The sequence below is a fragment of the Lepisma saccharinum genome, chromosome 15 (assembly GCF_977018435.1).
Source record: "Lepisma saccharinum chromosome 15, izLepSacc3.1, whole genome shotgun sequence".
NCBI lineage: Eukaryota > Metazoa > Arthropoda > Insecta > Zygentoma > Lepismatidae > Lepisma > Lepisma saccharinum.
In genome coordinates this window covers 39624907-39755870 of record NC_139243.1, presented here as the reverse complement: position 1 = coordinate 39755870, position 130964 = coordinate 39624907, and the positions used below count along the sequence as shown (strand labels likewise).

At 37.2% G+C, this 130964-nt stretch overlaps 1 protein-coding gene and 1 non-coding gene across 2 annotated transcripts; both read right to left on the bottom strand.

Moving 5' to 3' along the window:
• Window positions 1-19896: 19896 nt before the first annotated feature.
• MFS10 (major facilitator superfamily transporter 10) lies at window positions 19897-118686 on the bottom strand. The gene is made up of 10 exons (XM_083136892.1): window positions 118324-118686; window positions 106201-106394; window positions 88016-88252; window positions 76313-76400; window positions 73238-73464; window positions 51177-51329; window positions 45096-45228; window positions 40462-40703; window positions 29303-29435; window positions 19897-24246 (listed from the first exon to the last, which is right to left on the bottom strand). The coding sequence occupies exons 1-10, from the start codon at window positions 118415-118417 to the stop codon at window positions 24185-24187; spliced, it is 1563 nt and encodes a 520-aa protein (XP_082993018.1). The 5' UTR covers window positions 118418-118686; the 3' UTR covers window positions 19897-24184.
• Window positions 90583-90653, bottom strand: TRNAT-GGU (transfer RNA threonine (anticodon GGU)). The gene has a single exon. It is a non-coding gene; the product is annotated as a tRNA-Thr (tRNA).
• Window positions 118687-130964: the final 12278 nt, after the last annotated feature.

The following is a 130964-nucleotide window of genomic DNA, read 5'->3' as shown; positions in this document are numbered from 1 at the left end:
GCAAAGCATAGTGTAAAAATTTAAATTTTTGTATTTTCGACCCATTGCAGCCATGGACGACCACAGGATTTTTTCCAGGGAGGGGCGAGCAAGGTAATTTTTTTTCAGGTGGGGGCAAAGGACACATATTTTCCTCCAAAACAGTGATGCCCCCTCAAAAAACACTGTTTCAGTCTGAAATTATCATGTTTCTTCAACGAATTTATAATAATTAACATAAATTACTGTGATTGAAATGAAATTATGTGTGAATTATATAATTTTTAGGTACAGATTCATTTTCCAGGCCTGCCCCCCCCCTTCCAGACATCCATGATTGCAACTAGAGATGACCCAAATGACGTCAAGTTTAGTGTTCTTTGTGCATAAACGTACTATATTTAGCTCATTTTCGCAACCAATCCGTTGCGTTTTAATATATTAATTCTTAGGTTCAGGAGAATGTAATTTTCGGAAACTTATGACTGGCTACATAATCTTTAAGCTTTGCTAAACCCATTTTTATTATCGATTTACACGAGAAATTCTTACCTTCATTGAAAATAACGTTTGAATAGCCATCCCATCGTGCTCCAATGTAAAGCTTAGGGCAACCAAATGACGAACGAAATTATTTAGGGACACAACAGGGGTGGCGCCGCCACTGGAAAAGTATGGCAATGAACAGCCCATTCGTACTGCACCGCAGGGCCGGATTAAGGTGGGTGCTATTGATGCTGCAGCATTAGGCCCATTCCTGAAATAGGCCCAAATTAAAACAGACGATAATTTTCCGAAAGGTGAACAGTTTTCTTTTGCTATATTAACCTGAAAATAAATCTTAGAATGAAATTTGGAGCCCAAATTTTGGACGCCTAGACACAGGTAGTAAAATGTTCTCCTTGAAAGTTAGTTGTATACAAAAAAAATCGATGGTATGCAGCATCAGGCCCAATGTCATCTTAATCCGCCCCTGTGCACATGCAAAATAAGATGTTCATTTGTTTCAGTATGAAGCTTTCCTAATTTCACCGAATTTGACGTCATTTTTGGTGCACCAGTCTCATGCAAACTGGTGAAAACTGGTAAGCGTGGAATGTAAGAGGGACGTGGATGTCTGGAAGAGGGGGCAAGGATAGCCGCAGCACCTCCCTCTTAGAAATCGAATGTCAACTTCAAAGTACATATTTCACGTATAATTTCATTTCAGTCATAGTAATTTACATTAATGGAATAATTTCAAATTCAAGTGGTGTTTTGTGAGGGGGTAACTCTATTACATGTCCCATGGAAAAATACCTTGCTTGTCCATCCGTGGAAAAATATCTGTGAACATCCATGATTAGGAGAGCAATTGCCCCCCCCCCCCCCCCCGTGCGCACGCCTATGCACTAGATGTGTTGGGAACAGAATAGTTTTCACTTTGCATTAATTGTTTCGTGATCCAGCTGTATTCGAGAAGACTTCCTTTGTTTCGTGCCTATATATGACAAGACTGTGGAAGGTGTGACAGACAATTTTGAACACTTGCGATTACTTAGGCCTGAATGTGAACAATTTGCTGGGTTTCGGCTTTTATAAGAGCTGCAAACATGGGAGGACAAGGCACATTAGTGATGTTCAGGCTCGAATCAAAGGAGAAATTTGCGAGAGCTGTCTGCGTCCATTAAGCAGCCTACAGCTTGAATCTTGCGTTGTTGAGTTGACTGTCCATTCAGTGCAAGTGTAATAGCTTCATTAAAAAACACTCAAAGACACCATAGACAAACACACATACTGAAATGGTTCCGGCACACAATGTTAACAGAAAATACAATGGAAACAGAGGAGTTGAGTGGTTCAAAATGTTCCGATTTCACGTTCTGATTAAAATGGCAGCCTTAAACAGTGGCGACGATTTAGTTAGGGGCAGTGGCGGCTGGTGGTCTGACTCTATGGGTGTGCACTTCAGCCTTGGCTATTTATTTGTTTGAGTTTATTTTTTAGATCCACGCATAGAAAAGCAGACATGACCTACAGTTTAAAGTGTGATCCCAACCACTATGTGCCTCCATCAGGTGTGTGGCTATTTATTTTTAAAAAGAATTGGATCTATTATTATCAAGAATTAATTGAAGTTACTGTTGGATAACTTAATAAGCATATTGCAAAATCATGTAGGAATTTAAGTTAAGTGATTACTGTTACTTTAATGTCATTATATATGTATTAAATAACACATACAAAAAACATGTTCTTTAACACCAACACTCAAAGTATTTTTTAACTCTTTCGCTGCGGTCATCGCATTTATGCACAGCACGCCAGGTGCCTTGCTCTGCGGAAGTCGCATTATTGCGACTTCATACTTCCACTCGCTGCGGGTGTCGCATTTCTGCAGTACGTCGCTTTTAGTAGCCTTCTGACATCTGTTGATAGTATTTGGAACTATTTGAACTTGTAGTTTTGTTTTTATCCGTATAATGTCACTAATTACGCCTCCGTTTAGAATTCTTTGACATACGAGCGTTGAGTTTCTCTGACATGTCAGTTTCAAATGCATGTTCGAATATAAACAACATGACTTCGTCAAGTCGTCAACACTTGTCTGATAATGATGTTACTCAACTGTTATTTGCCGACTCAGAATCAGAAGGTGAATTATGTTGTGACGATAATAGCGACAGTTTTTATGAGACTTCAAGTGGTGACAGTGATTGTGTAGTGTCTGATGAAGAATTTGTACCTCCATCCGTAACATCATGGAACAGATGTTTTTTTTTTGTTTTTTTTTCAAAATTTCAAAATTTTTCAAAATATCATACCACCAGGGTATACGTACAGAATGGTTTGCCAGTGCAAGGAATGACTTTTGTAAGTTCTCTATAACATATTTTGCAATGTAATTGTGTAAAATTATTGTTTATAAAAAAATGTTTGTAAAATTGTTGTTTGTAAAAAAATGTTGTTTTTTCAAAATTTCAAAATATCATACCACCAGGGACTACAGAATGGTTTTCAAGTGCAAGGAATGACTTTTGTAAGTTCTCACTCATATATAATGCAATGTAATTGTGAAAATTATTTGTTTATAAAACAAATATATTTTCAAATTTAATTACGCAGCCAAGGGATATTGTGTGCCAGAGAATTCCGCAGTGAAAGAGTTAAATAAGGTTATTATTTCTTGTCATCAAAACCGTAAATATATACCATGACCATGATTTATATTGGAGCAAGGTGGAAAGTAGAAGCACCAGGGTTGAAAATAGGGGGCAACACTTCGCCCGGATGAAAATTTTATCTCAAGCCCCTACTGCAAACAAGGTTGCCGATCCAAAGACAACATGCAGAAAATCAAATGTACAAGGGTAACTATTTATATTTTGAGCCTTGGCAACACTGAATGAAGCTAGGTGCGATTTGATGTTTGCTTGGAATCGTCTGGCATTATTGACCATAACGTACTTCAAATGTTTTGTCAATAGCTTCATTTGTGTTGTTTATGTTGCCTTGGAGATTGCGCGACAACAATAAAATGGAATTAACTCGTGAACATTTTCGTGCGATGATTTTTTACGATTTTCGACGTGGATTATCAAGACAAGAGTGCATCGATCAACTTACTTCCACATTTGGCGATGAAGCCCCATCCTTTGCCACTGTGAAACGCTGGTATAACGAATTTAATCGTGGCCGCCATTAGCTCACCGACGAGATTCGCGAAGGTCGTCCAAAATCAGTTGTTGTTCAAGAAAACATTGATGCTGTGCAAAACCTAATACTGCAAGATCGTCATGTGACATACTGTGAGATTGAGACAACCGTAGGCATTAGTTCCACCAGCATATATAAAATATTACATGATCATTTAGCTGTGAGAAAGGTATGTTCTCGTTGGATCCCACACAATTTGACAAAAACTCAAAAAGACGCTCGTGTCAATTGGTGCAAACAAATGCTCAATAAATACAATCGTGGTGCTTCAAAAGACGTATATAAGATTGTAAAAGGTGACGAATCATGGATATATGCATATGAGCCGGAACGTAAACAGCAGTCGACTGTATGGGTGTTTCAAGATGAACCCAATCCAACAAAAGTTGTTCGCGCTCGAAGCACATCGAAACAAATAGTCGCCTGTTTTTTCAGGAAAACTGGTCATGTGGCAACTGTGCCTTTAGAGGAATGTAGAACGGTCAGCTCTGAATGGTACAAAACAATTTGTTTGCAGAGGTCTTCAGTCAAATACGGAAAACAAACAAACGCCGTCGGATCATTCTTCATCAAGACAATGCCAGCTGTCACACATCTCGTCTAACAACCGACTTTATGAACAGTCAAAAAATCGAATTGATGGGTCATCCGCCGTACAGTCCTGATTTGGCACCCAATGACTTCTTCTTGTTCCCAAATGTCAAGAATAAATTGCGTGGAAAACGATTTTCGTCGGCGGAAGACGCCGTTGATGCGTTCAAAAACCATACATATTATGGAGGTGTCTCAAGAAGATTGGAAAAACTGCTTTGACAAATGGTTCGAACGAATGCAAAAGTGTATTGACCATAAAGGAGAATACTTCGAAAAACAATAAAGCAGTTTTCAATGCCAAATTCCTGTTTTTTCATTGTTAGGCTCAAAATATAAATAGTGACCCTTGTAATCAATCTATCTAGCAGTTGTTTATTTCTAATGACAGAGTGACCAAAATAACAAAATCATGCGAAATCAAGAGAATAATAAAGTATGGAAGGAAATAACAGTAGGGTCATTCCATGTCAAATCATCCAGAATTTTGTGAAAATGTCACCCACCATCTCCGATTTTGATGAAATTCAGTATACTTATAGAACTTTTCATGCTGATTACAAAAATGACAACTTTTTTGAGATTGGTCAAGGGGTTCAGAAATTACGCGATTTTAAAAATCTCCGTGTACGCCACAGGCGGCTCCACTTTGAATGACACGCATTAGGCTATAAATTATAGTATCTTCTCTCAGGTTTGCCGTAGAAACTTCAAGTTTGATTTCTTTTGCTCAGGATAGTGTAAGCTTTCATTTAAATAAGGTTTCTGATCAGTGTATCAATAATCATGTATTTTATGTATAGTTTCATGTATTTTTTTAGAAAAATAAATGACTAACTTCAAGAGCAAATTTCGTGCAATGCCCCATCTTCAATTTCACCCAAATTTTATATACAGGTAATTGAGAGTGGGTACTAATGCTTGATGGAAAAATTGTGATGGGCGGTTCAGAGACGGGGTGATAAAAAAATCATTTGCATTAAAAGTTAATCTTATTAAAAATACTTATGTATTTAGCACAAAGTCTGAAGTACAATATGTTTTGAGGTATAATATCAGGCACGGTTGGCTGTATAGCGCAAATGTGCAGTGAACCCCCAGGAATATACAAAATAAACAATAACTGAGATGTTCATAAGCGAAGAGTGCCAAATTCTCTTAGCGAGAAGGAGAAACCGCGGGCCAGAGCCACTCAGCTCCCCTCTAGTTCCGTTTCGTGCAAAGCCTCCGCTGAACCTCCGCAAGGCAACCCCTACCATGCTAAAAGCATAGGACGGCTAGCAGAAGCTCAACGCGTACATATGGCGAAAATACATGCAGTCTGACACTGCAGGAAGATCGTCTCGTCAAAACGGATATGCGCAGTTCGTAGGATCACCAGCGAGCTGGAGTGAACCACGCTCTTCTCTCTTCCTGTGTTGCACTGTGTGTTTCAATTTGAATTTATTTGGCATTCTCTTTGTATTATTTATATTTTACAAGACTTATTAGATTAATGAAGAGGGTGTAATATAAATGTAGAGGTGACCCCAAACGAAAGCTAGATGTAAAGATGATGGGACAAATAAGATAAATATGATAGAAAACAACTTGTCTACACATTCAGAGTTTTCTTCCTTAAGATGGAAACACTTGAGGTGGAAGGAGCCGAAAAGTCAAAAATAGCGGGAGGGCGAGTGGTCGATTATCGGTCAAGACTTAAACAATCTTTTGGTCTTCTTACGTCAGACTAAATGCTTTCGTTGACATGTTAGGCTTTTTAGGTTTAGTTGTCTTAGAATATATACACTGTAATTTTCGGTTTCTTTACCGTGCTTGACCAAAAATGTAGTATTTACTATTTATTCAAGCCTAACCTAACAATGAAGGCATTTCGCACTTACGTCAGAAGACGACCAAAAAGGTGTTTGGGTTTCGTGCGATCAGTTATACTCTAGAAAGAGAGTACAGCTGTAAGGAGAGGGTGTTCGAGGGGATGCGCGCGATTGACTTTGTTACGTGTCATTGCCTCCATACTTGTTAGTTTGTTTTGAAGTGCGTGGCTGGTGATTGAAATATATTTGGCGTGATGATACGTTGAGTGGAGGGAGGTGGATTGTGTACTGGAAGGAGTGTAGTTGTTGCTGTGTGCGAAGTTAACATATTCCATAGAATAGAATCGAATCACTTTGATTTAGCGATATACTTTCGAATAGTTATATAAGAATTATCTTGTAATCAAGGGGTCTTGGGTTCGGTCACTGATACATACTCATTTTAGCAGGCAGAGATTTGTATTTTTAACTGTAGGTTCAAGATCCAGTTCCAACAATATAGTCTATTTGACAGTGGTGGGACCAGAAAAGAGTTGGCAAGAGTGGAAGAGGCAAAATTGAGACGAGAATATTTCCTGAATTCTGAGACACCCCTAAATACAATACCATACAAAAATTTTAAATTAAAATGATCGCCCCCTACACACACACACTCCTTGGTGCTGTCACTGTTATCTGAACATAAAGCAAATTAACTTTGTCAGTAATCTACCGGCCAAAATTTGATAATTTTCCCAGTACTATCTCTATGAACCAAAGCGTGTAGTGTCTCAAAAAGTTTAGATAAGTCCACTTTGCATAATTTTGGTGAACCCCCAGCAAAATTATGCACGAGCCGCGCCTGTATAATATTCAAAATTTCTGTTCACTATGTGTGAAGGTAAGCATAGGCGTAACCTGGTGGGGGCAAAGGGAATCATTTTCCCTATCCAAAATTTATAGATTAATTAAAACCTACAAGTTAAATATATTTTGTGAACCTCCTGGCACTTGAGGAACAAAAAAAAAAAGAGTAATTATTGTAATTTTTCAAATGTATTTAGCAAATAATCTTTGACACTATTTTTATGGGACTGAAAACTTTGATTCTCTCAACCAAAGATAGTTCCCAAGTTTCGCCCATGAAGATAGTACGGAAAAATACTTACTCGATTGTATTCTATGCATTGCCAAAATTTCATGCACTATAAATTGTGCCGTTCACATTTTCTGTTCCCCACTGTAAAAAAAAATATCTGTACCTTCTCTGGATGCTACGTAAAAGGATTTTCTTGGAATTGCTGGCCTGTCAAGGAAGCTATGCTTTGTTGCATGCTAACTTCATCCACGCTTCACTTCAATTCATATCTACTTGTATGTGAAAACTTCAGTGTTTTAGGTGGACTGTCGAGCTAGGAAACAGTCATCGTTGAAGGAGTGGATCTTTGGATTTTGTTGAACTTGGAATGGAGAAGAAAGAAATAGGTGCAAGTGGAATCAATGACACCATATTCAAAATACCGTGGTCAGGATTCAAATGATTTCTTAATTAAAATCGTTCAAGCAAAGTTGTTTCTGTGTTTCATCATTTATTTGCAGTAGTAATGTAGGTTTATGAAGACATTCGGATCATGTACTAGAAACACAATTTGTAATTTTTACACAAATCAATGATCATTAACTGTAAGTTTCTTTCACAGTAACTGTAAAGTAACTCAGTTACTTTCAAAGTACCAGTAACTGTAACAGAGTTAATTTTTAAATGAGTAACTGAAACTCGGTTACTTGTAAAAGGTAACTTACCAAACACTGTAAATAACCTGTAGCCTAAGTTCAAAACAGTGCATACTTAATCTTCCTGGTGCTGTTGTATAGTACTTTGCAATCGCTGACACATTGTACTGCGTGTTGTTATCATTTCACCTTACGTGATTAATAAGAAATTTATGCCTCTAATACTATTTCTATGGAATTGGTACTTCACTGCTGAACTTGTTACTTGATACTGTTGATGTCTATACAAGTCTTCTAAGTGTTCCAACAACCCCATCACAAGGAGATTTTCTCTGGTATGTGGCAAGAAAAGCTCCATTTGGAAAAATTCAAAATACATTCAATCAGCACAAATGTGTATTATTAATTCTTACTTCATATTACGTATCTCCGTGAAGAGTATAAAAAAAATCCATATTGAGATAAAATGCACAAAAAGAAGAATGTTCTTGAAGAAAATTTGCTAAGCTTGGGAATGCTAATGACTATGATTATAATATTTAAAAAAAATTGAAGATAGTTGAAACTAAACTTAGATAGAGTGGAACTTCGATTTTACGTTGTTCAGGGGGCCAAGCTGAAAAAACTTAGAATGTGAGAAAAAGTATGTTGGGACCACCAATATTGAATGTAAAATGCAGGGAAATGTAAAATCGAGGAACTTTAAATCGGGGTTCCACTGCAATTATTATTTGTAGGTTTTAATTAATCTATAAATTTTTGATAGGGAAAATGATTCCCTTTGCCCCCACCAGGTTACGCCTATGCTTACCTTCACACATAGTGAACAGAAATTTTGAATATTATACCTCAAATCATTGTACTTCAGACTTTGTGCTAAATACATAAGTATTTTTAATAAGATTAACTTTTAATGCAAATGATTTTTTTATCACCCTGTCTCTGAACCGCCCATCACAATTTTTCCATCAAGCATTAGTACCCACTCTCAGCTACCTGTATATAAAATTTGGATGAAATTGAAGGGGGGGCATTGCACGAAATTTGCTCTTGAAGTTAGTCATTTATTTTTCTAAAAAAATACATGAAACTATACATAAAATACATGATTATTGATACACTGATCAGAAACCTTATTTAAATGAAAGCTTACACTATCCTGAGCAAAAGAAATCAAACTTGAAGTTTCTACGGCAAACCTGAGAGAAGATACTATAATTTATAGCCTAATGCGTGTCATTCAAAGTGGAGCCGCATGTGGCGTACACGGAGATTTTTAAAATCGCGTAATTTCTGAACCCCTTGACCAATCTAAAAAAAGTTGTCATTTTTGTAATTAGCATCAAAAGTTCTATAAGTATACCGAATTTCATCAAAATCGGAGTTGGTGGGTGACATGGCCTGGATGATTTGACGTGGAATGACCCAGTACTCAATCAGTCCACACTGCCCTGCTTCGTATTTCAGATGTTTTCCCCTTCCAGTGTGTCCGTATTATTACTGCAGCCACTGCGTGTTTTATAGCTAACTTCCCTCCAAATATTCAGCCACGTTAAATATGGATGAATATTACAAACTATTTATGCTAACGGAGCCTCCCTATTCTTTATTTGTATATATATGCATGTTGGCTGAGGAATATATTATGGATCCTATCTATATATTCATACATGATCACTTGGAGTTATAATTATACCTATACTAACAACAATAGCAACATTTGTTGGATATGTGTTGCCATGAGGTCAAATATCATTCTGGGGTGCAAAAGTAATTACTAATTTACTTTCAGCTGTCCCATATTTAGGAACCACATTAGTTCAATGAATTTGAGGGTTTTTTGCAGTAGGTAGTGCCACATTAACCCGATTCTTCGCCTTTCACTTCTTACTACCATTTATTTTAAGAGCAATATCAATAGTTCATCTACATTTTTTTACATCAAACTGGATCTAATAACCCACTCTCTATTAACAGCAATATAGACAAAATCCCATTCCATCCATACTTCTCTATAAAAGGTATATTAGGGTTTGTAATTATAATCTTAATATTAACTCTCATTAATATTTCCTACAATCCTAGGAGACCCAGACAACTTCACTCCAGCAAATCCCCTAGTAACACCAGTACATATCCAACCAGAATGATATTTTCTATTTGCATACACCATTCTACGATCAATCCCAAATAAATTAGGGGGGGGTAATAGCACTGGTATTATCCATTATAATTCTACTAATTATACCAATACATCATAAAAGAAAATTCCGAGGTTTACAATTCTATCCAATAAACCAAATATTATTCTGAGTAATATTTGCAACCTTTATTCTATTAACTTGGATTGGAGCCCGGCCAGTAGAAACCCCATACATCACAACTGGGCAAGTATTAACAATCATATAGTTTATATACTTCATCATATCTCCAGCAACACTACTAATATGAGATAAAATATTTAAAAAAATGGCTTCTTGGCCGAAACTTTAAGCGTATGTCTTGAAAACATAAAATAGAATATAAATATTCTAGAAGTCTATACATTCTAACTATTATGCAATTAAACATAAATTGATATAATTAATCCCCTAAAACCAACGAAAAAAACCAAGTAATTCAAAGAAACTGGAAGAAAACTCCTCCAAGCCAAATATATCAACTTATCATCATGAAATCGTGGTAAAGTCCCCCGAACCAAAACATAAATAAACCACAAAAAAATAACCCTTAAATAAAACAAATAAGAAAAGGTATACCCCAATAATAAAATTCTAAATAAAACACTCATAAATAAGATACTAGCATATTCAGACATAAAAATTAGGGCAAACCCACCAGCACTATATTCAACATTAAATCCAGAAACAAGTTCAGATTCCCCCTCAGCAAAGTCAAAGGGAGTTTGATTACTTTCAACTAAACAAGAACTTAATCAAGTTAAAGCTAACAGGAAAGCAATAAAAATAAATCACAAATAATGTTGGAAAATACCAAATAAAAGTAAGTTATAACCACCAATTAAAAAAATAAAAGATGATAGAACTAAAACCAAGCTAACCTCATAGGAGATAGTTTGAGCAACTGCTATATCCTAAAATCCTACGTTCAAACAAAGTAAAAAAAGGAACTCTAATCAAAACACATAGAACCAAAATAATAAAAGAAATAACTCCAATAAATACATCTAATATCATTTACTATAAAAAGGATAATTTATCTTCATTTTTGAATTCTAAATTCAATGCACTTTTCTGCCATTATAGTGATTACTATTAATCAATATTATATATACACAATATAAATATTTGGTCCTTTCGTACTAAAACACTTTAAATATTAAGAGATAGAAACCAACCTGGCTCACGCTGGTTTGAACTCAGATCATGTAAGAAATGAAAGGTCGATCAGACCATCAAATTTGAAATTCTACGCCAAAATGATATCTTAATCCAACATCGAGGTCGCAACCCCTCCTGTCGATATGATCTCTCAAGAAAGATTACGCTGTTATCCCTAACTTATTCTTTCAATCACCAATAATGGATCCAAATAACAAAAATTATTGAATATTAAATAAAAAGAGTTAATTATTATCTTCCCATCACCCCAACAAAATATTATCTAATAATATATATATAATCATAATACTAACCAAAACATTATTAAAACAAAATAAAGATCTAAAGGGTCTCATTGTCCCCTTAAAAAAAATAAAGCCTTTTCACTTTAAATTAAAATTATATATTAATTAATCAAAGACAGTTTATTCCTCGTCCAACTATTCATTCTAGTCCCCATTAAAAGATTAATGATTATTCTACCTTCGCACGGTCAAAATACCCCGGCCATTAAACAAGCGTCATTGGGCAGGTTATACTTCATATAAAACCATGAAAAGATGTTTTTGATAAACAGGCGAGAATAAAATTTTGCCTAATTCCTCTAATTAGTTAATTAAATATACTAATAGAATCATAATTTCTTAATGAAATTAACTTAAACACACAATTATATAAATAAGTAAAACTAAACTAAATTTTTAATTAAACCCCAAATAAATTATAACAAAATTACAAAAACTAGCAATCTCCAAACCAATAAATATAATACTTTATTATAAAGTTATAACCAATATATTAACCAGAAGCACATCCCCAAGTCATAACTAAACACTAATATTATAATATAAGTCAATATAAAAAAATATTAAAGTGTAAAACTATATTAAATATAATTCCCTAATAACTAGATATAAGATAAGTCGAATGACATTTATTACAAATAATAATTTTAACAGAAAAATATAATACTTTTACCTTAAAATTAACCCTACTAGCTCCTCACCTTTTGAGAAAAAAGAATATATCAATTGAAATTCAATCCTCCCTGATACAAAAGGTACAATTATTAACATCTCCTATAATAAAAATCAATATTTCATATATTTAATAAATCCCAACACTACTAATAATCCATAACAAACTAATTTACATATAATAAATACATAATAAAAAGCATAAACGAAATCAAACAGTAATAGAACCCCTATCAAAATATATCGAATCGCACGACAAATTATTCAATGTAAGTGAATATTCTATCTAATAGAAATATTTTGATATTAACCAAACCACCTTCCGGTATGCCTACTATGTTATCTATGCCTACTGATCTCACCTATATAAATGAGAGCGACGGGCGATGTGTGCATGCCCTAGAGCTAATAGACCAAAATATTTTTCTAAAATAAAATTACAATTAAATCCAATTTCAAATATATTTTCAACATACAATCCAAATCGACACAATGTAACCCATTTCCACCCATTAATAAGCTGCACCTTGACCTGAAATATATTACAAAAAAAGGATATATATTTTTAAATCCTCAAATTACAGCGGTATACAAACTGGTAACTTATAATAATAGGTCAAGTAAAACATGGAATATCAATTACGGAACAGGTGCCTCTAAATAGAATAAAGCACAGCCAAATTCTTTGAGTTTCAAGATCATTACTAGGGCTCGGAAGTTGAAGACCTATAAATTGCCAAAAAAATACCTATAAAAAGACCTAAAAATATCAAAAAAGGACCTAAAAACGGAAAAAAGGACGTATAAATGTGATCCAAATTAGTTAATAACTTCAGTTTTAATTACATATTTAATGTATACGGTTGTATACACGATGCTGAAAGTTTCAAAACAAGAGAAAGTTGCACGTACAGCGCGACCTTTCAGAGAAGTTACGGTTAAAGGACCTTGTACCGTACCTGCTTCAGTCGTCCAAAAATGTTTTTCTCTCGTTTCAGGGATATATATATATTCTTTACTACAGAAAGGATGTTTAAGAGGAATTGATCTGATGATGATTCGAATTGAGAATGGGCAGTAAAAACGTAGTCGAAAGAAGGTGAAGTTGCAAAAAAAAAAGCCGTTAAGACCTAAAAAAAAGGCTAAAAAAGGACCAATAAGCCAAAAAACGCCGAAAAAGGCAAAAAAGGACAAATAAAACCCACCTTTTTCTGGCCTACAATGACCCAAAATAAACTTATATTATGTTGGGCCTCGTCTTCGGACACTACGGAAAATAAGGATATTTCCTCGACTTACGAGCCCTAATCATTACTAATACTACTCACAGTTAGTAACTGGCTCTCAGTAATAAATGCAACCAACCATTCAGCTTGTGTTGTCTGTTGCTTGTGTGTCCCTCGGACTGAGTTTTTTTTCATACCGTGAATCATGTCCCCCTGGACTGTTCGCGCATGCGCAGTGAATATTATGCTTTAGATGGCGTGAAATATCCATGTCGCTTGATTGAACGCAGGCTTGTGTGACATGTTATTCTACAGCTGTGTGAAACGTTGTGACAGGAACTGTTAATTTAAAGGAATGCCATTTCTCTTTGTACCGTACATTGCATGAAATGAAACTGTGTATTTTCAGAATATCTGCATGTAATATTTCAGAATGTTGAAATTGCTAAAGGACAGGGGCTCGTGGTTGAGAGCTTGAGTATAAATACCTCGAAAGTTGGGGTAGTTGAAGTGTTTGTTTAATTGGGTAGGCCTTGATCTCAGGATACCAAGAATATAATGTTGAGGATTGCCCGCACTGCCCTAAGTCCTAGCCTGGCTACCTTAGTGATATTAGACAAACGTTGATTGGATTGTTCTCTAGACGAACCAGTATATTTTTATCTTCGTATATTAAAAACAGTAACTACTATATTCAAGGTCTGGTGTTCAAATTTCCTGCCGATCGGATGTAAGTATTCTGGTGGGAAATAAATATTTACAGTCTAACTTATAAACAGTGATTGGATTTTCTTTACACCTACCATGAGATGGGAGAGAGATAGAGGAGTTTCTAGAAACGCAAATCCTTTCCGAAAGTAAAATTTTCGCTACGCTGTGCCGCTGTTATTGTTGTTAGTTTTATGACAGCTTTACCATTCGCCGGCTTTACTGATCTTCAAATTTAACATGTACTCCCTCTGTCCCATAATTATTGTCCGGTATGCCAAAATGGTAACTTTTTATTTAGGTTCTTTTGGATACTTGATCAGCCAATTTGTACTGATCCTTGAGTAATAACGTTGTACGACACATTCCCGTGTTTAATTTACTTCTTCTGTATACACCAATGTCACACTTTGAATATCGTACAATTATTATGGGACACCAAACAAAAGTGTACCGGACAATAATTATGTGACACAGGGAGTATTATTTATTTATTTTATTCAATTTCTGTTATTTAGCATAATGTTTTAGCCAACTTTGGCTAATCGCGATGATGATGAAGGAACGCCACCATGGTATAGTATTCCTATTATTGTTGTTGTCGTCATTTGTTGTTGTTTTATTCACTGAGTTTTTCTTTGTTTCATGATTTCACAATTTGTAATATGTAAATATCATAAACCATTGCATAAGAAGAAAGTACCAAAAGACACATAAAATGTCGGTGCTTAGTAGTGCGGGGGAAAGGGAGGCACCAAACCACAATCCTGCCAAAGGGCTGATCTATGGGGCTGATAAGTAACATGTTTTATTGTCTGGCATCTTGTTTCAACTTTTAGAACCCCGGAAAACTGAATTTGCCTGAATATGTGAAACGACGGCGCACAGGTTCACATTTGACACTTACAATTTATCTTTATGATTGTAATTGCGATTATGATTATGTTATGTTTAGTTTATGTTTTTAATAAAATAAATTACTGCCTTGGTCAGCATACTTAGTTTTTCAGGTATACAGTAGTTCTCCCACACAAGAAAGTCTGGTGCTGTCACTGCTGTTTATCTACTAATTATTCATGCAGTGCTTCAAAAGGTGCTTACTTTTAGGGAGACTTCATATCGAAGCAACATGAGACAAGCGTCTCTTGGCAACTGGCTCTCAGTAATAAATGCAACCAACCATTCAGTTTGTGTTGTCTGTTGCTTGTGTGTCCCTCGGACTGAGTTCTTTTTCATACCGTGCATCATGTCGCCCTGGCCTGTTGTTTGCACATGCGCAGTGAATATTTTGCTTTAGATGGCATGAAATATCCGTGTTGCTTGAGGATTTCACCAATTGAACGCAGACTTGTGTGACATGTTATCCTACAGATGTGTGAAATGTTGCTGTAGACTGGCTTGTTCCCAAGCGACACGGAACATTCACATCAAACGACAGGAGTCTATTCAGTCTGAAGCAAAACATGCACGAACAACAAACCGAGGCGACACGATACACGATACTGAAAGGCCCAGTGTGAGCAACATGTGACACGAGTAGCTTCTTTCAGTCATGAACAAGCTATGAAGATGTAATTGAATGCATTGTCACTCGCCCTCTTAGGGAGAACTCACACCGGAGTGACATGCAACACATGCAACGAGTAAATCAGCAGCAAAGTTTCACACCGTAGCGGCATGACAGGCTTCACAAGCCTATGCTCGATTGGTGAAATCCTCAAGCGGCACGTGTCACCGGTCACTTGTCGTTGCCATGTGATTTCTCCCTCCATCACAATTAATGTATCCACATAATAGCCAAAGTAAAATATTAATGAAACTAGAATTAGAAAATTTGCAAAATGTGGGTTCCATTATTATAACATAACATTACATACAGTATAATTGAATGTGCAGTGAATTATTTTTTAAAATTTAAATATCTACCTTCAGCATAGTTGTCTTACCTCATTATGAAATAGATCGGTATTCTCTAAATGTGAATGTATTGCCCAAGCGTGTTCTTTATATAGACACAAATTGTATCTAGAAATACACCGAACCAATTGTGTCAGGAATAATAATAATATGATGTTTAAATTAAAATTATATTATTATCATCACATAAATAGGTAAAAAGATGGAATAACAGCACATATTCATTATCTAGCTTACCTGTAGTTAAGATCGCCATAATTTGCATAAAAACAAGTGTCCTGGCAAATAAATTCATTTCAAATTGATGAAGAATTGAATATTTATTGAATAAAAGAGAATGTTAGATCCGGTTGGCGAAAAGTAAAGTTCCTTATTAATATTTTATGCATATTGTTATAAATAGTAGTGTGTAAGCATAAATCTTTGGTAATGTCCTTGGAAGCCCTATGATTCCAATCTGCCTTCCAATAAGTTCAAAGAGTGGTCTTCCTCGATGGCGCAGTGGTATCATCGTTGCCTTGTAATCAAGGGGTTCCGGGTTCGATACCCAGTGGAGGCATGTAGTGGTTCAGAACCCATTTTAAACTGTAGGTCCAGTCCCGATTACCCTATTTGAGCATGTAATTGACTTGAAAAAACTTTAATTATGCTATAATTTATGTAAGATTCAATTGGGACAGTCTCTGTATTAATGTATTTATCCTTTTGGAAAATAGAAATCAGACAAATGAAACACAATGAAAAACAGCCGGGTGAAGGAAATCAACTTTGGATTTTCCAAATTGGTCGGAGCACGGTCAAAAGCCACCCCCAAAGGGAAAAGACAATGTTAAGGGTAGAAGAAGAAAAAATCCAAGCCACGCCCACTATAGTAAAACCTGGTCAGAGTCATCTATCGGCAGATGGCTGAACTTGTAGCACTTAAACATAACCCCAACAGACCCCGCTATGGCTCCAATAAAGCCATTCTCAAAGGACATAACATGTTGTTTGAAAATGCATAAAAATGTTTGCAACGGCGTATTGTCACAATGGGCCTCCCAATTTGAAAAAAATAAAAATCAGTTTACTCAGGAAGGGTGCAAGAAAGCATTGCAAGGTTAAATTTTTACAGTAACTTAGAATCGGGCTTTATACGCCGATCCAAAAACTGAGATATTTGAAAGCTAATATCTTTTAAAATATAGAAGTGATAAAAAAAATTCAATATTCACTGTTAAGATTCATCCTTTCTAATCAATTTACCACAAAGCTCATTCAAATGTCTCAAATGGTTTTCGAGTAAAAGTATACTGAATAAGGGTATTTTTTTCCGCTGCCCATGATATGGCCTCTTAATAAAAATGATGAAAGAAGATGTTAAGATGTGGCCTTCCACCACGATGCATCCAAAAGTTTTGAATTTTGATTGTTTTAAAGTAGTATACAATATATAGATAATAATACCTTTATTCAGTAAACTATTTTTATTTACTTTGAATATTGTATTACGCAATTGATAAAAATGAGGAAAAAAAACATACTGAAATATCAAAGTGAAAAATATGAGTGCACGCAAGGGTGAAATTAGCCAGGCAGTGTTTCCATGGTCCTGCGAGGGGAACTAACAGAGTCTGACATTTGATTCAAGTGCAGTTTACTGGAAAAGTACTGATGAAGGTGATCTCATTTGAAATTATCAAAGAATATATTCCAAAATCGCCAGGGTATTTTTTACCCAAACGTGCACTTGTGGGTAAAGGTTCTCTGCAGATGGGGTCGAAATTAGTGTACAGTATAATTCTATCATTTGAGAAGATTAGAACAGAATTTTTTTTTAAAAAAACTGTTTTTAAAAATCAGTATAAATATAAAATACTGTTTCTGTTAATGCAAGAAGTACAAAATACTCTGAGCACATTACGAAAGGATGGTCGTCAATTCTACATTCTGAATTTTTTGTTATTATTTATGCACAATATTATATGTTGGTGTCTATTATATTTTTGCTAATGTTGTTGCTTTGTTTTTCGTGTCTACTGCCTATTCTGGCAATTTTGAGTAGCTACACCCCACAAATTCTGGCAAAACTGTGAAGAACTGGTGCAGAAAATTCATGAAATGGTCGTACAGACATGGCAATGAGAGATACAGACATCACTCAATTATGTCTGACAAACTCATTCAAAAAGTTGACCAAAGAGTGGGTGCAGAACGTCATTTCACGGTTTCACAACTTTTATGACGAATTTCCGCAAATTCTGAGAACTACTGTTCATGGAATTGTCATAGGCAGATCAAGTTACTATAAGTTACCACAACGGCGAAACTGTCCTTTCACAGACTTCAAAAGCTCATGCCAAGGTACTATAGGTCTTTTCTACTATTACAGGTGGTGCTCTACATGCTGGTAAGGGAAGTGGGGAGAGGGGAAGCGACCAATCCAGGCGATAATAAATGCAGCAGCCTGTAGAACGAGGTGGGGCCAGCACCTCCTCCTCTCGACGCCATAACTCTCGGCACCACCACTGTTGTCTGGTTGGTCTGCTGCATATTCCCTGCTCCCCACTTCCCTTGCCAGTACATAGAGTAGAAAAGACCTTTAGCAATGGATGAATTTAGGTAATGACACTGGAGGTTGGTGTTGGGAACTTGTGTACCTATTTTTTTTCTTTATTTTTCAGTCAATCAATTTTCGAATAGCCCTCGTATATATTTATAATTCAAGCAATTTGTCCTCCTATTGTTGTCACTGCTGAGGAATTGTAATCGTAACCTAATGACCTAACTGCATCATTCCACTATACTTCCACAGTAACATCAGTCTTCTGTATCTATTAAGCAAAACTGTAGAGGTTTTCCAGCAAAATGTCTCATTGTTCCATCCATCTATTTGGTAATCTACTTCTGGATCTTCCTCTTTCCATGTTTATTAACTTTTCTACCTACTTAACACGAAGTATCACATGCCCAAAATATTAAATATGCTACGATGGTAAATTGTCAATAGGCTATCTTGAACGTTCAATTTAGTGGCATATTCTGAAATTTTTCCCTGGTTTACCGCAACAATTCGTATTTATTATATATATATATTATACAACTGAATAGAAATAAAAGCCTAGTGTAAGTAAAACAAAAACAGAAGTCAGACTTCAAATGTTCTGGAAATTTCTATATTTTTCATAAAATTTCCCTTTTCACCTAAAATTAGACCTGAATTCAGGGTTGTTCAAGGTCCAGGAATTTTAAATCAATTCAATTCCGGTCCAGGAGAGAAAATCAGAAACCGTAAATGGGTTCTGGACCGTAAAGAACCTTTTTATCAGTAAAGTATTTCAATTCAGTCCAGAAACCTTTTTTCCAGATCAATTTAAATACTGTCCTGGGATCTTTTTTCAGGCTGAATTTAAATACGGTCCAGGAACCTTTTTTCTGGATCAATTTAAATAGGTTCAGAAACCTTTTTTTGAATTAAACAATAAGCAACTTGGATCGAATTTAAATTGTGCTAGAAAAAGTCTCCCGTCGTGTTACGGAACCCAATCAGTGCAGTTGGAAAGCAAGAAAAAATGGAAGAATATTTCAGTTCCGGCGGAGAACGTGCCCTTTGTGGGGCGGATACTACATTAATTCCCGAACCTAAAAGGCCCCAGACCCCAAGTTTTTAAGCCCTCGTTTGTCTGTAATGGCATCTTCAAAATGGCAGTCATGACGATTCTATACCTGAAACATGTTAATTTATTGCAGTTATTTATCATTCATCACATCTTATTTTCACCTAATTTGCAGTTTATGACTGTTTTATGATAATAAGAAATTAAAAAGACCCACTTTATCAAATAATATTAGACATGGAGGCCAATATGGCTGCGAAAAGTCTAAAAATTCTTGGCAGGTAAAACTGTTACAATAGCTGATAAAACAGCTTTAAGTACAACAAATAGGATTAAACTTTACTTTATTATCAAGCCAGAACAAAGCAAATGCAAAAGATAATGTTCATACAAAGTTTTATTCTTTATCTTAAGTACAATTTTATTTCATTGAATGGAAAATAAATTTCACATAAAGTTGACTGGCTCATTCTTATGCATCTTTCAGAGGTTGACAAACAAGTATTGGTTAAATATACTTCTAATTCTGAAATTCAACAAATATAAATCTTTATGTCTTTTAACAATCATGAGTATTATAGAAAAGGTGACACAGAAACCAAGTGTAATATCTAGAATCAGGATATCAGTAATACAGTGAACTGTTCAGCAGAGAACAGGATGATCCATGTGACAAAATTTCAATCAGTAACATTTTCCTCTTTTTTGTATGTACGAGGGTTATTTTTTAAGTAAGGCCTGTTTTGCAATAAAAATGAAGTAAGTTCTGAATTGACATACACTTCTCTATTTTTCTACATAATTTCCATGCCGGTTTAAACATTTATCGTAACGAACTACAACTTGTTGAATACCCTCCTCATAGTACTCTGTCACCTGTGATGATAGCCACTTACTAACGATTGTTTTCACTTCTTCATCAGTGTCTAAACGCTTGCTGCCCAGGAAGGTCTTCAGATGGCGGAAGAGGTGGTAGTAGCTAGGTGCAAGGTCTGTTTGTGAATACCGTTTGAAATTGCGTGTGAGCGTGGGAATGAGTGTGCTTGCAGGCTCCTGGCATTCTTTCAGCTTCCGTAACGGGCTATCATCACAGGCGGTAGAGTTCTATGAGGAGGGTATCCAAAAAGTCGTAGTTCATTATGATAAATATTTAAACAGGCAAGGAAATTATGTAGAAAAATAGAGAAGTGTATGTAAACTCAGAAAATAAATGGTTTCTTGAAAAACATTTACTTACTTCGTTTTTATTGCAAAATGGACCTTACTTAAAAAAATAACCCTCGTATTTATTTTAAAGTTCCTTTTCACCACTCCAGTGACAAGAGGGAATAATTAAGTCACCAAATAAACAAGGGAACAAAATAGAATGACTTATTGACGATTCATACCTACTCTATTCTTATCTTGCTTCTCCATACAAAAACTATTCCATGTGATAGATCAAAATATATGGATGGGGCAACATGGAAAATAAAACATGAATTCTCACACCAGTTGCTATCAACATGATCAACAAAAGAATAAACAAATCACCACACACACTGTATTTCCTTATCCTCAAAAATTTTCATGACTTAGGGCTATCACCAGGAGGTGCAATAAAACATACACTAATTGTCAGATTCATGATTGTTCAATGTGCACCAAGTAATGATTGCACCCTAGGTGGTGCTGATAATAATAGAAAACATGAAAATAAAATGTGTTGATCATATGCTTTCATAGAAAATCAACTTGTGCTGCAATGTGCTAAAAAGGTGAACTATCCTAATTTCAATTTCTAATTTTTTTTCAAGGTAGACCTGCCTTATAGTTAGTGAATTGAAAATTGTCCACATAATGTATGTATGATGTTTTACAATTTTCTAGCTACAGGTACTCATTCACTTTATTTTTCAGCTATGGTAGGTCAGAATATCCAAATCAAAGGTTTCCCTAAAAGTATAAAAAATATTTAAGAACTATCACTTTCTCAGGGTACACATAATTACAAAAATAGGTTTCAATCAGATTACATTTTTAATTAAAATAAATGCATTTTCAGACAAATGAAATCAACTCACATTTGCACTTGTGCTAAAATATCATTATTTCTGTGCATTCCAACTTGAAAACATTATATAATCAGATATTATACAAACTATAGACATAATCACATTAGTTTCAATCCGTTTAATACACAAACAATCACAAATAACAAGACTAGTTCATTGTAATTTCTATTCATTAGCAAAATAACAATACAGAATAAATATTGTTATGAGATCCACACATTTGAAGTACAATACTTTATATTAAAGCTGCATTCACACCTGTACATCTTGCATTTAGTTGCATATGCTCTTGTCCTTGCCCATATGCATTCCTGCACACACTAACCTCTTGCTTTCTGCATATGCAAGATGAACTTGCACACTTTTGTCTTTCACTGTTGAAAAAAGTAGCACTTTACATTTCCAGCACTAATATTATGTATAGATAAGCATGAAAGAAATAAGGAATTTGTTTCGAATTTAAAAACATAACAATACAAAGTATAAAATTTGTTTACTAAATTCTACATTTTCGCACAATCTTATTTGACAAACTTGACTGAAGTTGCTGGATACCCTCCATCAACAAACACCATGGACAGAAAAGAATTACACACACATCAACATGACTCCCTGCTAAACACAGATGCTATGCTGTTTCCAGCAGGAAATTTTCCCAGGAGTGGGAAATAGGGCAAAACATTGAAAAGTGTGCAAGATACCAGAAAATCTGTTACCAGTGTTTAATCCCAGTGCACTTGCAGGCAACAGATTTCTGCAATATGAATATAAATGTATTCAAAGTGTGAAAAATCATAAGTGTGTCTGTCGGTGGGGAAGGATTGATTTCAGGCACGCTTGACTTTGTTCTCTCCATGCCTCTTCCGGTCTGCATGCAAGTTGCACAGGCGTAAATGCATCATTACACATCCAACGGATCATTGAAAATAAATGAAAATGTCATTTAACTTATAGTACATTAACAGAAAAATACTGATGATTTAATTCAGCTAACAGGATTGAGAGTAGATAAAAACATATCTATTTTGTTTTGATTATTGAGTCAGGAGACTATTGCTACTACTAATTGTCTTCCTGAAGCTGAGCCAGTGTCAAAAAATCTCAATCAATCTGGAACTGTAAAAATAAGAGCACTTGTGAAGTTATCACAATTTTCTCCTTCTTTTCCACAGGCATATTTGATGCTCTACATGTATGTATACTTGACCAAGCCTGTCCATTCTATCTACAGCCACATTTTGTAGAACTGAGTGTACATGCGGACACCAAACTTCTTAGACTATTTTATCTGTCTTTTAAGATGTTTATGCATTAGGTGATTTTTTTATAATTTTGGTAACTGTGCTTCATTTGCTGATACTGATGTGTCATTAGTATGTATCGGCTCAAAAATGAATGACCAATGTGAGCTGTGAGATAGCTCATTCATTAACACCAGTGATATTTTCTAAACTGCTTTTATATTTAAGAATATAAGCTGAAAAAAATGAAGTATTTCATTCACATGTTGTGGCCAATTCCTGGTCATGCAGAACTCATCATGTACATTAATCAAGAAAAGTAAAATTACTGTTATTTTATTTCATTCTTGATAAAACGTTTTCATTTATACCCTATATTTAGTGAGTAGTAAGTCCACTTCACTTTAAATTGGTCCCTTACAGATCAAATGAGATTTTTTATGTATTTCCAGCATTCACAAACTCTTTCACAGTACAACTAGTATCTAACATAAACAAATACACAGCTCATGATATAAACAATGTATCACAGATCATACAGTAACATTAAAAACAGGCTCAGATAATAAAACCCATCCATAACTTTAAAACTTAAAAGTTTGGAAAGTTTGAATAAATATAGCAGAAACTCTCATAATTTTTAAATGGCAAGCCTAATATCAGATCCTTAAATTACATATGCCTACATTTTACATGTTTTTTTTCCGCAAATATATATATAAAATATATACAGAATTTCAAACAAGGTTGAGTATTAGGCACTTAGAAAGTCAAACAAGAAATTATCAAAACATCTACTATCTTTTATTCCTGGTATTGATTTAAAGTAGAGATGGGCTGATATGAACTTTTGGCAAATACCGATAAAGTACCAAATTTAAAATTTACTGATAACTGATATTCTATCAATCCGATATAATATTCCAATGATTCTTGAAGAGGCTGAATGGTTCATTGACCTCTTCAATAAACGTGTGTTTCCAGGTGAATGCAATGCAAAAGAAGTTGCATATTTAGACATTTACTTTTTTTAAAAGTAGGGCATGGAGATTATCCATACAAATTATAACAAAATGGCAAAATTTTGCAATAAATTATAAGATGTTAATAGATATATCGTATCAGCAAAATAATCGGTAATTTTATCGATACACCAATATGCCTATATTGGCCGATACAGACAGAACCAATTAATCTGTCCCATCAATTATTTAAAGCATACATATTATATATGCAAAATAACTCAAATCACATATGTGCGTATGTGCTATACATAAAATATACATAATTTTTATTTCATAAACATTTAAAAAATCAACATTCATCATGCTTTATTCTTCTACTGAGACATCTTCAGTATGATATACTTCTACACTGTCTGCATTTATAGGATCTGGAAATGAAAATAATAGAAAAGTAACTGGAAAAAATTACATTGCAAAAATTACATATCTGGTCCAAGTTTGTTTGTCAACATTTGTTTTACAAAGGGCAACTGAAGGAGGGGTAGTACGGGGTTAAAACTTGGTATGTATCATTGATAATTATTCATACGGATATACCCCAAACTGCATGCCTATAAGTTGAATTTACTTTTGCATGTAATTGAATAGAGGCAAGTGCAACATGTTTATCAAAATGGAGAGAATTGCCACTGGAGCTGTGATCCAATACACAAAAAAGGGATCACGCAAAGTGAAGGTAAAGGTACAGTTCCCAGTGCATTTAGCACCATGCCATGAAGACATATTTAGGGCATGTGGGGGTAGGGCCCAACATATTCTCGATCTCAGCTATCTTGTAGGAGATGTGATCAGCATCAGGCTCCAGTCACCTTACCCCCCAGGGTTGCTCCCAGGTACCCATTGATTTGATGCTCGGTGAGCTCCAGAGCTACTTTATACTGGGAAAAATTCCAACCTCAGGAATCGAACCCAGGCCTCCAGCAAGGCAGTCAGACTCTCTACCGACTAGACCACCAAAGCTCAAATACATAGATGTCCCAGTTAAGTTCTGGTTGCTTAACTCAAGTGCAGCATTAACAAGTTTGAAGATGACTCCCATGCCAGGCAACCTTTGTGAGCAAAGTACACAGTACTGTGAATGTCCCAGGAATGATTGTGGCACATCTTCAGTAAGGTTCTTGGCATTCATGAGTTTTCATCATGCTGGATTGACAGATCATAGTCGATCAAAAGTGATAAACAGGGAGGGCTAGGATTTATAGGGCTAGGATTTATATGTAAATACATACTTTAAGTTAGACAAAATATCACTAAAATTTTGTAATATCTTTACGAATAGGAATGTTTGTAGTGATTTAACATGCATTTTATTGTCAATATTTTTCCATATCGAACGCCAGCGATCCATGTGGTGTGCAAAAGCAGAAGCCCAGCTCAGACATCCACGAGACAGAGATAACCTGAACCAAAATCCCAAACTCAAATGGATAGCTTTTCCATATCACCCCACCACATCAGGCAAATTCACTAAGGCCCTCAAACCCTTCAACATCTGACTGGCACACAAACCTATATCCCAAATAGGAAGAGCACTACCCTATTTCAAGATATACTACCTACCCAAACTTGCATCCCCTGGTGTCTACAAGGCCACATTACAATGCCACAACATGTACACTGGGATACATGAGTATTACCATGCAAATTGTCCATCACCATGTTCATGCACTTTATTTGACCCAATAAGAGTTTCAAGAATTAAAAGAAAATTCAAAACAAGTTGTTGACAACTTCTTAAAAACACATAGGATGTAAGAAAAAAATAATGAAAATAGTCATGGACAATTTGCACGGTAATACTCATGGATCCCACTGTACATTGGCAGAACCATCCGCACTGTCCAATAATGGATTGATGAACACGTAAAGATGCCAAAAAACACACACCAAAATCAGGCCTTTCTCAACACCTCCACTCCACAAACCACACCATCTCCTCCATATCCATACTTCACCCAACCGGCTCTGTCATAGAAAACACTATCAAAGAAACCCATGTTATCATCCAATAGAAACCAGCACTGAATCTGAACAATGGAGAGGCACACCCAACATCCTCAAAAAGATCCCCAACCAGAAAAATTAAAGATGTGGTGCACATACTCAACCCCCCTCCAGCCACATGGGGAACAGGAACTGCACCGCACCGAGTAGCATGGCCCATCACGATCAGTCCACCCATTTTTTATTTATAGAATCTCTAAGAGAGCACTTGTTTGGAATGGAAAACACCAAAAGATTTGCCCTTTTTTGTTCTCATGATGATATAAAATAATAGGCAAACTCAAAAAAAAATTTAAAAAATGCATTACCATACATTGACGCAGAATTGAATAAGCTAAATTCTGATACAACTCAATGATATCTGGTTAATTTTTAATTGGAGTCTAAACTCGAGTACCCATAATTTTTAATCCAATAGTACAGGATGATTCTCATAGAACTGGCCTGATGAATTTGCTAGTGATGCATATAACAGCTCACAAGCTTACAATTACAACATAATAATCCGTGGGCTGTGCTGAGTCGTATGGTGTGCAGATGATCTGACAGGTGGCAGCACTTATGCTGCAAGGTTAAAGGACAAATAGTGGTTCACGTATGAACGTGTTTGCAGTGTCTAGGCATCAGGACCCTACCAGCCCAGATTTTTTCTTGTGGGGTTTACTGAAGGACACTGTGCATGCAAACAAACTGCATACGTTGCAAGCTACAAAGGACATTTTGGCTGAAATCAGGAACATCACTGGAGAAACACTGAGGCGAGTCACAACGAATATGAAAACAGCATACACTCTCAACGCATGCTCTGATCACAATGAACAATCAACAGCACACTATCCAAGGTACGTCATGTATAAATTACGTTAATATCTGTATGGTATTTTTCATGATGTCAAGGTTTTCAACCGGAGGAGGAGGCTATTGCAACAGTTCTTTAATTCAAAGACAATTTTGCAATTATATTGTGTTATTTTCTTTGTACATAATACATAGTAATAGTAATGCATAGTGCCACAGTAGCTCAGTCGTTAGGGCATCTGACTACCATGCGAGAGACCCAGGTTTGATACCCGGTGGGAGAGAACCGTTTTTTTTTCCACCTGTTCAAGTGGCTCCAGCGCCCACACAGCATCGTATAAAGTGGGTACCTGGAAGAAACTGCAGGGTAAAGGCAGCCAGGGGTGTGGTGCTGATCACATCACCCCCACCTTCGGCTGTGATCAAGGAGAGCACTTTATATTTCATATTACAGCTAATTTTGTTGGGTCGGTTCAATAAGAATCACCCTGTAGTATTCATTAACATATGCGAGCATAAAAATGTATTTTAAAAAAACTCTGTCAAACTTTTACATTTAAAAAAAAAGGGCCAATTGATTACATCAAACAAGCAAAGAAGTGTAGCAACACTGTATTAGTGGTTACAAAACATGTACATATCCACTTCATCTCTCACTGAAACATTGAAGACCCGGGTTCGATTCTCAGGGTGGATGATCTAAGGTCACAATTTTTCCAGCCTTGTCCTATCATAAAGCAGCTCTGGGGTCACCCAGCCTCGGCTGGGAGCAACCCTGGGGGACAAAGGCAGCCAGAAGATGGAGCTAATCACATCACCTCCAAAATAGGCAAAATATAAAATGTGTGGGGCCCTACCCCCAAATCCCCTAAATGTGCCTTCATGGCATTGTGCTACATGCACGGGGAACTTTACCTATACCTTTGGTAGCATGGTCCAAGTTTTTTATACCGTCTGCACTGAAATTTGATGTCTGGGAAATCAGTCAATCCAACACTGCTGTTTTCAACACCTCAGTTTCTTTGAGAGGCAACCCACTTTTTGAGATGCAGGAAGACATGATAGTCACTAGGTGCAGGTACAGTCAAGACAGTGTTGTGACTATATGGGAGAATAGAGGGGAGGGGGGTAATCAAAAAGTTCCCATCCAAACCTCTGAATTGTCTGGAGAGTGAGAACAACAGTGTGTGGTCTAGCTTTGCCATGGAAAAGAACAGTTCCTGAGGGCAGCATTAAACATCGTCGGTTTTGTATGGCACATCTTAGTTTTGAGTGTGTTTCACAGTATGCCAGCGATGTGATTGTTTTCCCTGGCTCCTTGAAATTCACTAAAAGCACACCTTGTTGGTCCCAGAAAACACTTGCCATGCTCTTTGTGCAGAAGGAGTTTGCTTGAACTTTTTAACCTTTGGTGGCAGGGATGTATTTAGGGGGGGGGGGTTGTCAAGGGGGTTCGGACTTCCCCCCACAAGACTTATCAAGTACTAAAATTAAATAATGAAAAATATATTTGTTTAGCCTTTGCTGTATAATTTCCTCTGAACTTGTTGGAAAACAAGGAGTATATTTGGATCATACGGCTTTGAAGGACAGGAAGGCCGTATTTAGGAAAAGGGGGGGGGGGGTCCAGGGGTCCGGACTTACCAAGAACTAAAATTAAGCAATGAAAATATTAGCATTTCCTGCATAATCGATGGTTATTAATTTCATCTGAACATTTTAGAATGCAAGGATTATATTGGGATCATACAGCTTTGAATGACATTACAAAGAAGTTTTATGTACACTACTACCCAAAATAATTATTTTATTATAATATTATAATATGCATAAATTATTGATCAGAAACTTACTTTTCTCCAACTACATGTAACATCATTTTTTAATTTGATAAATATTCAATTATTAATTTATTTGACATTAATTTCATTGCCAGGGCACTTGCTTTAATGTAAATTATTCCAATCTTAACTACAGGTAAGCTACATAATAGATATGCGCTGTTATATCTCTATTCTTATACAGTATTTTTACCTATTCATGTAATAATAATATAATATTAATGTATGTATTGTAATTAGTATAAATTTGACTTAATATAATTATTTTAATCAAAACATTATTATTATTATTTTTCGTGAGACACTTGGTTCAGACCCCCCCTCCAAACATATTTCTAGATGCCTGCCTGTTTGGTGGGTGTGAACACATGACAACATTGCCGTACTTTTCCTTCACTCATTATACACAAGACCATACTTCACACAATTTTCAGTGAATTTCGGCAGCATTATGACATTTGGTATTAAGAAATCTAATTACAGAGCATATTTCTCAACTGGTGGGATTGTATAATTGTACAGCCATTTTAACATGCTCTAACTCACAGGATAACCAATAGCTGACTAGCAAAAGTATGATTGCTGGGTTACCAATGGGCCAGTTGATGTTACTGTGTAGGCACGATTTGATCACTGTTGCCAGTCACTTCTTAATAAAAAATCGGACCCTTTTTTTAAAAAATATGCCTCGTTGAATGCTAGAAAGACAACAAGTATTTAGTTATTATGATTATAAAAACTTTAAACCATACTAACAGAATTTGTTGCAAAACTTACTCACCTGGTTTCAGAGACTGACAAGGGTTATTCCATGACTGTTCCTTGGCTGATGCAAATATCAAATAAAATAAAGCACTCGCAGCATTAATTATTGCTGAGGTAAAAAATACTTTCTTCCACTGGCCCAAAGTTTCCTATTAAAAGAAAGAATAGTCTTTACAATTTTAGTCAACATAAATGTAGTTGAAAAAATCAGAATCCTTAATATGGAAGTAAAAAGATAAAGTTGACTGTTTACTTGGTAACTAGAATTGATGATTTGTATCTTTACGGGTGAACTTTGACCAAGCCCGGCTGTACAGTACCAAGGGGAGAAGCTAGAGGCTGCTTTAGCCACTGCTCGTCATTCTCCAAGCAGTAAGGACTGGTGTAGTTCTTTATTTTGTGTGGGTTATCATAAAGAACTGTCAACAGTGTCAGGAAGCATTCAACGGATGCACCTCATATTTGTTCCCTCAAAGTTCAGACGATCGTCAGTATGTCAGAGAGACTGAGTAAGTTGTTTTATGCTCACTTGGTATCTATTCTGTAATCAGTGAAAGAATAATACGTACTTGAACAGCTTCAATAGAAAGGTGTTGCATAATATTATATTTGATATGTATGCAAATGGTAAAGCTTACAGCTAAATTGAAGAATATTATTGGGTTTGCATGGCCAATATTAAAAATTAAGAACATGGGGTTCAAATATAGAAAAGGCAGTGACAGGAGGGGATTTCTAATGAAGAGGAGTGATGTTGTAGCTGGAAGAGTGGTCTCCTTCAGAGCCATGCACAAAATAAGAAAATTCAGTATTTTCAATATTTATTATTTGGGTCAACCAAATAAGGACAAATAAGGAAGACAATGAGGGGAGGAAATTTCTAATGTAGAGGTGTTGATAAGAAGAAGAAGGGTAATCGGCTGCTGAAAAAAAACTACCATGACTATACTTCATAAATTGGTGACTTATTGCTTAACATGAACCATAAGCTGAGTTGATTATGTTGGCTCTTACATAGCAATAGGAGTTCACCACAACATGGTAGCCTCCAGGATCATTGGACAGAGGAAATTCTTGTCAAACAAAACAGAGAATGTGAAGAAAATTCACTGCAGTAGTTCTCAAAAGATGGGATTGTTACATGAGTGGAAGAAAAGCAACCCCGAACAAAAATTCAATCCTCTAAGATAAAATCAATCTCTGATATTAACCACATTGAGTATATTTAGATGCTGAAAGAAAAATTTCATTTCTTTCAGTGTAACCTAAAATTTTCTTTCAGCTACAAGAGGGAACCATGTAACAACAATACCAGTGATCATAAGGATCTTACTATGAGGGGGTGGTGATAAGTTATTGGCTTTGCTCTCTCCCCATTGTTTCCCATTCGCGATTCATATCTCATTTGAAGGTGTTGGCGTCATTGTTTTGGGACAGGGATGGAATTTTGATGGTGGACTACCTCCAGGTTGGTTGTTCTACGATAACTGGTGAATACTACGTGGCCCTTCTGGGTCAATTAATGGAGGTTATCAATAGAAAATCCAAGTGAAATTGACGAAAGGCATCTTGTTTTCGCAGGACGAGACCAACATTGTGATGGACAAATTCCATTCCCTGGGTTTTGAATTGGTCGAACACCCACCCTATTCACTGATTTTCTGAAAATTAATTAATTACTATGTTACAATGTACTGTACAGGCCTTAAATTTTGCATAAGAATAAAAAATACTACAGTTTACAATATAACTTATAAAATTTTCTTCAAGCATCAGTGTTGCCATCCCATAAAAATATTTAATGATCTCTCATTTTATTGTTGTTGTTTCTTTATTCTCTCTTCATTATTATGCACTGTAGCGACCTTACTTTTTGTGTACAGATACAAACAACTACTCCAGAAAACAATGAATATTATCTGGAAGCCAGGAGCAATTTGTAGTCCCTTTGTCAGCCGTTGTGCCAAACAAGAAAATGCAGCGACAAGATTAGAAAGAACAAGCAGCCAAGTTATGAAGTGAAATGTCAAATATTTGCAGCAAAACAATGATGAGGAATGTAGAAACACGACACCACATTTTCTAAAACAGTTTAGAACATATATTTACATTCTCAGTCAAAAGGCTGAAATTAACTGATCACACGGGTGAAGGAATTGTGTCAATAACTAGAATGACAAGACTACAATTGTGATTTACATTCATTTGTGTTTACTACTGACAGTATCAGTGCATGAAAGGCAACGGATTCCATTGCAGTACCACTGACAGAGACAAATCTACAGAGGTAAAACAGCAACAGTGAAAAATCAGGTGAAACGAGGGCTGGCTACGTAGCCCAGTACTAAATTAACAGATTCGCTGATCGATTTGCTGTTTCACTGCCTCCGTTGCCATGCAAACTGTGCTTCCAGTGCAGTGTTCATCACCGACATTTCGTCTTCCATTTTTAAATCTTTCCACCCATTCATACTCTCTCCTTCTGTCTTAAACAATTGCCTCCGTACTGAACCTTCATTATGCTGTAGATTTTACATTTCACTCCCTCTGACCACAAAAAATTAATAACACTTTGTTGCTCTTCTACGGTGCAAGTCAACAGTGTACAGGCCATGTTGTACAAGCTACTGTGCAGGCACATACTACTTGATCGTCACAACACTTAATGGAGTGTTGTAAAGGAACCATTTTAAGTCCCGAAATTCAATTCCTGCTCTCCATTCCAAATCAAATCCTGCTCCATCACCATGTGAACAAGATTGCAGTAATGGTACATTTATTACTGTACTTTTCACACAAAGGCATGCCATGTGATATTCTGCATGCAAATTGTGCATTGGAATTATTTTGGTTAGAGTTCTTTAAAAAAAATCCTACCTGGCTGACGAAGATCAGGACCTGCTATTTAATAGCTTATATCTGAGTCTTGCAATAGATGCTTGAAGTGTGCGCACTATGTTACAGCACTGGAGCAATGCATCTAGATATCTAGTGACAGGAGTTTAAAGAAAAATAAGTAAACATTGTAACAGACCGTGACAGAAAATATTGTGTTTCGTTACTGAAGCTGTTAATTAAGAGGAATATAAGTTGTTGAAGGTGAGATAAAAGTAATGTAATACATAAACATAGTGACTTTTAATTATTGTTCTTATGCGTGAATAAATGAAGTAAATGGTTTGGTCATACTAAAGTTACAGTCCAGCAATGGAAGACAAAACTAGCTGACAAGGTCTATTCCAAACACAAAAGGGGAACAGATAAAAGCACCTGCCAAACTACCCTGTAATATTTTGTTTATATAGAATTGCTTGTATTGTTTATTATAGCTCGCTGTGGTGCATTGGTGATTTATGATGACTCTTACAATTCGTAATAATCAGTTTCGAAGCGGATCGAAGAAAACTGTGACGTTTTGTTGCACATTCTGTAAAATGAGGAAGTCATGTTGCTGCCATCTAGTTGTCTGTAACGTAGAATATTTGTCATGAAATGAATACTATCCTGCTAATGTTGTGTACATTTGAACTCATTACAATATTTGCTACGGAAATCAATTTAAATTGAATGATGTAAAATAAAGTTTCTGGTTTACAAACAAGTTAATGACTAATGTGACATGATGAATACTTTCCAGACATGTTCCGTTTGCTGATATAGGCTAGTATATGGATGGCTTTTTTCATTCTGAGCCCTTCCATAATTTGCCAGTGATGTTACTACATTTGAAACTTCCGTTGTTCTTTACACAGAAAACAATTTTCACGGAACCCCTTCCTTTACAAAATGCGATTGTTGCCACAGACCTCTAGGTCTGCAATTGCTACAGTCACCCTTATTTTGAGAGTGAACAAGTCCAGTTGGGGCATGCACACATCTGTCCATGGTTTCAGCTACGGCAGCCAGACAGTAGATGCAGTCTTTCAATCCATACTACAGTCAGGCCATGAAATGTAAGAAGTTCATTCTGTCTGATGAGAGTCCCCAGTCTGTTTCATTACACTGGTCTACATATTTTCATGAACTTTGTGCTTATGTTTATTTTTCAGTCTTATTTTCATAATTAGGACCCGCTGAACACGAATATGACATTGGTTTTGCTGTAATGTCAGTTTTTCGGATGACATGGGTCGTTTATTATTTTTTATTCAAAGTGCAATATGTAGCCCATATGTCATACGTATTATGTAGAAAAACATAAAATTACAAACACAGTACAGTCAGTACACAGTAAATTACATATGAGAACAATGAGAAATAGCTAAAACAATACAATGAAATGAACAGAATACATTAATATTACACGTCAGTCCCTTAATTTAGTTCATCTTATGTGACAACATGCTCTAAGGTGAATATTTGTTGTTCGTTGTCTTTTGTGGGAAACACTCCCTTCCCTTTCGTCACAAACTAATTTCCAAATGTAATCACCCATCATGGCACAGTCCCATCTTCCCTGGTATCTCTTTCCATGAATTGAATGTCCTTATGAAAGCGTTCGCTGTGTTCTTCGCTTATCTCTCCCAAATTCTGCCAAAAGAAATCAACACGCGAATGAAGCATGTGTAATTTTACAGTCATTCTACAGCCCAGTGCTCTATATCTATCAGTTAGTGTCTTAACTTGATTGTCAAGAGCTTCACTTCTGTTGTGGACAAGAAATCCCTTCACCAAGTTGTGGAAAGCCTCCCAAGCATTTCTTTCCAGCTCGGTCATATTTTGTTTAAGTTCATTACTATTTAGCATGAAACGAATCTGTGGTCCTGTAAAAATGCCACCCACAACTTTTGTCTCCGACACAGTAGGAAACCTTTTTTATGTACTGTAGAGCAACTGACTCACTATCAGATGCTATCACAAATTGTTTTGCCAACCCCAGTTTAACCCTTAGTACGCCGCGCGGTCTGACGAAAGTAAGCCCAGTGTCGCAGCGGCTTGCACTATGGGACCAATCTACTTCGGATAACTTTTGTTTTGCAGGTAATACATCGGTGCATGCAACCATGTAAAATTTGGATGACCCAACCGCAGGGGGGTTACGGGCGGCGGCTGCATCCCCCGAATTTCAATGAAAAAAACATAAAAATGAGGAGTTTGCCCCCTCTTCTCCAACTACTTTGGGGAGAAAACCGGAACTTTTGCTTCTTTTTTCAAAGAATGGACCTTCTGCAACAGAATGAAACTTGATTCATGTTCGTGGGTGCAATACAATTTGAATAATAAGGCAAAACGTAAATCTCTGTTTTTTCCTCAAAACAGCGAATTTGCATATTATTCATAAAATTGTTATAACTCGGACACTATGGGACCAATCTACTTCGGATAACTTTTGTTTTGCAGGTAGAACATCAGTGCATGCAACCATGTAAAATTTGGATGCCCCAACCACGGGGGAGTTACAGGCGGGGGCTGCATCCCCCGGATTTCAATGAAAAAAACATAAAATGTGGAGTTTGCTCCCTCTTCTCCAGCTACTTTGAGGAAAAACCGGAACTTTTGCTTTTTTTTTTTTTTTTTTTTTTTTTTCAAAGAATGGACCTTTCGCAACAGAATGAAACTTGATTCATGTTCCTAGCTGCCATACAAAGTGAAATAAGTCGCAATATGTGGAACAATGCAATGACTAAAATATTATGTTGGGTTACAATATTTGGCAAACCGTTCGAAAAAGAGACATGATCGAGGGCTAGTTAGTTATATATAACACAGCAAAATAATTAGGGTTATATAAATAGGTACTCACCATCTATTGTACTGTGTGATACTTCTTAAAACAGGGATCAAGGCACAGAAAAACAAGACACTTCTTGCACTGAATAAACGTGAGGAGGTAAAATTTTTTCTTGTTGCACACTTTGCATCTCATGCGCTTACTGGTCTTTCTAGGCCAATGCTTGCTAGCAGAAACTTCCAATCTTACCATCTCAGGGGGAGGTGGATGATCAACAATCAAAGGTCTAGAAGGACCAGCCTGCTCCATAGATCCCCGCCGAACCAGCTCTTCATACAAAGCTATCCGGAAGTCTCGATGTCTGCGAGTCTGGGAGACCTGGCTGAGGAGGATGTATGCACTGAGGATGCTTTGGTTTAGAAGGTAGAAAAACAGTTTATTGGTCCACTTTATCGTCCTTCTGTCAGTTAGGTATGTACATGTCATTCTGTCTGCCTTATCCACGTAACCCATATTCCTATTGTAGTCTAGTATGATCTGGGGCTTCAAAGGGTTGCCGTGGTCGTCAGTGAAGTTTCCTTGTGCGGGGGGTTTGTGAAAATTTGTCAACACACGGACGTCACATTTGTCCTTCCAACGTATAGCTGTCAGGTCCCCCTTTGTATACACGTCCAGGTCACCATGTTTGGTCTTCCCCGTTTTCAAGTCAGTGGGCATGGAACGCCGATTCTTATTGACAGTTCCGCAACATTGGGTGCCCTTTGTTGCGAGATCATCAAAAAGTTCGGGAGAGGTAAAGTAATTGTCCATAAAAAGTTTATGACCAATTCCTTGTACTCTCTTAGTTCCATGACCAAAGCATGGGTAGCTGTCATAGTTGGAGTCTGTCTGGCACTGTCCTTTCCAAGGTAAACTAACATATCAACAGTATATGCCAAAGCATCACAAAGCAAGTACAGCTTTATGCCAAATCGCTTGTGCTTCTTTGGGATATATTGCTTGAAAAGCACCTTTCCCTTGTAAAGAACAATAGCCTCGTCAATGGCTACGTGTTCCGTCGGGTGATACAAGTCGAAGTAATGTTGTCTCAGATGTTCTAGAACCTGTCGCAGTTTCCAAAGTCGATCGGTGTTGTCTTGAGGAGGGGAAGAGTTGTCGGCAAAGTGCAAGAAAGTTAGGATGTGTCGGAAACGGTTGCGTGACATAATATGCCGGACCCAAGGTGTGTGGAAGGAATTTGTCTGCCAGTAAGAGTCCAGGTAGTCGTGCTTGTTATGTCCAAAATAGATCCAGAGGGCAAAGAAAAGGAATAATTCTCCAAGGGTGATGGGGGGTTCTACCCTGGACGGATTATTCTCATCGACAAATTGCTGGTAGTATCGGTTAGATTCTACCAGAATAATGTCGAGAAGAGCATCTGTCCAGAATAGGCGGAAAGAATCGAAAGGTGAAAAATCAGGAGTGAAATCTGAGGTCTTGGGTCCGGGCCAGCCAGTAAAAGGTAAAGGAGTTGAACCCTGAACATGAGAGGTGCGCGGGCACCAGGTTGACAAACTTGATGACGTCGATTATGATGCTGTTGGGAGAGGAGAGTCATTTTCATCCGAAGAAGAATCAGATATCCCCCCCACATCAACATCATCATCAAAGTCATCATCTTGATCAACATCTGATCCCATGCTCTCACATTCATTGTCCGTATCATATAAAAGCTTATCGATCTCCCTAACGCTTAATTGTTTCCTTCCGGACATATTTCCACAAAGAACCGAGTCAACAGGGAACAAATGGATTCACAGTAGCTACACAAGATGCAAGTGCGAACGAAAGAAATCAGAAGCACATATCACAAAAAAAATTACCCAACACAAGTTCAACACAGCTCAGGGGGCACACAATCGGAAAGCACAAAACACGGTCTTTCACAGCCACTGCTCTGAACGTCTATGGCGAGGCCTTTCCTAAACAGAGGAGGGGAGGGAGCCTTTGCAATCCTTTGTTTTGTCTATACTTCTCGATAGACTCATGATTCTGGCTTCTGGCCTCGGGCTATCGTCAAGCTTCATTGCATTTCTAACATAGAAGCGACAGAACGCTGACACCGCCAAACCTCTTCCAATCCACCCTCTCCTTGACCCCCCCTCCCCCCCACCTGCCACTACTTTCGGCTGGATCACCAGGTCTAAACACAAAGAAGAATGTGTGCCTTATCAGTACTAAATCACAGCGTTGGAAGCTTGGAGGAAAACAGCATCGTAAATACCAAGCATTCATTGTGTCTGTCAAGTGTCGAGCCAACACGTGTTTGGGTGAGCCCAAACACGTGACATATTCCGAGAAAGGAGGGGGGGGGGGGATTTGGAATTTTCGTAAACACATGTTCCCGAACCGCACTGTCAGTGTTTCAACCTCAATATACAAATATAAGTGTGGCAAACCCTCGATAATTGTATCTAAAGCTCTTTGTTGCATATATGCAACCGCGGCTGCAAGGGACATACTTTTTTTTTGCACATATGCAACGGTGGGCGACTAAAGGTTAATGTGCATCGTTTGTAGGAGAATCTTCTCTCTGGGCACTAAAGCTGTGCTTATCACATTGTGTTTTCCTGGGATTAGATCTGTTCTTTCAGGCCACACAGTTTGCTCGTAGTGCTTGCTTCTTGCTCGACTGTCCCAGACACAGAAAAAACATGAATACTTTGTATACCCACTTTGTAAGCCAAGAAGAAAACCAATTATTTTGAAATCACCACATATGCCCCACTGGTGTTTCTCATATTGGATTTTCTCCAACATCAACTTCACACTTGAGTAACTTTCCTTCAAATGGAAGGAGTACGCGACTGGAATTGAAGGATACTGGTTGCCGTTGTGTAAACGAACTGGCTTCAGACTACTTTTGGTACTGTCCATGAATAAACGCCATTGTTTTGATTCGTACTGAAAGCCAATTGCACTAAAGAGACCACTTATATAAGAACAGTAGCACAGCGACTCTTCCACAGCAAAAAAAACACGAAACCACTTGGCGTTTCTTTCTGTATTTTGTTATTCTACAGGAAGGAAGTAGCAAGTTTTACTCCTTCAGCCGTGAAGCTAAAAGTTCAGACTTATTTTTTGGTAAATGCAGGTCTCTAATAAGGTCATCTAGCTTTTCCTGGTTCAGTAAATGGGGTTTCTTGCTATCCTCATCATCAGTAACAGGGTCACCAGAACTGTCCAAATCACTTCCTCCTTCCGCAAACGTGGTTTGAATTGAAGGCTATGGTATAGGAAGATCTTCACTGACAGGAACAGGTGCTCGGGAGGACAGTATGTCAGGGTATTGTAGCTGATGCCTGTTCTTCCCTCTCTTGAAATGTGTCAGGTCGATCATGCAAAAATAACAATCATCATGATTATTTGTAGGTTCCCTCCACACTCGCAGAAATCGCATACAGCATGCCGTTCCTGCTACCACGCAACCAACGTTCCAGCGTCGACCTGCAGTTACCACACGAAACATGTGGAGCCCATGGTTTCCAGATCACTGACAGCCACTCCAAAGTACGCTTTAGAAACTTCATAAAATTTTGTCCCTCGCACAATGACATGTTTAACTTGTTACTTACATTACATATTGTTATATGTTTAACAATATAGTATCCTTATACATAACAGAATGTAATGTAAGTGCATGTAATTTGCACTTCCGACCCGCTGACATGCTGTTCCATACCAAAGCAAATGAACATAACGCACCCAGACTGAAGTAGTAGACATGGTGGAGAAAAAACAACCTTGAAACACACAACCACAAGACCAAAGTAGGAATTCAGGTGGGTGCTTGTACTCTTCAAATTTACGCACTGATAAAAACACAAAAACAACTAGATAAACCACACAGACGAGGTAGATATGATGAGGGAGTTTCGAACCTTTACACAAGATAAAATTAGCAGCAACTGTGCTTCCTTCTAGCGACTGTAAGAGTAATACACCCATATTGCTGTGGCTAAGCCAGCAGTGCGAGAGAACAAAATATGCTAATATCTTTCAAAATGTTGATAATTCGACAAAATCGTTGCCGGATTCGTGTTTAGCGGGTCAAAATATATAAGAATTCATCATAAAACAATGATAAGCAAAATCTTGTTGACCAGTGTTATGTTTACAGCAGATTTCATCTCACTGTTTCCTCAGGTTTAATTAGTTTCAGCATATCTCTGTGGCAGTGGTCAACATAATGCTTTGTATAGCCAGAGGTTCCAAGTAAGGCTTAGTTGTATCTTTGTATCCGTCCCATCATCCACTTCATCACTTGTTAACTTTAAATTGCAATAATGTGACAATCAAGGCACCTATAGAAGTGATTCAGATGACGTTGGAAAGATGTTGAAGGGCTCTTTCAAATGAGATATTACACGCCTGTATCACGATAAAAAGCCAATTGAAGGTGGTGTAAAGAAAAATGTTGGTAGCAATTTTCTCAAGATGTTGAAAACAAATGGTCAAAATCACACATTTTGCACCCCTGTAATTTCGGATATGGACTAATAAAATCTGCAACTTTGCCTATTTTCCTACCTCAGGTGGATCTTCCAGTATGCCAGATTTCAAATGAATCAAAAAATGTAAAGTTCAAAACTGCCACTTCATGATTGATTTCACATGGAATGACCCCACTTTAAACTGTAGGTCTCTGTCCAGTCCTGATTAGTCTAAGCATAAGTGGACTTAAAACTCATGCCGAAAAATACCAATTAATTAGAATGTTTTCAATATAAAATATTTGTTAATAAAAACTGCTGTGCAAAGTAAAATGACAAATTTCAGGAGAACCTCTCATAGATGGTTGTGACGTTCCTTTAGGTGTGTGCCACAGGATTACTACATCACAATAGTTCCGTGCGGCAGAGTTATGAGACTCCCTTATATTTAGGCTACAACGAACCTTCTCAGGACGTGATAGCAGAAGAATTAAAATATAATTTTCTTACCTTTACTAATGTTTATTGTTGTTCTATCACTAAAGAACACTCACAGTTACTTAACTGGGTTATATAGGTACATACACCATCACAATTCAAAGAAACTTTCTGTATAAAAGAGTTACTTAAAACAGGACCTTCTTACACATCGTAATCAACATTCTGTTTCATAGTGCACTGTTGTCATGGGAACTCAATCAACAACAGATATATCTGTGCCAGACTGGATAGTTTTTCAAATTTCTAGAAACCGGAAATGACTTCCACTTCCGGTATCACTTTTAATCACACATAAATAAAAGAAAACTATAAATTTGATAACACAAGCCAATAAGAAGAGATTAATGTGAAAATAACCAACAAATGAAGCAATACATATTTAAAATAAACAAGGTGTAGAATGATATAATTGTTCCAGGACCCTGTACTAGACAGCAGAACAATGGTTGAGAAACACTGCCTTAGATGAACAGTAAAAATTGTTAACTGTTAAAAGATTAGATGTAACAATCTGTAACTTGTGTTACTTACTTCACCACTAATCAGAAGTCCTGTTGCATAAGGTGCAAGAAATCCACACAAATTCGCTGCTCCATTTGTGATACCATACATGGTGCCAGCAAAATTTGGGGATAAAGCTATATGATTCATCTGGTTTCCTGCATACTGGGCTCCTCCAAAGCCACCAACGACAACCAGGAGAACCAAAATTGCTATTTTATTGCATCCAATCAAAGCTACTGCAACCAGCCCTAAGGAAGGGACAAATGACGCTGAAACGAGAGAGAAAAATAACGTAAGTCAAAATGTAAAAATGCTACTCGATACTTGCACACAGTCAAATTATCCTGGAAATTTTGCAAAATTTAAACTTTTCATAATTTTTTCTATCCGAAAGCTAACATGAAACCACGCATGTTTTTCATTATGTCACTGCATATAACACGTACACCGGGTGTTTCATAAATAATTGAGGGATTACAAACATTTATTGCAAGTAAAGTATTGAACTTATGTTAATGAAACCAGTCCAGAACAAATGAGGAACTCATTCAATGTGTGCAACACGGGTGACACGGCACACATCGACATAATAGTCTACTTCTTGCCACTCTCACATCAACATCCGCCTGTCGATAGTGTCTATCACTGCGATGATATGCCCTAAGGTCTGCGATATCATGTGACATCGGTGAGACAAATACCTTTGATGAAACCCCACAAGTCACACGGAAGGTTCGATGATCTTGCGGACCAAAACATTGCACAAAACACTGTGAGTGATGTGGGTGATTTGAGTGTCCCCTAGCAGCAGGAATGTGAACTCTCAGCTTAACAAAACCTACAGGCACAAACTGTTTGTGTTCCTTGATCATTCCAGACTGGTTTCACTAATGTAAGTTCAATAGTTTACTTGCAATAAACTTTTGTAACCCCTCAATTATTTATGAAACACCCAGTATATGAACAGGCACAAATACAAATTACGCCAATGAATTTGTCAACGTTTGCAGGAAAATATCACAAACATCACTAAAAATTGCTGCCTTCTATTAGAACATTTGCATGACCGAACAAAGCAATGGCATTCTGGCAGTGACCTTGTATGCACCTCCCATCACTCAAGACCAAAATCATCGCTATTTTTGTGCGAGAAATAATGGAAAGAACTTCTTCAAAAATAGTGTCCAGATTAGAAACTGTAATGAACAGATGCTAGCGATTCATGGGGACTGTGCACAACATGTACATATCAACAGGTGTAAATACAAATTACTCTCACAAGTATTGTCGATGTAAGTAGAATTTGAATTTGAATTTAAAATTTGGGTGCGTCAGCACTAAGGCTATTTTGCACCCGTCACATTATACGGGCTCCAGCCCCTTATCGTTACACAGAACAACTGTAACGTTGCATAACTAAGAGCATAAAATATTAAAATCTTCTGACTTTCATTAAAAGCTGAGGCTGTAAAGGAGCACTCAGCACAAATAAGGACAAACACAGGACAACACAAACAAAATTATACTGGCCATGGGGCCAGTCGCCAGAGCCTCGTTAGTCTGCAGTCCAGGGTGTACTATGTGGAAGTGAGGTTGTCTATTGGGTGCACTAGGTGGAAGGAGCACCCCTTACACCCCCGATGTTAGTAGGAAAATATTGTGAGCTTCATTAAAAAATTTCTTCCACAGAGTGTTTTTGCCCTCTATCGGAACATTTTGTGTGACCGAACAAAGTATTCCGGCGGCGATTGAGTCTGCACCTCCAGCCACAGAGAAAAATCATTGGTATTTTTTTGGGTAAGAAATAATAGAAAATAACTTCTCAAAAATAGTTTCTCTGTTACAAATTTGTCACAAATGGATGATAGCGATCAGGGACAGATGCTAGCGAGTCCTGCTCATTACATGTAACATATTACCAACAAGCAAAAATTGAACTTATGCCCATAGGTATTTCAATTTTTCATGCTAAAAATCACAAACAAGTTTGTTAAAATTGGTTCCACTATGTAAAACACTTACTGTAAGGAGATTCTACCATCTCTTTTTTTTTTATATGTATGTATGTATGTATGTTAGGTTAGGCAACCAGGTTGGATTTTTGTAGCACTAATAATTTTAAAAAAAAAACACATATGAAAGTGAAATTACTGCTTCTCATGATGTTTCACCTTCTGTTGGAATGTTTTACATTGCCAAGCAAACCAGCACCATTGTAGAGGTGACTGTGCATACAGGAACCATATCATCATTATATGTCATGCCAGAAATAATAGAAAATAACTTCTGGAGCCAGTTTGAAACAGTTAACAATGAGAAGGAAAGGGGGGTGGGGGGCTTTTACTTTGTGTATACCTAGTTTTACCATTTTCATTATCTTTCTGTAATATATTTTTCTCAGGTATATGTTTTGCTTTTTTCCCCTCTTCTGTCTCTCATAAAATGTACAATTGAGATTTCACTGTATATCATAAAATTGCTGAAAAAATTTTCTGATGAAAAACCTCTGAAAATAGCCTATAAATTTAGTACAAAAATCCGCCATATTACTATTATTTTCTTGAATACAAAGACTTCATAGTTTTTCTTGTATGTACGCATTGCTTGCATTGTAGAATTATTTCTCTTGTAGTTTACGGTTATTACTGTGTTCTTATGCTTGTAATAACCGTAAACTATAAGAGAAATAAAGACTTCATTATTCCTCAAATAAGTCTCTGAATATGCAGTTAATTTTTCAGTCGAAACCCATTTGAGTCAACAGATTAATTAACACATTCTCGCCCATAAACAACCATAGTCATTTTAAAGTATGTGCTTGTACTAGGCCGTAAACTAGCTGCAGTATCCATTCTTTCAGGGCTTTTGGCCATTTTCTCCCCCCCCCCAAATGTTTATTGGCAAACAAAGAGGGGGTGCAAAATGTGACATTGGGTGGAAGTCTGATGTGGTACTCAAGCACATGTCCGGGGCACCAAATTAACGAGGGCTCCAGGGGGCGCAACAAGTTCAGATGCTTGGGAGGAGCAATGGGGGGTCATCAATGGAGGACACCAGCAGGAACCCTCGCAGAGGACAGGTTCCTATCTGCTGAGCTGAAAAAGTCAAAGAAAAAGCTCCATTTGCAGCCCCAGAGTGCCACTTTGAAAAACTCGAAAATTCAAGATAGCAGCCACATTTTTTTAAAGGATTCAGAAAATGCCCAGGCTGGCTGTTTAAATGTCCATCCCAGAACTGGGCATGAATGCGTTAATGAAGGTCTTTACGGAATGCCTTGCATTTACATATTGGATGACTACAACCAGTTATAGATATCAGTTAAAATTTCACAGCTAAGCTTTACAAAAAAATAATAAAGGGTGTTCCGTATAGGATGCTGAATTAGAATAAAGTGTTTCGAGGTTGGCAGACCTGTTCTTACCAATGTTGGTATCTGTTGTCATGCTGATTAATGTAGCCTCAATTGTTTTGACTCGTTTGTTGTGGTTACGACATGGAACAGTTTACGATTGAGCAACGTGTTCTCATTGTGAAGACATTTTACCAAAGTGGTGAAAGTGCAACACAGACAGTGCAACCAGGAATGTGATCTTACACCCTGTGATTTCTTCTTATGGGGGTTTGTGAAATCACAGGTACGCCAACAAACCATGAACCCTTTTTGGAACTGAAGGCAAAAATCATACGGGTGATTGGAGGCATCGGGACAGATATCTGTGACAGGGTTATCAATAATTTTCTGAAGCATATAAATGCATGCAGACTCAGTAGGGGTGGACATATGCCTGACATTGTCTTTCATACTTAAATGGGAGATGTTACTGCTTACATATATGTGAAATATAACTATTTTCCCTATTTAATTTAATTTTCCAATAACTCAATCAGTCAGTGATGCAAAATGTAATCAATGACAATAGGTAAAACAGATACACACACGTAAAACAGCAAAAGCGAAAAACCAAGGCTGACTCAGTAGCTTAGTTGGTAGAGCAATGGCATCTTATGCCAGAGACAGGTATTCAGTGTCCTGGTAGAGCCTGCATTTGGGGGAGGGGGCTTAATTTGTACATATGGGGCATTCTATTGTCACGGGTGGGACACGTGAACTACATTTTTGATATTAAAGTAAATATTCTACTGATAGTTAAAAAAAAAATTCTTACAGTTTCTGTGCAATGAAATATGAAACTTGAACACTGTAGATTAAGCATAAGTACCCACATTTATACCTATAAGTGAACAATTTTGTGTCATGGGTGGGACAGATGAAACACTACCTCTTTACATAATAAGAAATTTATTTTAATTTCTGTGAATTTTCAAAAGATGAAAAATAAATTATTTGGAACAAACAGAGAAGGCAATCGACCTTTGAATATTCTAGTGGAGTTGAAGAGGAAATCTAACAGTTTCTTGTGTCACGGGTGGGACACAAAAGAAAACAAACGTAAATCAAAAAGTTAAAAAAAACTAACTATGTAAAATACCTTCTAACTTAATTAAGTATAATACTCGAATTTTTATGCAAATGACAATTTTCAAATACCCCATATCAAAAAATTGTTCTATCATTTTTATTGGCCACTAATTACCTAAGTTGAAACGGAATACAGATCAAACATGTTAGAAATAATCCACAAATAAAAAAAAATACTCACATAGTGAATTAAATAATTTGTAGGAAAATATGACTGACAAATAGCCTCTCCTTATCAAACAGTCAGCAAAAGCACAAAACACAATACTGAAGACCCATGTGGAAAAATATGGCAACGCTGATAGAAGGCTATTCTGGAATTAAAAATGGGGAAAGAGTATTTAAAGATAAGGTGCAGAGAACTTAAGATAAATTTTAACACATTTTATTGCAAAATAAACTTTGATCGAAAGTATATTGAAGAATCAGCACATCAATATACTTTACATTAACACATAAAGTTACAATTAGAGCAAAAGCAGAGAGAATATCAAACTCCAGCAAAACTACTTAAGCTGTTCTCACCTGTCAAGGATATTAGAAAGCAAGTACAATACACAGCTGAAACACAGAACAAGTTTGGTGAGTGGCTAACCTATATCCACTGGAATTCTTGCATCCCGGTATTTCCATTTACACCGGACCCATTTCAATCACGGGCTTTTCAAACTTACCGCGAAGTACAAAAAAAATTGTAAGTCGAGAACTAATTGATTTAGACAGATGAAATTGGTTTTGTTTTCTTTGTTAAAAACAAGGCTTTTAGTGGAGTAACATTTATGCATTGTGCCTCTCACAAATGAAGAAGAATAATGAATGAAAAAATGTAGTATGTAACAGTGGTACATTTCTACAACCGTGCAAAGTTTCGTTGAAATCAGACTGATAATTCTTGAGTAAAAAATAATAACATTATATAAAGTGGCAGTGTTACCAGCTTCTTGACAATGTCTGGAATTTTGCTTCTAGCATCAGCCCCATGGACGATCAATGAACCAAATTTGGAGGGAAGTACATCAAAAGATATGTAACGCGCGCGCAAAAAAAAAAAAAAAAAAAAAAAAAAAAAAAAAAAAAAAAAAAAAAAAAAAAAAAAAGTGGTTTGAAAATTTTACATAATTACAGAAAATTCCGAACTTTGAGCCTTTGCCCCCACTTCCCCCCTTACCCTTAATTGTCGGATGTTATTTAAAATGTTACTGTTTGCTCATTCTTATATTTAGAATTTAAATTGTTCAAAAAAAGATGCAGTGGTTGAGGAGCCCTTTATCTTCAATTTATCCCATAGTAAGAAAAGGGAAACAAAGACCTTTCTGAACGGTACTTGTTAATAATAGTAACAATGGATGCATTGTTTTGTAATTAATCTATATAATACCTTTAGGCGTAAACTAATGAACAAAAAAAACAGAACTGAAATATAGTGTATAGTTTTCAAGAAATGGCACATTAATTGCTGCCGTGTGCTACCACGTGGTCGGGGCAAATTTTGACAATCGGGCCTTTGCCCATGTATTCCCCTCCCCCCTGAATCCTTAATTGTCGGAAGTTGCTTTTTACTCATTCTTGCTTCTACAATTTATTTTCAAAACCATGCAGTAGTTTTGAAGTGATAGCCACTTTTAGAAATTTAATCCATAATAAAATGGTGGTAATGAAGGGATCATTCCATGTCAAATCAACCGGGGTCTGAACCTTGACATCTCAGAAATAGATAATTTTTGGTGCACTGGTAGTACCAGTAAAGTTGACGAAAACAGCCAAATTTCAGATTTCTTCGACTCTTACTTTTTGAGTTATTGACTTTCAAAAGAGGAAAAATCCCAAAATTTGACATTTTGAAATCTTTAAACAGCAGTAGATCAAACACTATTTGACTTAGAGAGCTCACATTGGTGTCATTCTCTTCTGCTTTTAATGAGCTTTCATTTGAAATGCAACATGAGTGTGGAATTTGAATTTTGTAATTTTTAAGAAACTTGAAAAAATGTTTTTTTGAAAATCTCAAAAACACCATTTTTAATTTTTTTTTAAAAATATATGTTTTGAAGACATCAACTGACTATTTGTGGGCAATTTTTTCATAATGGAATGGCAATGGGTTCCTATGATTTTTTTTTTTTTTTTAAATTGTAATGTGTGCAAAATTTGTTGACTTCAATGTTAAAACCACAACTATATGCTGAGTTGTTGATGTTGAAGTCTTCATATTAGTCTATTTTGTAATTTGGACTACAAATAACATGAAAATACCTACAATTTATCACTTTTAATATCAGGTAAGCAAGCAGTGGCGGTGCTTGGGGGGAGGGGCAGTTGACCTCCCACATTTCACCACTTTTGCCCCCGCACTATGCTAAACCTCATCTACAAAGGGAAATATACTGTCTTTGCACCCCCCCCTCCTCCTCCCGCTGTTTTGGAACCCAAAGGCCACCACTGCAGGTAAGCAAATTGAAAAATATACGAAAAGAATTCATTAAATAACATGAATTTTATTCTAAACTTCATGGAGATAAATGCACAATGAAAATTTGTGTTTCAGCACTCAAAAAGGTTCCTTGGCAACACGCCATAAAGTTGTCATGACGATCACGCAGTATGCGCCTGTGCAGTACAACATGGCCGCTACACTGTTGAATTGCAAGATAGAAGAGCAACGAAGTGTTATTCGTTTTTTGTGGTCAGAGAGAGTGAAACCTTCCAAAATCTACAGCAGAATGAAGGTTCAGTACGGAGACAATTGTTTATGTCAGGGGAAAGCGTACTAAATTAATGGATTCGCTGATCGATCTGCAGTTTCACTGCCTCAGTTGCCACACAAACTGGCCTCCTACTCCGGTGTTCAACACTGACATTTCGTCTTCAGTCTTTAAATATTTCCACCCATACATTCTCCCCTGACTTAAACAATTGGGATTGGGTTCCAAAACAGGGGGGCAAGGTGCCAAAACGGGGATGGTGAGGCAAAGACAGTATATTTCCCTTTGTAGGTAAGGTTCAGCATAGTACGGGGCAATTGACCCCCCCCCCCCCCCAATCACTGCCACTGCTTACCTGATATTAAAAGCGATAAGTTTTAGGTATTTCATGTTATTTGTAGTCCAAAAATTATAAAACAGACTAATATGAACACATCAACAACTCAGCATATAGTTGTGGTTTGAACATGGAAGTCAACAAATTTAGCAAATTTCTCACACATTACAATACAAAAAAAATAATTTCCATAGGAACCCATTGCCATCTCATTATGAAATTTTGCACACAAATAGTCAATTGATGTCTTCAAAACATATATTTTTTTCAAAAAAACATATTTTCGAGTTTCTTAATTATTACAAAATTCAAATTACACGGTCATGTTGCATTTCAAATTAAAGCTCATTAAAAGCAGAAGAGAATGACACCAATGTGAGCTCTCTCGGTCAAATAGTTTTTTTATCTACAGGTGTTTAAAGATTTCAAAATGTTGTCAAATTTTGGGATTTTTGCTTTTTTGAAAGTCAATAACTCAAAAACTAAGAGCCAAAAAAATCTGAAATTTTGCAGTTTTTGTCCTCTTGATAGGTACATTGTATAAAAATTCTAAAAATCTGAATCCTAAAGGTTCAAAACTAATTTTTGATTTGATTTGATTTAGTTTTTATTTTACTTCGCGTTTTGTGCCTCTTGGCTAATTTGCGAAGATGAGGATGAGTTGATGAATGGACATTCACAAACAACCAAACCCGACCGGGATTCGAACCCGGGACCCTTGGCGTCGCAGCGCGATGTGCTAACCACTCGGCCACAGGGTCGGGCAAAACTAATTTTTATTTGTTGATTTGACATGGAATGATCCGAATGGAAACAAAGTACTTTTTCAAAGTTTGCTTGTTAATAGTAGTAACAATGGATATATTGTTTTGTAATTCGAGTATATCATATCTATATATGTTTACTAAAGATAAGAAAAAACAGAACTTAAATATAGTGCATAGTTTTCAAGAAATGGCACGTTCATTATGCTGGTTGAAATATATAGACCATTCGGCATTAAAGGGTATACATGTCGCGGTTGAAATTTCAACCATCAAGCAGCTAAAAGTTAAGGTGTTAGGTGTATATTCAGACTGTGGAGCATTGTAGCCGTGCGGCTTGAGCTGTGCTGTGGATTGCCAGACAGAAGATCATTATCCAGGTGGGTGAAAGTGGCATAAACTGTGTTTGGTCACTGATAGGAAGCATGAGGGGCTCCAGCTATGGCTAGTAGATTAGGTTGCAAGGTACTCATTTATTTTCAAACTACGTATAGATATGATGCTTATTGTTGGTGTTTATGTTGCTGCATAAACCTTGTGTTTGGTGTATCCATAATGTCAATGTGTCTGCACAGCCATCAATATATTTTGTGTACCTACCTTACATCTCTTGTTGTCAGCATTTTCTTTTGTAGTGCAGTTCAGACTGCTTTATATGTAACTCAGTTCTGGGTAATTCTGTTTAATATGTAAATTACTGTAGGCAAAATATAATTTAAAAATGTGTTAATTAAACCTTATTTGTACATAATGCATTTATACATAATTCAGTGCTACACATATTTATTTTCAATACAGTTGATTTGTATGTAACCAAGTTACAACAATGTCACAGAAGTGACAGTTTTCAGTTGCCACTGGTCGGAGAACAGAAAGAGGAAAGGTTGTGCGCATGAACAGAAAGTAAAATTTATGCGGGAAGTGGATGCTAATCCACATAAAACTAAAACTGAAATAGCTGCAGATTTAGGCATCCCCTATACCACAGTCATTAGTAAAAGAAATGCTATTTTAGACATTTTTTTTAAAATTGGGTAGTAAAACTATAGTGTCTACTGTAGAATTTCGGTATCATAGTGTTCACTAATAAAGTGGCAAATGTAATGTATTTAAGAATCGAACGTTTACATTCATTAATTTACCACTTTATGACAGAAATAACCTGTATTATGTATATCTTGTTCCTTGTTACAATTACAGTATTTTAATAATGACATGACATGGTATCTAAATCTGATTTGTAAGTAATTCTCAGTTATACATAATATTCTATCTTCACATACATACGTACAACTCAGGTTCAACTGTATTTTCCATGGCCCTCCCTGTATGTGTTGCTTTGGCTGAGTATCCACAATTTCCATACAGCAATAATAGTCTCGTCAGTTTGAATGATGGAACTGAATGAAGCTAGTATGCGAAGCTCCCCAAAGATATTTTAGGGTCATGGAAGATGGTTATTAACAGCTACTTCAGCTGTTGCTACGCAACCAAGTATAACTAACGTGTTGAGGAAGAACTTAATTACCATCTTGACATGTACTGTAATGTTCGTAATTTTTCTACAAATTTGGAAACTCAACAATTTTACTGAAAATGAAGTTCTTGAGTTTTCCTTTTGATCAGTGCTTTGGTAACTTTCTGAAGATATTTAAACAGTTCGAAACTTTTGATTCATCAGTATTCATATATCCTGGATTTACAAAGTAAACTTCTAAATATGCAGTTTATTTTTCTTAGGTAAAACCCATTCCAGTCACCTCTTATATGCCTTTAATAAAGATTGGTCGATTGATTTGCTTTATTTTACTTTGCTTTTTCTGCCACTTTTGGCTAACTTGCGAAGATGGGGATGAGTGATGATATGACGAAATTCATCAATGGACACTCACAAACATCCATGCCCAGGATGGGATTTGAAGCTGGGACCCCAGGTGTAATATCACGATGTGCTAAACACTCCACCACGGGGGCCGGCCCTTTAATAAAGAAGGTGAATATAACATCTGACGCCTACTTGGGAATGTTTGTCATGTAATAGTGGATTAGTAGAATGTTGGCTATTAATATTACATTATTGCCATCCCCTAAATGTGCCTTCATGGCACAGTGCTTCATCTTATTGCCATCAGTTAAAATTTCATATTGGTTCATTATTCATCGTTTTATGTAACTATTTTTCTTTTAAGGTTAATTACAATGTTAGATAAAGAATGATGATCAGATGAAATTGATATGAAGAGAAAAAATGCACAGGAAAGCAAGTTGGAAAATCTATGTGGTAGCATATTTTTTCCACGTTTTCTATGTTGACATGAATACCATACATATGGTTGGAACAGGAAGAGTGCCAAAATAGCTGATTGACAATTACAATAAGATGAAGTTACCTGAATATATATTACTACTTACTATTTACTACTACAATTTCAAAGTACAATATATTAAAAATTACTTACCTGTGTAATATCATAATGAAGAATGTTTTGCATATATGTTGGCAATTCCATTAAAAGTGTGTAAAATGACCATGATTGACCACACTGTGATACAAGTATAGCCCATAATGGTACACTCGTTAGTATTTTCTTCCAAGGAATTGGCAAATCCTTCTGTAAAATATGATGAAAATTTGAAATGGTGCTTCTGTGATATCCAACTAATTCATATTAACATATACATACATATACTAACTACTAGATTTATTTTAAGACTGAGGATTTATATGTAAATGCATGTTATTATTGAAAAGGCATATATCAAAAAAGATTGTTTTCTCATATATTTTGACAAAAATTTAAATAAATGAAATGAACTGTGTCTAATATATCTAACATGAAATTCACTCCTGTTATGTCATGTATCTTTATCAGAGATCTTTCTCAGTCCTGGTTATAAATCTAGAAAAAAAACAGCTTGAATATTACAATGTGTATGTAGTTTTGATGTAATATTTTTCAGTAAAAATGTATAATTTTACATGTCTTTTTTGTGAAGCAGTTTTACTTTCACTTCACGTTCTGTGGGATAGAATTGTCTTCATGATTGCTGTTCGTGTTCATTTTTATTTTGCATATTTTACTATAACCTTTATCAAAATTTACATAAACTAGTAATTTTCAAAATGCTCATCAAGAGAAATGGAAAATTAGATCTTTCTATAAAATTTACTGACTTATTAATTACATTCTATTATATTACACAACAAATTAGAATGTCTCTCATCTTTAGATTTATCAGTCTTTGTTGTTTCTTCAGTTTCCTAATATTTCTGTTTGTCGTCACTATTATGTGCTCTTTTCCGTATTCCTCTTCTTCTTTTCCCTCTTCTTTTTTCATCTTTTCTCTGCTTTTCAAATTTCTTCTTCCTCCTCTTCCAAACTGCAAATTCCGACGATAGAATCTTGAATCGTTCCTCCCTTCATCATGATTCTCGAAACTTTCCCTTGATGTCTGTCTATAGTTATCCTTTCTCGGTGATGTAGGAGTAACACCGACATTACCAACATTATATCGTCGCTCCTCTCTACCTCCAACGTTTCTCTCATTTTTCTGGCCTCTAGAAGAATCTCGATTCTTCTGTTCCATCCACAATAATTCATGACTCCTTATCAGATCAGCAACTGAAGACAAGGTTTTACTTTTAACGGTTAACAACATTTCACGAAGCCTAAAAGGGAGTAAGTTTGCTATTAGGCTGACACACTTTTCTTCCGATAAGGCAGGTTCTAGCAGCTTCAGTTGCCTCGCCTTGTCCCAATAGAACTCTTCTACACTTCTTCCCTGACCTGGCACAAATTTCTGTGTTAGAACTTGAGCTAAACGGGCAGACTTAACATTTTCTGACTCAAAAGCATCCAAAAATTCCTTCTTAAATACTTCATAGTTCGTAAACTTTTGCTTATTTTCTATATACCACATTTTAGCAGTCTTTACCAACACAAAAGGTATCACATTCAGGTACTGATGCTTGCTCAGGGCCATCAGATTCAAGCTGTCTTCCACATGCTGAAGAAATTCAGTGGGTAACATTTCGTCTGTCTCTCCTGTAAACTTGGTTAACTTCGACACTTCACTGTACTTAATCCCTACTTCCTGCCTGCTAAGAATAGTCACACCATCTCTCTTTACTTTCTCTCCATCATCAGTCTTTACTTCATTCTGAACAAAATCTTCAAACGGCTTAAGGTCACAACACTTTCTAGAATCCTCAGTTTCCTTGAATCTGACAAAATCATGCTCTAATACGTCGACCCTATTTTTTATAACCTGTATTTCAACATCAGTTTCCTTGAACTTGCTTTTATTAACACTCCGTTCCTGAACCACACCAACTCCCAAACTTTCAACGTTCCCTTGAATGATATTTAAATCATATTTCAACTTTTCCATTCCTGTCTGACATGATACTTTATTTATCTCCATAACGTCCTCCATTTTTTCTATCCTCGTGACTTGCACCTCCAAAACGTTTAGTCTTTCCTCCATCTTGTCATTTATTTTTTGCATGGAAGCATTTATTATTTCCTTGAGTTCCAATTTATTCTGTTCCTGTTTCTGCTCCAATTTTCTGTATAAGTCTTCCTGCACGAGCCTATCTTTTTCCTCTTTCTGTCTCCGTTCTAACCTATCTTGTTCCATTTTCTCGTATAATCTCTCCCATTTTAATCTATCCTGTTCCTTATTTTCTTCCCATTTCAGCCTATCTTGTTCCTTATTTTCTTCCCATTTCAGCCTATCTTGTTCCTTATTTTCTTCCCATTTCAGCCTATCTTGTTCCTTATTTTCTTCCCATTTTAGGCATAAGTTCTCCTGCGCTAGCCTACTCTGTTCCATAAATGACAAAATTGAATTCAAGACATCATTTTCCTTTCCCCGACCAACGTCAACTTGACAACCAAATTCGTCGGTTTCTTTCGAAACACCCTGTTCTTTTTCCGTTATTTTTACTCCAACGGCAGGTTCTTTCTCAACTCGATTCTTGCATCGTTCACATAAAAAGTCTTTACCAATGTCAGTTTCGTGTTCTTTATACTCTTCCTCACTCATTCCTATACAGTCTTTATGCAGCCATTGTTTACAACCCAAACATTCTATCGCTCCATCTACTTTCAACAGTCTTCCACAACAATCCAATATTTCCTCCCACCCCACTTCGGGTGCGAAGTCCTTTTCAGACGGAGTCTTTCCTTTTGTGCGAACCATGTTGCCGACACACGCTGACCAAAGTTACAACACAACGATAAATGTTTACATAAACATTGCCGACAACGTCACAACACAATGCCTGTTACCCCTTTTATTTTTTCTTTCACCAAGATAATCTAAGGCAACTCCCGGGTTTCGGCACCATATAACGATAAAACGTGATTTTATCGTTATTGCTATTAGTATTAGACTTAGCTATGCTTTTTAACTACAGTTCGGTTGAGATAAACTGATTTCAAGTATTATTATAGATTTCAATGTTTGAAGGAAAGAATAACCAATTACCTTTACTTTCTTTTATTACAGATGAAAACTAAGTAAAAACTTCACAAAAAGAAAAAATAATTAAAGGTTCACACTGATTCGCTGGTGGTTCTTGGTTTACATGAGAAAACCCAATACAAGAGTTGACACCAGTACTTTAGATTATCTTGGTAAAAGAAATAAGAAAAAATCACTCTCACATATATTTATAAAAATTAACAAATTTAACCTTTTTACTCACGATTACATGGCCGGCCTTTAGAAAGAATTAGCGCTTTTCAAACTTTAGTGGGATTTTTTCATCAGAAGATCAAGCTTGTGGGGGTTAAAACACGAGAGCTCTCGACACTGGGGATCACTTCACTAAAATCCTCGTTGTTCCGTCTTCCTTTTCCGACGATCCTTGGTGTCTTGTCGCCGGAGAAATTTCTTCCCTGCAACCTCGGCGTCACTGACTGAAAATCTGCTAACTGCTGCAGAGTGAGTTCACTTCCGTACGATCTCTTTTCCGGAGAGCCTTAATGCCGATTTAACGTTTCTTGTGCCTCTGCAAACAACGGCGGACTAGCGTGGTCTTCCGAATGAACAGACTACTTTACCACTTAGCCAGAAGAAAATGTCCCCGGAGGTATGCAAAACTTAACAGACAGAGCACTAAACTGCGCGACAACCTTCCAGTCAAAATCTCCGCGCCAACTCCTGTAACTTCTCCGCGCCAACTCCTTCAACGTCTCCGCGCGCAAATCCACGAGCGCTTACTTCCCTTTGTGTACCGGACTCAGTCTATTATTTCAAAAAGGGGTGTTTCGATTCCTTTTGCTTCTTTCTTCCCGGAACGTTCTGTAAACAATCTGTTACAGAATATAACGATAAAACGTGATTTTATCGTTATTGCTATTAGTATTAGACTTAGCTATGCTTTTTAACTACAGTTCGGTTGAGATAAACTGATTTCAAGTATTATTATAGATTTCAATGTTTGAAGGAAAGAATAACCAATTACCTTTACTTTCTTTTATTACAGATGAAAACTAAGTAAAAACTTCACAAAAAGAAAAAATAATTAAAGGTTCACACTGATTCGCTGGTGGTTCTTGGTTTACATGAGAAAACCCAATACAAGAGTTGACACCAGTACTTTAGATTATCTTGGTAAAAGAAATAAGAAAAAATCACTCTCACATATATTTATAAAAATTAACAAATTTAACCTTTTTACTCACGATTACATGGCCGGCCTTTAGAAAGAATTAGCGCTTTTCAAACTTTAGTGGGATTTTTTCATCAGAAGATCAAGCTTGTGGGGGTTAAAACACGAGAGCTCTCGACACTGGGGATCACTTCACTAAAATCCTCGTTGTTCCGTCTTCCTTTTCCGACGATCCTTGGTGTCTTGTCGCCGGAGAAATTTCTTCCCTGCAACCTCGGCGTCACTGACTGAAAATCTGCTAACTGCTGCAGAGTGAGTTCACTTCCGTACGATCTCTTTTCCGGAGAGCCTTAATGCCGATTTAACGTTTCTTGTGCCTCTGCAAACAACGGCGGACTAGCGTGGTCTTCCGAATGAACAGACTACTTTACCACTTAGCCAGAAGAAAATGTCCCCGGAGGTATGCAAAACTTAACAGACAGAGCACTAAACTGCGCGACAACCTTCCAGTCAAAATCTCCGCGCCAACTCCTGTAACTTCTCCGCGCCAACTCCTTCAACGTCTCCGCGCGCAAATCCACGAGCGCTTACTTCCCTTTGTGTACCGGACTCAGTCTATTATTTCAAAAAGGGGTGTTTCGATTCCTTTTGCTTCTTTCTTCCCGGAACGTTCTGTAAACAATCTGTTACAGATGCCCCCTCCCCGAAGAGACATTAGATGGACTGATCAAGGAGAGCTAATGTCTTTCCAAGTCTTTTTATCTCCTTAAATATTTGACCAGACTTCGTACATACATTTTTTTAAGAGAAAAAAAAATAATTCAGGTTACAATTTCAAAATATCTTATAACATAGTAAACACATATAGATTTTCTTTCAATTTCACATATTAATTCTGTTCAATCGTTTCTTACAATCACATAGTAAGAATAATCTCAAGAAAATATACACAATTACAATTTGTAAACATTGAAGCATAATAAACATATTACTCAATTTCTTTTCATTACATATATACCTTCATACATTACATAAAATCAACTTCGAATCTTTACTACGTAATTTATCAATATACTACAAGTAACTTCAAATCATTTACATATTGTCTTGCAGGTTTTCAAATTGTTTCAACTGACTTACATACATTTCTCTCTTACAATTACTACAATTCCATAATTTTAAATTTTCCACATGTTGTGATTCAAGTACCTCTCCAGAGCAACAATCAAGTAAATCAAAACTTCCAGCATTAATTTGCTTTTTACACCAATAAGGACCCTTATAAAGTAAACAATATTTTGCTATAACTTTATTTAATAAAGAACTCTGATTTCTAGCCTTCAGGAACACTAGGTCCCCTTCTTGAATTTCCCTTCTACCTTTCTCTTCATTTGCTTTCTTCTTCATATCCTTTTCCCTAATTGTTCTGGTCCTAGCTTCCACCATTATCAGCCGTTTCTCCCATTCTTCTGGAATCTCTTCTAATTTTAAAGCAACTTTCAGTGGGTTATCTATTTGCTCATTAAGATGAATTGTAACTGGCGCTTCCCCTAAAGTGTCATTGATAGAATAATTTAGTAAATTTACAACTTTCGCCACCTGTTTAGGCCAATCTTCGTGAGCTTCATTGCAAAGAAGTCGCATCAATCTATTAATTTCTTGATGGATTCTCTCCACGAGATTAGTCTGCGGATGGTAGCTATTACAGTAATAAACCTCTACTCCAAAACTGTTCATTTTCTCCTTAAATTTTTTACTAATAAAACAAGGTCCTCGATCACAGATGATTCTCTTAGGTATCCCTAGGTGCACAAAATAGTTATTTACAAGTTCTTCCAGCACTTTCTCAGTTGTTGCAGCTGTTATAGCATATGCTACTAAATATCTTGAAAAACCATCCAACACCGTTAGAAGAAAATTTTCTCTCCGGGAACCTCTAGGTAAAGGTCCTTGCAAATCCACGAACACTTGTTCTCTCATTTTCTCTATGCGATGTTGCCTCAAATTAGACTTCGGAGGGTGCTTGTCAGCTTTACTCCTGGCACAAATCTCACAGTCATTAATCCAGTCTTTGATGTCTTGCCTCATTCTCCTCCAACTAAAAGTCTTCAAAATTCGATCAAACGTTTTCTTCAATCCAAAATGTCCTGATTGATCGTGATAAACGAATAACACATTGCCAATCAAATTTCGAGGCAAACATATTTTCCACACTTGTTCAAAGTGAAAGTCTCTAATCATCAACACTCCAGACTCAAGTTGATAATATTTTAGTAGCGGTCCTTTTCTCTTAACATTTTCTACATTTTCGTCAGTTTCTAAAGCATCAATTATTTTCCTCATTTCTTCATCTTTTCTTTGTGCTATTACTAAATCTTCTATTTTCAGATTTAAATCTGATAAAGAAATATTTCCCACTACATTAACAAACAATTTCTCCTTTTCAACTTCAGGCTGAAAACGAGACAACAGGTCAGCTAGAGGATTTTCTGAGCCCTTTATGTATTCAATTCGAAAATTAAATTTACTCAATTCCAGCGACCATCTACATAGCCGAGGGTTCCAATGTTTGGCCGCAGTCAGCCACTGAAGTGCTTTGTGATCGCTCAAAACAACAAATTCCATGCCCACGACATATACTTCAAACTTTTTAATGCAGAATAGTATAGCTAGACACTAATTCTGTAATCGTATACTTTCTCTCAGCCTGATTTAGTTTCCTACTAGCATAGTGTATAATTCTCCGTTCACCATTTTCAAGCTGGAACAAATATCCACCTATGGCCATAGTAGAAGCGTCACAGCTGATGTAAAACGTCTGTGAAAAATCTGGATGGTACAAAAGAGTTTCCTGCGCTATAAGAGTTTTCATTTCATCGAAGCTAGACTGCTCCTTTTCTCCCCAAGTCCATTTTTTATTTTTCTGTAAAAGTTCCGAAAGTGGAGCTATTACTTCCGAATAATTAGGTACGAACCTTTTGACCCACACGAAGCTTCCTAATATCCTCTGTACTTCCTTTCTGCTACGGGGGATCGGTAACTCCACTATACTCCTGACTTTATCGGGGTTAACTTTTATTCCTTCTGCAGAGATAATATGTCCCAAAAACATAACTTCAGATTTTCCAAACTCTGTTTTCTTCAATTTCACTGTCATTCCAGCGTCCCTTATGCGTTTTAAAATCAAACACACGTGATTTACATGATCATCAAAGTCTGAATCAAAAATTAAAATATCATCAACATACACAATACAAAAATCAGATACATTGCCCAAAACATGATTCATTGCACTAGTAAACGCCGATACTCCAGTCGAAATTCCAAAAGGCAGCTTCTTAAATTTATACATTTTACCATCAAAAATGAAGGCTGTACAGTCTCTACTTTCTTCTGTTAACGGTATTTGAAAATACCCTGCACATAAATCAAGCGATGTAAAATACCTCTTGCCATGAAAGCTCGCCAATATTTCTTCTAAACTTTTCACTCTATTATGCTCCAGTCTAATTTTAGCGTTAGTAGTACGAAAATCCACAACTATCCTTTTCTCGTCAGAACGCGGCTTGGGTACCACTAACAAAGGGTTGAGGTAAGCAGAATGTCCCAACTCAACAATATCATCTTCTTGCCACTGACCTATTTGTTTTCTAACTTCCTCTCTCAAAGCAAACGGAACAGGGTAATACTTTCCCACAGCTGGTTCATTATCAATCAGTTTAATATTATAAGTGAATTTATTGCAAGTCCCAGGCCGATCCGAAAATACATCTAACAAAAGAGAAGTTCTATTCAACATTTCTTCTTTTTGCGCCACCGTCAGAGCAGTAGACATTTCCATGCGAGCTCTTAGGTCTTCGATACTCGCGTCTCTAACGTCGCCAGTTTCTAAACCTGCTACGGTCACCAAATCGGACATAGTTCTACCCTTCTCTTCATAATCACATCTTGGCAAAAATCCGACAACCACTTTTCCACCATTAGTTTGAAATAACATTTCTTTCTCTTGAAAATTAAGAGTAGCTTCAACGGTAAATAAAAAATCGCTACCCAGAATGGCAGACACATTCAAATCTCTAACAACAATAAATTCCATGAGCAAACTAGCATTTGCCAGAACAGTCGGTATTACTGTTTTCCCCATCACTCTTGTTTTGTTTTTTCCACTATAATCTATTAACATAATATTATCTACCTTTTCTAGAGAAGGCCTAGTCACGTCAGAAGTAATATTTTTCCATGTATTAGCAGAAATTAGCGATACCTGAGAGCCGGAATCCAGTAAACAGTTTACAGCTTTACCATTCATTTCCACTTCTACGCAAATAGAATGTTTAATTAATTTTCTCTTTTCCACACTGTTCAAAATTTCATTATTACATTTCAAGTTTTCAACTTCCAGATTTTCATACTCCCTTACATCTACTTCACAAATATATACAGGTTGCAATTCTAAGAGAGTCAAAAATTCCTTCATAGCCATTTCATTCCAGTGAACTAAGTCTTCACGTCTCCCTTCTCTCTTTAGTAGGTAACGTTCATATTTGCTTAAATCTATCTCTCCATTCTCCATATAAAACATCTTTTCTAGATCCACAACCTTCACATGATCACACTCTTGATTTTTTATTACTCTATTAAAATACAACAATTTTTTCCAATGACCATATTCCGAAATATGAGCCACAGCCGGAATAGGTGGAACAGTACACAAAATAATCTCATTACTTCTTTCTTTCAAATACGACACTAAGTAGGAATACATTTCCTCAAAATGCTCCTTTTCAGTGAATCTCATGACATCATTGGTCCCTACAAGAACTAGAACGTTTTCCCATTTACAACTTGCACCTTCCTTTCTTTCTTTTTCTTTCAAAGCATGAACAAGCTCAGAGACTCTACTTCCACTAACACACAATTCTTCCCAGCCGCTTTCTATACAGTTTAATTCAGGAAATTGCCTTCTACAATATGACGCTAATCGTTTTAACAAACTATCTCCTAACAGCACATAACTCTTGAGACTAGCCACAGAATTCTGTAAGTCTGCATTTATTTCAACATCAGTATGCTTTTTATCAGCATCAAAAACATTTTTACGGTTCACCTTCGACCCTATTTTTGATTCTCGTGCCTCACTCGCACTTTCATTTTTCTTCTCTACATACTGACTTCTGTTGCTTATTCGTTCAAGAGTACTAATTATTTCATCCTTTTGTGTCTTCAGATAAATATCGCTGTTTATTTCACATTTTGAAAAATTTCCCAAATCTTTTTCCTCCGAGTTTAACTGTTCAAGTTCGTCTTCTATTCGTTCTTCATCCTTTCTTGCAGGTTCAATAATATCTTTGAAATTCATTTTAATATTTACATCTTGGTTTTCGGTCCGCCCACTCTTTAGTGGCGGAACGGTAACTCGTTTTTTGGATCCTCCTGGTTATGTACTTCGGCGGCGACGATCTCATCTTCGCTTCTATTCCTCCTAGGAGGCAGACTAGAACTTTCATAATTTTCACTCTGCCAGATTTTTCTCTCAAAACGAGGTGAATAGTTGCTTCTTCTTCGCTCATCCCACGGAGATACATCAGATCTTTCATTTCTCTTCAAATTTTGGTTTCCTCCTCTTCCAAACTGCAAATTCCGACGATAGAATCTTGAATCGTTCCTCCCTTCATCATGATTCTCGAAACTTTCCCTTGATGTCTGTCTATAGTTATCCTTTCTCGGTGATGTAGGAGTAACACCGACATTACCAACATTATATCGTCGCTCCTCTCTACCTCCAACGTTTCTCTCATTTTTCTGGCCTCTAGAAGAATCTCGATTCTTCTGTTCCATCCACAATAATTCATGACTCCTTATCAGATCAGCAACTGAAGACAAGGTTTTACTTTTAACGGTTAACAACATTTCACGAAGCCTAAAAGGGAGTAAGTTTGCTATTAGGCTGACACACTTTTCTTCCGATAAGGCAGGTTCTAGCAGCTTCAGTTGCCTCGCCTTGTCCCAATAGAACTCTTCTACACTTCTTCCCTGACCTGGCACAAATTTCTGTGTTAGAACTTGAGCTAAACGGGCAGACTTAACATTTTCTGACTCAAAAGCATCCAAAAATTCCTTCTTAAATACTTCATAGTTCGTAAACTTTTGCTTATTTTCTATATACCACATTTTAGCAGTCTTTACCAACACAAAAGGTATCACATTCAGGTACTGATGCTTGCTCAGGGCCATCAGATTCAAGCTGTCTTCCACATGCTGAAGAAATTCAGTGGGTAACATTTCGTCTGTCTCTCCTGTAAACTTGGTTAACTTCGACACTTCACTGTACTTAATCCCTACTTCCTGCCTGCTAAGAATAGTCACACCATCTCTCTTTACTTTCTCTCCATCATCAGTCTTTACTTCATTCTGAACAAAATCTTCAAACGGCTTAAGGTCACAACACTTTCTAGAATCCTCAGTTTCCTTGAATCTGACAAAATCATGCTCTAATACGTCGACCCTATTTTTTATAACCTGTATTTCAACATCAGTTTCCTTGAACTTGCTTTTATTAACACTCCGTTCCTGAACCACACCAACTCCCAAACTTTCAACGTTCCCTTGAATGATATTTAAATCATATTTCAACTTTTCCATTCCTGTCTGACATGATACTTTATTTATCTCCATAACGTCCTCCATTTTTTCTATCCTCGTGACTTGCACCTCCAAAACGTTTAGTCTTTCCTCCATCTTGTCATTTATTTTTTGCATGGAAGCATTTATTATTTCCTTGAGTTCCAATTTATTCTGTTCCTGTTTCTGCTCCAATTTTCTGTATAAGTCTTCCTGCACGAGCCTATCTTTTTCCTCTTTCTGTCTCCGTTCTAACCTATCTTGTTCCATTTTCTCGTATAATCTCTCCCATTTTAATCTATCCTGTTCCTTATTTTCTTCCCATTTCAGCCTATCTTGTTCCTTATTTTCTTCCCATTTTTATCGTTATTGCTATTAGTATTAGACTTAGCTATGCTTTTTAACTACAGTTCGGTTGAGATAAACTGATTTCAAGTATTATTATAGATTTCAATGTTTGAAGGAAAGAATAACCAATTACCTTTACTTTCTTTTATTACAGATGAAAACTAAGTAAAAACTTCACAAAAAGAAAAAATAATTAAAGGTTCACACTGATTCGCTGGTGGTTCTTGGTTTACATGAGAAAACCCAATACAAGAGTTGACACCAGTACTTTAGATTATCTTGGTAAAAGAAATAAGAAAAAATCACTCTCACATATATTTATAAAAATTAACAAATTTAACCTTTTTACTCACGATTACATGGCCGGCCTTTAGAAAGAATTAGCGCTTTTCAAACTTTAGTGGGATTTTTTCATCAGAAGATCAAGCTTGTGGGGGTTAAAACACGAGAGCTCTCGACACTGGGGATCACTTCACTAAAATCCTCGTTGTTCCGTCTTCCTTTTCCGACGATCCTTGGTGTCTTGTCGCCGGAGAAATTTCTTCCCTGCAACCTCGGCGTCACTGACTGAAAATCTGCTAACTGCTGCAGAGTGAGTTCACTTCCGTACGATCTCTTTTCCGGAGAGCCTTAATGCCGATTTAACGTTTCTTGTGCCTCTGCAAACAACGGCGGACTAGCGTGGTCTTCCGAATGAACAGACTACTTTACCACTTAGCCAGAAGAAAATGTCCCCGGAGGTATGCAAAACTTAACAGACAGAGCACTAAACTGCGCGACAACCTTCCAGTCAAAATCTCCGCGCCAACTGCTGTAACTTCTCCGCGCCAACTGCTTCAACGTCTCCGCGCGCAAATCCACGAGCGCTTACTTCCCTTTGTGTACCGGACTCAGTCTATTATTTCAAAAAGGGGTGTTTCGATTCCTTTTGCTTCTTTCTTCCCGGAACGTTCTGTAAACAATCTGTTACAGATGCCCCCTCCCCGAAGAGACATTAGATGGACTGATCAAGGAGAGCTAATGTCTTTCCAAGTCTTTTTATCTCCTTAAATATTTGACCAGATTTCGTACATACATTTTTTTAAGAGAAAAAAAAAATAATTCAGGTTACAATTTCAAAATATCTTATAACATAGTAAACACATATAGATTTTCTTTCAATTTCACATATTAATTCTGTTCAATCGTTTGTTACAATCACATAGTAAGAATAATCTCAAGAAAATATACACAATTACAATTTGTAAACATTGAAGCATAATAAACATATTACTCAATTTCTTTTCATTACATATATACCTTCATACATTACATAAAATCAACTTCGAATCTTTACTACGTAATTTATCAATATACTACAAGTAACTTCAAATCATTTACATATTGTCTTGCAGGTTTTCAAATTGTTTCAACTGACTTACATACATTTCTCTTTTACAATTACTACAATTCCATAATTTTAAATTTTCCACATGTTGTGATTCAAGTACCTCTCCAGAGCAACAATCAAGTAAATCAAAACTTCCAGCATTAATTTGCTTTTTACACCAATAAGGACCCTTATAAAGTAAACAATATTTTGCTATAACTTTATTTAATAAAGAACTCTGATTTCTAGCCTTCAGGAACACTAGGTCCCCTTCTTGAATTTCCCTTCTACCTTTCTCTTCATTTGCTTTCTTCTTCATATCCTTTTCCCTAATTGTTCTGGTCCTAGCTTCCACCATTATCAGCCGTTTCTCCCATTCTTCTGGAATCTCTTCTAATTTTAAAGCAACTTTCAGTGGGTTATCTATTTGCTCATTAAGATGAATTGTAACTGGCGCTTCCCCTAAAGTGTCATTGATAGAATAATTTAGTAAATTTACAACTTTCGCCACCTGTTTAGGCCAATCTTCGTGAGCTTCATTGCAAAGAAGTCGCATCAATCTATTAATTTCTTGATGGATTCTCTCCACGAGATTAGTCTGCGGATGGTAGCTATTACAGTAATAAACCTCTACTCCAAAACTGTTCATTTTCTCCTTAAATTTTTTACTAATAAAACAAGGTCCTCGATCACAGATGATTCTCTTAGGTATCCCTAGGTGCACAAAATAGTTATTTACAAGTTCTTCCAGCACTTTCTCAGTTGTTGCAGCTGTTATAGCATATGCTACTAAATATCTTGAAAAACCATCCAACACCGTTAGAAGAAAATTTTCTCTCCGGGAACCTCTAGGTAAAGGTCCTTGCAAATCCACGAACACTTGTTCTCTCATTCTCTCTATGCGATGTTGCCTCAAATTAGACTTCGGAGGGTGCTTGTCAGCTTTACTCCTGGCACAAATCTCACAGTCATTAATCCAGTCTTTGATGTCTTGCCTCATTCTCCTCCAACTAAAAGTCTTCAAAATTCGATCAAACGTTTTCTTCAATCCAAAATGTCCTGATTGATCGTGATAAACGAATAACACATTGCCAATCAAATTTCGAGGCAAACATATTTTCCACACTTGTTCAAAGTGAAAGTCTCTAATCATCAACACTCCAGACTCAAGTTGATAATATTTTAGTAGCGGTCCTTTTCTATTAACATTTTCTACATTTTCGTCAGTTTCTAAAGCATCAATTATTTTCCTCATTTCTTCATCTTTTCTTTGTGCTATTACTAAATCTTCTATTTTCAGATTTAAATCTGATAAAGAAATATTTCCCACTACATTAACAAACAATTTCTCCTTTTCAACTTCAGGCTGAAAACGAGACAACAGGTCAGCTAGAGGATTTTCTGAGCCCTTTATGTATTCAATTCGAAAATTAAATTTACTCAATTCCAGCGACCATCTACATAGCCGAGGGTTCCAATGTTTGGCCGCAGTCAGCCACTGAAGTGCTTTGTGATCGCTCAAAACAACAAATTCCATGCCCACGACATATACTTCAAACTTTTTAATGCAGAATAGTATAGCTAGACACTCTAATTCTGTAATCGTATACTTTCTCTCAGCCTGATTTAGTTTCCTACTAGCATAGTGTATAATTCTCCGTTCACCATTTTCAAGCTGGAACAAATATCCACCTATGGCCATAGTAGAAGCGTCACAGCTGATGTAAAACGTCTGTGAAAAATCTGGATGGTACAAAAGAGTTTCCTGCGCTATAAGAGTTTTCATTTCATCGAAGCTAGACTGCTCCTTTTCTCCCCAAGTCCATTTTTTATTTTTCTGTAAAAGTTCCGAAAGTGGAGCTATTACTTCCGAATAATTAGGTACGAACCTTTTGACCCACACGAAGCTTCCTAATATCCTCTGTACTTCCTTTCTGCTACGGGGGATCGGTAACTCCACTATACTCCTGACTTTATCGGGGTTAACTTTTATTCCTTCTGCAGAGATAATATGTCCCAAAAACATAACTTCAGATTTTCCAAACTCTGTTTTCTTCAATTTCACTGTCATTCCAGCGTCCCTTATGCGTTTTAAAATCAAACACACGTGATTTACATGATCATCAAAGTCTGAATCAAAAATTAAAATATCATCAACATACACAATACAAAAATCAGATACATTGCCCAAAACATGATTCATTGCACTAGTAAACGCCGATACTCCAGTCGAAATTCCAAAAGGCAGCTTCTTAAATTTATACATTTTACCATCAAAAATGAAGGCTGTACAGTCTCTACTTTCTTCTGTTAACGGTATTTGAAAATACCCTGCACATAAATCAAGCGATGTAAAATACCTCTTGCCATGAAAGCTCGCCAATATTTCTTCTAAACTTTTCACTCTATTATGCTCCAGTCTAATTTTAGCGTTAGTAGTACGAAAATCCACAACTATCCTTTTCTCGTCAGAACGCGGCTTGGGTACCACTAACAAAGGGTTGAGGTAAGCAGAATGTCCCAACTCAACAATATCATCTTCTTGCCACTGACCTATTTGTTTTCTAACTTCCTCTCTCAAAGCAAACGGAACAGGGTAATACTTTCCCACAGCTGGTTCATTATCAATCAGTTTAATATTATAAGTGAATTTATTGCAAGTCCCAGGCCGATCCGAAAATACATCTAACAAAAGAGAAGTTCTATTCAACATTTCTTCTTTTTGCGCCACCGTCAGAGCAGTAGACATTTCCATGCGAGCTCTTAGGTCTTCGATACTCGCGTCTCTAACGTCGCCAGTTTCTAAACCTGCTACGGTCACCAAATCGGACATAGTTCTACCCTTCTCTTCATAATCACATCTTGGCAAAAATCCGACAACCACTTTTCCACCATTAGTTTGAAATAACATTTCTTTCTCTTGAAAATTAAGAGTAGCTTCAACGGTAAATAAAAAATCGCTACCCAGAATGGCAGACACATTCAAATCTCTAACAACAATAAATTCCATGAGCAAACTAGCATTTGCCAGAACAGTCGGTATTACTGTTTTCCCCATCACTCTTGTTTTGTTTTTTCCACTATAATCTATTAACATAATATTATCTACCTTTTCTAGAGAAGGCCTAGTCACGTCAGAAGTAATATTTTTCCATGTATTAGCAGAAATTAGCGATACCTGAGAGCCGGAATCCAGTAAACAGTTTACAGCTTTACCATTCATTTCCACTTCTACGCAAATAGAATGTTTAATTAATTTTCTCTTTTCCACACTGTTCAAAATTTCATTATTACATTTCAAGTTTTCAACTTCCAGATTTTCATACTCCCTTACATCTACTTCACAAATATATACAGGTTGCAATTCTAAGAGAGTCAAAAATTCCTTCATAGCCATTTCATTCCAGTGAACTAAGTCTTCACGTCTCCCTTCTCTCTTTAGTAGGTAACGTTCATATTTGCTTAAATCTATCTCTCCATTCTCCATATAAAACATCTTTTCTAGATCCACAACCTTCACATGATCACACTCTTGATTTTTTATTACTCTATTAAAATACAACAATTTTTTCCAATGACCATATTCCGAAATATGAGCCACAGCCGGAATAGGTGGAACAGTACACAAAATAATCTCATTACTTCTTTCTTTCAAATACGACACTAAGTAGGAATACATTTCCTCAAAATGCTCCTTTTCAGTGAATCTCATGACATCATTGGTCCCTACAAGAACTAGAACGTTTTCCCATTTACAACTTGCACCTTCCTTTCTTTCTTTTTCTTTCAAAGCATGAACAAGCTCAGAGACTCTACTTCCACTAACACACAATTCTTCCCAGCCGCTTTCTATACAGTTTAATTCAGGAAATTGCCTTCTACAATATGACGCTAATCGTTTTAACAAACTATCTCCTAACAGCACATAACTCTTGAGACTAGCCACAGAATTCTGTAAGTCTGCATTTATTTCAACATCAGTATGCTTTTTATCAGCATCAAAAACATTTTTACGGTTCACCTTCGACCCTATTTTTGATTCTCGTGCCTCACTCGCACTTTCATTTTTCTTCTCTACATACTGACTTCTGTTGCTTATTCGTTCAAGAGTACTAATTATTTCATCCTTTTGTGTCTTCAGATAAATATCGCTGTTTATTTCACATTTTGAAAAATTTCCCAAATCTTTTTCCTCCGAGTTTAACTGTTCAAGTTCGTCTTCTATTCGTTCTTCATCCTTTCTTGCAGGTTCAATAATATCTTTGAAATTCATTTTAATATTTACATCTTGGTTTTCGGTCCGCCCACTCTTTAGTGGCGGAACGGTAACTCGTTTTTTGGATCCTCCTGGTTATGTACTTCGGCGGCGACGATCTCATCTTCGCTTCTATTCCTCCTAGGAGGCAGACTAGAACTTTCATAATTTTCACTCTGCCAGATTTTTCTCTCAAAACGAGGTGAATAGTTGCTTCTTCTTCGCTCATCCCACGGAGATACATCAGATCTTTCATTTCTCTTCAAATTTTGGTTTCCTCCTCTTCCAAACTGCAAATTCCGACGATAGAATCTTGAATCGTTCCTCCCTTCATCATGATTCTCGAAACTTTCCCTTGATGTCTGTCTATAGTTATCCTTTCTCGGTGATGTAGGAGTAACACCGACATTACCAACATTATATCGTCGCTCCTCTCTACCTCCAACGTTTCTCTCATTTTTCTGGCCTCTAGAAGAATCTCGATTCTTCTGTTCCATCCACAATAATTCATGACTCCTTATCAGATCAGCAACTGAAGACAAGGTTTTACTTTTAACGGTTAACAACATTTCACGAAGCCTAAAAGGGAGTAAGTTTGCTATTAGGCTGACACACTTTTCTTCCGATAAGGCAGGTTCTAGCAGCTTCAGTTGCCTCGCCTTGTCCCAATAGAACTCTTCTACACTTCTTCCCTGACCTGGCACAAATTTCTGTGTTAGAACTTGAGCTAAACGGGCAGACTTAACATTTTCTGACTCAAAAGCATCCAAAAATTCCTTCTTAAATACTTCATAGTTCGTAAACTTTTGCTTATTTTCTATATACCACATTTTAGCAGTCTTTACCAACACAAAAGGTATCACATTCAGGTACTGATGCTTGCTCAGGGCCATCAGATTCAAGCTGTCTTCCACATGCTGAAGAAATTCAGTGGGTAACATTTCGTCTGTCTCTCCTGTAAACTTGGTTAACTTCGACACTTCACTGTACTTAATCCCTACTTCCTGCCTGCTAAGAATAGTCACACCATCTCTCTTTACTTTCTCTCCATCATCAGTCTTTACTTCATTCTGAACAAAATCTTCAAACGGCTTAAGGTCACAACACTTTCTAGAATCCTCAGTTTCCTTGAATCTGACAAAATCATGCTCTAATACGTCGACCCTATTTTTTATAACCTGTATTTCAACATCAGTTTCCTTGAACTTGCTTTTATTAACACTCCGTTCCTGAACCACACCAACTCCCAAACTTTCAACGTTCCCTTGAATGATATTTAAATCATATTTCAACTTTTCCATTCCTGTCTGACATGATACTTTATTTATCTCCATAACGTCCTCCATTTTTTCTATCCTCGTGACTTGCACCTCCAAAACGTTTAGTCTTTCCTCCATCTTGTCATTTATTTTTTGCATGGAAGCATTTATTATTTCCTTGAGTTCCAATTTATTCTGTTCCTGTTTCTGCTCCAATTTTCTGTATAAGTCTTCCTGCACGAGCCTATCTTTTTCCTCTTTCTGTCTCCGTTCTAACCTATCTTGTTCCATTTTCTCGTATAATCTCTCCCATTTTAATCTATCCTGTTCCTTATTTTCTTCCCATTTCAGCCTATCTTGTTCCTTATTTTCTTCCCATTTCAGCCTATCTTGTTCCTTATTTTCTTCCCATTTCAGCCTATCTTGTTCCTTATTTTCTTCCCATTTTAGGCATAAGTTCTCCTGCGCTAGCCTACTCTGTTCCATAAATGACAAAATTGAATTCAAGACATCATTTTCCTTTCCCCGACCAACGTCAACTTGACAACCAAATTCGTCGGTTTCTTTCGAAACACCCTGTTCTTTTTCCGTTATTTTTACTCCAACGGCAGGTTCTTTCTCAACTCGATTCTTGCATCGTTCACATAAAAAGTCTTTACCAATGTCAGTTTCGTGTTCTTTATACTCTTCCTCACTCATTCCTATACAGTCTTTATGCAGCCATTGTTTACAACCCAAACATTCTATCGCTCCATCTACTTTCAACAGTCTTCCACAACAATCCAATATTTCCTCCCACCCCACTTCGGGTGCGAAGTCCTTTTCAGACGGAGTCTTTCCTTTTGTGCGAACCATGTTGCCGACACACGCTGACCAAAGTTACAACACAACGATAAATGTTTACATAAACATTGCCGACAACGTCGCAACACAATGCCTGTTACCCCTTTTATTTTTTCTTTCACCAAGATAATCTAAGGCAACTCCCGGGAGTTTCGGGCACCATATAACGATAAAACGTGATTTTATCGTTATTGCTATTAGTATTAGACTTAGCTATGCTTTTTAACTACAGTTCGGTTGAGATAAACTGATTTCAAGTATTATTATAGATTTCAATGTTTGAAGGAAAGAATAACCAATTACCTTTACTTTCTTTTATTACAGATGAAAACTAAGTAAAAACTTCACAAAAAGAAAAAATAATTAAAGGTTCACACTGATTCGCTGGTGGTTCTTGGTTTACATGAGAAAACCCAATACAAGAGTTGACACCAGTACTTTAGATTATCTTGGTAAAAGAAATAAGAAAAAATCACTCTCACATATATTTATAAAAATTAACAAATTTAACCTTTTTACTCACGATTACATGGCCGGCCTTTAGAAAGAATTAGCGCTTTTCAAACTTTAGTGGGATTTTTTCATCAGAAGATCAAGCTTGTGGGGGTTAAAACACGAGAGCTCTCGACACTGGGGATCACTTCACTAAAATCCTCGTTGTTCCGTCTTCCTTTTCCGACGATCCTTGGTGTCTTGTCGCCGGAGAAATTTCTTCCCTGCAACCTCGGCGTCACTGACTGAAAATCTGCTAACTGCTGCAGAGTGAGTTCACTTCCGTACGATCTCTTTTCCGGAGAGCCTTAATGCCGATTTAACGTTTCTTGTGCCTCTGCAAACAACGGCGGACTAGCGTGGTCTTCCGAATGAACAGACTACTTTACCACTTAGCCAGAAGAAAATGTCCCCGGAGGTATGCAAAACTTAACAGACAGAGCACTAAACTGCGCGACAACCTTCCAGTCAAAATCTCCGCGCCAACTGCTGTAACTTCTCCGCGCCAACTGCTTCAACGTCTCCGCGCGCAAATCCACGAGCGCTTACTTCCCTTTGTGTACCGGACTCAGTCTATTATTTCAAAAAGGGGTGTTTCGATTCCTTTTGCTTCTTTCTTCCCGGAACGTTCTGTAAACAATCTGTTACATTACTGCATACTTTTGACATTTTAATGGCTATGTATGCACATGTATGTATGTATGTATGTATTAGTCAATACAAATTCTCAGTCGTGTGATAATATCTTCAAGAAATAGATATCATATATGTCAACATGATCATCAGGGTACAGAAGGGTGCTCTTGCTGAAAATAATTGAAGATACTTAATTATGTTAAGAAGTCACGGTAGCTCAGTTGTTAGGGCATCTGACTACCATGCAAGAGACCTGGGTTCGATCCCTCGCGGGGGAGAACCGGGACCTTTTAAACCTGTTCAAGCGGCTCCGGTGATCACCCAGCGTTGTATAAAGTGGGTACCTGGAGGAAACTCTGGGAGGTAAAGGCAGTCAGGGGCATGGTGCTGATCACATCACCCCCCCCCCCCATCGGCCGAGATAGAGAAAGTGTGGGCCCCTAATCCCACACCCCCTATACACCTTTATGGCATGGTGCAAAGCACAGGGGAGCACTTTACTACTTTTTTCTTTATTATGTTACGTTGAGGAATCTTTCTGTAACTTGAAAAAGAAACACAAATATAAAAAATTCTGAAACCAAGTTCCCATTGTTATGAATGTTCTACTTAAATTTCAGAACAAAATAATAATAACCCCTGGCTCTACAGCCTGTAAGGCCTTGGCCTATCTCCCGACTACCAGTCTCCCTCCCACAATCCTACCTAGAGGTGTGGAGATCTTTAACCGGTAATGGGGTGACATGGGGTCAGCACTTCGAACCCTCAGTCATTATAGGAAATATCCGTGACCGGACTATGCAACTCACTCATAGCTCCCAAATTTCCTTACGATGGTGGCTTGCCACCAGTCCTATACACAGGTCGAGAACCCAGAGACTGAACCCAGGCTGTCCTGCAGTTGGAGTTTTGGACTCCACACCCTAGACAGCACGGCCACGGAGGAGGATGAGATAATGGATTAAATTAAATTGAATATTGCTTTTAAAGTGATTTTTATTCTTTCTGTTGCATTTCATTCTAATTCACCAGAACTTTATCGCTTATACAAAACAAAATACTGAAATAAGAATAAAAAACACATTAAAAGTAATATTTAGGTCATTGTAATACTATTTCTGACAATCTCCTTAAATTTAATAAATATAGTCTACATAGAGCGAACACAAACAAAACAATCGTTTGACCAGAAGCCTTCGTGTATCTTCCCCTCCATCCATTCGGTTAGGGCCACGGGTAAGTCTGCTCCACTCTATCCCCATTCCAGGCATGAGTACAATGCACAGGGCACACATTTCTGTGCAGTTCTTTTCTTTGTGCTCCTACCATACCAGTGGTTCCAAAATTGTGCTCCACATAGCACTTATTGTCTCACCTCATCAGCTTTTGCCACTTGCACCTTCTTGAAACCACGTGAAATATCGAGAACTTCATGTTTAATATGCTAAAATGCCTTAAAATGCCTTCAATACAGCTGCCATTAATGGTAGTACCTACGTAGGTACCCACTGAAATTAGTGTCACCTTCACACCAAAAATGAGTATGTGAAAAATTGATATTCTGAGAAAACAATATTTAAAGTTCCAATTTTTAATGGGAAAAATTAAATTTAGACTGTAATATGAACTACTTAGAATTCAAAAATACAATCACGCTTTGGATATGTTAATTGTATTAACCAACACAATTTGAAAAATACAGGTAAGTACAAACAACAAAAAATGAATATGCATGCATGTGGCAACCATGTGACTACATAGCTCTTGAAAGGAGTTCTGCAAGTCCAAAATATAAGGAACGGTCATCAATACTATAGTCCATAGTTACACACATTATTATTTTCTTGAATTTCTTTTAATTATTTTTTATTTTTATTTTAAATCTTTCAATTTCTCCCATAAATTGGAATTTCACTTGCATTCATGTTATCAATGTAGGAAACCTTCCTTGCTATTCAACAAATAAAATAATAGATTACATAGAAAAATCACAGTGTCACCGAAATCAAATTGTGAGTTCCAACATTTCAAAATACCATTAATGTGAAAATTAAAATACAGCTTCATAAACTTACTTTGTATGTATCTCTTTTACCAAGAGAATGTTGAATATAGAGTTTTTCTTCGACTGATATTCTTGGATGTTTGTCAGGACAGTCATACACCAAAAACACCCAACCAATGAACCAAATTATGCCTAAGCCACCAAAGATATAAAAAGCCAGTGGCCATCCTCCAAATAATGTCAATTCACACAATTTTCCAGTGATTGGTAAGGACACAACAGTACCAAAATTTGCTCCTGAAAAATTGTGGATTATTTGTTTGTACAAAACTATTTCATAATTGAAGAATAATAAATTAAAAGGCATCTATAAAAATCATATGTATGTGGACCTTAAAGAATAACTTTTAGTTAAAGACAAGGTAGCATCTAGAAAACAAATATATTAGGATTATTAACCTTTAGCACATGAGAGCCTTGCCTCCAAGGATGGGACTTTTCAAACTTGTTGCAATGTATAAAAACAAAATCATAGCCTGAGAACTAATTGTCGTACAGATGAAATCGGTTTTATTTACTTTTGGAATTACAGGTATTTTGGAGGTGAAATTTATATATTGTACCTCCCAATAATAAAAATTAAAGAAAGAAGAAAAAGATGAAGAAAATAAAAAAATTACAAAAAAAATATATTTGGCATGCTGCTGTGGCCACCACAATGCCCAAATGAATGAAAAATGTTCATTAACCATGAAAAGTAGTGTTGAAAATAGGATGATACTTCTTGGGGGTAAAAATAATAACAATGTATAAATAAATCACTGTTGACAGTTTATGGGAAAAATTTCGGGAAATCACTTCGTGTCAGCCCTATGGATGCTTGATACACCAAATATGCAGGGAAGCGTAATAAAAGACTACTCTTTGAGCACATGTAATGCCCATACTTCAATTTTTGGAAAAAAAAAAAAAAAAAAAAAAGCAAGCAACATTTTAGAAAACCTTAAGTGTTGAACAGTAGAATATGCAGGCTGTCACTGTGAGTTCAATAGCGACAGCATGTGGGGTGTTGCCACATTCAACACAGATCCCTACTAGGCTGAATGTATAAATTCAGTTTCAGATTATGAGATTACAGTGATAACAGGCTTTAAAAACGGATGTAAAGAGCTTCAAAACAAGACCAAGATGGTATTTGTACTAAGAAAAAGTTATTTCACAAAATTCATATAAGAACTCTTATTTGGCAGATTAAAACGGCCCCGGCACCCACCCAGCATCGAATAACATGGGTACCTGGGGGAAACCCTGGGGGGTAAAGGCGGTCAGGGGCGTGATGCTGATCACATCACTTCCACTCACGACCGGATCAAGAAAGTGTGGAGCGTTACCCCCACACCCCCTAAACGCCTTCATGGCATTGTGCTAAGCACAGGGGAGCACTTTACTTTTTTTTTTAAAAAAAAAACTGCAAATTACAAATTGTATTCCAAACCTTTCTACCTCCATCATATTTAAATTCCATCACAATTCAACCACAAATTTTTCATTTACAGAATGTCAAAGAGAATGGTCATTTGGAAAACACCAAAAAACTGACTCTATCTTTTTTCTCACGATAACAACAAATTCGAAATCATACAAAAACAAAACAATGATTACAATAAATCAACGCAGAATTACCGGTAATTTTAATTGGAGTCCAACTCTAGTATTTAAAACTTTTAATCCAATAGTAGGATGCCTGTCCTGCACCATTGCCGTGTGGCCTAAGTCGTCAGGCTTTGGACTCAGGCTACGGGATGCACTCTGGTTCGAGTCTCCTGGGGTGAAGTGTAACAACTTTTCTGAGATTTCAGCCAGTGTATGGGGCAGATAGCCACCCACCATCGTGAGCAAATTGAGGACTACGAATGAGTAGCAAAACCTGGTGATGGAAACCTACAACGAGGACTGGAGGTTCGTTGTGCTGACCACATGTCACTCCTTAAGTGGTTGAATGATTGCCCACTTCTGCTGAGGCATGTGGAAGTGATGCTGGCAGTTGGTAGGTAGGCCCTGACCATCATGGGTTATTATTTTTTTTTTTTTATATAGTACGTCTCCTGTGTCATGAATGAAATTGAGAAATTTACTTAATCTCATTGCTATGCAGTGCTACAGCATTACTATTAATTAAGTAACTAATAAAGAAAAGATCAATAAAATGTAAATGGAAGAATTTCAAGTACCAGCACTTGCCTGGATATGCACTATTCTAATTTTTAGACCAAACTAGGCTCTTCTTCATGAGCAAAAAGTAATTGATTGATTGATTTGCTTTATTTTACTTCGCTCTTTGTGCCACTTTTGGATAATTTGCAAAGATATGGATGAGTATAGATGTGATGAAATTGATGAATGGACACTCACAAACATCCATGCCCAGGCTGGGATTCAAACCCGGGTCCCCTGGCATCATAGCGCGATGAGCTAACCACTCTGCCATGAGAGGCCAGCGAGCAAAAAGTAATAACTTACTACATAGGACAAGCTCAAAAGTTGGTTAAAAGTGTGGCTGAAAATTCTCTTTAGAATAACTTCTGAAAGAGGCTCCTGTACACTACCATTGTGGTGCTACCACATGGATGTTTCTGTACTGTGGAATTTTGATCTTTCTCATCCAGAGGAAAAGTACCAGTTAATTAAAAAAATCAAACAATGCATATCCTGAAACATTAATTGTGGCATAAACTACACTAATATGAAAGTCCTGTGGAGAAAAATGGTCAGATAGTTCATGGATAGCACATCCTAGATGGCATCTTGATTTAACTTAATAGGTTGGAGTGATTAACAAGTTTGGCATTTTAAAAGTTTCTTTTCTTCTTCTTTTTAAGTATTAAATTATGGTTCATTCAAGGTTTTCTTTGTGAAGTGTAATTACATCATGCAAGAATAATTCTTATTTTTTTCATGAGAAAATCCTGCTTCTGTTGATAGAAGTGAGAATGTATCTATCTTAATGTGAGTATCCTAGGTAAATGCCATCAGCTATTTGGCATTGTGTTCATGCAAATAATTTTGATGTTTCTTAATTTTAATTTGCACTACTAGAGAAAAACTGGTTGCACCACATATAATTGTAATACAAACCGTAACGCACCTGAATATACATACGCGGAAAACTTGCTTCTTTCTAGAGGTGGAATCCACTGAGCCAACATCACATGCATGGATGGGAACGTTACACCCTGACAAGCAAGAAAAAGTGCATGAGGATGGAATACAAAAATAAGAAGTAAAATTATGTACATATGCATGTGAACATAAGGGTCAAATTATATAAACTGGCCACTTGGAATTTTACAGAATCTGTAATGAATATCACACAGTATTTATTTAACCATTTCCTTACTGGTGATGCACGTATACATCAAGATGGAATTTCACTTCCTTACAGTATGCTTTTTTAATATTTGTGTGAAACACATGGTTACATTTAGAAATATCCTGTGAGCATTGTAATTCCACTATCAAAACAAAATGCTCCTTGGTTTGATCATTGAACATTACAGTTACATCATAATTACCTCATGCCAAACAAGAACGAAAACACTAGAGTCATACTTCACAATTAAAGTAATAACACAATTAAAGTAATAACAGAATTTTACATCTATAAAGCAATTCATAGTATATGGCAAATTCAGTCCAACCTGCTAAATCACCATGAAATATTGAAGTTATCATTCGCTTAAATACTGCCAACATTCCATAAAGAAAGAAACACATCCAATCCCATTACCTAAGAAGAAGGAGAATAGTCAAACCTTGATGATCTAAGACCATTAACCTTGCTGCCAGCTGTCTCCAAATTATTGAAAAAGTAGTGAACCAGCAACTTACTACATATATTGAAGTGAACAATATATTGCCTGAATTGCAGGTAGGTTTGTGGAGTAAATATAGTACAGTCGATGCACATCCTTCATGGATGAATGGAGTGAATTGGTTTTGTTTGTTTGTTTAAGTTGGTGTTTTAAGTCCACTTTATGCACAACAGGGTTAATTGGGACTGGACCTACAGTTTAAAGTGGAACCATTATGTGCCTCCACCAGGCATCGAACCTGGGACCCCTTGATTACAAGGCAACAACAACGCTACCACTGCGCCATCGGAGAGGCCCTTGGAGTGCATTGGTACTAGTCCTCCTAGAGATAAGTAAATTTTCTTGTAGTGCACAACTTGGTCTACTTTCAGCTACAAATCGGATATTATAATTTCAGCCCATTAGCAATTAAATGGTTAAATCTTACAGACACCAAAGAATACAAAATGTCGAACATCACACTATCATATTCAAAATCTCTATTACAAGGGTCATTCAAGGTTGACCGGGACTTTTATTTCTGCAGAGGAAATAGGTAGCAGAAGAAACATCAAACTATGTCAGTTTTCAAAGTATTCTCCGTGCGCGCCGAGGCACCGTTGCCATCGTTCTGGCAGCTCCCGAATTCCTTTGGCGTAGAAAGAACTTGGTTGCTGTCGTAGCCACTGGAGGACATCGCTCCGCAGTGCTTCGTCTGTCGTGAATTTCTTCCCTCCCAGATGGTCTTTAAGGGGTGCAAACAAATGATAATCACTGGGGGCTAAATCCGGACTGTAGGGGGGATGGGGCAGAACTTCCCAGCGCATGTCGGCCAGAGTTGTTGTTGTCACATTGGCCGTGTGAGGGCAGGCATTGTCATGGAGAAGAATGACATTTCCAGACAACATATCAGGTCTTTTCTTGCGAATGGACTTTCGTACAGCACCACTCAACAATGTGGAGTAATACTGGGCATTAATCGTGCTCCCTTTGTCCAGAAAATCCACATGGATAACGCCCTTCATGTCCCAGAAGACACTTGCCATGATCTTTCCAGCGGACGGCTGCGTTTTGCTGTTCTTGGGGGCGGGGAACCTTTATGCCGCCACTCCATGCTGCGTCTTTTGGTCTCTGGGGTTGAATTGTGCAACCATGTTTCATCACACGTGATGATGGATTGCAACAATTCATCACCTTCTGCTCGAAACCGATTCAGAAGCTTCAGAACACCGTCCTGCGTGTCCACTTCTGATCGAATGTCAGCTGGCGGGGAACCCACCTTGCACAGATTTTGCGGAAGCGTAAGTGGTCGCGAATGATTGTCTCAACACTCCCGACACAGATATTCACTTCGGCAGCAATATCCCGCACTGTTACTGTCCGGTTCTCAAGAATCATTTGCTCAACACATGCGATATTCACTGGTGTGACTGCAGTCGGGCGAATGTGTCCATGCACTTCATTTGTCACCAGCTCCCGTCCTTCGCGAAAGTGCTCACACCATTCGTACACTCTTGTCCGCGACATCGTTTGTTCACCATACTGTGCTTGCAATCGTCTGATTATCTCAGCTGGTTTCACTTTCTCCTTCACGAGAAATTGATTACACACCGCTGCTCCACAGCCACAGACACACTGCTTGCCGCCATGTTCGCTGCAACTGCTGCGCATGCGCGAAATACGTCATGCCGGGCGATAGTTACTCGCGAAGGAATACATTACGTCACCCGCACGTTTCATCATGATCCGGCTATTCATCGATTTTTTACGTACGAAAATCCTGGTCAACCTTGAACGACCCTTGTAAAAAAACTGGGAACTCTGGGATCAATATTGGGGGCCACATACACTGCATTTACATCATACACTGCAGAAGTTTTTGATAGTGCACAGCATCAATGCATCAATCCATGTTGACAACACACAGCTATACTTATCAACTACACCAACAACAGTTAGATATAATGTGAAGATGCTGAAGTGGGGAAAAATTGCAGTTGGACTCAAAATGGACTGATATTAAATCATAACAAATCCACATACTTGTTACTGGGGAACAAATAATTAACTACAGATCATAATTACACAGACATTGTGTTGAAAATATGTGGGACATGCATACTGAAGAAACAACCATAAAAAAATGTGGGTTTGATCATAGACAGTTCTATTACTTAGAACATATCAATGAACTGTGTACAATAACAATCTATATTCTCAGGAATTCTCAGATTAAATACCCTGGGTAGGTAATCTCATGTCAGGTGGGAATTATTTTTATTCATGTTCTTGCATAAGCAGGTCTGGGACTCAACCAGCCTCTCATGTATGGATACTTGGGTCAACCTTTAGGTGAGGCAGGCAAAGATAGTCAGCGCATAATGCTGGTCATATAACCTCATAATGGATCCCAGTATGTGAAATCTGGGTACCTAGACCTAGGAACTGGACCTGGGTATCCAGTTCTGGAAATCAGATTTGGGTACCTGGTTCTCACTGTAACTGGGTAACTTAGATCCAAATTTTTTTGGTCCCCTGCTCACATCTTGAGCTTTTTCTTAGGAATCCAGTTTTATTGATAAATTGTTCTCCAGGGTGGGGGAGGGGGGTTATGGGTTATCAGAGGGGGAGGCTTTGTAATCCAAGTTCATTTTTCAAATATTTAACAGTATTAAATGAAGGTAAATTATATGTGTGTGTGTGTGCAGGAGAGGGGAGGCATTAAGTTAATATAAAATTTAGAAACAGGTCGCAAATAGTACTACAGTTTTTTACTGTTTGTTCGCATCTCTTGAAGTGTTAATTGACTGCTACTGACATCATCCTTTACTGCACACTCCATACTACTTTTGATAATATAGATGCAAGAAAAATGCACAATATTCAATCATGGTGCCTACCATACATTCCACCCCCGGTCAAAGCAATAAAACTCTTCGTTCGCAAAACTTGGGAGCTGTTGACTTTTGATTGATTGATTGAATTGCTTTATTTTACTTCGCTTCTTGTGCCCCTTTTGGCTAATTTGCGAAGATGAGGATGATTGATGATATGATGAAATTGATGAATGGACACTCACAAACATCCATGCCCAGGCCAGGATTCGAAGCCGGGACCCCTGGCGTCATAGCACGATGTGCTATCCACTCTGCCACGAGGGCCGGCTGTTGACCTTTGACACAGATGTGGAAGGAATATGGATGATGATGATGTCAAAGTCACAGATTTCTGTCTAAAAAGAGGACACAACACGGGCAGCAAAGGTACAGATAAAGAAACTCCCCTCTGAAAGAACTTCCTAAAGTCTAGAGAATCTTCAAACTTTAGCTCATCAAGATGAACAAATGTAAAAGCTTCTGTTCATGTTCAGTGGATGTATCCTTCAATTCTACATTTTCACTATTCACTGCAAACAAATTATACAAAATAGTTTTACCTAATATCAAGGAGGCTGACAGAGGTGCCCTTTGCCCTGCCTGGCTACGAACCTGTGCATAATTTGTTGTGACATTTTATCCTATGGTTCTAATATTCAGTAGAGTCATATCTGAATATAGCTTCAAAACATTTGATTTCAGCATGGTATACAAGTTCCACATGATTCAACTCAGTTCAACTAATGCCCTTAATTTGCTGGGTGAAGTTCAGCAAATGTTGGTGTACCAAATAACTAATGTTGACAACCTCTCAATAAGAAAGTGTGTGTGTATTATTATTATTAATTTATTGCTATTTTTATGTAGTTTTATGTATTATTATTATTAATTTATTGCTATTTTTATGTAGTTTTATGTTCAATTTAAACATCTATGTTTGGAGTTTTGAAATTGAGTTATTGATTATTTATTATAGTTAAGAAGTAATACTGAGAATTTCTTCCAGAAAATTAATGAAAATGGTTCAACCAATAAAATGGGTTCACTAGTGTTCTTGAAAAAGTTTGTGAAAATCCCACAACTTTGAACAGCAGCCCGTTTGTTTTATTTTCCCAACTTTCTACCAATTTTCTGCCATAAAATGTTCCTTGGGAACTAAATTGGGGAGCATGAAGAGAAGATTAAAAGAAGAGGATGAACTGGAGTGTGTAAAAAGCTTGTTCCTAAGTCACCATACTCCCTTTTGTCTGCTGGTGAAGCACAAAAAATATCTGGCCAAAATTTTATTTCTATTCCCTAAAAACATAGTTCTTCAAATTTAATTTGGAGATTATGCTACTTTTTACTAATATGCCAAAAACACAGTGCTAGATGCCAACGAAATGCAAATTGTGTTAGATTTAGCACCATTATGCTGGGGTTGGCACTACTATTTATAACCCTTTACTGTTTTAAACATCTGGGACAAAATAGCTCGACATAAAGAGTACCTGCAATCATTTATTTTTGAAAAAAAGCATTGATAAATACATGCTTGCAAAACTTTTCTTCGAAAGAAAAAAAATTGATAAGCATAGCCCACAAGTGGCCTGCTGAGCAGGTACGTGTTCCCTTACTTGAGCCACATCAATTCCAAACATTTGGAGTGCTAAAGCAATGCATGAAACCCGATATTTCAGGGATTATTCCTGAAACTTGACCACACTTGCAAATACAATCTACTTTCAGTGTTCTCTCCAACTGCTGGAAATCAGTCTCAAAAGCAGGTGACGCCAAACTTGCAAAAAGGTAAATGTCAAAAATAAAGTCTCATAAGAGTGCATGAAAAGTGCAGCAGGAATATTTGGTAGAAGAAAATAATGTTGCAGCAGAGAACAGATGGACATTGAAACTGAATTTCCAATCTTTTATGGTGCCTCTATTGAAATTAAAATAAGTGAATTAGCTGCCTATAATGTTTCATTGCAATAGTGATAAACAGCATTGGATATTATATGAAATGAGAAGGCCAAAAAACTCATGGAGATGCACCTTTGAAGAGGAAGGAAGACAATAGGTAAAAAGATGGAGAATAGTGAAGAACATCACATGCAACAGAATAAGGTGGAGATGCTTCGTGAATGCCCTATGTCGAGCAGGAACTAAAGGAAATCAAGTAAATCAAGCTTGTCCTTACTTCTTTGTATTAAATTCAGAACACAAAGTTTTAACACTGATACTTTTACAGTGAAGATTTGTTTGTGTATTAAGAACACAATACGATGGTGCAGTGGTAGCGTCCTCACCTTGTAATCAAGGAGACCTGGGTTCAATAGGCACATAGTGGTTCGGATCCCACTTTAAACTGTAGGTCCAGTCCCAATTAGCCTTACTGTGCATAAAGTGGACTTAAAAACACCAAATCAATCAATCAAATCATTAAGAACACAATAGGCAAATGTCCAACTACAGCATTCTAAAAAACAGCTTATAAGTGGAAGATTTACAACTAAGTAAAACTACGTAAAAGAGATAATTCCTGAAAATTAGTAAATCTATTAATTTCTCAAAAATACAATAAAGAATTAAAGTTATTAACCTATTCATATTGGACTCATCCATTCCAGTGCCTTGCCCAGGGACTACCCTAAGGTTTGCACCTAGGAACCAAAATCCACCTGTAAAGGTGGGACCCAGTGGGGGGGGGGGTGCTTGAGGATTGTCTGTGGAAATGCAGTCACATGGAACTGCATTAGTTAGAAAAGGAACTTGTTGGGTCCAATCCCGAGGCCAAAAAGATGGCACGAACACGATTTGGACATTATAAATCTAAATCCAAGACCAGGTTTGTCAGCTCACATCATCGAAGAGAAGCATTTGATTAAAAAGAGAAGGGTTATAAAAAGAGTGACGGGAATCATAGATTTGAATGTCTGGGAAGCTTTGTTCATTGCAGAAGAACACTGGAATAAATTAAATAATGAAAATGTAGACCCACTATGGAGTTTTCCTTTTCACAAGTGGAGTAAGCCACCATCTTTACAATTTAATGTAACAGAAAACATCAAGAAACTCTGTGAAAGCAATGATGATTTTGAATTACCTGATGATATTTGGGATTCATAATTTTTAAATAAAAAATAATGTGATCAAAATTTTTATCTGAAATAAAAAAAACAGACTGCTTGTTTTCAGTTAAGTTGTTATATTACAACAATGTAACATTCACAACATCCATTGTATAACTGATTCTATTTTGTTTAAAAAAAATTGTTAACCATTGTTATAACTGTATCTTTAGTCAAACTAAAAATAACTGTCTGATGAAAGGAGCGTGTGTTCTCCTGAAACATCACAACGGAAAACTCAGCCCTGGCCCATATCCATGGTAAAGGTTGAAGTTTTTGCTTGCGATGACGTGTAACCGGCCAAGTGAATGCATCACTTCAATGTAAATTCACGTGAAATGACAGAACGACAGTGTTGCAGTACGCAGATATTAAACACCAGAACAAGAACAATGTCAAGATGAGGATGTGTACTACAGGCTGTGGAAAAGGAGATGCGATAGCCACTAACGTCGTCAAATGGTTGGGCGGGAACTTTACGTCACATATCATGAAGAAGTAATAGGATCTGAGCTGATTATGTCCTTTGCGATTAGTCCACTCAGAATTAGTTCACTTCATCAAATGATTTACTAAATCTCATCAATTTACATTGTCGAGTTCGTTATTTGTGTTATTTTTGGTACAGGGTCAAGGAAGTCAGTAATAAGGTGTGTTATATACAGTGTACACCTATAGATTGAATTGTATCTCCTCCAAATATGATGTATAAAGAAACAAACTGCCGGAGAACTAAGTGAGGTTAGTGTACAATTTTATATTACTATTATAGTGGAACCACAAGCAAAGAAACCTGCGCTTGCGACTCCTGTGCACCGTACTCCAGTGTGGAGGGGGAGAGTGGAGCATGCTCTCTTATAGCCCGAGTTGAACGGAAGAGGAGGAAGGTCCGCGGGGACTTTTTGACGAAGGTTATTTTTCTTGTGGTCGCTCTTATAAGTAAGGGGAACTGTGATTGGTCATTCATCTATTTTATCACTTCTTCATCATCTCAATTGACTTAAATGGCCGGAAGAGCAAAGTAAATTTATCAAATATAAATACAAACACCTACCGTTTAATAAATAACCAAAATAGAATGAAAAATTAGCAGTTTGTATTGTTATTGCTTTATGTGAATATGTAGGGGAAAGCGAGATAAAATTGTACACCAATGGCAAAAGAAATGGTAGGTGAATTGCCCATCACCATTTTCCTTCAGTCTGTTTTCCCCAATCTGGTGATCACAAATTGAAATAAGCAGAGGACATCATCTGCTTTCCATTATTTAAAACAACACAGGATGTAGATAAAAAAAAATGAAAATAGCGATGGACAATTTGCCTAATATTATCTACCTCTTCAAGAATAAAAATACATCTAAATTTAGAACCACAGTAAAGAGCTTACTAATGTAACATTTGTTTTATAGAAGATTATTTGGATCACATTTTCCATTAAGGAACATTAACTTTAAAACTTTTTCTTATTATTGCAAAATACACTACATTACTTCTTAACTTTCTTAAAGTATTATTGTTTTTACTAATTTAATAGATATAACTAGACTATAGGTTAATTTCCTTGTATTCAAAATTAGATCCACCTAGGTCAATGATTGAGCCTGCTTCTGCGTTGACTCTCTATACTAGTGTGTGATAGTACATGAAGTTTCCCAAGCTGTACGAGTTCTACAGCTGTGGAATATTCCTGGGTCGGGAAGATCCTAAGTTTGCTCAACATCCACTGTTGTTATGCTGTTGCAAACTTTGCTAGGTTGCCACAGTACAATTACAGTAATAAGTAATCCCTGAGAATTTTCCATGTCACTTCAGGACAAATGTAGGTATGTAATGAAGTCAGTCTTGGTAGCCAGTATGTAGATGTGCAGATAGTAGGTATGTAATATTAGACCACTAACGGTTCTTCCTTTTGGGTCTGCAAAGTAATTCCTTAAGCTGGTAGGTTAGGTTGAGTTACAGGTATTTCAAGTGCTTCATGGAATTTTTATTACCTTTGATTTATATGTCAGTATTTGCAGACTCAAAAGGAAGAATTATTTCATGTTGTATTACAAGAGATCGCTGTGGACATGAAAGCGAGATCTTCTTATACACATATACAATCAACATTTACATCTAAAGTATTTGCAATCGATATATCAAGTCGATTGCAGTTGGTTCTCCGGTGCAAGGCTGTAAGGTGCAAATGGCCTTGTGACCTACTTTCAACTTTTAAAAAAGAGGCCCTCACAGATGGTAGAGACTTTGATGCAGTTGTGAGGCTTTCAACTGACATCTACCTGTACCAACCATAGTTGGCTGAATCTTTTCAGGACCTTAAGAGACCTAGATTGCCTGGGAACCATAGGTAGAATTATGGAGAGATATTCCACCAACAGGAGAGAATATCAGATCTCCTCACTTCACGACCTCAAAATCAACAACAAAAGGATCCATTCTAGATCCCGAATTGTGGGATCTAAACTTGGAGCCATCTCTCAAAACATTAGGAAATATAAATATCAAATGGAGATCAAAAGCACAACAGACCATGCACATGACTTAATAATTGTAATAGAAGATAATTCAAGAACAGTGTTGGAAAAATAGTCCTCGAGAGTAAGCTGAATGGTAATACACACCAACCAATAAAACTCATAGGAAATAAGAAATAATCTTACAATAGTAAAGAAAGCTAAATATCTAGGTGTAAAATGACAAGAAATATACAACAATCACAACGATTACATAACTTTGAAAGCTGAGTCTGTAGCTAAAAAATAAATTACGCATCTAAATACTCCTGCACCATCACCATGCAGTCTACAGGTGCTTTCCAGATTGTCTGCTTTGAAACTTGTTCCAATTCAAAATATCTGTTCTGTACACAATAGTATGGAATTTCACACCAATTTTGTTGCCCTGAGGGCAAATAAACTGGATGCAGGCATAAAGTGTTGACATTTTTAATAGTACTGCTCCTTCACTTGCATGCAAAGTGAAATAAAGCATGCTGATTCATAATATCCGTTCTGTAGGCAATATTATGGAATGTTACGCCCATTTTGTTGCACTGAGGACAAATAAACTGGATGCAGCCATAAACTGTTGACATTTTTAATAGTACTGCTCCTTCACTTGCATACAAAGTGAAATAAAGCATACTGATGCATCAAAGCATGTATCCAGTGTTCTGCTGCAACATGCAGGAAAGCATCCATTCGCAATATTTGATATTTTTTGCAAAGAATACCTCTTAAATTCGCAATGCGCATGCAAATTGAGATGTCATTAAGTGAAAATATATAATACTCGTGAAATATCATCTGTGATTTTCTCACTATCAGTGAATTTTTCCTAATAAATGTGAATACGCATGCATATTCCGAATCTAGTCTTCATTTGTTTCAGTATGAAACTTTCCAAATTTCACCGAATTTGACATCATTTTTGGTTCACCAGTCTGAGGCATGCTGGTGAATTCTGGAAAGTGCAGCATGGCTATGGGACGTGCCAAGGTTCGAGTTAAGTCTACTGGAGAAGCGTAATAACTTTTCTCTTGATATTTCGGCCTGTGTATGGGACCAGTGGCCACCTATCATCATGACAAAATTCGGAAGCCATGATTTTGTATCGATTCACTTTGAGATTTCAAATTGAAGGAATGGATTGGGGCCTCGCATTCTAATCGCACATAGGATCCCATGATATGTTGCTACACCAATGATCATAACATAGTTTCTTTAAAAGTTAAATTATTTTATAATGGGTCATCCAGAAAGAAAGGAACGTTTTAGTGTAAAACACAAACAACAAATGATGTGTGCAAAAAATTTATGGTACAGAAACTACATACCTCACTCTACTTTTCCACACATTTGCCATATCCATTCAAGTACTTATTATAGAATGATACCCGTTTGTTGATACCGTCATTGTACTCGGTTGCCGCCAATATAATAAACCACCCTGTTTGTTTTGTATGGTAGGACAGAGCTTTTGAAGCATCTGACACTAGGCCTCAGCATTTATTGTTGCTCCCCCTTGGCAGAAAATCAATGAATAACATGCCTCTCCTTTTCCAAAAGACAGTTGCCAGAACCTTTCGCATGCTGAGTGTTTGCTTGGCCTTTTTTTTTTTGGCTTGGAAGGTGATCCGGTATGGTTAGGATGACCATAATATTTTGACCCAAAAACCGGACATCTCAAGATCAGTTTATTACCCCTCCACCTCCTGAAAAATCGGTTAGGCCTAATTATAATATTATTGTTATTATTAACGTATTATTATTTATTAAAGGATGGATCAAATAAATGATACATCATAAACAACAAATGAAATATGATCTCCCAATGTCCAAATGTATTAATCATTATAATCTCGGTATGACTTTCTCATCCTTTCTGAATAACCTTTGATGTTAGTCCTACGCTGAAGGTGATTAATGCCAGAAGTATTCAGCAGAAGAACCAATCTTATTGAGAGCAGCTTTATTCTTCAATAGTTTATAAATTTCCCCGAAAACCTTACCCCACATATCAGACACACATCTCTAGATTTTTCTTTTGAGTTTGTGTCAAGACAACTTTAAATTCTTGTTGCAATTCCATAAAGAAACTTCATGCTTATTCACTGCTTTATAAATATTGGAACACACACAAAACAATACACCTTTTTAGCATGAAATGTCTCTCAAATTTAAACTTTGTTTTTAAAACAACTCCTCGACTTTTATAAAACGGGACAAATAGTGGCTTTTTAATCATATGGATGGGACAACCAGGACAGGCCTCCAAAACGAGACTTCACCGGTCAAAATGGGATGTGTGGTCACCCTAGGTATGGCCCAACCCCATTGACTTGCACTTGGTTTTGGGTGTTGTATAGGCAATCCATGTCTCATCAACTGTCGAAATCAAGAAATTTTCGGTGAGCATTTTGCCATGGTTGAAAAACTCAAAGATACTGTCACTACATAGTTTTTTTTTGTTTTTTTTTTGGATGACCCTCATACTAAAGGTAGCTTACATACCTCAGCAAGTCCTGTTAAGATCCTTACTATAATGAACACAATCTTATCTATCCGAGCAGCAATTGGACTCACGAATGTGAAAATTGCAGTAAATAGTACTCCAATGCCAAACACCATCTTCCCTCCAAATATTTCTGCCAGTCGGCCACCAGGAATTTGTGTTAAGACATATCCATAAAAAAATGATCCCAAGATTATGCCTTGAATGTCTTCATTCCAATCAAACTCTCCATCTTTCTGCAAGAAAGGGAAAATACTATTAATATATACAATTAATATAATCATACATGTAATTTAAAAACTTCTAATACTACAGGCTGGCCAACATATATTGAGTTTATCTGACAAAACACTCACAACCAGAACAATTAAATAAAGCAAGGTAAGACTCCTGTTCCAGGATATCCTCAGCACATGCAACCTGGATAGAACAATATAACACACCATATACATACTGATAATGTGTGAATTGCTCACAATTGAATATCAACTAAAAGTTAAAAGATTAAAAATCAGTAACTTGCATGTGTCTCACAATCGAATATCAACTAAAAGTTATCTGAGCATGTATTAGTTAACCGGCATAAGATCGCTAAAAGAGAAGTCATCAGGAAAATTAACAACAAATTAGATAGGAATGTATATGAGGCAGCCTATATATGCATAGATAATTGGAATAAACTCAATAGGGATGACGGAAACTTGGAAGATGGCTGGATTAACTTTTTTTAAAAAATGGGATAAAGCCACCGGGAATAGAGCTGAGATGGGCTTCCATGTTAACCCTGAGGTTAGGAAAGCCGCCGAGGTGGAAGTAGAATTCACCTTGGACTGGTGACTCACAAGCCCCAGTTGGGGAAAGGCCAGAGAGGAGGAGTTTCCCTTCTCCAAGCACGAGCTGACGCCGTACATTCGCATACCCCGAGCACCAATCGGCAGTTTGCCTTCACCAACTTAGAAAGTTCTTTTGTTGTTTTATTGCGCGGTTTTAAGTATGTATATTTTACAACATCTTTTTAGTAAGTGTTCTTTCCTATACCTTTTGACCTAAATCCTCAACCAACACTTTCTCGACCAGGCACCATGTCAGGTGTCTGAAAACACCGCATCAACCTGAAGAAGGAGGTAGTATAACCTTTGAAACGTTGTTTGACCAATCTCATGCTCACACATGTAAGTTACTGATTTTTAATCTTTTAACTTTTAGTTGATACACCATATACAGGAAACCGATGCATATAAGATCTATACCTGAATGCAACCATCCATGTACCTAGGTATTATTCACTTTTTATATAAAAATAAACAAAATCTTGCTTGCACAATACAGTCTGTTTTTCACCTATCTATTTTGGTGACTTGTTTTCACCAAGTAGAAATAGTCTCTCTGTTTTAGACCTACTCTATTGATTCAAACAACCTTTTCGTGAACGGTGGCATTGAGATGTTCAAATAGATGGGATATATACACAGTAGAATCACAATTTTACATTCCCAGGTTTCATTTTCCCACTCTATACACTTAGTATTAATGATCACAATAGAGTAAAGTGAATACAAAATTCTTAAATTTTACATTTTGCAGCATTTTGAAAATGTACAGTTGATGATCCACTTTATATCTATTTGAAGGAAATAGGATACAGAAAAAAGTTTCAAATATTCATGGCTGCAAAAGATGCTGTACACAGAAATCAGCATCAGACCTGCAATGTTGACACCTCAATGCAACCATCCAGTAAAATGATCAACATTAACGTCTACTTTGTTTCACCAGGACATCTTCATCAGTGCCACAGAGCATTTTATAAGATTAGAACAGTCACCTGTGCACAGTTTTTAGGCAGAATGAATACACAGAAGGCATCATCAGCAAAACACTACAGGACACAAAAGGGACAAGAAAACAAACCTGGACCCTTCAGGAAACCCGGTAGCCAGATATTTCAGAAACCCTAGACAGCTCAGGCAACCTGAATTTTATTATTCACTTCTTTTCTTACAAGAGTACTTACAGAAATTATTTGTGTTTAGTCCTGTCATGTCCAGAAGGCTGTGGATATAACATCATTGGCATTTGCAACGTTATGACCAGGGAATGGATTTATATGTAAATACATATTTATGTGTGAAGCTCAAATCAGTGTATATTTTGTATTATCCTTGCGCATCATGGCATGTAGACTCGAAAAATTCCATTTTTATTTTCCATATTTGTACATATTTTAGGTTTTGGCTCATATTTTACCTACATTAGTTATTTTTACATATTATTTTCATATTTCAGAACATTTCTCAACATATACTACATATTCACGCAATAACTACATGTCACCGTGTGACCGAAAGAGTTGGGTGAATTTCTTGCAAATAACTGACAAATTTCAAATACACTCCCATTACTTCTTGCGATATTGAATGCAGTTTAAGTCAATATAAATCCATCTTAAGAAACAACAGAAGGAAATTCACGTTCGAACACTTACAACAAAATTTTGTTATTCATTGTTTTAGAAACAGAAAATGAAAACACATTTCATGTTACGTAGATTTTCAGCGAAAAATGCAGGCTCGGCCAGGACTCGAACCCAGGTCTCTGGCATACCGTACCATTGCTCTACCACTGAGCTACCGAGCCAGCAAGGCTTTGCTGATTGTTTTGCAATTAATGTCAATGTTAGCATACTGTATTTTATGTAGCTCAAGTAGTGTCTTGTATTATTAACAACTTTAACTTTTTACAATTTTAAGCCCATATTTAACTCCATATTTTGGTGGAAATAACTAAATATGTAATTACATATCTAGCACATTTTTACTACATATAAATCTGTTCCCTGCTTATGATGCTGGAAACAAGTGAAAGTTCAATGGTGCCAAGTCTGTTCTGTACAATGGATGTTTCAGCACATCAAATTTCAGAGCACACAGTGTATCCACTGCATGCGCAGCCGCATCATTTGACTCCTACTCTCTGGTTCATAATGGTGCACCCACGACTCGTCTCCTGTCTCAATTTTCGATTGAGAAAAGCATCTCCTTTTGGATATAATGGCCCAAATGCTCTGACAACCCATCTCCCATGTATGCCTGTGATCATTACACAGGTGCTATATCCGACGTCATCATGGTCAATATTGTACGCAGACCCATGACTTATGTTAAATTCTACAGTGATTTCATCAGTAGTGCAGACTGCAGTCACAGATTCCCTGCTCGATCTGCTGTTTCACTGCGTCAGTTGTCATGGTTGCCATGCTAACTGGTCTCCCATTTCGGTGTTGTTCATTGATATTTTGCCGTTTCTTTTCAATTATTTCTGCCAATTCGTACATCTTCCCCTGGCTCAAACAACTGTCTCACCCTCATTCATTTGTAGATTTCAGAAAGTTTCCACAAAAAACAAATAACACTTTCACAGTGTGAGTCAAGAGTGGAGTGGCCATGTTGTATGAGCTACTGCGCAGGTGCATACCACTCGATTATCATAGGGGTTTTACTAAGGAGCCATTTTGTGTTCCAAAAAAACTCTCACACATACTTTAGTCTAAACTTTCTATTTCTCAATCTGTCCCTTGTAAAAAGAAATGAAACAATTAATTTTCTTTATTATTATGACCGCGGTGGCTCAGTCGGTAACGTGTCTGACTACCATGCTAAAGGCACATCACCCCCACTCACGACCTGATCAAGAAAGTGTGTGGTGTTACCCCCACCCACCCTATACGCCTTCATGGTGTGGTGCTAAGCACAGGGGAGCACTTTACCTTTTTTTTTATTAACGTTAGTTATTGAGAAATGCTCTTTGAGTTGAAGTAACAAATTTCACAGCAATATAATAGCAGCCTTTCTCATGTTATTAATCACTTAACATTGGTAACTAAGAGAGTTAATAGTTATCTGCATATGCAATATGCATGCTGGCTTGACCAAGTGGATTAAGCCTTTGGATCTCTCCACAAAGTTCCCCGGTTTGAGTCCCAGCCTGGACATGGGTGTTCCTTCTTATTTTTCCTTCATCAGTTTCCCAGGGTTGCTACGATTTTTTCATTATGAAATTCCCTGACATTTCCAGGTTTTCCAGTCCAGAAATGAAATTTTTCCAGACATGTTTATAATCATGATTTTTGCTTTTGAACCTTGTGTTTTTCAATTAAACATATAATCCATTAATTATTATGAATGTCCCTTTCACAACTTTTTCTTAGCAAATTTTATTCTACACACACAAGAACTCGTGAAAATTTGAAGAGTAAAATATAAAATTACAATCGGCATCAAATGTATTGGGTGCTACAATTATGTACATCTAGCTTTCAGGCTAAGGTAACGGAGGTACATTATTTCTCCATAACAGGTCTCCACAATATAAAAACAAGAGAAAAAGTTCAAAAACCATACACAATTTTTCAATTACAGTGTCATAGAAAATGCTGCTTTTTTACTTACATTTGAAGATAGGGGAAAAGGGAGGCAAGTCAGTTTTTCATAATTTTACAGAATAGCAAATTGAAAGTTCGAAACCAAATAATCTTTATTCTTATTGATGTATGTTCTGTATTACATGTATTATGAAAAAAGCATATATTTCTTTGTATGAAAATGAAGTATGAAAGAAATTGACTCAAGAAGAGTACACAAGTTATGACAAAAACTTTCTCAATGTAACAGTTTACAGCATTATGAAGTGGTGCACAAATTCACTTGTTCAGGTTTAGGCAGTGCTGTCCTCATTGTTTCTGACCCTTAGGTCAATGTGGCAGGTTTGTGCAGTAAATCTGAGCCTCTCTTGTGCAGAACACTTTCAATTCCTCAAGATCTTTGAACTTTTCGTCTGATATTTGTAGAAGTCCCTCATAAGCTCTAGCAGGGTGTAGAAATTCGTTAAGATTCCAGATGAGGTGCAAAGCTTCTGTCTTTTTTCTTCCCGGAAATCCATGCTGCATTGTAGTGTTCCCGATGCATAATCAGATGGGGATGGTCTCCTTCAACTTTCAGCTCCTTGATTGGTCTCGTTGGAATGGGGCATTTCTTGATGTAATAGTTTTCAAGGAATCCACTCCAGTCTCTGATCATCCCATCATCCACTTCTACAACTGTGAAGGGTTCTGGTTTAACTTGTGCACTTTGGAACACTGCAACCCAGTCCTTATGAACTTCAGTTACAGTTTTTGTTTTTAGTAATCCTATATCCTTGTCGCATTCCGTGTATGAATGTCGTCGTATTGGAAAAATGACTGCAGACATTTCTTCTCATGAACAACATAGTGTAAATATCGAAGAACAGTGTAATTTTTATTTAGGCCTCCTGCAGTCACAGAAAATATGTAAATATTGACCAACTGAGCTAAGAATGTTAGTAATGTACTCATTCAAAAACGATGTTACCTCATTTGACCCTTTTCTGCCAATAGTTTCAGGATAAACATAGAAAATTGCCTTGTTGTCAGACAATTGGTGAATGTTGAAAGAAAAAACAATTAATTGTCCTTTGTAGTAAACCATGTTTGGACATGGGAGATTTTTTTGAAAATCCATGGAAATTGATTCCATCCGATGATGCTTCCTACTTTTTATTCTTGCCTGTCTTTTGCACTCATAGAAAGTTTCTGATTTCCTAATATGAACCTGTTCCATATCTTTGATTCTCTTCTCTAAGTCATGCTTCAACACTTCGTCTGCAGAAACTAATTGGGAAGTGAGTGATTTCTTATGTGCAGAAAATTCATCACAGGTACTACATGAATCGCTTCTTGGGTAACCAAAGGCAATGTTAAACTTGGTATTAAAGATGGTGCGGTATGTTTCATATGATACCATGTTGTGAGCATTCTTTTCTGCGTACATATTAAACATTTTACTTTCTACTGTAATGGCTTTCACAGCCTTTAAATGATGATATGTGATCCATAACAAGCTTTTCAGTTTCTGAGGACAATTTATTGTGCCTATTATTATGCTTGCCTCGCATGTCATTACCTATATCTTTATTACATTTTATGGCTCTTTGGATATTTTCAAGTCCTTTTTTAGAAATGCCGTGGAGTGAACGGAAAGTTTTTTGAGATACTTGTATTTCTTTTACACTTGCATTAGTCTCGCCTGGAAGTCTTACCTTGTACATAAAACCTTTATCTCGTAGTTTTGCATCTTCTTCATCTTTTCTTGGTCTCCTTTGTTTGATATCGTGTGATGTAATTAAACCAGTCAAATGCAAACTTTGTTTCTCCCAACACTGCAAATTATTAAAGTCACTGATAAATTTATTTCTGTGTTTCACATCAACAATGTTGAAACACTGCAGTTTACAATTACAGGAATCTCCGATCTCGTGTGTCTGGGCCCTAACTTTCTTGTTAGCTTCCTTTATCCTCCCAAAATTCTTTCTCTTTTTACTACGTTGTGCAGATACACATGGTCCTTCGTCACATTCACTCATTATGCTATGAATCAGATTCTGCACAAAATATTACTCATAAAGCAACAGTCTAAAGAAAGAAATTCACATTTAAACACTCAAGATGGGGCATCCATTGTAGAACAATCTCTGTAGTTTATATCCGACAGTGTTGCCACATGCAGTGCAATTACAACAGTGGTGAAGTTACTTTCATAAAATGACTTGTATTCAACTGACTTACCTTCTTCTTCCCCTATAGGTGAAATCTTCAAGATTTAATTTATCAGTGACTAACCTCCCTGTTGCTCTGACATTGCGTCCACATCAACTACATCATTCAAGCTACATGAATCAGCTGTTAACTCATTTTCGACCATTTACTGACTTGCCTCCCTTTTCCCCTGTAGTCTTAATTTATAAGTACACAGCATCTTGAAAAGTTTTTGTTGCATATAGTAATTCTATAGGAAATGCCAACAAGACTAAAATCTATAAAATAATAGACGATAACCTCACCTTCACCAACCTTTCCAATAATTATGATCATATTGTCAATGTACTTTAGTTATCAATCAGATGTCTGGACTGCAAGTTTTACTTTGATATTCTTTCTAATATCTAGTATTAAATTTATTACAGAAATTCGAAGGAACCATAATTTTGCACAAGACTGAGAATCATAAGAATGAAAGAAACAAGTTTCTAAACTGAATCTTTTTTGGGAGTGGAATCACAAGAACCAAATCCAGAAGTGGAAGTGAACTGCTTGTTCATTTTACAACCTTTCCTCTTGCAGACTCCAAAATAGACATAAATTCCAGACGATCTGCAAATTTCCCCGACATTTCCCTGACAAGCAAAATTCCTTGTTTTCCAGACGTGTAGCAACCCTGGTTTCCTCTAATTATTACTCATCATCATCAATAGTCAAAAGTGGCAGAAAAGTTATACTACATAACAAAAATACAAAAATAAAATACATGTTCGTTGTACAAAACACCTACTCAGGAGAGTTAGTCCAAATGGGATTCCGTAACATTTCTAGCTGCTGTTGATAAGAGGACAAAATTACATTCAGGAATTCTCTAGAATAGGACCATTGTGCACCCAGCAATTTTGAATATTGAAATACCTTTTCAAGGACTATTGTTGGGGCATCTTAACCAATAATGAGATAGATGTTCCTCTATTTCTTTCACAGGCATCTGTGCATCCTACATAGCTAGCCAATATATGAAATATTTTCCTCATTAATGAAAGTAGACAACATTTGTCATGTAAATTTCACTCTTTTTTATTAAAGTGATATTGTTTGAAATTACATTTTTCCTTCTCATCATTTGTTTCTTTTTTTTTTCTTTCCTAAATGCCTATGTAACCTATGCATTTATTACATGTTGATAACACACATAAATTTTCTTCTTGAGAAGATCAAAACATTCAGATTAGCTAGGAATAGTAATTTGATACTGGGATTTGCATCACCACTACTTCACTTGAACCCCTAGTGCCACCTATAAAGGAGGGATGGGATTATATGGCAACCTGTGGCATCTTAAGGCACATCCAGAATTACAAAAGGAACGGAAAAAAATATAATAAGAATATATATTTATCACACAGAATAATTAGATTAAAATTACAACTTCATTAATGATGTGATTATATCCAACCAATTTGATTTATCTTCTGACAACTCTTGGACAATCTAATTATTCACCATTTCAAAATGCTTAAGAAAATCAATGAGCCAATTTATTGGTTATCATTAACAGTTTATTACAATTCTTATTACCCCAGTGCCTCATGCTGATTTAGTACAACTGCGACCAGCTGTTAAGAAGAAAAGGAACTCCTTGAGGCCAATGCTGATGCCTTGTAAGGAAGGGGTCCCAGGTTCAATACCCAGTGTGGGCACAAGTGCAGTGGATCAGATCACATTGTACCCATAGATGAAGTCTGTTCAGCCTATCTGAGTAAAAGTGAACTTTGCCAAACTGTTGTTAAGAAGAAAGACTTCAAACTTAACCCTTAAACGCATAGCGTTACCATATGCTAACGCTCAACATTCGCATACTTTCGTGTTAAGGATTGTCTATATTGAATGTGTAGGCAAATCCAGTGACAGAAGTCACTCTAGGAAGCATAAAGCTTGTGTTTGAGTCAAGGTAACAGTATTGTTGTGAGAGGATGTATTTATTTTGACCTCCGATTCTTTTATTAAAAATGTCATATGCTGCAAACTAAATATGGTGTTTTTATCTGATTGTCTTTCATTATAGAGTTCTGAATATTTTCAGCATTTAGTAAACACATGCAATTTAAAACTAATGATGCTTTCTGTTCAAGAATTTGCATCACTTGCAAACCATACAGAAGGCGACAAGAGGCTTTAGAACTTAAATTTCTTGGTTTGCAAGCAGTAATAATAGAATAAATGAAGTAAATGTTGAAAAGGCCTGTAGCTACTGTATCTACTTCATTTATTCTATTATTACTGCTTGCAAACCAAGAAATTTAAGTTCTAAAGCCTCTTGTCGCCTTCTGTATGGTTTCTTTTTTCTATTACTTATAATTTATATGTTATTTTAATATTATTAATAATAATAAATATAATAAAAATAATATTAATAATATATGCCCATTTCATGGAACATTTTGTGCCTGTTCAGCAGCTCCGCCTTGTTGAGTCTGTGATCCCGTATTATGGAAAACATTCTTGCAAGCTATTTATTACAGGTAAGTCTATAAGATTTGGTTACAAAGCCTGCCTGGTGCTTGAAAACCTTCCGTGGATACCTCTTTCGTTTTGATATCTATCAACACACGAGTATAAAAAGATTCCACTGGCACTGAAAACAAATTTAGAAAGACTGCAGCTCCACTCATCCATATGCTACATGAATATCCACGAGACAAAAATTCTCCCAGCTTGAATTTGGATGGAAATCGCTCACAAATATGTGGCATCATTTTGTGTTGCACCTAAGGGGGCATGGTGGCCCATTACAACACAAAGGAAGGTTTTGAAAGATGTGTGTTACACTGGTGGTCTACCAGTAGTGTTCGCATTGGACATGTCAAATATGTGGTTGGACTTCACGTTCCATGTTTCATACTTTTCTATGACAAGGGCTTCCCCGATGGCATAGTAGTAACTTCGTCACCTTGTAATAAAGGGGTCCCGGGTTCGATACACAGTGGAGGTACAGAGCACAGTGGTCCCGATCCCACTTTAAACTCTAGGTCCATTCCCAATTAGCTATTCTGTGCATAAAGTGGACTTAAAACTTTAATTCAAATCAATTCAAAGTTTCTATGAAGTGAATATTCAAGAGTGATGTACATTATGTGAATATAGAGTAATCATTATGTACTAAATAGTTATCTGGGTGCCTTTAGCTCAGAAAATGTGAGATTAATGTACAATGGATCTATAATATTTGTATTATATAAAAAATAATCAAATTTTGAAAGTAATTTTAAGGTTAATTCAGGAATTTTGAAGTTTTCAAAAATCAATCATATGGTAAAGTGGCATCATTTGAAAAGGGAGAATGAAAATTTTCCAAAAATGATTCAAAATCGCTTATTAGTACATAACAACAGATATTAGACTAAAAACAAGAAAAAAAAATGACAAAAAATAATCCATGCGTTTAAGGGTTAAATGTGGAGATGGTTGTATACTAGGGATGGCCAAACGGATCCGGATCCGAAAAATCCGGATCCGTTCGGATCCGGATCCAAAAGTTACAGATCTGGATCCGGATCCGAAAATTCCGGATACGGATCCGGGTCTGAAAGTTTCGGATCTGGATCCGGATCCGAGAGTTTCAGATCCGCGGATCCGGGTCTGAAAGTTTCGGATCTGGATCCGGATCCCAGGGTTCCGGATCCGAGAGTTTCGTATCTCAATCCCATTATAATATTACCACACCTTAGTCCTACAAGAATTTTTTTCAAGTGTTGTTCCTAAAATACTTTGCTACGCATCGGCTAACACACTCGTGCACAAATGTCCGAAGTGATTTTGTAAATGCCATTGAAACGAATATGTATTCATTCGAATGTATTGGAAATTAAAACACACATAAATGTGAGACATTCCATTCCAGGATGAAACCTTTAACACATATAACAAGATAGAAATGTTATACAAAAATTATACAATTGTTCTACAGTTACAGTTTTACAAAGTAAAATAAAACATTATAATATATGCAGTGTTAAATAATTACAAAGTGTAAGACTAACAAGGGAGGTTATCTAAGTGTCCCCCTCCGATTTCCATGAAACTTGGCAGTATAGTGGGGCCCAAAGGAAGAATTACGTGTTTTTTTGTTTCAGCTAAAAAACGGTTTTAGGGGGCAAAACCCCCTCAAATGTCAAGATGAGGACAAATTGAAGTGAGGATCGGACCCCTGTGTCCCTCCGATTTCCATGAACCTTGGCAGGTGTATAGTGGGGCCCAATGGAAGAAATACGTGTTTTTTTGTTTCAGATAAAAAACTGTTTTAGGGGGCAAAACCGCCTCAAATGTCAAGATGAGGACAAATTGAAGTGAGGATCTGACCCTGTGTCCCCCTCCGATTTCCATGATACTTGGTAGGTGTGTGTATAAACGGGCCCAAATGAAGAAATACGTGTTTTTTTTGTTTCGGCTAAAAAACGGTTTTAGGGGGCAACCCCCCCTCAAATGTCAATATGAGGACAAATTTAAGTGGGCATTTGATTTATGTGTCCCCCTCCGATTTCCATGAAACTTGGCAGGTGTATAGTGGGGCCCAAAGGAAGAAATACGTGTTTTTTTTTTGTTTCAGCTAAAAAACGGTTTTACAGGGCGAAACCCACTGAATTGTCAAGATGAGGACAAATTGAAGTGGGGATCTGACCCCTGTGTCCCCCTCAGATTTCCATGAAACTTGGCAGGCGTGTGTGTATAAACGGGCCCAAATGAAGAAATACGTGTTTTTTTGTTTCGGCAAAAAATTTGTTCTAGGGGGCAACCTCCTCTCAAATGTCAAGATGAGGACAAATTGAAGTAAGGATCTGACACCTGTGTCCCCCTCCGATTTTCATGAAACTTGGCAGGTGTATAGAGGGGCCCAAAGGAAGAAATACGTGTTTTTTGTTTCGGCTAAAATACTGTTTTAGGAGGCAAAACCCGCCTCAAATGTCAAGATGAGGACAAATTGACGTGGGAATCATCTGACCCCTGTGTCCCCCTCCGATTCCCATGAAATTTGACACGTGTATAGAGAGGCCCTATGCCCCCTGTTTCTTCCTATGCCATATTTACGTGGTTTCGGGGTCAGATCCCCACTTCAATTTCTCCTCATCTTGACATTTGAGGGGGGGGCTCTATACACCTGCCAAGTTTCATGGAAATCGGAGGGGGAGACTTAGACCTCCCTACTAAGTGTATTAATTAATTACAAATCGCGCACGCGCACACACTATATATATATATATATATATATATATATATATATATATATATATATATATATATATATATATATATATATATATATATATATATATAGTGTGTGCGCGTGCGCGATTTGTAATATATATATATATATATATATATATGTATATATATATATATATATGTATATATATATATATGTATATTAGCAGGTAACAATATGTTATAAGCACATTCTTACTTTCCAAAGAAGCACATGTGGGATGGCAAAACGGATCCGGATCCGAAAATTCCGGATCCGGATCCAAAAGTACCGGATCCGGATCCGAAAGTACCTGATTCGGATCTGAAAGTACCGGATCCGAAAGTTTTGGATCCGGATCCAAAAATTCTAGATCCGGATCCGAAAGTTCTGGATCCGGATCCGAAAGTTCTAGATCCGGATTCGAAAGATCTCGATCCGGATCCGAAAGTACCGGATCCAGATCTGAAAGTTCTGGATCCGGATCCGGATGTGAAAATTCCGGATCCGCAGATCCGGATCCGAAAAATTTTAGGATCCGGATCTGGCCATCCCTATTGTATACCGCGTTTGTTAGAACTTGTCCCCTTTCCCGCGCTAGCTATCGCTCGACAGTTTCGGTGCCAATGAGAAACGAGGAAAAAATCGTCTGCTAGGCAACGAGGAGCGAATGGAAGCCAGAAGAGAGGCGCTTACGTAGATGCTGTTGTGACATTGCATATTTTAATTGGCTGCCTGGCTTTGACTTTTCCCAGCTCGAAGAAAAGCCAGCGATCAGCTAGCGCGGGAACCAGAACAGGTTGTAACAAACGCGGTTTAGTGATGAACCTATGTATCGTGTGTGCATCACAAACAAAGCGTGAAAGGAAACAAAACTCAAGAGCATGGAAATATTATATTTCCCATGTCTCGGTAAGTAACAAGGCTTGTACAATATTTCAGATGTTATTATCTTCTCTTTGATTTGATTTGTTGTTTCAATTTCACTTTATGCAGAGAAAGGCTAATCGGGACTGGACCTACATTTTAAAGTGGGATCCAAACCACTGTGCCATGTGCCTCCACCGGGCATCGAACCTGGGACCCCTTGATTAAGAGGTGATTGTGTTAATCATTATCATCTTCTCTTGTTTGAAGAGCAAACAAATCTTACACTTCGAGCTTTGTGATCTCGCATTTTAACCTTCAACCCACTTACAGAAGCAGGAAGTATAAACATCCTTATCTCAATATGAGTCAGCGAAAGGCTGTACTCTGGTATCTCTTTATGTGTCATATAAACAGCATTACTCACTCCCCTGTCTGAACTAAAATGACATTTTTTCAAGTACGAACAGTGTTAGCTTGTTTCTGAGATCTTGTCTCCAATACAATGCAAAGGACAAGTGTACAGCAACTTGTTGAACACTTATTCCCTGTGACAAGAAACAGCCAACATGACTAATGAATTCAAGGTGTATAAAGAAGTATGGGAAAGAACTTAACATTGTTCATCAATGCCAATCGAAAAGCAGTTTACTAAGTTTTTATCAATACAGCTTGGGTAAACTTTAACCCAGAATCTATTTTCTTACTCACTGTTAGTATTAACTTGTCATCAATCCAAAAATGAATTAACACATTTCTTATTTATAATAAATTAATATTTTTATGGGTATTTGTGATTCATCTTGCTTCACCATCAATGTTTGATTTCCTATGTGTTTGTTGGTTGTTTCACATTCATGACTATAATCTTCTGTGTACTTTGTTCCATAAAGAAAGTAACCAAGATATAAAAATAGCATGTATGTAATACAAATATTTTTAATATGTCTTTTCTTTTACTTTATTGTAATTCTGTGGAAAACAAATTTTACATTCCTTGATTTTACTTTCTCCTGTATTTATACATTTAAATTTCCTCCCGTGCAACAAAATTAAATAACAGTATTATATTATTCCTATATTTGAAGCCTTTAAGCACAAACTCCTGAAGAACATGTAATCAAGGCTCTCTTTTTGTCTTATTATCCAAGAATTACACTTATTCATTAAATGTTCTCTGTGGGCAGTTTTCTTTATAAAATTTTAGGAAGAGACAGACATGAAATTTTGGCAATAACTATAAAACACTGATACAATCACTACCTGCCCGATAAAATGTTGTATGTGTTTTGAAGAACTTGAGTGGATCATTAACCACATTAATTAATGTGTATAATCAAGTGACTGAAGTAGGCTCTTCTTGAGAAAAAGGAACTGTATAATTAGACATAAGTGAGTTTTTATTTTTTTCCGCAAAACTTACTTGTAGAGGTTCCATTAATTTTGGTGGTATCTGCCACCATCCGCTTGGAAACTCGTTGCTTCACTCTTTGCAAGTGCATGGTGGCAGAGGCCACCAAAATTAATAGAACCTCTACAAGTAAGTTTCACGGAAACTTAGGCAACATAGGCATGGAAATAATTAGTAACTTGCTTATGTCTAATTATTATCAATCACATCTTTTATTCCCAAACATGAAAAATTGATTGATTGAATTAAAATTTTTGGGTATGTCAGCACTTTAGTCCATTTTGCACACTTCAACGTACACCAAACATGAAAGAAACTGTACATTTGGACTTTTACTTTAACAGAGTTATATGAATATCTTTATGCTCATAAAAATAACAACAGAATGCCAAATTTTTGCACTAAGTTACAGGTTATTTTAAGAAATATAATGTCAGTAAAATTATAATCATCATTATTATCATCAATTTTACTGATAAACAGAAATGTTTATATCCTTCATTGATACTATTGCAATACCAAATCTATAAATTTATTACGTTAATGAATGGATATGTTTTCAAAATGTTCGTCGCAAACTGTCGTTGACTGCACAAAGTGTGGCACAAGTGATATCTAAATCTCCAGCTATTTCAGTTTAAATTTAATGTGGATTAGCATCCACTTCCCGCATAAATTTTACTTTTTGGTCATGCGTGTAACCTTTCCTCTTTCTGTTCCCCATGGCCAACTAGCAGCAACTGAAAACGTTAAACTGAAGGAACCACTGTTCTGTTTTTATTGTGGAACATGACAAACGTCAGCTATCAGAATCTTTTTAAAGTGTGTAATTTTGTATTGTATTTATGTAGAAAAGAAAATGCATCTCATGTTCTTAATAAATGCAGCAAATGTTTCTCCTCAATGATTTCATGCCACCTCCTCTTCCCATCTCTGTGACACCACTGCACCGCACTTCTCGCAACTTGAGACCGACCTCTGTCACGCCCACCTATCCTGTTTCGTATTTGAAAGTCACCTTATGTTTTTGTAGCAACATGAAATGTATACTTCTTTGACAAAGTTGTATCTGGGTTATGCACAAACCAACTGTATTTTTTTAAAAAATTAGTACGTATAATATCGAATTATGTATAAATGCATTACGTACAAATAAGGTTTAATTAACACAGTTTTAAATTATATTTTGCCGGGACCTACAGTAATTTATGTTTAACACAGAATTATGCAGAACTGAGTTATTGAAAAAGCAGTCTCAACTGTAATAATAACAAAAAAGCATAATTTTGTACTCAAATTGCTACTAATAAAAATATTGAATCAGTATACTTATCGACAAAATTTAGTGATATACTGATAGGACATATCAGTTGATACTGATACAGCACATTTCTGATTTCATAACATTTGAGTGATGAAAGCATCATTTTGACGTCATCATCTGTAGCTCCACTGCCATACGCTTTTTCATCAAAGTTTTGTTTCAAAATGAGAGGTGAAAGTCAGGATGTGCTAGAACAGTTCGCCATGCTACAGCAAGTGTTCCCCTTAGCTTCTGCTGCATAACTCAAGCTGCAGGTCACAAGTAAGAAAACGCACAGGAGTTTAAGCCCCACAGAGGGCTTTATGTTATAACATATTTTTCATTTGGATTCGGATCCAATATTGGGGTGAGATCTTTACATATCTGGTGAAAATCAGCCGAAATAGACCAACTTGACAAAGCATATTTTGACATATTTCACCAATTTTGCATTTTTAAAACATATTTCTTCAATTTTGTTGTAATAAGACATATTTCTGTATAATTTTGTAATTCTCTCGCACATAATCGGTTATTTCATAATTTTTTCTTCATAGCTTTAGCACAACAGATAGTTCATATTGTCGATGGCAGGATATGGAAAGGTAGGAAGAAAGTTGCCCTCTTTACTTAGTTTAGAACAATAATACCACACTTTTTTTATCCCGCCGACAATTGATAGCCATGCAAACATTATTGAGGAAAAATGTTCTCTTTCATTGTTGCACCGGAAGTAAAGAAGTTTCGTTCACATTTCTTTGCCATTTTCGCTTTTCACAAAAATCAGCCAAAACTAAAAATAACATTCGGTACATTACAGCACCTACTCTACTCTATCGGGTATGGGAGAAATTCGAGAGTACTGTTGTGCATATTTTTGGCTTTACTGGGAATATTTCTGCATTTTTCTGACATATTTGTAATTTTTCATGACATATTTTCCAATTTATATGACATAATTACATACATATTTTACAGTTTTATAGGACATAAAGTCCCGGGCCCTAATTATCACTCTTTGGAAGTAATATTAATAGCACATATCTCTTTTCCATTGCTATTCTGCCTTTTAAAACTAACTTTGGCAACAGAAATGGGTAAAAACTGTATAAATTCATGATAGATTCAAAACAAAAAAGGTAAAGGTATTGTAATAATATAAAAGACGATGTGAAACTGTGTAATCGATTTTCATTCTGTATATTGTTCAGAATCCTGAAACCGCCAGTGTCCATAGCTCAGTGTTAGGAGAATGGCACGGTATGGCGGAGACCTAGTTGCTGAAAATACTACGTAGTACATCCCTTCTGTGTGTGCCTAATTAAATTAAAAACCTTAATGTGTTGTTATATTTAATTATTTAACAGAACTTACCTACAACATCTTAAAAAGCTAATCGTGACAATAAAGATAAATAATGACCAGACAAAACAACATGATAGAACATGCACAGCCAGCAGGCAGAAGCCATAAAGTCACACAAGGTCAAGAGCTCTCAAGTCAGACACCATTACAGCTGACTACAACTATTCTCAATTCCTAAAATGGTCCATGTCAAATCAACAAGGTCCTCAACCTTGCATTTTTTGATACATTTTAAATTTGGCATACTGAAGGGGCACCTCAAGTAGGAAAATATGTAAATATAGCCCCCTTCTTCCCCACACCAGAAGAAATAGCTAAAAATGCACAAATTTGAATCAGGCTAAAGTACGTGCTTCACGATGAGCCACTGCGCATGTTGCACATTCACATTTTTTTACTTGTTTACCTGCCTGTAATTATAATAATCAATTATTAATTTAACCAGTACTGTATGGAATTGTGATGGCACACACTATTCCAGGCCAAGCATGTGGCATTTTCGGCTACCAACGAGGCTCGTACCAGTGTACAACCTGAACGGTGCTTTCTACGTTCAAAAGTCAAGCGCTTTAAATTGAAACTCACCTATTTCCAGGAACTTTCTCCTATTTCCATTTTTTTCCTATGTGCAGGACTTTTGAATCACACTGTAATTCTAATAACTGGGAATGTAAACATCAGTTTCATGTGCGTTAATACCAAAAATTTTGTATTTTATCATGCATTACCTACCCTACCTTAACCTAACCTAAATCAAACCCATTGGCATCTCATTTAAAAAAAATTGTAGTTGTTGTTTAATAGTGTATGTACGACACATAATTTTTAGAAAGAAATTAAAGACACGTTTTTGAGATAATGGCTACCAAAATTTTACCCTCGCATAGATACGTAATATCTAGTGTGAAGGAGTCCTTGAAGACCTTTGCAATGCCATCTGAATTCACTTCTATAAGTGACCTGATTGCAGGAATACTGAAATTTAAGATGTTGAAAAAAAAAATGGTCACACATTTTGCACCCCTATAATTTTGGAAATATAAAATATGTGGATCTGCTACTTCGTATATTTTCCTACCTTAGGTAGTAATTTAAGCATGCCAAATTTCAAATTAAAGAAATTATGTGAGGTTTAAAAGTGCCTCTTCATTGGTTGATTCACATGGAATTTCCCAAATGCATCACATTCATCAGCTACTGTGCGTGATGAAATAACACAATCACAGATTCTGTTGATGAAATAACAATGGAATTGCACTTGTAATGAAGTCATTGTTGAAATAACAAATGCACAAGTGTTCATGCATTTCTATGATAAACTGATCTACAATAGTATCAATAGAAAATAAAACAGTCCCCTTTATCTTTAGAATATACACTTACCTCTGGTACAGTATTATTCACAATACTAATTGGACACACATCAGATGAATTATTTGCTACATGAGGTATAGCTGTGTTATTCACCATTGCCACTATAGCCACAGATAGGTTGACCCTCATTGCATACACATTGGCAAATCCAAGGAAGCCCATGAGTCCCAGAATATAACGTGTCTTAAGGCACCCGGAAGCATCTAAGAGAAAATAAACAAGTGAATAAGTATCAGTACACAAATATATTTACAGAAAGGAACCAAACACTGGTATCACAAGGAATGGATGATATCAGAAATTTGATATCGCAATATATTGTTAAGAAATATTGTCACAGACAATACAATGTTTTTTTCCATATCGTATATATCGTAAATATCATGATGATATATCGCTGACATGATATATATTGCTAAAATATCATGATGATATATTGCCAACACTATATCCTCTGTGTGATCAGAAGTATCCGGACATCCACCTGAAAATGAAGTACAAGTTTGGGCCACTCTCCATCAGGAACACTGGCAGTCAATACAGTGTTGGCCCACCCTTAGCCTTGATGACAGCCTTCACTCTCGCAGGCATACTTTCAATCAGGTGGCGGAAGGTTTCCTGGGGAATGGCAGCCATTCCTCAAGGAGCACCGAAATGAGAAGAGGATCTGTGTGATCTAGCACGAAGTCGGCATTCCAAAACATCCCGGAGACGTTCAATGGGATTCAAATCAGGACTCTCCGCAGGCCAGTTAATTAGTGGGACGTTGTTGTCATCAAACAACTCCCTCACAAGCCCTGCAGTATGGACGGGTGCTCGGTTGTGCTGAAAGACACTATGGCACTATTGTCATCCCCAAACTGGTCTTCAACGGTAGGCAGCATGAAAGTGGTTAAAATGTCAACGTAAGCTTGTGCCGTGACCCCGTGACATTGCCATGTAAAGCAACAAGGAGGCCAAGCCCCCTACAGGAGAAGCATGACCACACAGTAACCCTGCCACCCGTAACCCTGGTACTATACAGGCTGGTACATGTCGTTCACCAGGCATTCACCACACACTACCACCAGATCGCCACATTGTGTACCATGATTCATCACTCCACACAAAGGTTTTCCACTGTTCTATGGTCCAGTTTCGAAGCTCCTTGCACCACGTGAGGTAGCATTTGGCATTTGCCTGTGTGATGTTTGGCTTATGGGCAGCTGCTCGGCCATGGAAACCAATTTGCCGCACCGAACAGTCATGGTGCTTGAAGTAGATTCTGATGCAGTTTGGAATTCATGTGTGATGGTGGCGATGAATGGATGATTGGCAATTACACTGTACGACCCTCTTCAACACTCGAGTCTCTGGAGGTTAACATGGGAGGTTGGCATGCATGCTTTTGGGCTGTACACCTCCCTTCACATTTCCACTTCACTATAACATCGGAAACAGTGGACCTAGGGATGTTTAGGAGGGTGAAAATCTCACACAGACTTCTTACACAAGAGGCACCCAACCACCTGAAAATGTTGAAAGTTTGTGAGTTCCTCAAACCATCCCATACTGCTGCCTCACGCTGTCTGCAGACTACTGAGATCGCTGAACATGTGTTCCATGTGGTAGATGGCAGTACTGATTCACCCTATATGATAAACACACATTTCACGGTGTCTGGATACTTTTGATCATAGAGTATATCGCCAAATATCTTAACGATATATCACTGACATGATATATGTCGCTGACACAATATATATCGCCAAAATATCGTGACAACATATTGCCCAATACTAGGTATCAACTACTTATTGCATCCCTTCCCCAATGCAGAAAAAGAACACACAGGTATGCATTCATTTCAATTTTAGTAAAATGAGTTTGTTTACATGCTTCATCACAGACTGCAATGCTTGTGTGGACTGTGCGTCATTGCTGTTTCTTTATGACATCAAGGCCTCCCCCATGGTGCAGTGGTAGCGTCATTGCCTTGTAATCAAGGGGTCCCGGGTTCGATACCCTGTGGAGGCACACTTTAAACTGTAGGACCAGTCCCAATTAGCCTTACTGTGCATAAAGTGGACTTAAATCAGCAAACTCAAATCAAACCAAACTTTATGACATCACACTCTTATCACAAGGATCTGGAGGAAAGTGTGAATTGCTTGTCTCTAAGCCCTTTGTTCTTGTCCATTGTTACTTTTGTTTTAAAACCAGAATAGGGGAATCTTTGTATGAGGTAACCAATAAAGTTCTATCGAATATTGACCATTGGAAAGAGAAAGACAAGAACATGAAGTAAGACACATGGAAAATCAGAAACAGTCTCCATCGGCAGTGATAACCTATCTCCAACAGATCAGGTAGACCATGGATCCCACAGTGGTAGAACTCAACAGAATGTGAATGAAAGAAGTCTTCCAGTGCGTGGTTCACCTCGCCAAGGGTTTCAAACTGTCATCCCCTCAGATACTTATCTAACAAATGGTAATCCGACTGTGCAATATCCGGGGAATATGGCAACTGCATTAGTGTTTACCAACCAAGTAGGAAAATGGTGTCAAGGGTAAATTTTTCAACATCAATGCAAGGCATTATGCAGGTACCTTTTGGAGATTCACGTCCTTGTGTAACATGTGTGGGGGTCCGATGAATTTCAAATTTTGAGCAAAAAAGTTACTTTTCCTTTTTCTCTTCTTCTAACTGATTACGGTACTTTTTTCTTTTATCCTACAGGATTATAGCCCTAAGTATACTGAACAAAACGAGGTATCATTTGCACTTCTAACGTTCTTAGTTCCGGAAATATAAAATTTCATTTAGAAGCATCCAGAATTTCACATTCCTGCTGAAAACACACTCAGCGTTAGTGCATTATTTTTTTTTTTCTGAAAGTATTTGCAATAAGTGCATCCACATCAACGGCAAACACACCAGGCATTATGCAGGTACCTTTTGGAGGTTCACATCCTGGTGTAGGCTGCATGGGAGTACAATGAATTTCAAATTTTGTGCAAAAAAATAGTTACTATCCCTTCTTTTCTTCTCCTTCTGATTATGGAATTTTTGTCCCATCACGATTATAGCCCAAAGTATACTGAATAAAACGAGGTATCATTTGCACCTCTAACGTTCTTAGTTCCGTAAATATAAAATTTCATTTATAAGCATGCAGAATTTCAAATTTCTCGCTGAAAACATGCTCTGCATTAGTACAAATACCTGGAAAATCAGCCTCGGTGTCTAAGGGTTAATACAGGATCCTATAATGTAGAAAAAAATTGTCTCATTACGGCTGTTCGTAAACTCCAGCCAACTCAGCGCAGATCTTACGAGTGGATTATGCAGACGTCACACGAAACGTCATGTCGACGTCACTATCCAAGCTGTTCCACGCTGCAGTTTACGAACAGCATGGATTATGGCGTGGTGGATCGTCTCATCTGCTTGACTCTTGAGCATGTTTAAAAGCAGTTGACTTTCTTTGGAAATAGTATTAGGTGTAAATGGCACTAAATCTCACTTCTATATAAAGCTTGGCTACATTAATATAAATTAATAGAATATTTTGACAAGATTTAGAAATTGACACAGAAAATAACCGAAAAAAAAATGATCATACGTATGCATAAACATCAAAAATAATTATTTTGTAGTATTTTATTGGTTGGTGAATTTAGTTTAGTATACCGTGTGTTAACACCAACTAATAACGTTGAATTATGGTAAATGAAATGGTTTCTAAAATATGTATTTAATTACAGTTCAGATCAAAAACTACTTTTCATTGTTTTATACTTTTTTCTCTTCGGATACCAGTTTTTGCAGATTTTCCCCATATATATACATCTACGGAAAAACTGATAAGATAATATTAACTACATCTTTTCCTTCAGCTGCCTTTCTGACTTACGAAGGCATCAAATAAATGATTGCCGGCCATTGAAAGCTGTCGTGTCGTGCTTTCTGCTAGTTTTCGTCTGCAGTCAGCCAACTCAGTCGCATCGAGAACGGCTTACAAATCTTACGAGCCAAGTAAGCCGGATACGTCACCGTGACGTCACGGAACCGGAAGTGGGCGGAGCTAGCCGTACTTGGATTGAGTTTACGTACAGATGTAGCCGGCTTCGTCTGACTTGGCTGGAGTTTACGAACAGCCGTATTGCTCGCTTCTAGATTGCTTAGCTGCCATATTGGATTCAAAATGGAAGAATTCAATTTTTTTAAATCTCTTGTCTCTTGGCTATTTCTCAACTGATTTCCTTTTTTTCTTTTTCTGTTTCAATGCTCTAAATCATTTTTTTCATTATATCAACAATACTGCTAGAAATTTAAAAAATAAAACTTATGTACAAAATTCAAAATAATATAGCCAATTTATGCTTTATGGGAGAAATTCACGTGTTATGCAAGATTATTTGGTATCATAGATCAGATAAATAACTTCTGTCCAACTTTATGCCATGAGAGGTCTTTATGGTGCAGGGTGCCTAGAATGTAACATGTACCGATTCCAGATATTGCCCATTCGGGTGGTAATGATGACAAAATTGGCTGCTTTCAGCTTGTACCCAAGAGATTTGTGGGCACAAATTAAAAGTGGGATTAGGACATGTACTATATACCAGAGCCGCCAAAACTACGGCTCATGGGGCTAATCGGGCCAACTGTTACCTCCTATGTGGCCCACCATAGTACTTATTTTATTTTGAGGCTTGAAGTTTAGTGTAAATATGATGTGATATGGTCCGCGACCTTCACCGTCTCTGAGGAATATTATTAGCATGTCCTTACCTTTTTAATGCGTTGTGTGTCCTCTGCAGGTCATATCATGGGAATGACTCATCGCACCACACTCAAACACCTTCTTGTTAAGTGCCCTATTTCACCTTCTGGCATGAGCATGGAATGCTTTCGTGGTTAGGTTAGGTGTGTTAGGTTTAAAACTCTTAGCATAATTACACTAGATTTAGCCTAACAAGGAAAGCATTTAGCCCGACGTAAGAAGGTGTTTGACTTTGGTGCAATGAATGAGACCCTCATGCCCCATGGTACGTGGCTTTTGTTCGGAAAGTGGGCATGCGACTGCAGTGTGGTAAGTGCTTGTGAACCACAATTGGGCATTGTTCCGAAATTTTCAGCATTATTGCATTTTTCGGCCAGGAGCCAGAGATTTATTTCCGTGAGTTGCAGGAGGATGGTTCAGCAAATGGGAACAAGAAATGTTTCAAGTGCAGTAGACGATATCGCAGAAATGTAGAGATGAAGTTGAAAATATGGCAACGAGTAGAGGGTTGGTTAGTGGATTTCCTTTTTAGGTGTTCCAAATGTAATTTGGATTGCTCCACTCTGACAAGAATTTTTTTTGCAAATATGAAACTGAGTCTGACGTGCATGTTTTCATTTATATTTCTGTGGTCATCCGCAATTTCCCTTTGTCCCATTGGTAAGTACTTTAAAAAATTATATATTTTTGCTCATATTGGAAATAGTTGTTAGCTTAGGAGCATTATGTTAGGTGGCAATAGTAATTTGACATTCTTGTGTTAGTACTTTGAAAAATTATATATTTCTGTTTATACTGGAAATGGTTGTTAAGTATTATGTCAGGAGCTGCTGTTTGGGAATTTTTACAGAAAAAATGGAGTGAAAATAGTCGAGAATATTAGTTCGTATGACTTACTCGGGCAATACTTTGGATTAAATCGCCATTATTTGTGTTTTCCGCATGCTGTAACCATTTTTATATTACGTAAAACATTGAAATCTGTTGATTAAAAAAAATCGATGTAACTCTCAAGGGGGTACAGAAAGTCAACGGCCCCCAATTCTGCATCCTGGAAGCTGCTACAACCAGATATTTAAGAAAAGTACAAGAAAAAACTTACTTTTTGTGCATGGAGGTTTGTGCTATCAATTATGTAGGCTACTGTAACTTTTCCATCTAGGCTGGAAAGAACATCTTATTTTTATTTTTCTCTACAATCATCTATATCCTCGTCGCCTTGTAATCAAGGGGTCCTGGGTTCAATACCCGGTGGAGGCATTTAGTGGTTCGGATCGCACTTTAAACTGTAGGTCCAGTCCCAATTAGCCTTTCTGTGCATAAAGTGGACTTAAAACACCAAATCAACCAATCATCTATATCCAAATATTCAACATTTATCCAGATGCTTGAAAAGAAGTTACTACAATCCTTCTCTTTACTTGATTTTTTCAAATAGTACACTGGTTACAACAGTGATCTAAGTAGAGGCAATGTTACCCCCTCCCCCAAAGTTAAGACAATTTTTGTCTCCCTGCTACTGAATTATCATGGTGATCCATAAAGGCATCCATCCCCACCCCTCCTTACCCCCCAAAAAAAACAGCACTTCCCCTAATTAGGAATTTTCCCTTCAAGCTCTGGGTTACAATGACAATAATATAGCCTACATAATGGTTTACACCAGTGGTTCTCAAACTGTGTTACGTGTGCCACCAGGTGCACATGACTTATAGGGATTACGCGATCAGCTGGGAAGAGAAATGTCAAGAATACTCAGACAACAACATTTTTGCTGCAGGTATGTTGAGCAGACTTCATGGCTTTAACACTCAACAGGATAATAAGGCTGATTTTGTCACTGACATTCTTATATTTATTTCATATGTTTCACTGACATTCTTATTTTTATTTCATATGTTTTGAAATAAAATGCTTGTTCGAAATCTATAATAGACTAAATTTGAAGCCAAATCTCCACTTGAAAGTTTCAAGTGCACAGACATCGAGAAACTGTCAGGCTTTGCAAGCACTTTCTTCTCAGTAGATACTCTTGAGGATTTCTATTAAAACTCCAAAAATATGTGTGACTGTTTACCAACTTATTTTTGTTCTTTACTTTTTTCAATAACTTTGAAAAACTATGTGAAAATTAAAATTCTTTGCATACTTCTTAGCATACATGTATTTCACATTTTTAATTTTGTAACTAATCATAAAAACTGTAAACAAACGAACACCCAATAAAACAATAAACGTAGTATTGGAGTCTAACAAGGTAGACGTCGGTGTCTCGTGCTCTCAGTTTTCAACGTTTTTTACAAGATAGTAAATGTTCTCGTTCAGTGAAAAATTGAATTTTATGTGATATCTGTGATAAATGGTATCATTTCTCAAAATGTTCTAATGTTAATGAGGCCAATATACCAGTATTTGTTGTATTAAAGGAGTACAGGATATGGAGTCATGTAGGGAGTTCTTTAAGGAATGCAGTATTATGACAGTGTCCTCTATAAATATTTATCATAGTTTAATGTACATGTTATCATGTTATCTGTGTTTTGGCTAAGCTGGTAAAAAAGCTTAGCCAAAACACAGATAACATGATTCTCCCCAAATTGAATAGCCATCCGTTAAACTTAGAAAATACTGTAAATAACCTTGGCGTTGTCATGGATTCCCACATAGAATGGTCAGGTCATATTTCAGAGCAGATGAAAAAAGCCAACAAATCTCTTCGAGCATTACATCACTTGAAAAATATTGTAGGCATTGAGGTTAAAAAAAAATTGTGCGAGAGTCTAGTTTTATCACGATTAATCTACGGAGCCACGGTTGCTTACAATGCAAGCAGCTCCATAACTAATAAGCTACAAAAGCTACAAAATGCATGCATAAGATTCATTTACAAGCTGAAAAAAAGAGACCACATTTCAAAATACTTATTCAATTTGAATTGGCTTAACACCAAGAATCTCGCGAAATACCAATTATTAACTTTAACACATAAAGTACTAGGCAACAAACAGTCTGCATATCTCTTTGAAAAACTGAACACAAATTCGAGCAGACATGAACATGTAACACGACGAAAGAAATTATTGTCAGTCCCAGTACATAATACGACCACCTATGGAAAATCATTTACCGTAACTGCCACGAAACAATGGAATTCCCTCCCAACCTCCCTAACATCCATCAACAGCCATAAGCTATTTAAAAAGAATCTCAAACAGTATCTACTGGCAAGGCAGCGAAATACCTAATCACGATCAACTTTTCATTCTTAAAAATATGCATTGTAACATTTGGCAACTGTGTGCACATAAATCTTATAATTTCATAATTTTATTTCACTTCATTATTACTATTATATTTTCTATTTTTCCAGATTACTGAATATATATGAATGTGTACTAAAACAAAAAAAAAAAGATACCTATGTTCAACAATTTATAGGTAAATAGACTGTTTTTCTTTTTCATTATCTACACATATATCCTAAGCGTATATACCTATATATTTAATTATTCTTATTTGTATTGATATGTAATCCTTTTCATGTTTTTATTTTTATTTTTTTTCTGAATGTATTTTTTTCTCAATGTACTCTTTATTCTATTGTACTAATCTTCCAGATAAGGGTCTGTTGTAAGAACGGCCCTAGAGGCCGAAACACGCCCGCTCCAATAAAGGCGATTTTATTATTATTATTATTATTATAAAGGAAAACCTCCCCAGTTTTAGGTTGCGATCTAACTTACATGACTATAATACAAGGCACAATCTGAATATAGAAATGCCGTACGCTAGACTATGCAAGACTCAACAAAATTTTGAACATAATGGAATGAGATTATTCAATTCGCTATCAGCTTCTATACGTAATTTGGAAAACAAACAATTTGCTAAACACATTAATAATATATTAGTACGATATTGTATATATAGTGTCACGGAATTTGAAGAACACTTCCGTCAGGGCCTGTAAAATGTAAATGTCTACTCATAATGCATCACAGAGCTGTAAAATGGGTTTCTGTACATGGCTTGTATTGTAATCAAAATAGAGTACTATTTTTTAATTGCATTCGCTGTAATAAAACATGTAGTTTAATTTGCAAACTGTATTGTTGAATGTGTAATATTTTAATATGTATTTTTAATTTTCTTTTCTTTTGTAATTTTTTATATTAACATTTATATATGTACTTATTATGACGAAGTCTATTGCAATCATGTTGTCTAATGACTAATAAAGTATTCTATTATATTCTACAGCCCAAATGCCATTTTGCTCTATTGCAGATAAACGCCTCCCAACATATCAAAAACGCCCCACTAATCAAGCCAAGAAAATTCCCCAATACTCACTATTTGAAGAAATCCTATGGGGGGGGGGTAGTTTAGTTCAGTTACGACTAAAGGGTACAATGAGAAAAAAGGGTACTATCGACGCTCCATACCCCCCAGGATAAGGTGAAGATTTTTGTGTCAATTATGAAGATTTATGTTCCATACGAACAATTTGTGTTGTCTTTAGCTTTAGGAGATGTATTATAGTGGAGTAATGAGAGTTTTTTGATGGGACTATTTATGACATCATTTTCATCGTTGCCATCTACATGTGATATGAAGGAATATGTTGTTACGTTATTTGTGTTTTGTAACTTGGAGCCATGTTGGAAATATCTGAGATTGAAGGTTGGCAATTCTGGTGTTACGTCAGGCCGTGTGAGATTTACTGCAGACGATGTTTCGGTTCATGTCACATTGTACTGGGATTTTGTTTGCAAGGTAAGTGTGGTAAGTGCTATTTACTGAAAATGCATATTGGGGAGAGTATCGACATTTTCAGTATCTTGGCATTCTTCGGCCAGGAGACAGAGGTGTATATACGTGACTTGGAGGAGGATCGTATAGTGACCGGAAAAAAGAAATGTGTCAAATGTAGTGGACAATATCGCAGGAGTGTGTGCATGAAGTTAAAAATATGGCAGAGAGCAGCGGCGTGCATTCGGGATACGCAAGGTACGCTCTGCGTACCCACAACGAAGTAAGAAAAAATGAACATTTTTTCGTCTTCCCCGAACATGAAAATTCAACAGTTATCGCTCCGAAAGCAGTTCCACTGCAAGAAATTCCGATTTCCGCACGAACACGCTGCTGCCTTCCTGAAGGCAGTCCCGAATGATCCCGATTGTGACTTCGGCACCCACCCGATCCGCGTTGCCGATTTCCTCAGAAAGACGCTGTTTCTTCTGCTTGGTACCCTAGAAATTCGGAAGGTAGCCCCATTGGCTCATATCAGCCCGACCACGTGTTTGGGTCTGCCCGCGCTTACCCTCTCTCCCACTTTTTTCCCGGTTCTAAGCGGCGAGGGTACCCAAGATTTTGACAGCGTATGCAGTGTTGACAGGAGTCAACATATATTTTTTTTTTCTGGAATACTTAGCTTACTAGCATTTAGCAGCCACGCGTAGATAGATCACTGTGTTGGATTGCAATAAATACATTATAAAAAGTGATACAGGAATCAGAGAGGAGGGCAAGAATATGTAGTGGTGGAAGATCATATTTAATATACGCGTAAACTATCACATATAAAATATTTATGTGAGGGTAAAGTTACACTAGGAAGGTTTTTTTTTCGTATAGGGAGGTGAGGACCAGACTGGACTGTCACTGTGTCGAGGGGAAAATATGTGAACAATTTTCAAGTTTCGCACAATTCTCAGTGTATGAAAGTATCTGTTTATCTCCTTTCGGGATCAACATTTCCTTTGAGTTCCATAGCATGGGTGTTGATTGGTGACCCGACGATATGAATGAATGATAAAAGAAAAACATAATAAAACACAACACTTACAATGGGATTTGAATGAGCCCCCCCACCCCTCCCGCCAGACATTGCAAAGTGATGTACGGTAGTTTAGCTTTTGAAGTGTTCTGGGATCTATGCTGACGTATTTTCTACTTGTCCTTAATTATCTCCCTTCTACAAAATACTTTGTCGACTGGCAACTCCGATTCATTCGTCCACAAGAACGCGTGGTTTTCGGGCATAGCGGGACCGGACACAACATACCGTGGGAGGTTGACTTTTGCTTTCGTCTGTCGTGTGAAATTTGCAGCGAGTGTTTCGTTCATATTATTTACATTACAGGATCTCTATTGTTTGTCGGTGCTGTGAAGTGATAAAATAGGGGGACCGGGAGTTATTGATGACGTTCTGGAGAAGGGATTTTCGGAATTTACGAAAAAAGTGTAAACAATCCGAAATGGAAGGTCTGTTCCCGAGTTGGAAGAATTGTTTCAGGCAGGAGTTGTGAAGGATGGTAAGTAATATATTAGGCATTTTGATTTTTGAGAAGAAGAAAAAGATATCTCTACAGAGTGATTGACAGTAGAAAAACAGTGAAACTTTATTGTTGGCCTTATTCGCTGGTTTCCTCTGCGAAAGGTGTGAAATAGTAGAGGATACTGAAATTTATCAAATTTATTACATGAAATTTGAAATGACGGAAAATGATTGTACCATTTCTTTCCGTTCAATGTTCATCGCACTGCATGAAGGAAATAATCGCAGTTGAATTGTTGGACTCTACGTAGCTACTATCAAAATATATTTGCGAATATAAAATATCATACATATATTTTACCTCGTTACATTTGGATATTGATACAGGGACGAGAAATTATCCATTATAAAATTGTAGAAAGAAGTTATTTTCTGAATAACATGATGGCCATGGAGGGGGGGGGGAGGTTCTGGCCCCCATAATCCATTTCGGTTGGCCCATGTTGCGTACCCTAGTTTAAATGTCACCGCACGCCACTGGCAGAGAGTGGCCAATTACTTTCATTTTTCACATAGTCAATAATTTAGGCCTCGTAATCACGAATCTGCATTTAAAATTTGGCGCTGACGTCATGCACAGATAGCCCCATGAACCATGTACGGTAAGGTTAGGTTAGTTAAAATTTGGGGTTGTAGTAATGTCAGGATACGCCAGGAGTGTTAGTTTTGCTGCTGTTTTGGAATTTTTTATGGGGAAAATGAGCGATAGTAGTCCAGAATAGGAGTTTCTTGTGCTTCCGCAGGTCATATTTTGCAATCAAATATCTCCGTTATTTGTGGTTTCCTAACGCTGGAACCACTTTTATATTATGTAAAACGTTGAAATCTGTCGATTAAAAAAAATCGACGTAATTCTCGACGGGGTACAGTGGGTCGGCGGCCCCGAAAAAAGTTTGAGAATCGCTGGTTTACACACTTAAGATAAATATGCGAAATAACATAGGATGGACATAATATGGTAGAATTTCCCAAATCTTAACCAACATATTAAAATTATCAACGAACAAAATATAGTACTAACCTTCAATTCGAGCAGAGTTTGGTAACAACGTAATATTATCATCACAGCCCAAAATACTGTTCTCTTCGGATATTCCACTATCATCTCCGTTCATCTTGGCTTGTAATACTGAAGCACTTAATTTTAACCAAGTAACTTAAATTGCATTAATACACCTCCACAACATCAAAAAAAGCCATACATTCTACAATCTTGTATTGTCAAGCAAAAATGCCTTCACTATTACAGAACTGAAGATACGTTTCGTTACAATTTACAATGATCACCTTCCGCCTACTTGGATTGAATCGCAGCTTGAAGCTTTCACCCTTCTGTTATGAATCATCATTTTATAGTAAACATCATTCTTCCTTGTTGTTGACAGCAGTGTGTTCGACAGAGAATTGCTGATAAAAATTTTCCCTTTACCATCAGAAAAATTCCCTTCTCTGGCGGACCTTCGGATACACCGCTACCAACATAACGAAGGAACGAACATAAAGGGGGACAACATTTACAGGGGATTTGGTGCGGGCCACGGCAAGTTGCTAACAATTCGCGAAAATCTGTTTCTCAAAAAAGCTGATAGCGCCAAACCTAACTCTTACATGCATTATTATTATTATTATTATTATTTTCATAATGCCTACATTGTTAGGCCAGGTTTAGGGCTGTTTTCAGCTGGGTGTGTCATGCACCCGACCCGATTTTTTTTACAGGCAGTGCCATGGCCAGAATTTTCGAAAGGACGGGTATGCCACCGGTTTTTATTTGTTTATAGGCCGAGTCTGCTGCCACGCACGTGTCAGCAGTAAGAATAAGCTTCAAATTTGCTCCTGCCACGTAATTCGTCTGATAAGAGGATGTTACAAATCTTAAGAACAGATTGAGACGAGAGAAATGCAAGTTTATGATTAGTAGGAATGAATGTACAGGTAATTTAGAACCTTTTTCTTTAGAACGCATTTAGCGATATTATATTTATTTAGCGAGATTATAAGAGGAATCTTAAAACATTTTTGTGAAAGTAATCGCTACAACTTCACAGTATGTGTTACAGACGTAATTGCATACCTACCATGATGAATTCACGATAAGACAAAGACCGAGTCTGCTGCCAAGCGCATCTTTTTTGAGGTTCCAGCAGAAAAAGAACATGGCAGCAGACACTACCTTGTTGGATAATATTTTAGCATTTGTCGTTGGCGCGTTGCTCATTACAGGGGTTCATTATACCCCGCCCAAGTTTTAGAAAGGGGACAATGCCCCCTTTAAACTATCCAAATCGTGTCTCTTCAAATAATTTGACAGACGTGGAAGTGACTTAGCACAAAAAATAACTTTGTCTATACAAGCTAATTCAAACCAAGGGATCCTATCGTAAAGGTGGGTTTCGTAGCCGAGGGGGATTGTGAATTAAACTTTGGGGGGGGGGGGGAGAATCCAACTCTAGGTCTTATATTATGGCGAGTACTCTAGTTAGAGGGGGATTGAGCATTAAATTGAAGGGAGTATCCAATTCTTGTGTATTACTATTGTCTTAGGCTCTTGCGGAAATTCTGGTGTGGAGACTGAGAATTAACTTTTTCGAGGAGGCAATATCCACTATTCAATATTAGCAGTAAGTCTAAAATTGGCATGGAAATTTTGGGGGTATGAATGAGTATGAAATTTAAAGGGGGAGATAGAAAGCTCATGATAAAGTGTTAAATCTTAGATTGTCAAGGGATTTCTGTAGTGGAGAGAGAGTTCGAACATTACATTTTGGAGACTGTATTTAGAGATAAGGCATCCACACGTTTTCGACCCCGAATGTGCCAAAGGAATAGACTAAATATCTCGGGATTTTAAGAAAGTATTTACACCCCATTAAATTAATATTCTTCAAAGCCTGCAAAGAAATGGATGTAAAAATTTTCTTGCTATGATGTGTGTTTGGCGCTTTAATGAGATGAATATGAAGTTTTTATACTAAAGCTGCATTACAAGACAAGCTATATTCTCAATTTATTTATTTGGTGATTTAAGTCCACTTTGTGCACTCTAAGGCTAATCGGGACTGAACCTACAGTTTAAAGTGGGATACACGCGATATTCTCGATTGTGATGCCGTCGAAAACGAGACGAGACACGAGACGGGACAAGCGTTTCAAAATTCGAGACAGGACGAGACTGACCACCTGTCAGTACTTCGGTGCAAACTCCGCATGCGGCTTGTCGTCTGTCGCTTGTTGCTTCTGTCTGAAAGCTCCCTTAGTGTATGATGGATAAAAGAGTTGATTGAAGGCAGAAAAACAACAAAGTAGATTTCATTCTCTACCTATTGGTAATTAACAAACATTATATTAAATACTAGCTGATCGCCCGTCGTTGCTCGAGTATTTATTTATCCCAATCTTCTATTAAACAGGAAAACATTGAATTCTAACTATAGTGTAAAATGAACTTGCAGTTGAAAGGCATTGGGAGTGTCACTATTCATCTTAGCGACCCCGAAAACTATGGATTCTACACTAATATCGGTCGTTTTACATTTCACCCCTTTCCCATCCCCACCCCTAGGGGTGCTAGAGGTGTCTTGGAGTTGAACGGCATTCTGAGAGTCACTATTCATCTCAGCGACCCCGAAAACTATGGATTCCACACTAATATCGGTCGTTTTATATTTCACCCACTTCCAACCCCCACCCCTAGGGGTGTCAGAGGTGTCGGAGTTGAACGGCATTGGGAGTGTCACGATTCATGTTAGCGATCCCGAAAACTATTGATTCCACACTAATATCGGTCGTTTTTTTTATTATTTTTACATGTCACCCCCTTCCCACCCCCACCCAGGAATGACAGGGGTATCTTGGAGTGAACGGCATTGGGAGTGTTCCTAGTCATCTTATCGACCCCGAAAACAATGGATTCCACACTAATATTGGTCATTTTCGATTATTTGTACATGTTACCCCTTCCCACCCCCGACCCTAGGGGTTCCAGGGGTGTCTTATCCCCACAGTATTTCTTTCCAGAGTGTAGTTCATATGTGTACTAAGTTTGGTTATCGTTAATGTCACCAATTAGCTTAGCGACTCCAAAAACTATTTATTCGACACTAATCTTGGTAATTTTTGACATTTTAATTTTCACCCCCTCTCAACCCCTATCGCGATAGGTGATGAACTTGGAGTTGAACGACATTAGGAGTGTAGCTATTCATCTTAGAGACCCCGAAAACTATGGATTCCACACTAATATCGGTCGTTTTCGATTATTTTACATGTCACCCACCCCCACCTCCAGGACTGTCTTACCCCCACAGCATTATTTCTTTCAAGATTTCAAGTGATACACGTACCGAGTTTGGTTGAAATCGCTCCAGGCGTTCGACAGTTATGCCGGACCAAACACACACACACACACACGCACATACATCCATTCTTATATATTAGATGAATGTCCTTATGGATAACGAACCTTATTTATTCTCACTATACAGTGAACAAAATATTTTAAGGTTTTACCCACTTTCGGGAATAATATTTTGTGATGTCTTCCAGTTTTAACTTTTGTTTATCCTGCATTACTTTTACGAGACGAGACAAGACAAAACGAGACGGTTTGGTTTGGTTTGAGTTGGTGTTTTAAGTCCACTTTATGCACAGTAAGGCTAATCGGGATCCGAACCACTTGTGCCTCCACCGGGTATCGAACCCGGGACCCCTTGATTACAAGGCAATGACGCTACCACTGCGCCATGGGAGAGGCCCAAAACGAGACGGGACAGAATCCTTCGAGACGAGACACGGGACGAGACAAACGTATATTTTCGAGACGAGACGGCATTTTCACGAGACGGGACGAGACAGACCAAAGTCTCGTCTCGTCTCGTCTCGTCTCGTGGGCAACACTAAATTGATGAACGATTTTAGGGGTGCTTGAGTGATGGTACCCCTGTTTAAGGAGGAGGGGCAGATCAATTATAATGTTCAGTAAAGCTAAGAAAAAAGTTACTTTCGGTAGACACGCTGTAGTAATTAAATATTTTGTGGGGATTACGATATGGTTTAAGGATGCGAATGATATGATTTAGGGGGGCGCATGACATGATTTGGGGGGGGGGGGAATGGGCACCCCTAGCTACCTGTAAACAATTGAGGCATTGCGGATACGAAGGGCAAACTAAACAAACGTACACTGTGAGGAAAATAATGCGTTTCAAGTTGTCGGGCACAGTGCGAATCCACAAAAACGTGGTAAGAGTAGATCGGAAAGTTTCCTGCTTGATTTTCAAAGGTTTTTTTTTTTCAATTTGCCACAGCCTTGAAACACATTTCCCTCATAATGTACGTTTGTTGAATTCGCCCTTCGTATCCGCAACGCCTCAATTTGTTTTTGCAGTTATTAGTGGTTCGGATTCCAAGTCTCAGCCATTATCGCCTGTCTCCTTTTCCTTACAAGCGCTGATCGAATGACAATTAATAACAGTTTGTGTTAACGAACGATATATAAGTACTCAAGTACAAACGTACAATTATCAAGATGAATTTAACTTTGAATGTTATCATTTTTATCGTCAAACTTATTGGAAGTATCAGCACCTTTCTACCAAAAAACAAGGAAACACTATTGTTTAGTACAAATGGATCGAACTGGTATGTTATTGTTTATTAACATGTTCTGAAGATTAAGGGGAGCAGAAGTTATTTAAAGCTTGCTTTGTGCTCACGGAAACTAATTAAAGCTAGTTTAAAATAGGATGTCAATTTTTGAAACATTATCGAGGAAACTAAGGAATATCTGATATAACCTTAAACGCTACCAGCGAGATCCAAATGTAACGAGGCAAGATATATGTATGATCAGTGACGTGCACTGAGGAGTAGCTAGTCTAGCAGAGATAGATCAATCAATCTCACATCTCGAATTATATTTAAATGACAATATTTATTGTCTTGTTAAAGCCACAGTTCATATGCAACACTTTCTTTTCCACGCGCTTCTTGTCCATCTGTGCTATCCGCGGGCAAAGCTGGCTGGATACCTTAGCTCGCTCTTCCTCCGCCTGACCAGTTTCCAGGTAGAAACGGCCGACCCAAGGAAAAGCAAGATTTCTACCTCTACCTCCCTTGCCCCCTCGCCCCCCGCTGCAATGGTTGAAAGCCCAGGCTTTCAGTTCCCCCAGTCTATCTCCTATAGGAGAGATAGGGCATTGGTTTCTCATAGATTTTTTTGTAAATCCTCTAAAGAACTCAGGGTAAAATTTTCTGCAGTACTTATGTTCTCTGTATTTACACAACCTTTTACACGTTGTACAATATGTACGTATGTATAATATGGGATGTAGTTTTATTATTTATGAAATGGGAACGTGTTATGTGATGTGCAGACAATAATGTTATGCTTTCTTTCTTTTTTTCTTTTCAAATATGGAATATACAATGATTAAATTACGAATATGTGCTCAGGCTCTCTCTCACTCTCGTTTTAGTAGTTTTATTTAAACATACTACTCTTGACCTCTAACAGTCATAAATAAAGATGTATTTATTTGGGCAAGAGAACGCGCGTTCATATAGGTGTTGGTTTGGTTTATTTTACTTCGTTTTTCTGCCACATTTGTTATCGCGAAAATGAGGATGAGTGATGATATGATGAAATTGATGAAGGGACCTCATATGAATAATCCAGGCCAGGATTCAAACCCGTGATGAGTTCTCATTCTTGTCCTATGTGTTGCAGTGAATAATGAAATAATTTGGAATGAAAAATGTATCTCGGAACTCAAAAAGTCAAATGAATATCATTGAAGAAACTACAAAAAAGTGTGTTGTGTTTTGTTACCTGTTTTATTTCTGTGCACAAAGTGTACTTAGAACACCAAATCAACCAACCGTGGGGGAGTGGTTATCACAGCGCGCTACGATACCAGGAGTTCCGGGTTCGAACCCCGACCTGGGCATGGGTGTTCTTCTTGTTTGTCCCTTCATTAATTTTATCGCATCATCCTCGCAATTAACCAAATGTGACAAAAAAGCGACGTTAAGTAACAAAAATGAAATCAAATCATTGATTGATTGCTCGATTTGGTTTATTTTACTTCACTTTTCCGCCACTTTTGGTACGATAAAATTGATGAAGGGACACACACAAAGAATACCCATGGCCAAGCCCAGATTCGAACAAAGGATCTCTGGCTTAGAGTCAAATCAAATCGTTTTTTTTATTTTCGAATGTGGGTGGGGGTTACGCGTACTATTTTTTTAGTACTCATTCATCATTTTGCAATCTTATCCTGTTATTGACATTCTTTTTTTTTTAGGAATACTGAGCCCTAAAGGGAGGGAGTGGTGTGACCCACACCAACGCCCCACCTTGAGCACGCCACTGACTGCTACCCAAATGTCGACGTCACCGCACGTCACTGTGTATGATATTTTATCGCAAATATATTCTGATAGTAGCTACGTACACTCCAACAATTGACTTCGATTAATTCCTTCATGCAGCGCAAATAACATTGAACGGGAACGAACTGGCATAATGATTTTTCGTGCTTTCGAATAGCACGTGATAATTTGATAAATGTCAGTATCCCCCATATCCTCTACTATTTGACACACCTTTCTCAGAGGAAACCAACGAACAAGGCCAACAATAAAGTTTCCGGTTTTTCTGTTGTCAGTCAACTATATATATATAACTATATATATAAATGCCTAATATACTGCTTACCAGCCTTCATAACTCCTGCCTGAAACAAGTCCTGCAAATCAGGAACACACACACCTCCCATTTCGGATTGTTTGCACTTTTTTCGTAATTATTATGCCGAAAATCCCATCTACAGAATGTCATCAATAACTCCCAAATCCTCTCCCCCCCTGTCTCCCCCCATTTTATCACTTCACTGCACCGACAAACAAGCAAATAATATGAACGAAACACACACGACAGAAGAAAGCAAAAGTCAACCTTCCACGGTAACAAGTGTCTGCTGTCCCCAAAAACAGCGCGTTCTTGTGGATGAATGACTCGGAGTTGCCAGTTGAGGAAATATTTTGTTGAAGGGAGATAGTAAAGTTCACGAGAAAAATTCGTCAGCCTACAATGGTTTTCATCCCAGCACACTTCAACAACTTAAAAAATAAAATATTTGGCACAACATACCACTTTGCAATGTCTGGGAGGGGAAAGTTCATTCGAACCCATAGTAGCATTGTGTTTACGTTCTCTTTTTAAATTCATTCATATTGTCGGGTCAACAGTCAACACCCATCCTCATTAACTTATAGACTGAACTGCAAATGAACTAAATAAAATGTTGATCTCTGGAATGGGATAAACAGATACTCTCGTACTCTGAGAATTGTGTGAAACATGCAAATTGTCCACATACTTTCCCCCTGAGACAGTAACGACGCCAAAAGGGGATTCACGAGCAAAACTCAATCCTGAGTCGTGTTCATTCTGCTCTCCACACCTCCCTATACGCAAAAACCTTTGCTAGTGTAATTTTAATCTCTCATAAATATTTTATATCTGATAGTATACGTTAATATTAAAAATGGTCTTCTTGCCCTCCTCTTAGCAATCATTTTTTATAATGTATTTTATTGCAAACGAGCACACTGGTCTATCTACGCGTGAGTGCTAGATGTGAGTAAGCTAAACTTTCCAGAAAAATAATATATTGAGTACTGCCAACACTGTAGACGCTGTCAAAATCCTTGGTACCCTGGCTTCTCAGAACTCTGTGCTTTGAGCAGGGATACGCAGGATGGGGCGAGCGCCGGCAGACCCAAACATATGGTAGGGACTGATCCGAACCAATGGGGTTGCCTTCTGAATTTCTAGGATCCTCAAGAGAATCGGCTGCGTTTGTTCACAGAAATCGGCAGAAACGTGGATCGTGTGGGTGCGGACCGCCGGCCGGACAGCGCCGAAGGCACAATCGGGACCTTTCGGGACTGCGACCAGGAGGGCCAGGCGACACAAAGCAGGCAGTAGCGTGTTCGTGCGGAAATCAGAATGTCTTGCCTTCCGAGTGATAATTGTTGAATTTTCATCTTCGGGGAAGGTGAAAAGAAATGCTTCATTTTTATTACCGTCTTGTGGGTACGCATTGCGTACCTTGCGTACCCAGAATGCACGCCGCTGGTGTTCCTGGTAGTTCCCACGTTAACTTTTGAAAATAAGAAAGAAAAAAAATAAACCAAAAAAACTTGGGGCGGACGCTGGGAAAAGTCCATCTCAGTAGGAATGGCCAGGCGTCATAAAAACATGTCGTATTTCTTCGAATTTACCCTGGTGGATTAAAGACAAGTTTGCCAACACTAAATTAAAATTCTTATTCTGTCCAAAGCCGTTGTCGCTAAACATACTCACTTGTTTAATGCAATCATCAACGTCTGACAAGAAGTGACTAATGCATGTCCTCAGTCTCCGTTTATAAGACTGGATACCACTGGTCAATTTAGGAGTGGCGAGTGCCTGCTGTAAGTCGAATGCGATAGCGAGGACCCCTTCATCGGCATCATTTTTCAAAGATTTGATGAGCTTTTGAGGAGCTTCAGCTTTCATCAGATGCAGCTTTTTTTATTTTCGAGATTTTTTATTTCGTCGGCAGAGCCGCAATTATTTTTTTAAAGATTAGTTATGGAAATGTCGGTCTTATCACAGTATGCAAGTATCAGGTTCAAACCCGATGTTAAATTCGCGATTGATAATATCACGATAATAATGCTTGGTGAGGGGCTCACTTCCTGGATACTTTTCTTTCAGCCACTCCAATTATAGGGAAAAGAGCAAACTAATGCTTAATCCTACTTTCGATGAGGACTTTTTGCGCGGCTATAGCGGCTTGACACAGTTGGCAAAGACATAATGTTGTTTCATTTAGTCTTTCTGTCTTCTGCTACTTTATGACCCGATTCTTTTTCCCCCCTTAGGTCAGGAACAACGGTTCCAGTCGAACCAGTTTTATCAATAGCAGTACGAACACGTTTCTCCGATATTCCTTGCATATTTATAAAATGCGGTATGGCATTATTACATTGCGGTCGAGACGCCGCAAAGTCCGACTCGGCCTCCCCTTTACAATAGACCTTTTTTACGTCTTTGCTTATCACCAACTTTGATATACGCGTATACGAGTTCTGTAAGTCGTAACTACCCAGTTTCCAGAAACCATCATAAAACTCTTTAACATTATCTCGGCCTACCTTAAAATAACATTCGCAGCTACATGGCTCACCGATTTGGCGAGCTGGTACCACAACATTCGTCTGTCTTGATACGTATTCTTCGCCGGAGTTCCTTTTCGTCTTTGCCTCCGCCTTCTTCCACGTCTTCTCGTTTTTCCTCCCTTTCTGGAGTACCCCGCAACTTGATTATTCATAATTCACCTAATGAGATCGTGATAACATTCCACCAGCCTGCGCAATAGAAGTGACGGGCAAACTAAACACACTCTCTCTCTCTCTCTCTCTCTCTTTCTCTCTCTCTCTGAATTCGACCTTCGTGTCAGGAGCTCTACCGCTCTTAGAAGATAGAAGAGCTTCTGTCAGCCCTAGCGGCAAATCTTAAAATGCTTTCTATTACCTGCCCGCAATACAAATCAGACAAGTGACACCTGTTCCTTCCTCACAATGTTTCATCTGTCATCAATACGAATACTTCGCCTCTTGCACTTCCTGGCTTATTTTGCTGAGAATGAGTGTGGACATTACGCAGATTAATTTGTTTCTGAACCGTATTATGAGTGTAATTTGCATTTTAAGGTTCAAGTTCAGTACAATTCCGAATAATATAGCCTCATTTTGAAATTATCTTGAAGAGTTTCAAGAATTTCCCTGTTAAGGCTTGCCTCAGACTCATCATCATCTCGAAGCAATTCCCTGAATAGTAAGATACCGCGATGAATCCACAACTGACATGTGGTATCGGTTTTCTGGAACTACCTTAGAATCAGAGGCGAGGCGGCGATGACAAAGCAAAATAATAAAAATATTGCTTTTTAAATATTTTAGAGAAGAAGTAAAAAATATGTCAGAATATTCGCATATTTGAGCAAAATTAGTCAAGTAGCCAGAGGGAGGGCTCAGCTAATTTAAATAGTGAAAAGCGGTAATTAATTTTACTAGCAGGATTAAACACAGTGGCGCAGGAACGGGCGGGGGGGTACATTGTACCCCCGCAAATTTTTGAAGGAGGGTACTGTACCCCTTGTACCCCCCTTTGGTAATTTGACAGCAGACGGAAGGTGCTACTGTTAAAATTACCTATTATCAATTCGCCAAATAAAAAAATGTATTATTGTTTATAAATTTTAAGCATTATAGTGCTTACCACAGAAAGTCAAAACATTTAATTGTAAACTTATTATACTACATTGTGCTTGCTACTAGTTAGTTCATTGACCTAAGTTCTTGGAAACCTCTTTAAGGAAATGAAAATTGTTTAAAATGTGTGTGGAACGATGGAATCAGATTGACTCTCAGACAATTACGCTGCAGACGATTGCTGCATTGCGTAATTGGGGGGGGGGGGGTACACATTTCTAAAGCAGTGGTCGCGTCGATTTGAAGATATGATACAAATCTTCATGAGAAGAGTATATGACTGACCCCATTTTCTTTTGAATATTTATAATGAAATTTTCCGAAACGAAACACTTACACGAACGAGACGAGACACGACAGACCAACTTGGGGGGGTACAATACATTCCTGTACCTCACCTATATTTTTCATGAATTTGTAAGAGGATGTTGGGAAAACTATACTTAAACCTATATATTAAGATATATATTTTTTTTAAAAAAATAGAGTGCCGATTAGCCTATCTGAGAATGAGGTGAATTTGGAATAAGTTTTCATAACTTCAGAGTGGAAACCGAAAGAAAAATAAGCACAAACAAGAATGAGAAGGACCTCACCACACAGGAGACGAGATGAGGCTGTGACAATTCTAGACTCATCGCATCACGATATCATTCCTAGGTGAAATGAAATCTTTCCTAGACATTTAAACAGGGTGCAATTTTCGATTTTATCAGAGGGGGAACTATTTTTTACCTATGTATTAGGTATACTTATAATTGGACATTATTTGCTTAAAATCTAATTGTGATATCGAATGCAACACGAACACAACGCCATTTTATGTTAAACTCTAAAGTCAAATTGCAAGAAAATTACATTAGTCAGATGAATGCACGAGATAAATGAGACTCACTGCAGGTTCTATTGGTAGATTTTGGATTGGATTTACAAGGTCTCTGGGAGTAAGATGGGAATATTTGATTGATTGATTTGGTTTATTTTACTTCGCTTTTCTGCCACTTTTGGCTAATCGCGAAGATGAGGAGAGTGATAATATGATGAAATTGATGGACACTCAAAAATAACACCCATGGGCAGGCCAGGATTCGAACCTGGGACCTCAGGCGTCATAGCGCGCTATGCTAACCCCTCCGCCACGGAGTCCGGCGAGGTGGGAATGTGTTTTGGATTTTCTTTGTAGATGCGAAAATCTTTAACTGTGACGTGCACATGCTTCTGCTTACATTAAAGTTTACCTTTTCACATAAAAGATAAATTGACATGTCTTCCAAAAACACACGCATGTATCTGCATTTAATACTACTACATACGAAAATAAACCTTGGCCGGCTCTTCACATTGTCCACCAAAAATTGAAAAGAAAGAACAAACTTTTGAGCGTACGGCTTTCCTTGCTACTTCTGAGAGCTGAAGGATTTCGGTTTTGTAAATGTACCGAATGATATTACTTTCTGTACTTGAAGAGCGTCATTAGGTACAGCTAATTATATAACAAATAAATGATTTGTCAAATTGTTCACAATATTTCAAAGTTAGACTTCTTACGAATTGATTGGGAACCATCTGAACTCATTTTTTTTCTTTTTTAATACAACAGCCTATAGATGTCTGAGAAAATACCAAATACATGGCTTCTAAAAGGCATTGGATGTGGTACACATCTGCCATAAATTGTTTAAAGACATTTTATGCTTTGCTAAAATGCCAAATGCCGCCCAAAGAATGGACTTGGGAAATTCTATTTTTGTATTTTCTGTCGAAAGTCAGGGAGGGTCACGTGAGCCGCTGAACTAATCGGCTTTGACCAGTTGCCTTGGTGAGGGGAAGTTCTCGTGGTATTCTGCGTTGCCAAGTGTATGCCTGACAGCAAAAGTTCTGGGTTAGTGTACGGTTTCTTTCTTGCTAATATTCATGATTTCATGACCAGGCTATCCTCACTAAAAAAGGACATTGTACAGTGGGATCCATAAGTATTGCTCAGCAAATTGTCCATGACTATTTTCGTTGGTTTCTATCTCCATCCTACGTGTTCTTAAGGACTGTATTTTTACGTCTACTGGTTCAGAGGTTGTAATAACTATTCTATGGTAACACCCAGATAGCACATAAGCTTGGGGCAAGCTTGCGATAGCTTCCTTTTAGCTTGACATGGCAAGCTCGATGTAAGCCTGATGCATGTGATAAGGATGCATTTTTAAAAAATAAAACAATAGACACACCCATTTAATATAACAATAGAGATACTTATTAAACATGAACAATAGTGACAAAATGAAATAAAACTGAAATACAGTGGAATGAATTCCAGTGTGAATAAGGCACCAAAGCTTT

What these genes read in the sequence shown, in the direction of transcription:
- MFS10 (XM_083136892.1), bottom strand. Translation starts at nt 118,417, where the DNA reads ATGAACGGAGATGATAGTGGAATATCCGAAGAGAACAGTATTTTGGGC. An exon ending in TCTTAACAGGACTTGCTGAG is followed by an intron (nt 76,401 to 88,015) that starts GTATGTAAGCTA and finishes CTTGCTTGTCAG; the next exon opens with GGTGTAACGTTCCCATCCAT. An exon ending in GACTTCTGATTAGTGGTGAA is followed by an intron (nt 29,436 to 40,461) that starts GTAAGTAACACA and finishes TTCTTTTAATAG; the next exon opens with GAAACTTTGGGCCAGTGGAA.